At 38.9% G+C, this 123,479-nt stretch overlaps 1 pseudogene; it reads right to left on the bottom strand.

Annotated features, from left to right (window-relative positions):
* Positions 1-3,823: 3,823 nt before the first annotated feature.
* Positions 3,824-95,598, bottom strand: LOC138849528 (actin, cytoplasmic 2-like; annotated as a pseudogene).
* Positions 95,599-123,479: the final 27,881 nt, after the last annotated feature.

Here is a 123,479-nt window from a genome sequence, read left to right as displayed (position 1 = left end):
TGATTAACTTATTTAGAGAATTGAGTTCCTAATTACCCAAAATTCAGTACAACTTTATTTCTTATTTAAGAAAATAAGAAAGAAGTTGAAGAAATCGGCTAATCCTCAGCCTACGGAATCGGCACCCCAGAGTCTAGTCCTGGTTGCTCCTCTTCTGGTCCAGCCCTCTGCTGTGACCCAGGAGGGCAGTGGAGGATGGCCCAAGTGCTTGGGTCCCTGCACCCGCATGGGAGACCAGGAAGAAGTACCTGGCTCCTGGCTTCAGATCGCTGCAGCACCAGCCATAATGGCCATTAGGGGCGTGAACCAAATGGAAGGAAGACCTTTCTCTCAGTCTCTCTCTCACTGTCTCTAACTCTGCCTGGCAAAAAATAAAAGACGTGGAATTATTCACGTGATACACTTATTCAACAAATGATTATACAAAACCTTCTCTGGATTACATAATAAAAAACACTCAAAAAAAAGATCACAGATCAGTTTCCTTCTTGAAGAATTCTTAATGAGAAATTCTATTTTTCTTAGTTACTGAATTCCATTGTGTGAGCCCTTTTCTTTCAGTCTGCATGATCTGGAAGTCTTCAGTTTGCATGGCTTATGTAGATGAAGCTTCCATTGTTTGTATTTTTCCAAGTACCTAAATTCCTCCAAGTAGTATTTTGGCATCTAGGACAGCAAGCCACTTTAGTCCACAGGGGAATTGCTTAGAGTGTTATTGCTGCAGTTCATTACAAGATACCCCTATTGGCTTAGAGTTAATAGGTTTTCTAAGCACCTAAGTCACTACCAGCGAGGAACTATGCCCACAGAAATGTTTACACTTGGATAATGAGGTTGACTACAAAAAGGTCAATTTGTCTTCTGCCCAGAGATACAAAGGAACTACTAAGCTTAGGTTCAAACTAACAAATTGAATGTTAGTCATCCAAACAGAGAAATGTCCTTGACTCAATCAGGATGCCCCGGCTTGCTAAGAAGTATTGATGATGCACATGTTTACTATTTGCAGCCCTATTACTTACATTGGTTGTCGTGGTGTATTGTGTTAAAAATCACCATTGTTTTAATATCTAAAATGTTTGTTATATGCTAAAAAGAACTTCATTATTTTAACTGTTCCTAATACTTATCCTAACAAAACTATATTTCACAAAGTATCGTACATAAGCTGAGGAGAAATTAATGCTATACAGCAATAGTACGTTACCTGTATTTAATGAAAGAGAAAAATGTGAGTATGTACTTATATATATTATTGTCTTCATTGAAAAATAACAGATCAATTATTTAAATGAAAGTTTATTTTTATTTTATATCTTAATGTGTGTTGATCAGTTATCTTTAATTATTTCTCAAAATATAAGGAAAGTCACATATTCTATATACAATACAAATATTGCATACACTAAGGTACCTCAAAAACTCATAAAAATGGAAATAAAATATACAATTTTGATTCACCAATTTCTTTTCTTTTTATTTTATTTTATTTAAGGAATAAAAACTATGCATTTCATATATACAAACGTGGGAACATAGTGATACTTCCCACCCTACCTACCTCCCACCCATATTCCCACCCTTTTTCTACCTCCCTCTATCATTCTTATTTTTCATAAAGGCCTATTTTCAGTTAATTTTATATGCATAAGATAAACCTTAAACTAAGTAGAGTTCACTGAATATTATGAAGAAAAAGAAAAAAAGAACAAAAACAAACAAAAATAACTTTGTTCCTCAACAGTCAAGTTGGGGCTATTCAAAATAATCATATCTCAAAGTATCAGTTTCACTCCTATATATTATCTTTTAGGTACTCTACTAGTTACTACAAATGAGAGAGACAATACGGTATTTCTCTTTTTGTGACTGGCTTATATCACTAAGTATAACAGTTGCCAATTGCATCCATTTTGTTGCAAATGACAGGGTTTCGTTTTTTTAACTGTTCTGTAGTATTCCATTGTGTATATATTCCTAATTTTTTTTTTTTTTTTTGACAGGCAGAATGGATAGTGAGAGAGAGAGACAGAGAGAAAGGTCTTCCTTTGCCATTGGTTCACCCTCCAATGGCTGCCGCGGCCGGCGCGCTGCAGCCCGTGCACGGCGCTGATCCGATGGCAGGAGCCAGGTACTTATCCTGGTCTCCCATGGGGTGTAGGGCCCACGTACCTGGGCCATCCTCCACTGCACTCCCTGGCCATAGCAGAGAGCTGGCCTGGAAGAGGGGCAACCGGGACAGAATCCGGCGCCCCAACCGGGACTAGAACCCGGTGTGCCGGCACTGCAAGGCAGAGGATTAGCCTAGTGAGCCGCGGTGCCGGCCTGTATGTCCTAATTTTTTAATCCAGTCTTCATCTGGGTTGATTCATATCTTAGCTATTGTTAATTGAGCTGTAATGGTAGATTAGGGTACCCTTTTCTCTCTATCTTCACCAGCATTTGTTGTTTGTTGATTTCTGTGGTTTTGATTTAAATTTCCCTGAGGGAGACCAATCCTGAGCATTTTTCATGTGTCTGTTGGCCATTTGAATATCCTCTCTTGAAAAATGTCTGTCCAGGCCTTTGCCCGTTTCATAGCAGCTTTGTTTGTTGTGTTGCTGTTGTACTTCTTTTTTCTTTTTTTAAGTTGTTTTTTATTTATTTGAAAGAGTTACAGAGAGAGGTAGAAACACCTAAATTGTGCATGGTAGCTATCTTCTGGTTAACATGATGGAGGAGAATGGCCGCTTCTGTTGGTGCGATCAACCCCTCACCTCCTCTCCTCCAAGCTGATCTATGCCTGGGTGTTAGTTCAACACTCATCCTCATGCCATTTGAACCTTACAAATGATCTGTGCAGTTCCCACTGTTAGCATGTATTGGCTGCAATGAGTTGCACTGTGCAACCAATGAGCCCTGAGAGTGTTCAGTAGCATCCAGTGATTGCCCAGAAACCCAGCTACACCCTGCTATCTCTCACACAGTCGCAGTGTTTTCTCAGTCTCAGCACCCAGTGTTCCCATGGTCAAAGACAGCAAGAGGAATCAGGCCACTGTGCTAGCCTGTCCTGTCCACAGAGAGAATGAGGGGTTCCCATAGTTGTTGCCCATGTGATTTCTGCCCTGACAGATCAAGCCCAGTCTTCCCAAACAGACTCAAAATCAGAGGAGAACACGGGTTTTTCCCTCTGGTAAAATCCCTGGATCACACACACACACATTATATCCACTGGCCTCAGCCCCACTCTCTTCACAATTGTGCTGGGTACATACAAGAGTTCCAGCCAGTTGCTCTTGAACAGCTGTGGTTGCCCTTGCCAACCAGGTGGAGAGTGTTCTAGATGGTTGCTGAGTGTATGAACAAGAGCTGGAGCAGATGTTGCCTGCTTATGTCCAAAATGAGGCCAGCCACTCACTGTTGTGAGCCCTGGGTGGGGTGGAGATGGAAAGAGGGATACACTGCTTTTATTTTTCTTCCATATTTTATTAAAGATTTAATTCTTTTATTTGAGTTACAGAGAGGTAGAGCTACAGAGTTAAAGAGAGGCAGAGGCAGAGAGAGAGAGGTCTTCCATCCACTAGTTCACTTCTTGATGGCCGCAATAGTGGAGGAGCTTTGAAACGAAGCCAGGAGCCAGGAGCTTCTTCTGGGTCTCACACATGGATGCAGGGGCCCAAGGACTTGGGCCATCTTCTACTGCTTTCCCAGGCCATAGCACAGAGCTGGATCAGAAGTGGAAAATCTGGGACTTGAACCGTCATACATATGAATTGGGAAGACCTTTCTCTCTGTCTCTCTCTCACTGTCCACTCTGCCTGTCAAAAAAAGACAGTTTAGTCCACTAGGTTCTCCCTCCAGAAGCATCAGCTATGGCCTTGGCCCGTGCATTCACCTTGCCTTGCTTTCCAGAGCAGGCACTTTTCGGGATCCAAGCTGCTGGATCCTTTGTTGTATCCTTGCTCATTGTTGCATGTCTGCACCTTCCACACAGGTCCGGGTCATTTCCACTGCTTTGCAGAACCTCCCACTGAAATTTCCCATGCAAATTTATCTGATTTACCCTGAGAGTGAAATTTTTCCATTTTTTTTTCCTATTAATTTCGCTTAGCCTGGATTAGACTACCCTGTCTGTATTCTGCCATCTTGGAATAAGCTTGATTCAACAATTTTGAAATCCATGCATAGTTTTTTTCAGAATATATATTTTCCATGAACCTTTTGAAGAGGTATTGCAAGAATCTATTTCAATAATTCCTGCATAAAAATTTTGTCTTTGAATTTAATTTACCACAAACTTTATATTTTATCTTTTATCTTCGTTTTATTTGAAAAGCCGACAAAAAGCAGCAGGTAGACAAACTGACAGTTTTATCTTCTGGTTGACTCAAAAGAGCCCACAAGACTGGAACAAGCCGAAACCAGGAGCTGGGAACTCAATTCAAATTTCCCACCTGGGTGAGAAGAAACCAAGTACCTGAGACATCACCTACTGCTTGGGGGATGCACGTTAGCAGATCATAAGAATGCTTATAAGCGGCCGGCGCTGTGGCTCAACAGGCTAATCCTCCGCCTAGCGGCGCCGGCACACCGGGTTCTAGTCCCGGTCGGGGCGCAGGATTCCGTCCCGGTTGCCCCTCTTCCAGGCCAGCTCTCTGCTGTGGCCAGGGAGTGCAGTGGAGGATGGCTCAAGTCCTTGGGCCCTGCACCCCATGGGAGACCAAGAGAAGCACCTGGCTCCTGCCTTCAGATCAGCTCAGTGCGCGCCGGCCTCGGTGGCCATTGGAGGATGAATCAACAGCAAAGGAAGACGTTTCTCTCTGTCTCTCTCTCTCACTATCCACTCTGCCTGTCAAAAAAAAAAAAAAAAAAAAAAAAAAAAAAAAAAGAATGCTTATAAGCTAGATCAGAAGCAGAGGAGCTGGGATTCAAACGAGGCACTCTAATATGGAAAGAAGGCAGCCTAAGCCATGACTTAACTACTAGATCACAAACACCTGCTTCTTTCGTCACCTCTTTGAAGTGCCCTCATATACAATGTTGGTTTATTTATAGAATCTATTTGTATTCTGGCTTACAAATATTCCATCAGATTGTCAATTCAATCTGATTTTAAATTTGCCGAAGGGCTCATTTAGCTATTGTCTTGTACAATTTACTGCAAAATATTTTAGAAAATCAAATATTTTTTTAAAAAATTTTCTTCTGATAGTTATAGTCATTTTCATCCAGCTATTCATTTATTCCTTCAATCAAGAAATATTTATTAAATGCCTATTGTGTACTAAAATCTCTTTCTAGCATAGAAATGTAGTTGAAAACATGAAAGATACTTTCCCAGTTTCCTGGAACCTAAACCCTAATGGAAAATCTGAGGAATCAGATGTGTTAACAAGAGAATGAATGAATGAATGAATGAACAGTAGAGTGATATGATTAAAAATAATGGTAAATAAAATTTAAGATGTCTGAAAAGAGGTGCAAGATTTTGCCTCCTCCACCACAGATCAAAAGCACAACAAAGAATATCTTGAAGTAAGTTCCCAATGAAGAATACCAGAAATCAAATTGATATGGGCATAATAGGAACTTAGCAAGGATGCCAGAATAGAGTGACAAAGAATGCCAACTGGCAACTGAGATCCCAGTGCCCTAGTTGGGATGGCAATCACTGTTACAGTGTAAAGGGGTAAAGGATAATGATGACAGCCTCAGCAGAGCCCATCTACATTGACATTTTATGTGAGAAATCCTTGCTATGAGAAGACTCCTAAGATGATGAATCTAGTAAGAGCTACTTGTATAACTCATAGTCACTTTGCTGCAGGGAAACAGCACACATTTTCTACCCCGACACACACATTGCCAAGTTTGCTGCAATATGACACCATTGTGAGAAAGGGCAGAATCCACACTATCCCACAAAACAGAAGCCCTTACGTTATCTGCATACTACCCCAACCCCGATATTTCACCACATGAACAAGGCAGTTTATAGCCTCAAGAGTTCAACCAGACCCAGCAGAGCGTGTGTGACTCTGCACCCAAGCCCACACAGCAATCTGCACTAAGGGGAAAGGGGCAATGAAGGCAAACTGGGTTCTTTACTCACACAGAGAAGAATTTCCAGCTCCTTACTGATGCACACTGTGAGAGGCAGCCAGCAAGTGATGGCTCAAGTATCTGGGTCCCTGCCACCCACAAGGAAGACCCAAATTCAGTTCTGGAATTCTGACTTCTACCTGTCTCCGCCCTGCTTGATGGAGTCATTTAAAGAAGTGAACTATCAGCTGGCGCCGCCGCTCACTTGGCACCGGTACGCTGGGTTCTAGTCCCTGTCAGGGCACCAGATTCTGTCCTGGTTGCCCCTCTTCCAGTCCAGCTCTCTCCTGTGGCCCGGGAGTGCAGTGGAGGATGGTCCAAGTGCTTGGGCCCTGCACCCGCATGGGAGACCAGGAGGAAGCACCTGGTTCCTGGCTTTGGATCCTCACAGCGCGCCGGCCATAGCGGCAATTTGGGGGGTGAACCAACGGAAAAGGAAGACCTTTCTCTCTGTCTCTCTCTCTCTCTCACTGTCTAACTCTGCCTGTCCAAAAAAAAAAAAAAAAAAGTAAACTATCATATGAGTTTTCTCTGCTCTCTCTCTCTCACTCACACACACACTCACACACACACACACATACTCTTCTCTCTCTCTCTCTCTCTCTGCATGTGTGCATGTTTATTTGTGTGCATCAGACTACAAAGAAAGGGAGATTGATGAAGTACCTGACAAAGAATTGAAAATAATGATTATAAGGATACTGAAAGAGATACAAGAGAATACTGACAGACATTCAATGAAATTAGGAGATCATGAGCAAAGAGAAAGATCTTGAAAAAGAACAAAACAGAAATATTACAATAAAAAACTCAGTAAGTCAAATTAAAAAAATACAATGTAAAGTCTCAACAACAGACTAGACCAAACTGAAGAGAAAGTATCTGAATTTGAAGCTATATATATATATATACACATATATATATATTTTAATATTTATTTATTTTATTTGAAAGTCAAAGTTACGCAGAGAGAAGAGAGGCAGAGAGAGGGAGAGGTTCTTCATCTGATGGTTCACTCCCCAATTGGCCGCAACGGCCGGAGCTGCACCGATCCGAAGCCAGGATTAGTATAAACTAATATACTGAGGATGAAAATGCAAATTAGTAATAAAAAATATGAAATTTCCTATAAAAAACAAAAATAGATCTACCATATGACCCAGTTATCTGACTTTGGGCATGTATCCGAAGGACATATAATGAGGATATCAGAGATAAGCACACTTCCATGATCAGTAAAGCATTATTTAGGGACTGGCAATGTGATATAGTGGGAAGGGCCACCATCTGCATTGTCAGCATCCCATATGGGTGCCGGTTGTAGTCCCAGCTGCTCCACTTCTGATACAACTCCCTACAGTGCTTGGGCCCCTGCACCCACATGGGAGACCTAGAAAAAGTTTGACTCCTGGCTTTGACCCAGCCCAGTCCAGGCTATTTTGACCATTTGAGAAGTGAATGAGCAAATGGAAGATTCTCTCTGTCTCCCTCTCTCTCTCTCTGTTACTCTGCCTTTCAAATAAATACTTGAATAAATATTTCAATTAAATATTTATATATATTTAAATATATATTTATATAATAAATTATACACATTATATATAACATATTATATATGAATATATATTTCAAATAAATATACATATCTGAAAAATAAAAATAAAACAGTATTCACTATAACTGTGGCATGACATAAACTCCATTACTATCAATTGATGAATAAAGAAAATGTGCTACATAGGGAATATTGTTCAGTCTCAAAAAATGAAGTCCAGATATTTGCACCGAAATAGATGGAAATAGCGGTCATTACATAAAATGAAATAGAAAAGACAAAGAAAGACAAATACCGCATATCATCTCTCATATGGGGAAGTCAAAAATATTCATGATATGAACTTAAAATAGTGATTAGGATGTTGTCACAACAGGTAAAGATAGGTTTGGAAAAGTTTGCTTAATGAGTATCAATACACAGTCAAAAAATGTTCAGTATCAATACACAGTCAGAATAAAGTAATGCATTCTGGTGTTTCACAAAAATGTAGAGTAACTTTAGTTCAGGATAAAAGAATTGGAAAGGCTAATTGTATTGTATGATTGGTTTATGCTGTGTATATGTGTTAAAATATTGCATTGCATTAAATACATAGTAAATTTTAATCCAATATTTACAAATAAAATAAGTTAAGGTGAATTCATTCTGGATGGGCAATGAAGATTCTCTGAGAAAATAACATTTACTGAGACCTTAATTATGAATAGATTATATTCATGTTAAGATATGAGAAAAAGATAGAGTACTAGGCCTGAAGCTTCACATGTCCAGTGTCCATAAATTTTAAACAAGAATGGGAGTTCTCAGAAACAAACACACACAAATAGATATAGGGTAGCTATATGAAAGAGGGAGGGCCAGTGTTGTAAAAAATGAGATTTGGAAAGGAGGTAAAGCAATTGATGTGGTTTTTAAAATCAAGGTAAAGAGTTTGACAAACTATTTAAGTGCAAACAAAAGTTAACTGAGGAATTACATTTGGGAGTGGCATTACTTGGTTAGAGGTTTTAAAAGACCATTCTGGCTGCTGGGGAATGGGTAACCTAGGACAAAAGACCAGAAGCAAGAAGACTGATGAAAGGAGCCAGGGAAGACAAACAGGACTTCAGCTCAACCGTCTGGGTACATTTTCTGAGACAAACAGTGTTAAATGGCTGCCTTGATTGAGTGTGAATGCTAGCATTACTAAAATTTTGAGTAATTACTTTTAAAAATAGTATAAACCGAAGGCCGAAAAAAGACAGTTCTATACCAATAAAAGCTTAAAATTATAGAATGTCAATTACTTCCTAAATTTTCTAAGCATAAAATCTTTCAGATATGAGAAGAGGTTACACATATGTTTTCCAAATTCTTATGTTTAAAGATTAATGTGTTGCAACTCTCAAAACCAAATTCACAACCTCTTAGTGGAATATCACTTTAACTGCTCCAATGGAGGTTACTTGGGAATAAAGCTCAGCTTCAAATATTCCATAAAGAAGTAATGGTTCCCAATATCTAATGATATATCGCATAATTCTCTGAGGATTTCACACTGCTAAAAGTTTTATAGGAAAATTACCAGCTGGGAACTAATGTCCTTCAAAGGACACATTCTTATCATCTGAGGGCACTCAAATTTTGTAGCTATGTTTAACCAGGGCTGTGTAAAATATTATCTTCCCAGTAGATGCCTCAAATAGCTTTGGAAATAAAAAGTGCAATAATTAAGTTACTTAGCAAACAATGAAAACTCTCAACCTCAGACAAATGTGTTTGGTGTTAGTCAAATGTCAGAAAATGATTACTTAATTATTTGTACAGACATTTTTATCAGCTTTGTTCATACTACAAAGAACATACTGGAGAGTGGGGTGAGGACTGAAGGAGATTAGTCAAATACTGAATATAGAAAGTTATATTATTGTCTGTCCAAGAAATTTCTATGAAACATACAGATATTTAGGTGTCCAATTTGCGTGTATCTTTATAATACAATGCTTTCCATTCCCCTTTTATATTAAATGGTCCACAATTCGTAAAAATTAAAAGATCATAATTTTAATATTTGTCTTTTAACACTGTAAATTTTTTCTAGTTTCACCCCAAACTTTTGAAAAATAAACCTAGCAATTCTTAATATATACATTTCAGACTAAAGGATAGCTTTTATTCCACTTCAATTCAAACTAAAAGTAGAGGCTGGCGCCACGGCTCACTAGGCTAATCCTCCACCTACAGCGCTGGCACTCCAGGTTCTAGTCCCGGTTGGGGTGCCGGATTCTATCCCAGTTGCTCCTTTTCCAGTCCAGCTCTCTGCTGTGGACTGGGAGTGCAGGGGAGGATGGCCCAGGTCCTTGGGCCCTGCACCCGCATGGGAGACCAGGAGGAAGCACCTAGCTCCTGGCTTCAGATTGGCTCATTGCACTGACTGCAATGCACCGGCTGTAGCAGCCATTGGGGGGTGAACCAACGGAAAAGGAAGACCTTTCTCTCTGTCTCTCTCTCTCTCTCTCACTGTCTAACTCTGCCTGTCAAAAATATAAAAAATAAAAAAAAAAACTAAAAGTAGAAATTACTCTTGTTATAGTTATTGAAGTTTCTGAAGTCCAGTAATATGTTCAAAATCACTCTATTATTGTTATCTTAAAATCATAAATATTTCACTACTGTCATTTATTTAAAGAGACTATCTTTAACCCACACCAAATATCTTAGGGCTGAATCACTGAAAATCAGCCATAAGTCAAAATCAAAATTTACCTGCAGACTGTGCAGAGTATATTCTTAGTGAGATGCTAAGCTCCATGCCTGGGCTCATCCTTTCCTCTGCTGTGCCCACAGGCTAGCTGGCTAGAGGTATGTAGAAATCATGAATACACGATTGTATGAGGTATAGTAATAACTGTGGGAATCTAAGAAAAAAGTAGCATTATCTCCTGGTGGAAGTAAGATATGAAAAAGAAGGATGTGAAAGGAAGGAAGGAAGGGGGGAAGAGAGGGAGGGAGGGAGGGAGCAGGGAAGTGGGGGAGGAGGGAAGGGAGGAAGGAAGAAAGGGGGGGAGGGAGGAAGGGAAGAAGAGAGGAAAGAGAGGGAGGGAGGGATGGAGGGAGGGAAGGAAGAAGGGAGGAAAGAAAGGGAGGGAGGAAGGGAAGAAGGGAGGAAAGAGAGGGAGGAAGGGAGGGAGGGAGGAAGGGAGGGAGGGAGGGAGGAAGGACTGAGGAGAGAAGAGGGAAAGAAGGAAGGAAGGAAGGAAGGAAGGAAGGAAGGAAGGAAGGAAGGAAAGTCTAAAGAGGGAAGAAGGAATGAAATGAGGGAAGAGGGGAGAGAGAAAGAACATTAATTAAAGTGAACTTCATCAGATGTAAGTGTTCACATCTTGGATTCGTTTGGGATAATACTTGAATGGTACACTTGCTGGCACCTTCTACTGCCCAAATGGATTTTGTATTCTTGTATTCCCAAACCTTTTTTAAACCTAGAAACGTTTTATTTAAGGTATATAAACTTCAAGAATTTCATATGCACAAATTTAGGAACATAGTGATTCTTCCCACCTTACCCTCCCTCCTCCTTCCTGCAGAAACTCCCACTCTTCTTCCTCTTTGCTCTCTTATTCCACTTCTTATTTTCTACAAAGATCTATTTTCAATTAACTTTATACTCTTAATATACTCAAAGATTAAACCTGCACTAAGAGTTCAAAAATAGTATAAAAAAAAAAAACTTTTCCTCACGTTGAGACAAGGGCTGTTCAAAATCATTATATCTTAAAGTGTCAATTTCACTTCTATAGATTACCTTTTAGGTACTCTATTAGTTACTACAGATCAGGGAGAATATATGGTATTTGTCATTTTGGGAACTGGCTTATTTCAAATCATTATGCTTTTTTAAAATGAGAAGACCACAGAGAAGGATAATATATTAGACAATGATAATGATTTTTTGTCCAAAGAATTTGTTAAGCTGGTGCTTGAATAAGTAATTATATTTTTTAATAAGAGATAGTGGCATAAAATTTTTTTCTCTGCTTTCCATCTTACTAAACGTACATCCTTTGTAGGCCTTTATTTTTCTGAGAATAAATTTCATGTCATATAATAGAAATACAATTTTCCACTAACAGGATGAATGAGACCACCAAATGAAATCATAAAAAGAACCAGAAGAACTTGTTTAGTGCAGTAGATAGTTGAAATACATTAGGTGACTCTATTAGACAGTTATCAGAGAGTGAACATTATATGTTGATGATGTTCAGAACATGAAGCATGACTCTGGAAAGAATTTGGAAGGGCTTATGGAAGAAGAGTGATGAAATCAGATATGGTTTGTGGATCATGTAAAGAAAGAATTCTTTTGCATGTTAAATATTATACAAAAGGGGTTGAAAAATTATTGAAAAAGCCCAATTTACAGTTGTCATAGGGTGGTAGAAATCATAGTGACTACAATAGACTAGATTACAAACTCAGACACAGAATAGATTCTATTTCCTTATTTTCTTGGCATTCAAAGTCAGTTTCTACCTGGTATCTAGAAAATTAAATTGCAGAACTTACTGGGGCCTCTCCTAATTATTGGCTTTGCACAAGAATTTTGTAGGCTTAAGTCACTCTCTCCAATATGGTAGCCTCCAGTTCCCAGTCTACTGCAATAACTAATGATATTTTATTTTGTCCAAGGACCCTCAGTGTCTGGAGCAATGGACAATGTCCTTTGCAGCACAGAGTATTAGTTTTTTGTTGTCCTATAATGAACTGCTAAAGACTTAAAACATCACATATGAATTATATAGTATTTCTGAAGTTCAGAAGTCCAGGTTGGTTTGACTGGTTTCTCTGCTCCAGGTTTCAAGACTAAAATGATGAAGACAGCTACCAGGATTCTTGACAGGGTGCTCAATAACAATACACTTGTAAACACCTTCAGATTACTGGCAGAATCCAAAACTTGTGCTTGTAAGACTCAGGTCAAGTTTCCTAGCAGAATTTGATCTTATGGCTGCCCTTGGTTGCTGGGAGCATCTGTCTTCCAAGATCTTGTGCATATGCAGCTCATCTTAGAGCCAGCAAGGATATGCCAAATCTTTCAAATACTTGGATTTTTTCTTCCACCTTTTACCTCTTGAATGGCAGAATTCTTTATTCTGCTTTCATGGTCTGAACTAAATGGAATCCACTCAGATAAATCAGAGTAATCTCCATATTTTAAGATGGTAACTTAAATAGCATCAGCAGTTATTTCACAGCAGTACCTATATTTGTGTTTGATTAAGTATCTAAGGAATAGGAAACTTTTGGTATATCGTTACACATCCACCAGTCACAATAAATGCTTTGAGTGTGGTCAATAAATTATGTCTAAAATTTACTTCAGTCATATATCTGCTCAATTATTCTATCATGAGGTTTTATACATCTGATGGATTTTTCAAAGAGATGAGAATTCCTACTAATCTGCAAAACATAGGCATCTTCAATATCCTTAGTTTTCAGGAAACCAACTCCATCTACTTTTTCATCCTTCTTCAAACATAATATCTTCAATGAGATGAAGCAGCCCAAATGGCAGTTGGAGAAGCGTCTTTAGTAGATGATGCTACATAAGATCTAAAATCCTAAGTCATCCATTCCCTTGAGACAAAGAAATACATTAAAATAACTATATTTGCATAATGCCAAATTATAAGGAAATAAACCAAATTTTTTCCAAAAATTCTCTTCTCAAATTGAAAAACTAGCTTTGTTGCAATTTTAATTTTTACTGAAATTGATCTGAAATTAATATTCTATAGACAAGTATTACAACTAAAATAATTGAATAGCTAGAATCAACAAATATATAAAAATTTTTAAAAATTCTCAATAAGATTAAGAAATTATTAGATGACTCAGTTAGTTTGCATAGTTGTCATAACAAAATTTCATACCACCACTGACTTAAACCACAGAAATTTATCATCACACAATTCATGAACTTAGAAGTCTATAATCAAGATGTTTACTATGCAATGGTTTCCCTCAAGGCATTAGGAGAAAAATTGTGCTAATCCTCTCTCCTAGGTTGTGAAGATTCTTGAATTATGCCAACATAATCCCAATCTTCATATGGTGTTCTACCTGAAGGAGTTTCAATTTCTGTGACTAAATTTTCCTTGTCATAAAGACATAGATCGAACTGAATTAAAGTCCACTTTAGCAATCTCATTTAACTTGATTACTTCTAGAATTACATTATCTCCAAATAAAGTCACATTCTAAAGTTTGCAGGGCTAATGATTCCAACATCACTTGTTTTAAGGTGGGCACAATTTACCCCGTAACATTGTCTTTTTCCTCACTTAACAAAACATGCTACACTTGCATATTTACTCTTGTGTCACCCTATGTATATATAAGCGAATGTAAGAATTGCATTTGGAGTTGAATAGAGGGGGTTTGATTTTAAATTCTAATACTTATCTCATTTTTGGGAGTAATGTGTGAATGAAGAGACAGCCTAAAGAACACTGAGCATAGAGTAGCCCGTTTGCAAGCTCTTAGCTTGCTCTTGCCTCAAACATGTTTCTTGGGTGATAACATAACTAAATAACATTGTCCCATTATTGGGGTCTGGAGTGGGGATTAAATAGGTCTGGGAATCAAAATGAAACTTCAAGCACAAGTTTCCTAGAAGAAGGTATAGTAATGATTTCTCGTGTGTGTGTGTGTGTGTGTTTGTATACATGCGTGTGGGAAGTGGTGAGGGTGGGATTAGATAAAGTAAAATCTTCATCGATTAGGATATTAATTCCCTTAGGAAAATGAATTTAACTCATAAAAAAACTAAGCTGTGGGTTTTTTTGAGGAATGATGAGCTTAGTGAAATAACTGGAACAAACCCACTAGCACTGGAAAAGTGACTCCTCAAGCTATAGAACACTCTCAAAACTGGTTGGAGAAATTGCTACATAACCCCCAAAACTGGGTTCACTTGCCTGACATACAGAAAGTCAATCACTGTTATGGGGAAAGTAGAAAAAAAGGCAATGTTTATTGCAAAACTCAGAGCAAGGACTTGGGTACCCTGAGACGTTAGAGGTAAATGTTCTTACAGATAAGGTTGGGGCTGAGAGGTGAATGTTAAGCTCATGTCCAAGTTCCTGGCTGATCTATCTTCAATGCTACTGGCCATTCTTTAAATGGTCAGTGATATCATATAATCTAAGAAATTTTCATGATGACAAAGTGGCCTCCAGTCAGTTTGGGGGCCATGAGCAAGCCACATTTACTTTTTGTTCAGAGACCTGGGTTAATAAAAAGGAAACCAATCAACATCAGACTCAATATCAAGTTGCTGTCTAGATAGGAAATAAATGACCCCATGTGTTGAGTGTTTAAAACCATTTAAGTCCATTGTACTACTCTCTCAATTCAGTGAGTTAATTTTAGTATGTTTTTGGTTTGCAATCATAGAAACAGAGTGAGGAAGTTTTAAGCTAATGGAGGGAGGCTAGAAGACTCAGACCAGATGGTATCCTGCACCTGAATTCAAGGCACTGTGTAAGGGTGCTGTTTCAATCCCCCCTATTTCTTGTTACTCCTCACTCCTTTAGGAGTAGGCATGATGCCCATCCTGGCTACTTCCTGCTATTAACTTTAAAGTGTATTTTTTCAGATTGGAGGAAAGGAAGCTGTAGTTGTACTCTATAGGAAAATTCCTTGACCTCAAATTATAGGGAGAGATTTTCTGCATCGTGATAGAGTTTGACCCAGTTATTCTCCACCTAGCTTTGTCTTGCAGGTGCATCACCATTGTACACCAATAATAAAAGCAATTACACCCTAGTATTTCTATATGTAATCTAAGGCATAAGGCATGAATGGAGGCTATGAATTCATCCCTGTGTACCAAGGTATCTGGCAGCAGTGCTTCTACTTCCAAAGTCTCCTGGAGTCTTACTGCAGAACACCCAACCTTCTGATTATTTTCTGTTCCACTAAGCTGTTTCCATCCATGCAAATTTCCTGATCTGCAATACCTAAGGGACTAGGTATAGCTTTCTAAGATATAATCATTCATTAACCTGTAAGCATGTAGGTATAGATTCACAGGAGGTGTTTCAGCAAGCCAGTAACTTTTCTTTTATTACAGAAATGGTAGTACATAGTGAACACTACACAATCAAATAGGCTAACCAAGAGTTAAAAACTCAGTCTCCTGCAGTACATCACAACAGGGTGTTATTACTCTCAGACACATCAGGTAGTCTTGGGTGACAATGTCCAGATTTTTGAAACATATGCGTTTGGTCACTTTAATTTTTCAATGTTGAGTCAATACTCCCAGTCCTAATCCTTGCTTCTCAGATATTGAGAGACTGAAGAGATTCCTCAGTATCTCAGTGTGGCTGCTGTCTATATGTTCTGGCTTTAAGTATGAGAATACCAAATATCATATCTAGTTAGCATTTGTCTTTTGAAATAATGATTCTCTATGGAAGTTGTAGCTCTGACAGAGTTTTGTGTGTGTGTGTGTGTGTGTGTGTGACAGTTACTCTAAGACAATCATTCATAAAAACCTCTTGGCTTTATCTAATTTTATTTGAGGTTGACATCACTGACTTCACCTTGATATTTATTCCCTTCTTGTGATCAAGATCTTTTTCTGAAAACACTACTGATCAATCATCCTGAGCTAGGCTCTGTTTGTGCCTTATTGCCAGGCTGCATTTGTCCCGGTTGTTGATCTGATCTAGTCCCACATCGAGAGGGAAATGATTGATCACCAGGAGTCAGTATCAAAAATACTTTTACCACATACAAGAAACAAAGAAGTTTTAGAAGTACTCCTTAGGATAAATTTACCTGTAGTTCATTGTCAAACAATTTTATCTGCTCTTAGGTACAAGTTATCATCTCAAAGGGCCAGACCAGCATTATTTTGCTAGGAGGTATATTTCTGTAGAATTCAGGCAGGCTATAGGTACAAAAACTGAAAAAGGAAAATGTAACAAAAACAAAAAGAACAAGACAAATTCAATTTGTATCTTAAAAACAATAAACAATTACAATTTAAAAACAAGGTGTATTCTAGTTTGGTCATTGACTACTTGCAATAACTACTGTAAGAAAAGCTTAATTACCATATAGTAATCTCAGATATTGAAAACTCTCTAAGAAGTCAATTCAGGGCTGACTTAGGTTGTTTCTTTTCTTTTCTTTTTAAAGATTTATTTATTATTTGAAAGTCAGAGTTACACAGAGAGAGGAGAAGCTGAGAGAGAGAAAGAGGCAGAGGTCTTCTATCCGCTGTTTCACTCCCCAATTGGCCGCAACGGCTGGAGCTGCGCCGATCCGAAGCCAGGAGCCAGGTGCTTCTTCTTGGTCGCCCAAGTGGGTTCAGGGACCCAAGGACTTGGACAATCTTCTGCTTTCCCAAGCCATAGCAGAGAGTGGAATCGGAAGAGGGGCAGCTGGGACTAGAACCAGTGCCCATTTGGGATGCCAATGCCACAGGCACCTACTGCACAACGGCGCCAGCCCCTCTTTTCTTTTTTTTAACTATAGTGTTTAATCTTTTCAAGTAGTGATAACTTCATTTACTCACTGTAATCTTGGAAATATGTGAAGCCAAGTGTTGTGTGCATATTTTAAGAATATGCCAATGTTTCCCGATATGTACTATTAAGAAGAGAACAGATCCTTACTGAATTCATGGGATCACATTGCCATGAAAACAAACAAACAAAAAAAAAGATTCTTAATTTTGAAGGAATTAAGTAGGAGGAAAAGGGTAAGTATTTTCATCTTTGTTTGCATAATTGTTCTTTAACAAAGAATTGTAAACCACTGAAATCTCAAAGAGTACTTCTGAGCCATAAGACGCAGTATTTAAATACAGAAACAATGATATTTTAAATAAAAGACATAGAAATATGAAAATTGTGGGGAGCAAACCGGACTAGACTGAGTTACTGGAATTAAGACTTATTCTATGCATCTGCTCTCCCACAATATGGCGATGGGAGAGAAGTAAACAGCTTCCGCACAGCTGCCTCGAGTTCAGCTAATAAACTGTAGGACTTGCTCCTGATTGGAGGAGAGCAGCGTACTCGGCGTGTGGGCAGCCGAGTTGGGATTGGCGGAGGAGGACTATAAAGGAGGAGAGAGATGGCATGCACCGGGGAACATCTAAGGGGAACATCTAGCTGAAGGAACACCTGTGCAGCCCCCGAGAAGAGCCGGCCGGCGGTGTGCCGCTCCCCTGCGGAAGTGGGGAATGTGGCCAGGGGGAACTGCCCTTCCACGGAGGTGGAAGGGACAGTAGCCAACCCGGGAAGAACCAGCAGCAAACCCGGGGAGGGCCGAGCAGACGAAAGAACAGTGCAGGGTCTTGTGTTGCTCCTCCATGAAGAGGGGGAGCGACATAATGGTGCCGTGACTCGGATAGGAAACCTAGCTCGGATAGGAAACCTAGGACGGATATTAAACTTAGGAGGGAAGAAACGGGAAGAATTGGGAAAATACCGGAGAGAGAGAGACTAGTAAATAGCCTAGGGAAAAGCTGGACGAAAGAGGTGCCGGAAGAAGCTGTTGAAAGCCTAGGCATAGACTCAGATACGGACTACGGGGGGAAGCTGGGAGAAATCTCTAAGGTCGAAAGCGAAAGTGAAAGCTAGAACAAACAGACTCGGATGCGGACTGTGGGGAGAGGCCAGGAGAAATGAGGGAGGAGTATTGTTGGAGGAAAGCTTGGGGAAACATACCGGGTAGAAAAATGTTAGGGAAATTGAAGCCGCGGGGGGCAGGACGAGGCGGATACGAAAGCCACTTTGGGATTCTCAAGTTAGCCCGGGAATAGGGGGTGAAAAGTTAAAACCAGAAGCTGAAACGTAAGCCTGGTTGGGATCCGTCTGATTAGCCCGGGGAGCAAAGGACGGGAAGCCAAACCGTGGGGCGGAGACGTATGCTGGGTTGAATTCGCCAGGCTAGCCCGGGGAACTTAGATTGAATGCTAGTGGCGGACACGTAAGCTACGCTGTGTGACTCGTGGAGGCTGCCGCGCGCAGACAGAGCGTGCGGGGCTCAAGTACATAGGGAACGCTGGGCTAAGTGTGAGACCGCGGAGTGTGCGCGCAAAGCCGAGCCGCGCAGATGAGAGAGGCTGAAGCGGCTCAGAGCCGGAAAGCTGCCGAGAAGCAGCCTCGGGGCAGGTGCAGCCGGGAAGCCGCGGGGATAAGAGAAACAGAAGTTTAGAAGTGAAGTGAGAGAAATGGGAATGCTGGAAGATAGAAGTAAAATGGGAGAAATAGGAATGCCCGGAGATAGAGAAATAGAGAAATAGAAAGGCCTCCCCTCAACATGGCAACGAGAAAGCTTGGATTTGGTCTGCCTGATTAAGTGAGGCGATGAGCACCTGCGGCGGCTAGCAGCTTATGCGCCGCAGGTCACCGAACACAGGCACGCATCAGCGCCTAAAAACCTCCTCACAACATGGCGAAGAGAGGACCCGGATTCGGTTTGCCTGATTGATAGGACTTGTAAGAGCCTGTGGCAACTCTAGCAAGTAGAGCAGAGTGTGTGCCGCGGGACACCGAAGACAGGCACGTATCAATGCCAAAAAATAAAAAGAAAGGGGGATCTGTGGGGAGCAAACCGGACTAGACTGAGTTACTGGACTTAAGACTTATTCTATGCATCTGCTCTCCCACAATATGGCGATGGGAGAGAAGTAAACAGCTTCCGCACAGCTGCCTCGAGTTCAGCTAATAAACTGTAGGACTTGCTCCTGATTGGAGGAGAGCAGCGTACTCGGCGTGTGGGCAGCCGAGTTGGGATTGGCGGAGGAGGACTATAAAGGAGGAGAGAGACGGCATGCACCAGGGAACATCTAAGGGGAACATCTAGCTGAAGGAACACCTGTGCAGCCCCCGAGAAGAGCCGGCCGGCGGTGTGCCACTCCCCTGCGGAAGTGGGGAATGTGGCCAGGGGGAACTGCCCTTCCACGGAGGTGGAAGGGATAGTAGCCAACCCGGGAAGATCCAGCAGCAAACCCGGGGAGGGCCGAGCAGACGAAAGAACAGTGCAGGGTCTTGTGTTGCTCCTCCATGAAGAGGGGGAGCGACAGAAAATTTCATTAATTCACTCTCATGGGGCTAATTCTGTTTAATCTCTGCTAGCAGTTTATTTTTTCTTTTCAGGGATTATTGTAAGTTCTGGAAATTCATATCTAGCATATTGATCTTAAAGCTATCACAAATCATTATTCAGGCGTGTTTCTTAGAGTCTTCTCCAAGACTGATTGCAAATACTTCTTAGGAAAAATTCAGAACTGTGGATGACAAAAGACTTGAAACAACCATGGTTAAAATTATAAATCTCAGCATTTGACAAGGAAAGCCAAGTATTAGATACAGAATTTTGGAAAGCATCTGTCAAGTTTTGTAAAACTTCTGTCCCTTTTGACCTCTAGGCCTGTGATCAGAAGGGCAGACTCAAAGGTCTTCTGGGGCTGACGCTGCGGCTCAACAGGATAATCCTCCACCTAGCGGCGCCGACACACCGGGTTCTAGACCCGGTCGGGGCGCCAGATTCTTTCCTGGTTGCCCCTCTTCCAGGCCAGCTCTCTGCTGTGGCCTGGGAGTGCAGTGGAGGATGGCCCAAGTGCTTGGGCCCTGCACCCCATGGGAGACCAGGAAAAGCACCTGGCTCCTGCCATCGGATCAGTGTGGTGGGCCGGCCACAGCGCGTGCCAGCTGTGGCGGCCATTGGGGGGTGAACCAATGGCAAAAAGGAAGACCTTTCTCTCTGTCTCTCTCTCTCACTATCCACTCTGCGTGTCAAAAAAAAAAAAAAAAGTCTTCTGGGTCCTCTTTCTTTTAATTAAGATGCTATGATTGATTATATCACACCTAGACCACCAACCTTTGATAAATTTTATATAATCTCTAGAACATTTTGATGAATAATATGCCTATGAAATTAAGATAAAGCTTAGCATCATTTTACAACTCTAGACTACATTCCATACAACCCAAATAAGCTGAATTAGTGATTATCGCTACAAAATGAGAAACTCATCCTTTAATTATCTCCAGGAGACTAACTGAAACACTCAAGATCAAAAGAATTTAAAACCTCCATCTTGACAAAGATGTCCAATGGGCTTAAGACATTTGATCAAAATGCAATCAGATCGCTGATAACTGTGACGTGCTAGTCATTCATTTAATCAGTTAATCAGTGTTATTTAACTATAGATAAGATTTAATCATAGCTATAAAGTGATGACTTCAATATTTCCAAATAAAAATCTCTTTTAAAGTTTCAGTGTCCCCAATCAAAACCTAACAAATACTGATGAAAATACAAGTGATTACCTAGGCAAAATAGAAAATTTTAATTTACTTTACAAGTTTCCAAAATGTAAAGTCACTGGTATAGAATGAAGTTACTCTACGAGCCAGGCTATTAAGATACACAGTATCAGATCATACTAGACTCAGGAATGCAGTGATCTCTTTCTGCATCCTGTCAGTGATGGCCAGGTGCATGGGGGCGCCCCCAGACAGCACAGTACTGGTGTAGAGGTCCTTGTGTATGTTGATATCACATTTTATGACAGAGTTGAAGATGGTCAAATGGATGCCATAGGACTCCATGTCCAGGAAGAAGGTTTGGAAGAGTGACTTGGAACACTGGAACACCTCTTTCACGATCGTGATCACCTGGCTGTCGGGCAGCCAGTGGCTCTTCCCTGGGGAGGAGGAGGACATGGTGATGGCTGGATCATGCTGGAAGTCCAAGGCAACATAGCACATATCACACACAACTTTCCCCTCGACCACGGTGGTGAAGCTGTAGCTGTGATTCCTGAGGATCTTCATGAGGTAGTTAGGTGCAGACCAGTCAGGTCCAGATGCAGGATGGTGTGGGTGAGAGCGTGCCTCTTGTAAACAGGCACCATGTTGGTGACTCCATTGCCAGAGTCCATCACGCTGCTGGTGGCATGGGCAGTTTACAGGGTCAGCAATGCCTGGATGACCGGGTACATGGCTGGGGTGTTGAAAGTGTTGAGCAGGACATGGATCGTCTTCTCTCTGTTGCCATTGGGGTTCAGGTTAGCAGCCTAGGGCACTCCTATGCAGCTTGCTATAAAAGGCGTCAGATCTCCATGTCATCCTGGTTGGTAACAATGTTCTGCTCAATGGGGTACTCAGAGTCAGGATGCTGCACTTGCTCTGGGCCTCCTTGCCCACATGCAGTTCTTCTGGACCATGCCCACCATTATGTCTAATGCCTGGCATGTGTCACATAGAAGGGAACTTGGCCTGGAGGTAGCATCCTCAGCAAAGCCAGCTTTACACACACCAGAAACGTTGTGAGCCGAGCGATTTCCTGTCCATTGTAATTGGTGGCAGAGTGAGCCAGGACCCAGCACTTTAGGGGATTTTGGTGATGGCAAAGAGGATTGAGTCAGCCTGGGGATAAGTGCAGGTGGTAGCTGCTTCTCTGTTCAAGGCCTGTGGTGGGGAGGTGGGGGTAAAGGAACGACCTTTCAGGGAAGACCAAACTTCAAAATGAGTCCAGTTGATTAGGCACCTTGTAGGAACAGCTCAATTGACCAATTCAATGAGTTACTGTTTGGTAAATTATTGATTACATCCAATAACTCCACAATCTGTGCTGATGCTACCATCCATCATCATTCATCTTTTCCTACACACAGAACTAAGAACATTTCTTTATTTTCCCTCTTAGTTCCAGTCTTACTCTTCCTGAAATGATTACACAGTGAGGACCGAAAGAGATGACCAAAGTATAGGACTGAGCACTTCTCAACTAGTAAGAATTTTCTCTAAGTAGTCATTGACCTACCCATTTTGGGACCTCATTCAGCTCATCTCTTGTAGTTCATCTCTTTTCATCACTTCTATAACAATATTAAGCTTCAACTTAAACTAAGCTCTTTTCTTTAAAGCTTTTTTTGAATTCTCTAGGGAATTTGAAGAGTTCATTTCTTCAACGTTGCCACAAAATACCTAATTGTAATAATTTGGTAAAGGTAGACAGGAACCTGGATTAGAGAGATTTAAGGACTTGACCGGAGACTAGGAACCATTTGAATACTGAATTAGACCTAACCCATAGTTATATTTAGAAAAGAGCAGATCTGCGTAATTTACTTGATGAAACCAACACATGACGGTGACTACGTTTTATTTTTTCTGTCCATATTGTGTAGAGCATACTGCTGTAAGCAGAAGCTTTGCTCTGTAAGGTAGCACAGAACCTCATTAAGCAGTTATACTGCTTTAATTTATGCACTGGTGTTTATGATTGCCTGTATTTGATTGTCTGGCAAAGCTTTGTCTCCAGAATACTTGTTAAATTACATACAAATTATTTGAGAAATTCTACATTTCTAATTTTTTTATTCTTGCCACACTTTCCATCCTTCTTGCAAGTATCCATGATCAGCCTTTAATCATAACCTACTGATGGTCTCTAGTCTCTTTACCATGTTGACTAAATGTGGAGGATAGCACAAGGATTATTTTTTATGAGCATTTTTCCTATAAGTAAGACAGCACATATTTCCCAGTTGACTAGTGGGTAAAACCTATGACCATTTTGATTTCATAGTCCCATGGTCTACATATAAGTTTGTTATTTATTTTTAAGTTGGCCTCTTCAAAGATATTTCAGAATCTTCTGGTAGACATGTTAAACACAGATTGCTAGTACCCACTCCCAGAGTTTCTCATTCAGTGTGTCTGGACTGAGTCCAAAAATTTGCATTGCCAACAAGGTCCTTTGTAATGTTAATGCCATGGATTCTGAGCACACAACTTGAGACAGTTTTTTCTGACATTTAAATTTTGATTCCTTTTTCCATGCTGTTTTCTTTGCCTAGCATTGCTTTTCCATCTTTTCACTTTAAAAATAACTAACAACATGGCACCTTCCAAAAAGATATTACTGTTTGCAAGGAATACATTTTATCTCCTTCATTTGTTCTTATAACAGATATACCTTTTCTAAAATTATTTGATGCATTTGCTTATCATAATAACCATTATGTCATGTTCTTTTTTTGTTGTTTGTTTGTTTGTTTGTTTTTCATGTAACAGTCACATCTTGCTACATCTCTTCTAGAAAACTGAATTCTTACACACCCTCTCTGGCATCTAGAAAAGCAGATACACTATGTAAGTTAATAAAATACATGAATAAATGCTTGCATGGGAAAATAAGTTTAGAAATAGTGTCATTTAGGATGGGTTAATTCATCACGTTTGCTAGTAGACAAAAAATATTGAAAGAAAAATTCTTCCAATTTTGGCATAATATGAAGGAGTAATTTTGAAGAGAGAAGGATTGGTTGAGCAGACATGCTTGACTGTAACCCTTAGGACATGGAAGTCAGAATGATAGTGGTAGTGTCAGAGGCAGTTGCCAGCTTGCCTTGGTTCCTTTTCATTAAAGGAGTAATGGAGTGTAGTTTAGAGAGATGAAAGTAAGGATAGTAAAACAAAATTTATTGAAATATGTTCCAAGGGACAAATAGACCTGTGAAAAGAGCGTGTGATCCCATTCCGATGTGGGGATGGGCCTATGGAGCACATACAGCAATGTTTTTTCTGGTTTGGGGTTTTCATACCTAAAGTAAGATGAGCATTGACTGGTGATTGGTGATGCTCATGATTGGCGTTTGTGATTGACATATGGGAAATTAAATTACAAAGTCAGTGGTCTTGGATGGATCCTGACAGAGGGCGGAGTCCTTGGTCCCTCCCCTGGATGAGAGTTTTTATGACCCCTCCCCAGTCACTGATGCCTGTCTGCCCGACAGTAAAATCTGACTGTCCTGGAAACTGGCAATTTAAAAAGAGGGAAAGAAGGGCCGGGCTAGCTCAGTCGGTAGAGCATGAGACTCTTAAAAAGACAGAAAGAATATGCAAAGATGTACCTTGCATGCTTTTCAATCATGTGCAGTATAATATTTCAGGCAACCAGTTACAATATGTAAATATTTAAAAATCTGCTAAATAGGGGCTGCAAGGTGTCTGGCGCATAACAAATCTTCCCAGGCAGACAAATCAATTAATTCACAAGCTTTTATTGGGATTCCACGCCCCGGGCGTGGTTCCCCCTTCCCAGCAGAGCAGGACCCAGGGAAGTCACCCATCAGAGATTGGGAGGGTTCCTTTTAAAGATTCAGGGCATGGAGGTCAAAGGTTGATGTGGGTCTGATCCTCATTGGTTGACCTTTAGGCACCCACGGAGACCTTGACAAGGACTCTCCATTCCCGGAAGTATAGGCCTTCCCTCCTTGTGGATCCCAAAGCTACCAGGGGCCTTCTCAGATCTGCTCTCATCTGAGTTGGGATACCTCTCCTATATTTGAACATTAAGCATCCATCTTTCAACATCTTACACATTGTCCCTGATTCAACTTGAGTCTTCAAATAGACTATAACTTGAATGACTCATACCTGAAAATAGAAAAGATCCCTACTCAAAATATATTCTAGGCTCATTATTTATAGTGCATAAGCAAAATGTTCATTTAGGGGAAATTTCTCTAGTGGATCAAAATAAGATTTTATTTACTTTGAAATTAGAAAAGTGATGGCATATGTTTTATATTCAAAATAGCTATCAATAAATCATAGAGAAATGTTGTCATTGCAATGTATCTTTCTGCTGCATTCAAATGATTTGGTACATAACCATCATAAAATTTTCTTTAGTCATTGTGCCGATTATTCTGATCTTTTTCTTCATTCTCATGTTTTTGTGAGGTTGATGAAACAATATCATCAAGAATAATTTATTCCACACCCAACATCATCTGCTGCTCTCATTGCTGGACTTTGAGTATCTTTTTAAAAATTATGGATTTCTTTTTTTATTTTTTATTTTGTTTAGTAAATATAAATTTCCAAAGTACAGTTTATGGATTACATTGGCTCTGCCCCCCCCATAATTTCCCTCCTACTCCCACCCCTCCCATCTCCCGCTCCCTCTCCCATTCCATTCACATCAAGATTCATTTTCAATTATCTTTATATACAGAAGATTGATTCATTACGTATTAAGTAAAGATTTCATCAGTTTGCACCCACACAGAAACACAAAGTCTAAAATTACTGTTTCAGTACTAGTTATAGCATTAATTCACATTGGACAACATATTAAGGACAGATCCCACATGAGAGTTAAGTACACAGTGACTCCTGTTGTTGACTTACCAATTTGACACTCTTGTTTATGGCGTCAGCAATCACCCTAGGCTCTAGTCATGAGTTTCCAAGGCTATGGAAGCCTTTTGGGTTTGCCTACTTCAATCTTATTCTGACAAGGTCATAGTCAAAGTGGAAGTTCTCTCCTCCCTTCAGAGAAAGGTACCTCCTTCGTTGATGACCCATTCTTTCCACTGGGATCTCACTCGCTGAGATCTTTCACTTAGGTCTTCGTGTTTTTTTTTTTTTTTTTTTTTTTTTTTTTTTTTTTTTTTTTTTCCCCAGAGTGTCTTGGTTTCCATGCCTAAAATACTCTCATGGGCTTTTCAGCCAGATCTGAATGCCTTAAGTGCTGATTCTGAGGCCAGAGTGCTATTTAGGACATCTGCCATTCTATAAGTCTACTGTGTATCCTGGTTCCCAAGTTGGATCGTTCTCTCCCTTTTTTATTCTATCAGTCAGTATTAGCAGACACTAGTCTTGTTTGTGTGATCCCTTTGACTCTTAGACCTATCAGTGTGATCAATTGTGAACTGACGTTGATCACTTGGACTAGTGAGATGGCATTGGTACATGCCACTTTGATGGGATTGTATTGGAATCCACTGGCACGTTTCTAACTCCACCATTTGGGGCAAGTCCGATTGAGCATGTCCCAAATTGTACATCTCCTCCCTCTCTTATTCTCACTCTTATATTTAACAGGGATCGCTTTTCAGTTAAAATTTAAACACCTAAGAATAATTGTGTGTTAATTACAGAGTTCAACCAATAGTACTAGAACAAAAAAATACTAAAATGGATAAAGTATTACATTGTACATCAACCGTCAGGACAAGAGCTGATCAAGTCACTATTTCTCATAGTGTCCATTTCACTTCAACAGGTTTCCCCTTTGGTGCTAAGTTAGTTGTTGCCAATCAGGGACAACATATGATATTTGTCCCTTCGGGACTGGCTTAATTCACTCAGCATGATGTTTTCCAGATTCCTCCATCTTGTTGCAAATGGCAGGATTTCATTGTTTTTGACTGCTGTATAGTGTTCTATAGAGTACATGTCCCATCATTTCTTTATCCGGTCTACTGCTGATGGGCATTTGGGTTGGTTCCAGGTCTTAGCTATTGAAAATTGAGCTGTAATAAACATTAGGGTGCAGACAGCTTCTTTGCTTGTCAATTTCATTTCCTTTGGGTAAATTCCAAGGAGTGGGATGGCTGGGTCAAATGGTAGGGTTATATTCAGGTTTCTGAGGAATCTCCAGAATGACTTCCATAGTGGCTTGACCAGTTTGCATTCCCACCAACAGTGGGTTGGTGTCCCTTTTTCCCCATATCCTCGCCAGCATCTGTTGTTGGCAGATTTCTGAATGTGAGCCATTCTAACTGGGGTGAGGTGAAACCTCATTGTGGTTTTGATTTGCATTTCCCTGATTGCTAGTGGTCTTGAACATTTTTTCATGTGCCTGTTGGCCATTTGTATTTGCTCTTTTGAAAAATGTCTATTGAGGTCCTTGGCCCATCTCTTAAGTGGGTTGTTTGTTTTGATGTTCTGGAGTTTCTTGATCTCTTTGTAGATTCTGGTTATCAACCCTTTATCTGTTGCATAGTTTGTAAATATTTTTTCCCATTCTGTCGGTTGTCTCTTCACTTTCCTGACTGCTTCTTTTGACATACAGAAACTTCTCAATTTGATGCAATCCCAATAGTTGATTTTGGCTTTGACTGCCTGTGCTTCTGGGTTCTTTTCCAAGCAGTCTTTGCCAGTACCTTTATCTTGCAGGGTTTTTCCAATGCTCTCTAATAATTTGATGGTGTCAGGTCATAGGTTTAAGTCTTTAATCCATGTTGAGTGAATTTCTGTGTAAGGTGAAAGGTAGGGGTCTTGCTTCATGCTTCTGCATGCGGAAATCCAATTTTCCCAGCACTGTTTATTGAATAAACTGTCCTTACTCCAGGGATTGCTTTTGGATCCTTGCTCAAATATACGTTGGCTGTAGATGTTTGGATTGATTTCTGGTGTTTCAATTCTGTTCCATTGGTCTATCCATCTGTTTCTGTACCAGTACCATGCTCTTTTGATAACAACTGCCCTATAGTATGTCCTGAAATCTGGTATTGTAATGCCTCCGGCTTTGTTTTTGTTGTACAAGATTGCTGTAGCTATTCGAGGTCTCTTGTGTCTCCATATGAATTTCAGAACCACTTTTTCCAGATCTGAGAAGAAGGTCTACAGTATCTTGATTGGTATTGCATTGAATCTATGAATTGCTTTTGGGAGAATGGACATTTTGATGATATTGATTCTTCCAATCCAAAGCATGGAAGATTTTTCCATTTTTTGGTATCCTCTTCTATTTCTTTCTTTAAGGTTTTGTAATTTTCATTGTAGAGATCTTTATACGTCCTTGGTTAAGTTTATTCCAAGGTATTTGATTGTTTTTGTAGCTATTGTGAATGGGATTGATCTTAGAAGTTCTTCCTCAGCTGTTGCATTGCCTGTGTATACAAAGGCTGTTGATTTTTGTGCATTGATTTTATATCCTGCTACTTTGCCAAACTCTTTTTTTTAACTTTTATTTAATGAATATAAATTTCCAAAGTACAGCTTATGGATTACAATGGCTTCCCCCCCATAACGTCACTCCCACCCGCAACCCTCCCCTTATCCACTCCCTCTCCCCTTCCATTCACATCAAGATTCATTTTTGTTTCTCTTTATATACAGAAGATCAGTTTAGCATACATTAAGTAAACATTTCAACAGTTTGCTCCCACACAGAAACATAAAGTGAACAATACTGTTTGAGTACTAGTTATAGCATTAAATCTCAATGTACAGCACAGTAAGGACAAAGATCCTACATGAGGAGTAAGTGCACAGTGACTCCTGTTGTTGATTTAACAAATTGACACTCTTGCTTATGGCCTTGGTAATCACCCTAGGCTCTTGTCATGAGCTGCCAAGGTTATGGAAGCCCCCTGAGTTCACCGACTCTGATCATATTTAGACAAGGCCATGGTCAAATTGAAAGTTCTTTCCTCCCTTCAGAGAAAGGTACCTCCTTCTTTGATGACCCGTTCTTTCCACTGGGATCTCACTCACGGAGATCTTTCATTTAGTTTTTTTTTTCCCCAGAGTGTCTTGGCTTTCCATGCCTGAAATACTCTCATGGGCTTTTCAGCCAGATCTGCATGCCTTAAGGGTTGATTCTGAGGGCAGAGTGCTATTTAGGACATCTGCCATTCTATGGGTTTGCTGTGTATCTCACTTCCCATGTTGGATTGTTCTCTCCCTTTTTTATTCTATCTGCTACTATTTGCAGACACTATTCTTGTTTATGAGAGTTCCAATAGTCTCTTAGTAGAGTTCTTTGGGTCCCCTAAATAAAGAAGCATATCATCTGCAAAGAGGGATAATTTGAATATTCCTTCTCAATTTGTATCCATGTAATTTCTTTTTCTTGCCTAATAGCTCTGGCTAAAACTTCCAGAACTATATTGAAAGGCCAGCACCATGGCTCACTAGGCTAATCCTCTACCTTGCAGTGCCGGCACACCAGGTTCTAGTCCCGGTCAGGGCACCGTATTCTGTCCCGGTCGCCCCTCTTCCAGGCCAGCTCTCTGCTGTGGCCAGGGAGTGCAGTGGAGGATGGCCCAAGTGTTTGGGCCCTGCACCCCATGGGAGACCAGGATAATTACCTGGCTCCTGCCATCGGATCAGCGTGGTGCGCCCGCCGCAGTGCGCTGGCCGCGGCGGCCATTGGAGGGTGAACCAATGGCAAAGAAGACCTTTCTCTTTGTCTCTCTCTCTCACTGTCCACTCTGCCTGTCAAAAAAAAAAAAAAAAACTGTATTGAGTAGCAGTGGTGAGAGTGGGCAACCCTGTCAGGTACCAGATCTCAGTGGAAATGCTTCCAACTTTTCCCCATTCAATAGGATGTTGGCTGTGGGTTTTTCATAGATTGCTTTGATTGTATTGAGGAATGTTCCTTCCAAACCCAGTTTGCTTAGAGTTTTCATCATGAACGGGTGTTGTATTTTATCAAATGCTTTCTCGGCATCTATTGAGAGAATCATATGATTTTTCTTCTGCAGTCTGTTAATGTGGTGTATCACATTGATTGTTTTGCGCACATTAAACCATCCCTGCTTACAAGGGGGATAAATCCCACTTGGTCTGGGTGGATGATCTTTCTGATGTGTTGTTGCATTCTATTGGCCAGAATTTTGTTGAGGATTTTTGCATCTATGTTCATCAGGGATATTGGTCTGTAATTCTCTTTCAATGCTGCATCTTTTTCCGGGTTAGGAATTAAGGTGATGCTGGCTTCATAAAAAGAATTTGGGAGGATTCCCTCTTTTTCGATTGTTCTGAATAGTTTGAAAAGAATTGGAGTCAGTTCTTCTTTAAATGTCTGGTAGAATTCAGCAGTGAATCCATCTGGTCCTGGGCTTTTCTTTGTTGGGAGGTCCTTTTTTACTGTTTCAATTTCTGTCTCAGTTATGGGTCTGTTTAGGTTTTCTATGTCTTCTTGGTTCAATTTAGGTAGGTTGCATGTGTCCAGGAATCTATCCATTTCTGATAAATTTCCCTGTTTGCTGGCATACAGGTCCTTGTAGTAATTTCTGATGATTCTTTTTATTTCTGTGGTGTCTGTTGTTACGTTTCCTTTTTCATCTCTGATTTGATTGATTTGGGTCTTTTCTTTTTTTAGTTAGTTGGGCCAATGGGGTGTCAATTTTGTTAATTTTTTCAAAAAAACAGCTCCTCATTTGGCTGATTTTTTGTAATTTTTTTTTTGATTCAATCCTGTTGATTTCTTCTCTGATTTTAATTATTTCTCTTCTCCTACTAGATTTGGGTCTGGTTTGCTGTAGGTTTTCTAGATCCTTGAGATGCATTGAAAGCTCATCTATTTGGTGCCTTTCCATTTTCTTGATGTAGGCACCTATTGATATAAATTTTCCTCTTAACGCTGCTTTTGCTGATTTCTTTCATGTACAATGATTCCACACTAGGTCAGCTAAGAACTGGCTAGTCACTTTATATATCCTGGGAAATCACACTGAACATCTAGGTCACTTTCTGAGAATGGATTTTTGAAATAAAGAAGGGTAAAAAAATACCAGAATTAGAACAAAATTCTGGCCTAAAATATCAGTTTACACATGCACACACATACATACACATATGAATTTCTTTAATTTAAACCCAAATGCTTTGTTAATTTATTACTCTTTTTCTTAATACATTACATTTACATAGGCAATACATAAAATTATTGCGCTTTCTTCTTTTGATTAATATTTTGGTGTTAATGTTCAAATATACTTTGCTGAGTATTATTCTACTGAAAAAATAACTAAAAGATTATATTGTAGAGAGTTTGGGCATGTCTGTGTATGTGTGTTAACACAAAACAACAATAATTTAAGAACTCCTACACATGAGATCAGTTAAGCAGTTTTTTCCTCTTAAAACAGTTTCTTGTATTCCCTCTCAGAGTAAGTACTAAAAAACAACAAAAACTAATCTGTCTTTATAAAATATGTTTTAAAAAAAACTTAGCTACCTTTGGTAGAATTCTCCTTCTGTTTATATAGACCATTGTGTATGCTTTCTTGGGACTTTGTATGTTTTTTGATAAGAGTTATTTTTGGGGTATTTAGTGAATAGAGGGACATCTGTGTGATTATTGAAATAATGGCTATTTTTGAGAACTATTGTTACAGAAATTCAGAAATAACTATTTTAGCCATCTCAAAGTACATAGAATGTTTATTTCTGAGATAATTGTGGGGAGCAACTGGGAGCAACTCGGACTAGACTAAGTTACTGGAATTAAGACTTATTCTATGCATCTGCTCTCCCACAATATGGCGCTGAGAAGGGAGAAACAGCTTCTACACAGCTGCCTCCAGTTCAACCAATAAACTGTAGGACTTACTCCTGATTGGAGGAGAGCAGCGTACTCGGCGTGTGGGTAGCAGAGTTGGGATTGGTGGAAGAGGACTATAAAGGAGGAGAGAGACAACATGCACCAGGAACATCTAAGGGGAACACCTGAGGAACACCTGTGCAGCCCCCGAGAGTGCCGGCCGGCGGTGTGCCGCTCCCCTGCGGAAGTGGGGAAAGTGGCCAGGGGGAACCGCCCTTCCACGGAGGTGGAAGGGACAGTAGCCAACCCGGGAAGAACCAGCAGCAAATCCGGGAAGGGCCGAGCAGATAAAAGAACAGCGCAGGGTCCTGTGTCGTTCCTCCACGAAGAGGGGGAGCGACAATAATAAAAGCTCCAGCAATATTGAAAAAAAAAAAAACACCTGTAGAAGTTTCAAGACAATGGTTGTAGCAAAACAGTGAGTTTGAAATGTATCTTCTCTACTCACTCCTTATGACAACTTTCTGTACATCTATTTCTTCATCTGTGAGACAGGGCTTTATAAAACCTACTATGCATGTTTTCTTAGAGGAAATAAGATAAGTAACATGCCTTGTAGCAGTTACTGAGCAGAAACTTTTTATTAGTCATTATCTTTTTAATATTATCATTACACATCTTACTTTTGCAAACCTTCCTATAATTCCCCTAAGCCTGATGCTGATAAGGTTAATCAAGTTAATTAAGTTCATATTCAAACTTTCCTATGAGCATTAGGGATTTGAGAGAAAGAATTACAAGAAAGAAAATGAGAAGTCTTAAATATCAACTACTTTAAAAGTAGCTGAATCTCCTTGGATGGTAATATGTTGAGAGTTGGCTGGAAAATAATAAAATAATCTGAGATCAGATCTTTCCCTAGATGGGTCTGTTTAGGACATGTTCATAGAGATACCAGTTTAAGGAGTTCTATTTTATTAGATCAACAAGTGAACAAATTAAGAATGAGATTCACAAATCTACAAACTCATCACATATTTTACTATATTCACAGAAATTACATTATCTTGGCTTAGGTTTTTTCTTTTCCTTTTGAATACAGACTTCATATTTATTCAAATCCAAATATTACTTTCATAAAATTAGGAAGAAAGCACATCTTAACTTACCGTGAGGCACAAATCCACAGAAATTTTTGTTTTATATTTTCTAGTTCCATTCTCAGAAATACCTGCTACAGTAGCTTCAAAGATAAAATGGCCTACAATGAATAACTCTGTATGTCTTCATATTTTTCAACAGACATCAATACCTTTACCTCCACAGTAATGTTAGTAGACACAGTGAATCAAAGATTAGCTTCTTTATTCCCCAGAGAACTCCAAGAAAGAAATAAAGAAATGATTACAGTATTGTAAGTACAAAGTTAATATTAGTTCCTGGCAACAGCAAATTAAACCAGGAATTGGCTACCATCCCATTAGGAAATTGGAGGATGATAAACTATTGAATGAAAATGACTCAAGGTTCTCTTATTGAACATGCAATTGTTCTTTTCTTTATTAAGCATTCACGTGATTTATATTCTAGAGATTCAAACAAGTTGCTTCTATTAGTACTTGCCTTCTTATGGTTCTTTTTGTGGAGAGTGATTCTTTGAAAGAAGGGTATATTGGGGGGGGGGGAGACAGAGAAAGAGAGATCAATATTCCATCCACTGGTTCATTCTCTAAATATTGGCAACAGCAAAGGCAGGACCAGAATGAATACAAGAGCCTGAAACTTAATCCAGGTAACTCATGTAGGTGGCAGGAATCCAAGTACTTGAGCCATTCCTTGATACCTTCCTGTATGTAGGTAAGCAGGAAGCTGGAACTTGAATCAGAGCTAAAACTTTGGCATGCTGATGTGGGATACATGTGTCCTAGGCAATATCTTAGCAGCTATGTCAAACTCCCACTCCAATGTTTTAATCTGATGGTTTGGTGAATATATGTCTTAGGTTGACATATTATAACAAAATACCATAAACTAAGTGGTTTATAAATACAGTCCAAATCCGTACTCTGATATGGGTGGATAACCCAAGCCATGGCTTAATCCACTATGCCATAATGCCCAACCCTCTTATCCCATTATTATTTGCATTTGAATTTGCTAATGACTAGTGGTGCTGAAAATTCTCTGATGTGTTTATTTGCAATTTGCTAACATTCTTTGATGAAATATTCATTGAAATCCTTAGCTGTTAAGAAATCAGGATGTTAATATCTTTGCTATTGAATTATGATGGTTCTTTACGTATTATGATACAAAGTTTTAACAGATATGTTTTAGTGAATATTTTCTGTGAGTCTATGATTTGCATTTTCATTGTCATGCCAGTGTATTATGAAGGAGAAGCTTTTTAAAGTCTTTAAAAGTTTAATTTACTGTTGATCTCTCACATGCGAGACCCAGATGGAGCTCCTAGCTCCTTAGTTTGGCCTAGCCCAGCCTTGGCTGTTGTAGTCATCTGGGAACCAACCAGCAGATGGTAGATCTGAGTGTCTCCTCCCCCACTTCTCCATAACTCTGACTTTGAAATAAATAAATAATTTTTTTTTGACAGGCAGAGTGGACAGTGAGAGAGAGAGACAGAGAGAAAGGTCTTCCTTTGCCATTGGTTCACCCTCCAATGGCCACCGCGGCCGGCGCACCATGCTGATCCGATGGCAGGAGCCAGGTACTTCTGGTCTCCCATGTGGGTGCAGAGCCCAAGTACTTGGGCCATCCTCCACTGCACTCCTTGGCCACAGCAGAGAGCTGGCCTGGGAGAGGGGCAACCGGGACAGAATCCGGCGCCCCGACTGGGACTAGAACCCGGTGTGCCAGCGCCGCAAAGAGTAGCATTAGTCTAGTGAGCCGCGGCACCGGCCTTAAATAAAGAAATCTTAAAAAAAAAAAAAAAAGTAGTAGTATTTGGTGGCCAGAGAATTTGGTCAAATAATTATTTAAATCATTTCACATTTATACATATAACTGTTTTTTTAAATTTTCATGTGGCACATTTTCCATGAATTTTTTTTTTTCAAAATCCCCTCATATGCAAACTTTCAAAAGTTTTTGGTACAAAAATAAACTGATATTTTAATTCCTGTTTTCCATAAAGACTGTAGTCCCCGCGTGTGGGTAGGTATATATGATAGCAATGGTAGCATCTTCTTTCAAATGTCTAATTGAAATAATGAAACAAAATAAAAAATAATCAAATAAATAACTAAAATTCCTGAGAATTAATTGAAGTGAAGGATAAGAGGTCTTATTATCATTGAACACTCTTCGAGTGGTCTAGAAAAAAGAAAATAAATGGTCACTTCCCATAACCAATTTCCTGGGATTCTGTCTATAAAAGTGATCTTTCTCTCTCTCTTATCCTCCTTCCCTCTCTCTCTCTTTCACTCTCTTTCTCCCCGTCACCTTGTTATTTGCCTTCAGCTCCACATCTCTCAACATTTTATTGAATAGTGTAGGCTCTGTTCATCACCTTTACACCTGTGAGTAAGCAAGCGCCTATTGTTTAAAAACTTAAACACGTGCATGCTGCAGCCTGCAGAACCCTTAGTTTTTGTTGCATCATCGGCAGAGAGTTTCTCCACAGGGACTGCTGTACCCCTGCCAGTCCCAAGCCTCTGGCATTCACTTCAACTGATTTTACTGCCAGGTTCAGCACTCGAGAAGAGAATAACCAGCTCTGAGCAACATGCTCTTTTTCTGCAGACTGACAAAACTATGCTTTAACCTCCTCCTGTGTCTCATAACAGAAGCTCTTATAACAGCTTTTGCTGTCAGACGACTCCAAGCCACTCTTCACAATCCAATGAGGGGAAATAAGAATTTAGAATTATTTACATCTAGTTGACATAAGGATGTTTAAAATGAAATGTACATATGGTAAGATAGCAGAGTATGTTTTAGAAGGCGTATTTTGAATAGAATTTTTCTTTAAAATTGGACATTATAGAAGGGTTTTTTTCAGTATTTAAAGAACACAAACTTAGGTATGACATACATCATGAAGTGGAATTGTTTTAAATGAATCCTAGAAATTTTAAGCAATTCTTATTTATAAGTTCATTTAAATAAATTATCCATCTATACTAGGTTTAACTCCAGCATTTCACCATCTTCACTCTTCTTACTATAGAATAAACTAAAAAAAACATCTTCTTAAGAATGTAGAACTGGGGGCCGATGTTGCAGCATAGCAGGTTAAACAGCCATCTGCAATTCTGGCATCCCATTTGACTTCCAGTTCAACTCATGGCTGCTTCACTTTGATCCAGCTCCCTGCTAATAGCCTGAGAAAGCAGCAAAGCAGCAGCAGATGACCCAAATGCTTGGGCCACCCCGTACCCCTGTGGGAAATCCAGAAAACGCTCCTGGCTCCTGGCTTCAGACTTGCCCAAATCTAGCCAGTGCAGCCATTTGGGGAGTGAACCAGCAGATAGAAAATCAATCTCTCTCTCTCTCTCTCTCTCTCTCTCTCTCTCTCTCTCTTTCATCAACTCTGCCTTTCAAATAAATAAATCTTAAAGATAAAAAGAATGTAGAATTTGGGGATTCACTGTGGCATAGCAGAATATACTGCTGCCTGCAATTCTGGTATCCCATGTGGGTGCCAATTCAACTCCTGGCTGCTCCAGGTCTGATCCATCTCCCTGCTGGTGCACTTGCAAAAAAAGCATACTTTGTACTTGGACCACTGCACACACATTGGGGACCCAGATGAAATGACTCCTGGCTTTGGCTTGGCCCAGTCCTGGCTCTTGAGAACATTGGAAGAGTGAGCAGTGCATGAGAGATTTCTGTCTCTCCTCTCTCTCTCTCTCTGTAACTTTGCCTTGCAAATAAATAGATAAATATTTGTAAAAAAAAATAACAAATGCAGAATTAGAAGACTATTGAAGCAAGCTTAGCGTGGTATATACTGTAGTATACAAGGATTGTTTGTTTACTTAATTTCTAACTTCAGCAGAGTTTCACGAAGGACCTCTCTGAATGTTCTGAGAATCATGTATATGATATATCTGACATGGTAGTAGTTGACTGGGACTAGTGATGTGGTCAGGCTCTCCCTCTCACACTAATTTTGAACTCTTACCACTTGGCCTTTTTGACATCAGTTTCCTCAGTAATATGTGGAGTTTAACTAAGTTAGAAGTTACACATTTTATATCCACTCTCAGCTTCAATGTCGTCAAAATAGTTTATTTTTTTTAAACTGAGGTCACATATCTATATCTAAGTAATGCTTTAATTGTCATTTTTACATAATAAGCCACTCCAAAATTTAGTGTACTATAACAGAAATTTATTACTTCTTATGATTCTGTAGTAGAACAGGTTATTATTCTCTGCAGATGGCATAGAACAATAGGCCAGCAGAGCTGGAATAGTATAGAGGTAGAAGTGGGATTTCAAATGGGGATAATGACAGGTTGTTTTAGTGTTTTCTTCATGTGGATATCTCCTTTGAGCTGTTTAGGCTACTTTATATCATAGCAGTGGACAGAGACTTGGATTGACTTCCTGGCTCCTGGCTTTTATCTCAGCTGGGTATCTGGATAGTGAAGGAATGGATGGGAGATCCCTCTCTTTCTCTCTCTGTCTCTCAAAATAAATAAATAAATAAGCAAACAAACAAATAAGTAAATAAAAGTCTAGCATTATCCATTGTCTTCATTCAGCACAGATAATATTTCTTTGTTAGATCCTGGGTTTACATTAGATTTTGATAAGGTCTGGAATATATGCTGTTAAAATTACTTTTTAACAAATTTGACATGATATATGTCAAAGTCTCTCAATGCTTTCCTTAATCAAAACATTTGTTAACACTAATATGAGGTAATTATAGTCATACAAAAGCCCAATTGCTTTGAGTGTTTGCCAGTGAGTTACTTGTAAATGTCATAAAAACAACCTTTTTTTTAGCTTCAGTTTCTAGTGATTTATTTCTCTAAATCTAACATACTTATCTGTGTATACTGATGGGACAAAATCAAAATGTAAAGCTCTATTGAATATGTGTTTTTCTAATGTATAGAATTTCTAAGTATTTTTCTGATATTCATTTCGTCATTGTTTATTCTTTGGATATAGTCAGTTATACACACTGGATGGGAAATAGTGAAATGCATTGTTAAAATTCAAATAATAATATTAATTAATTTAAACTTAAAGTAAACTAAACTATAAATAAAGTTGGTTTGAAAATTAAACACTTGACCAGACGTCCAGAGGTATGGCAATGATCCAAAGGATAACTCAGAGATGGCTTTTAAAGGTATACATTCCATTTGCATATGCTGCCCTCTTTATTCTTGGGCTTTGTTCCTTATGCTTTTTTTTTTTTTTTTTTTTTTTTTTTGACAGGCAGAGTGGACAGTGAGAGAGAGAGACAGAGAGAAAGGTCTTCCTTTGCCGTTGGTTCACACTCCAATGGCCGCCGCGGCCGGCGCCCTACGGCCGGCGCACCACGCTGATCCGATGGCAGGAGCCAGGATCCAGGTGCTTTTCCTGGTCTCCCATGGGGTGCAGGGCCCAAGCACCTGGGCCATGCTCCACTGCACTCCCGGGCCACAGCAGAGAGCTGGTCTGGAAGAGGGGCAACCGGGACAGAATCCGGCGCCCCGACCGGGACTCAAACCCGGTGTGCTGGTGCCGCAAGGCGGAGGATTAGCCTAGTGACCTGCTTAATCACTTTAAACTTATTGATTAGATGTAGTCATCATATGTAGTATCATTTCCAAGTGGAAAAAGAGCATGGCAAGGATTATTTTTCTTGCATCTCTTTTGGAGCACAGAAAGCTTTCTCAGACGATAAACATTATATTTCATTTCTATTTTGATTGGCAAAATGGTAAACATTGTTATTCCTCAGCAAGGCTTTACCAAAAATATAGAGAAAAAAATTACCATAAAGGTATTATTCATATAAAATGGAATAGGTATTGGAGAATCAGCCATCATGGATATTCTATAGAAAAGTCAGTTTTTCAGTTATCCATGTATGATTTTGATTGGATGCATTTTTGGATAGGAGGTAGCCTTGAGTAATAGAAAGGATACAAAACCTAAAAGTAGGAAATAGTGGGTTCTAGTCAGCCCTCTCCTCTGTTTCAAAATGTTTACAAACCATTATTGACAATATTTTGGATATATTCTGTTTTTAGCTCACTTTTTAAAAAACATTAGATAAATGCATATACCATGTAACAAGCCTTCAAAATGTTCATGTTAAGAAAATAAAAAACTGAACGAATTGCAAAAGTTTGGGAACCAAAATAAATTTTTTAAAGACTTATTTTATTTATTTGAAAGACAGAGCTATAAGAGAGAGGTAGAGGCAGAGAGAGAGAGAGAGGTCTTCCATCTGCTGGTTCACTCTCCAGATGGCCACAATGGCTGGAGCTGAGCCGATATGAAGCCAGGAGGCAGGAACTTCTTCTGGGTCTGCTACATGGGTATAGGGCCCAAGAACTTGGGCCATCTTCCACTGTTTTCCCAGGCCATAGCAGAGAGCTGAATTGAAAGAAGAGCAGCCAGGACTAGAACCGGCACCCATATGGGATGCCGACACTGCAGGCCAGAGCTTTTACCCGCTGCGCCACAGCACCGGCCCTAAACTTATCTTTTAATTTCACTTTCCACAAATGTTTTGTAGTACCCCCAATATTACTTTTTTTTTTGACAGGCAGAGTTAGTGAGAGAGAGAGACAGAGAGAAAGGTCTTCCTTTTTCCGTTGGTTCACCCCCCAAATGGCGGCCACAACCTGTGTGCTGTGTGGATCCGAAGCCAGGAGCCAGGTGTTTCCTCTTGGTCTCCCATGCGGGTGCAGCACCCAAGGACCTGGGCCATCCTCTACTGCACTTCTTGGGCCACAGCAGGGAGCTGGACTGGAAGAAGAGCAACCGGGACAAAATCCGGAGCCCCGACTGGGATTGGAACCCAGGGTGCTGGCATCACAGGCAGAGGATTAGCCTAGTGAGCTGCGGTGCCGGCCCCCCCAATATTACTTAACATTACCATTAGATATGGAGAAGCTCTCCATAATCAAATATGTTAATATTTTAGCAGCAAAATATATTAGGAGTTATATTAACTGGAATTAAATGAAAGTTAAAAATTGCCTGTGGCATTTTAGTATAAATTATCACCTTATAGATTTTTAAAGATATTTTAAAAATTTAAAATAAATAATAATAAAAATAAAATTTATTTTAAAATAAATTTTAAAATTTATTTTAAAATAAATTTTAAAATTTATTTAATTTTTGAAAGGCAGAGCTGCAGAGAGGCTGATGCAGAGTTGAGAGAGAGAGAGAGAGGTCTTCCATCCACTTGTTCACTCCCCAAATGGCCGACAAGGGCAGGAGCTGAGCTAATGCAAAGCCAGGAGCACGGAGCCTCTCCTTGGTCTTCCACATAGCAGCAGGAACCCAAGGATCCTGGCCATCTTCCACTGGTTTCCCAGGCCATAGCAGAGAGCTGGATCAGAAGTGGAGCAGCTGGGACTCAAACTGGTGTTCATATGGGATGACAGCGCTGCAGAGTGCCATCTCTGTGATAGGTTGTTAAAAACTCATTTCACAGCATATTTTATTTTAGCTTTGGAATAACAGATAATATACCTTGGTGTCACCCAGGTTTCTTCCAGAAAAAAAAAAAATTGTTTGTATGAATTTATATGCTTTTTGAAACTTTTTCTAACATGGATGGATTCTCTGAATCCATAGCTACCTTTTCTTTTCAACTTGCTTTACAATAGATATAAAACATAGTAGTGGAATTTCCAGAAATAGATTACACAAGAGTCTTACCTGGAAGACAATTCCGGAGGCCTAACTCACTTCTTCCTCTTCATGTCACCCTGGTAGTCTATGCATAACTCAGCATAAGAGGTTGCACAATGAATAACTTAGCTTTCCCTTTCAGAAAGGATCAACACTATATAGTTAGAATTAACACAAAAGATCAGAAAATATATTTAGATGCTTTTGAAAATTACTGAGTGTGGTACCCAAAAGCTTGCATAGTGGTTCTGAGTTGCTGAAACAAGGAGAATTTGTGACCCCGTCCCTTCTCTTTTATGAATATTTAGACTCTTTTCTTTCTTTCTTTCTTTTTAGATACATTTATTTATTTGAAAGACAGAGTTACAGAGAGAAGGGGGGGGTAGGGTGGGAGAGAGAGAGAGAGAGAGAGAGAGATCTTCCTTTCATTGAATTACTCCCCAAATGACCACAATGGCTGGAGTTGCACTGATCTGCAGCCAGGAGCCAGGAGCTTCTCAAAATTTCCCATGTAGGTGCAGGGGCCTGGGCATATTTTCATTCTGCGTCCATTATGAACTTTGGAAGTGAAACACAAAATCCAGATTACAGATTGTCCTTTATTCTCAATGAAGGAACATAAGAAGAACAGAAGATATGAGTGGGTAGAGGAAAATTGTCATTATCAAATGTGAATGTCCTTCTCAATTTCACAAAGCCTTCAATATCAAAGCTTTGAAAATCTGAAGCAGTAGAGGAAGCTTAGATCTTTTTCATTTGTATTTTGCTGAATTAAGGGGGCAACTGGTTTCAGAAATAGGGCACGACGGTTTATTTTATCAGGACTCAACAATTCTAGTGAGTAGTCCACCCTCAGTCCTGCAAGCTTAGAAATATGATGCTTTAGAACAAAGGAAATGCCTCGCTATAGTTACCTCAACCTAACCACCCACAATATCAAAAAAGTATTGGTATTTGTAAGCACATATAATTTATAAGCCAGAATGACAATTAGTTAATTTAATTTTTCAGCAGAAAGTAAAATTATAACCAAAATATGAAATCCACAACCTAGTGAAGGTAATTATCAACAAAGAAGTTTATGTGTCATTTTGTCAAGAGCATTCTCTTTCCGTGAAGACAAATTGTGCAAGAACTTAAATTCTCAAAAAGATGTATTATTTTTAAGTGAGAAAGGAATCAGAACATAAGGATCAAGATGGCATTCAGATTTGTGTCCCCAGTGTGATGGTTTAAATCACTTTCAATCACCAAGGAAATTGTGATATTCAGCCAAGACTTCTTCTATCCTAATCAGGACTCAAAGTTAGCATCAACATTGACCTCAGAAAATCACTTGTTTTATGCTTGCATGACTGAACAATCATCCTTTTATCTTTATATAAGTCCATTGAATGAACTTAAATTAAATTATTTCTGTACTGAGAAGAAGCCTGTCTCTGAGGAGACTGCTTTTTCTCTGCTCTAATTCACACATTAATTTTCATGTTATGCAATGAGGATAACATTTATTAACTGAGAGTTCTCAGATTCTCACCTCCTACTATCTGTGAGACATTATACAAAAACACAAATCTTCCCCCTTAGTTGGAAGGTTAAGTGAAGTTAAATTCTATCCATTTTCATTTTTACATATAGATAAGAACTACTGGTTACTACATTAACCCAGATATCTCCTGTTCTTTCCCTTCTTAAAAGCACGTGAAGCATTTTAAATCCAGAGAGATGTCAGAAAGCCTTCCCAAGATCACTTTGTTCTCCATACTATATTGTCTAACCATCATTTTTATGACAGCCCTAACAATAAACTAAACAGGAATCCCAACTTCATGTCACATTGTCTTCCAAAAATGAAGAAAATTAAAATTAAAGATGATAAAGGTAGGAAGGGCCAAGCTTAATGTGACCACAATATAGAATGAATTCATTTCGGTATCAAAATTTGTAAACATCTGGCTGGCACCGCGTCTCACTAGGCTAATCCTCCGCCTTGTGGCGCCAGCACCCTGGGTTCTAGTCCCAGTCAGGGCGCCAGATTTTGTCCCGGTTGCCCCTCTTCCAGGCCAGCTCTCTGCTGTGGCCTGGGAGTGCAGTGGAGGATGGCCGAAGTACTTGGGCCCTGCACCCCATGGGAGACCAGGATAAGTACCTGGCTCCTGCCATCGGATCATCGCGGTGTGCCAGCCACAGCGCGCTGGCCGCAGTGGCGATTGGAGGGTGAACCAATGGCAAAGGAAGACCTTTCTCTGTGTCTCTCTCTCTTACTGTCCACTCTGCCTGTCAAAAAAAAAATTTGTAAACATCTTTTCAATCATCCTCATTATTTTGTTATGTGCATGGCATTTTTATTAAAGTAATATGTGCTCCTCATTTTGTTTATTGATAGAATTGATGTGCAAAGAAAAATAATAATCCCCCATACCAATTCTCCCCAATACTGACAACTATTCTCCGAAGAAAAATACTTTTTAAAAAATATTTATGCATTTATTTTAAAGTCAGAGTTACAGAGAGAGAGAAGGAGAGGCAGAGAGATAGAGAGGTTCTCCATCCTCTGGTTCACTCCCCAATTAGCCACAATGGCCGGAGCTACGCCGATCCATAGGAGCCAGGCACTTCCTCCTGGTCTTCCCATGCAGTTTGAGGGACCCAAGGAGCTGGGCCATCTTCCACTGCTTTCCCGGGCCATAGCAGAGAGCTGCATTGGCAGTGGAGCAGCTGGGACTAAAACCAGTGTTCGTACAGGATGTCAGTCTTACCCGCTATGCCACAGCTCCGGCGACAAAAAACCACTTTTAATTCTTAGCTATTTTCTGCAGCATTTGTCTCCACATTTTAAGTAATTTGTTTTTGTGTCTCTTCCATAATCTTTTCAGTTTTAAAACTACTCTTTAGATACGAAAGTTACTATGAAGGTAAGGTTTTATACTTATTCCAATTATTCTAAAACACACACACACACACACACACACACACAGAGAGAGAGAGAGAGAGAGAGAGAGAGAGAGAAAACTCCTGAAGCTCATCCCAACCTTCTAGATTGTTCATGTATTCCTTTCCTGAAGTAGCCATGACTTTGTGAGAATACTCAATCTTATTCTTAAATATTGGCCCTACTGCCATGTTATTTGAACAGCCTCTTCTACCTTCTATTCTCATGACTTATCATAAAATTATTGCTTCATTTCATGAAAATGAGTTTAGTGATATCATATACTGTCTTTTTTTCTCTTTGACTTATACTTTTAGAAATAGACTTTATATAGTCTGTTTAATCTAAATTGCCTGTGATGTACAATGCTTCATTATATGGTTTACCACTAAAGAAAAACGATGACAATTATAACTTTCAGACTTTAAACTGTGAAACACATCTTAATTTTTTTTTTTTTGACAGGCAGAGTGGACAGTGAGAGAGAGAGACAGAGAGAAAGGTCTTCCTTTGCCGTTGGTTCACCCTCCAATGGCCGCCGCGGCCGGCGTGCTGCAGCCGGCGCACCGCGCTGATCCGATGGCAGGAGCCAGGAGCCAGGTGCTTTTCCTGGTCTCCCATGGGGTGCAGGGCCCAAGCACCTGGGCCATCCTCCACTGCACTCCCTGGCCACAGCAGAGGGCTGGCCTGGAAGAGGGGCAACCGGGACAGAATCCGGCGCCCCGACTGGGACTAGAACCCGGTGTGCCGGCGCCGCTAGGTGGAGGATTAGCCTAGTGAGCCATGGCGCCGGCCTGAAACACGTCTTAATTTTAACATAGGAAAATCATTGGCATCAATGAAATATTTTAGATGGTTTATCCCACATAGTTTTAAAAAATCTGCAGAACTATTCTGCTACTGGTTTGCATGGCAAAAGTCTAAAGAGTAATAAATTATCTGACACTAACTTTAGTTTATTCTTAGAATTTACTGATGTCTTTCAGCTAGAATACAAAGCAAAGTATTAAAATTCTTTATCCTGGGACTGCTGCAGTTTTGTAATGAATAAAGTTGCCACCATCCCTTATGGGGCCCTGGTGCATGCCCTGGGTGCTCCACTTCAGATCCAATTCCTTGCTAAAGTGACTGGGAAAGCAGTGGAGGATGGCCTAAATGCTTTACACCCGTGTGGGAGATCCGGAAGAAGCTACTGGATTCTGACTTGGGACCAGGCCAGCACTGGTTGGTGGGGCCATCTGGATAGTGAACCATTGGATGGAAAATGTCTCTTTCCGTCTCTCAATCTGTTTCTATGTAACTCTGCTTCTCAAGTAAACAAATAAATCTTAAAAACAAGCAAACAAGAATCCCTACCCCACAGAAACAGATAATTTGAATTAAGCTTCATTTTTAGATGATTAAGAATGTGGTATTTAGTTGCACTTTCAAATTTTCATACTTAAAAAGCCTGTTAATGTATCTCTGCTATTATCTATTGAATTTAGTGGGTTAATAATTTAACTCTAAAGCATAAAAGGAGCAATATTTTCCTTCCATATTAATCATATATATTCATTCATATTTTTACATCTTCATATATAATGATATATCATTGTTTACAGAAAACTATTTGAATAATGAAAAATTCTATCTGTCATTATTAGAAGTGTATGGGACATTTAATATACTAATAGATATTTAATTGAATTTAAGCTTTATATAAATGCTAACATTATTGCTGAATTTAAAAAAATATTTCTCAGCAGAATTACTTATCATCATATTTTTAACCTAGAAAATGGAAGAAAGGTAAAATTTGGGGGTTTCTTGACATGCTTAAGTGCCACTGCTCTAGGCAAGTTATAAATGAGAAAGAAATGCAATAATAAAATCACCTTGTCTTGTCATTTAGAATTACATAATTTGAATTTTCTGTTCTTGTCATGTTCTCATCTACTCATAGACATTTTTATGGTGGAAATACAGTCTTATGCATAAATGCAATGTATTTATGAGTATGTAAATGATATATTTAATATAAATGGATAAATTCTTTAGCAATTGAATTCTCATACCGAGCTTAAATCAATAGATGATATAACCAATGGACAATCAGCATGTTAAATCTAGAGCAGTTAACATCTAGTTTGTGGTCAAGGAAAAAAGTAATTTTTATTTCCTTATTTGAGATGCAGTGACAGAGTAAGTGAGAATTTCCATTTGCTGAGTCATCCCCCAAGTGCCCACAATAGCTGAGGATTGGCTGGGGTTGAAGCTAAGAGACAGGAAGTCAATCAAGTTCTTTCATGTGGGTGACAAGAATCCAATCCCTTGAGCCATAATTGCTGCCTGCAGGGTTTGCATTAGCAGGAATTTGGAAGCTGGAACCAGGAGTCAAAGCCAGGAATCAAACACAGGTACTCTGTCTTTTACTTGCTCAGGAAACAGTAATATCTACCTATATATTGCGTAAACCATACTTGTAACTAAGTCATATTGTATAGCATTTATTTTTATGTTGTTTATAAAACTTTCATTAATAAATAGCTTTCAGTATCTTGCACAACATATTCTGGAGATGAAATATTTATAAAATAATCCTTTTAATTCCTAATAAGAGTCATCCGGAAAGGCATTGATCCTGTTAACACACTGGCTTCTGTTGAAGTACAGAAGAAAGGCTTCCGTTAAGATAATGGGAAGAAGCTGGTGAACCTTTCCATATACACAGAGTATAAAAGAGGATAAAATTGTAAAAAGCAAAAAACAAACAAAAAAAAAAACAAAAACAAAAACAAAAAACATTCTTTTTGGCTTTTCAAGTTGCCAAAGGCAGATGGAAATTGGAAATAGTTTGTTCTTGGGAAACTCTTGAGAATTTTGGGTAAGAACAGCTCTCTGTTGCTAACTTGCCTTGGGCTACCGCCACCAACAGCCCTTGTTTGAGAGACAAAATAATATCAGCTTTACAATGGAAAAGGATGAAGGGATAAGGGATCATTAGTATCTTTGCTTCCAAAGGGCTGGAATTAATTCACGTTGGGGCACAAAATCCTGCAGTGTTGTCACTTGAAAGTGAACACTTGATAGACTGTAAGAAAGGGAAGAAAGGAAAGCTTTGCAAATGTGTAGCTTTCCTGGTTAGAGTAAGAAGCAGACTCTAGAAAATTAGGAAAAAGATAATAGAAATGAGAGCCACAGAAAAGAATAATTTGTTGAATACAAGTTCCGTCCAAAATACTGAATAACCATTGAGGTAGACGACCAATAAGCTAAGTAATCAGTGTTAAGCCAAGGACATGTAGGAGAAGGAAAGGAGGGCAGGAAGGAGGAGGGAATGAGAATAGGAGAGAGAATTGAGCAGAGATGTCAAGAACTATAATGAAAAGGGAAAGTTTCTAAAATTGGAGACCATAAAACATTTAAAATTAAAGCAAATAAAATTCAGATATGTTTTCTGGAATAGATATTATCTAAAATGTCTAGTTGTAATAAAATAGGCAAGAAAGAAGGAAAATGTGGGGCCTGCACTACGGCGTAACAGATTCAAGTCCTGGCTGCTCCACTTCCTATCCAGGTCTCTGCTGTGGACTGGGAAAGCAGTGGAAGATGGCCCAAGCCCTTGTGCCCCTGCCCCTATAAGGGAGACCTGGAGGAGTCTCCTGGCTCTTGGCCTTGTATTGGCGCAGCTCCAGCAGTTGTGGCTACTTGGGGAGTGAACCAGCAGATGGAGGATCTCTCTCTTTATCTCTTCCTCTCTCTCTCTCTCTCTCTCTCTCTGTGTGTGTGTGTGTGTGCCTCTGCCTCTCTGTAGCTCTGCCTTTCAAATAAATAAATGTCTTTAAAAGAAAAGTAGGCAAATGTGACCTATTCTCAAGAATAAATGCAATTGGCCGGCGCCAAGGCTCAATAGGCTAATCCTCCACCTGCAGTGCTGGCACACCAGGTTCTAGTCCAAGTCAGGGCACCGGATTCTGTCCCAGTTGTTCCTTTTCCAGTCCAGCTCTCTGCTGTGGCCTAGGAGTGCAGTGGAGGATGGCCCAGGTCCTTGGGCCCTGCACCTGCATGGGAGACCAGGAGAACCCGGCTCCTGCCTTCGGATCAGCACGGTGCGCTGGCTACAGTGCGCTGGCGGCAGCAGCCATTGGGGGGTGAACCAACGGAAAAGGCAGACCTTTCTCTCTGTCTCTCTCTCTCTCACTGTCCACTCTGCCTGTTAAAAAAAAAAGAATAAATACAATCATTAGAATCTCATTGAGTAGGCACAGATATTAGTCTTCATATCCCCAAACTTCAGACAGTGTTACAAATGTGTTCAAAGATTTAAAGCAAACTATAATGATAAATCAATCAACACATAGTGATTTCTAAAGAGAAACAAAAACTATAAAAAAATCAAGTGGAAATTGTAGAGCTGAAAGGAACTAAAGCAGAAATGAAAAATTCATTAGATGACTCATCGGTAGATATGTTATAGAGGAAGAAAAATAAATGTACCTTAAGATAATTGATAGAAATTACTCAGTAAATAGCAAGAAGTTTAAAAAATCTGAAATAGAATAAAAATATCTTCAATGACTTGTATAATAGTTTTCAACCTTACAACATATATGTAAAGGGCACTTAGATGGATAAGAGAGACAGAAAGGCAGAAATTTTATTCAAATGATTAATGACTAAAACATTCAACATTGTATTTTAAAAATATATTATTTTCAATAATTTATGTAATTCTCCAGCTCTTGAGGAGTAGAACACAACTTCTTATACCTTAAGTGTAAGTTACATTAATGACTTTCTTCTGGAGAGTACAGATGCTGAAGGAGGGGGAAAGTAACTTTGAAGTAGAGAAACTTCATGAATAGTTCCTAAAGCCACATCCATCTAGATTAACATTGACAACGATAAGTCATATTGGTAGTCTATGCCCTTAATGTGATAAAAATTATAATTAATATGATTTTTCTCTCAGAGACATGTTATTTCAGTGTAATCATGAGAAAAAAACTAATCAAAATTGAGAGACATTTTACAAAATAATAATCAAACCTGTTGAGGTCATCAGAAACAAAAAGTCTATGAAAATATATTTTTTTAAAAATTTATTTATCATTTTATTTGAAAAGCAGAGACAGGGAGAGAGAGAAGTCTTCCATCCATCTGTTTACTTCCCAGATGGCCACAATGGCTGGAGCTGTGCCTATCCGAAGCCAGGAGCCAGGAGCTTCTTCTGGGTCTCTCACATGAGTGCAGGGGCCCAAGGACTTCAGCTGTCCTCTACTGCTTTCCGAGGCCCTAGCAGGCAGATAGATTGGAAATGAAGCAGTTGAGACTCATCCACATGGGATGCCAGCACCACAGGCAGCTCTGGCCATTGTGGCCATCTGGGAAGTGAACCAGCAGATGGAAGACCTCTCTCTCTCTCTCTGCCTTTGCCTCTCTGTAACTCTGTCTTTTAAATAAATAAATAAATAAATATTTAAAAAATAGTGAATGATAAGATAAAAATGTAATAGAGTAACATTAATTTCATGGTCCCCATGCATGAGATAAATTGTTTATGGGAGCAATAATCACGTAATAGACAACTATTGAGAAGTGATTTGCAACAACACCAGCATGAGCTGAATAAGCAGGAAGAATTTGAAGGAATAAGTGTCTGAGTGGATGCAAAAAATGGGGTGCAGGATGCTTAGAACAAATAAATGAGAAAATGGGTCATAGGAAAATTGAGAAACTGCATAGAAATCACTATGCAAAATTCTCTATTATCTCATACCAAGTAACCTGTCTTGCTTGTCCTTTTCTGCCTTTACTCTAGTTCAGAAGTTCTACCAAAGAGAGCAATATGCTGTTTTCTAGTTATGTCATGAATTTTTCATCTCTAAGGACATTGACTTTAGATGCTTTTATACTTTGAATTGCACAGATTCTAATTCCAACGGGTTATTCATTCTTTGAGTAGCATCCACCAGGTATTCTGAAGTCACTTGCTGAGATTTCCTAGGTTCAATGGAGACCATTAAGTGAAGGAAGCAAACTATTAAAAATTATTCTAGTAGAGTGAGATAAGTGATCTCATAAAAGCATATAAAAGCTTCTTGGAAGAGCACTTTCTATGCTTAAGTGCATGACAATCCATAAGGCAGGACTCAAAGAAAAAGACAGCAAGATCTTTTTGCTCAGAAATCTGGTTAGATTTTATCCTCAAGATCTATTATTTACAAATTGGATAACAAACAGTTGTTAAGGCTACTTAAGTTTCCATGACAGAAAATGATTTTGGCAGACAGAGAGAAGAACATTGAGGGCATTAACTTTATCAGCAAATTAAATAGTTGGGAACAATGATTCAGGCATCCACGGTTGTTTGAAGACAAAGGAGGAAAATTTAGAAAATTTGGGTAGTGCTACAAATAACACCCCCTCATTGAGATTTTCATTGATAATTTTAGGAAGACGGTATCTCACTGCATCTTGCTCAAGTAACTCAAAGCATGTAACTATGAATAAAAAGTATTTATATTTGGTATCACCACCTTCCAGATACAAAAACTTCTGTGTGCATATGTGTGTGTTGCTTGTAAGTTCTTTGACGAGGAAAGATAAGTTTATCTTGGAATGAAATGTTGTATGGAGTTGTTGCTCAACTACCACTTACTAAATAGCTAATTAACCAAGACCTACATTAGTATTATAAAGGTAACTAATAAAATAAAACTTTAATTGAGGAGAGATCTGTGTAACTGGATAGAATTGAGGCTCAGAGTTCCGGGTGAGTCACTAACTGTTCTTTTTCATCATTTTACTATTTTTTCCCCACTTGTAAAATGGGAATAATAGTGCTTACCTGCCTCAAAGAGGTGTTGTGAGAACTGGCTAGTTGACAGCTTAAACTATTTTGAAAATGGAATGAATGCACTATAAATGTTCCAAGGAAACTTTTAAAATCACAATGGGATAAAACTCTTTTAGGTTAGCAAATTCTACCAATAAAGAATTCAAAGGAGAACTAATTTCACAACATACTTTTCTTTCATCTTTTCTACTTTCTTCTAACTAATATCTACCAGGTGACTTAATTCAACAGAAAAGTTGTAATTCCTTTATATGCTGAAATAGATGTTTCTCATAAGGAAAGATTCAGTGAAAATTATAAACAGTCATTAATCATCTGCATAATTTGGTCTGTTCAAAGACAGAACTATATTAAGAAATTATTAGAATGATTTTAAATTCACCTTATCGTTGGAAATTCAACAGCATATAGCTATAGTTACCAGAATTAAATGTTCACTTTGTGTAGAAATATCAAATAATTTTCCTAGAATAAATATTAGAACTTCATCAGAACTTTATTATTTCAAAATAATTGTTTATTGCTTACTTCCAAAATTACTTAAAATTAAATTATATTGTACAACTAATCTTCCTGGGAATTTTTACACATTTTATGCATTACATACTCCATTTTGAAAACCAAAATAAGTATATATATATATATATATATATATGTTAAAACATAACAATTGCATAGCAGAAAATATTTGTGAGAAGTAGATTCCCATAGATGGAAAGTAATAACCAATTTTGCAGGTACATGAATAAAGATGGGATACAGCTTCACCAGTTTATGTTCTTAATTTAGAATATTGACCTATGAATCTGACTTTCTGATCATTATAACAAATAAACAAAAACAAAAGTTGGTGAAAAAAATCAAAATTCTAGGTAGGTAGAAATATACACTGCATGTGATTAGTTCATTAGTGTCTCCACAAAGAAAATGTCAGACATTAACTTTGGGTTTTCAACTTGAATGCTAAATTCAAAAATTAAAAATATATATTCTTTCTTTCTTTATTTATTTATTTGAGAAGTGGAATTACATACAGAGAGAGGGAAAGACAGAGAGATCTTCCATCTGCTGGTTCACTCCCCAAATGGCTGCAATGGCAGGAGCAGAGTTGATCCAAAGCCAGGAGCCAGGAGCTTCCTCTGGGCCTCCCACATGGATGCAGGGACCTAAGCATTTGGGCCATCTTCCACTGCCTTCCCAGGCCATAGCAGAGAACTAGATCAGAAGAGGATCAGCCAAGATTTGAACTGGCTCCTTTATGGTATACCGGCGCCACAGGCAGCACCTTTACCCACTACACAACAGTGCCAACCCCTTTTATAAAAAGTATTTTTATTTCTTAATTATATATTCCACTTTATTAAAATATCAGAACAAATATATTAACTCATTTTTAACATTCAATATTATGGTTTGGGGACCACTATTGTGGCAAACTAGGTTAAACCGCTGCCCGCAATGCCAGAATCCCTTATGGGAATTGTTCCAGTCCCAGCCACACCTCTTCTAATCCAGATCTCTGCTAGTCTGCCTAGGAAGGCTGCAGAGAATGGCCCAAATGCTTGGAGTCTCTCTCTCTCTCTCTCTCTCTCTCTCTCTAACTCTGCCTTTCAAATAAATTAATCTTTAAAAAAAATATAATTTTTTTTTACTCTCATATCTATTAATATCATTCATCAAAAGCATCTTCTGTTTTTAAAGGTCAATGAGATGTTCATTAGATACTGAATAAAAACATCTAGAAATTAGGTAGACATTTAAATGAATTCATTACAACAATGTGAATGTATTCCTGGAAGTCAGTGACTGGTTAGGAAAATAACAGATATGGATACATTAAATAATTGAGTTAAACTGAATACTGGTAATTGTAACATAACTGTATAATGCAGTAAAGCTAGAAATCAGATTTTTAAATGAAATAGAATTTAGAACAATTGCAATAATTTAGATGGGCTAAGGAAAGAGGAATGGCCATTCAGGTAATGATTAAGAATTAGACGAAGGGTGAAGGATTTTAAAATCAGTGATTTATAAGTAGAGGACTGTTAGGATATACAAGAAAGCAAATGTAATTTCCATATTAGATGGGTTGTGTATTCCAAATATAAATTCTGGAGAATTTGATAAATCAAATGTAGAGGTATAAAGCACTTATCTATATTCATTACCACTGTATTTCCATTCCCTAGAAGGGTTTCTTTCCTAGGGTAGGAGTTCAATAAATATTTGTTGATTCAATAAATAAGTGAAAGATGAATTTGTAACTTGAAGTAGTAGGCAGCATGGATCAATTTTAGCTCCTTGAGCAGCAGAGTGGCAGCATGAAATGTTTTTAGAAAGCTTATTTTGGCAGTGGATATGTGAGATGACACCAGAGAATAATGACACGACACTGTTGATGGAACTATTTTTATTGGAGATTGTTTCTTTACTCAGCCATGTTTTGAACATCTCATCATCTGTGCTTTCAAATGCAAAAAATCCAACATTACAAATACTATCAATTGAATCAATCTGACATTTATGCTTTATGATATCTTGCTGAGCTATCACAGCATTTGCATTATACATAAGCAATGAACCAAGTAGGAAAGGCTTAGTATCCACTACGTTTGGCAGATAAGTTATATAAAGCAAATCTGTTCTACACTGATATTAAAGATGACATCAGTGTGTCTGTGCCTCCAGAAAACAGAAGCCCAAAGAGAAAAAGTTTTCCTGAGTTTTAGTCTTAAAATAAAACAATCAGAAATAAAACTAAGATAGGCCAAAATAAATTCTTTTAAAAAGCCACAAGTATCCTGATCTTGTTAATATAGAATTTAATTTTTAAAGAATCAAAAAATAAGGGACTTTCCACTTTTTTTGTCTTAGTGATGATTGAAAAGTGAGATAATAAATAATTTCTTCTTTTTCAATTTCATATCTCTTTCTTGGCACCAATAGGTTCAGAGTTGTTATAATCTACAGGTGCTGATTTTATTATCATTGGTATTAGTGAATATTATGAATACAATTATAAGTACATTAGCAATGTTTTTACTACTAATAAAACTCTTAATTAACCATTGTATAAGGCTCTGTTTTTACATGCATTATTCCTGTTTGCTTCAATAAACAAGTTGTTAAAATGAGGCATGTGATGTTTTTAATTTTCTAGATAAGGAATCGCTTAATCAGAGATACTGGACAATTCCATGTCACCCAATCACTATACATCTGGTCTTTTAACTACTAATTTATTTTACTTCACCACCTTGCTATTCATCCCATTGCGTTGCTTTCTCTAGGGACTTCATTTCTCCCTCAGTCACAAGCTGGAATTAAAATTTAAGAAAGAATACCTCACTTCTCCAAATTCATTATTGATCTAATTGAGAATGAAAATTTTTTTCTAAGTGTAAATGACAAAATTATTCTTGATGTACAAACTCTATTAGATAATTTAATTGTTACCCTTCAAAAACATAAACATTACTCCACAATCTGATCTTTTTCCTACTGTTGTGAGGGAAAGGAATTTAGAAGCTTGGAGGATACACTGGAAAATTTTAAAAGTCTTTCAGTGAGCCATATTTTAATTTACCTTTATCTCTAAACCTTGGAATAAACAGTTCTGTATTAACTTTAATAAAAGCAAATTCAGATAAGTAACATTGAGTAGCTAACTACTGTGTGTAGAAAAGTTCTTTCTTCCCTCTATTTGATTAACCAATCTTAAGTTATCCTGCCCACCAATACAGGGTGAAATCTAAAATATACTCTACTGTATATCATATTATGCTGTACAAAAGTTGTGTTTGGAAAAGTATAAATTACTACACAGGCAGTAAAGATGTCAATTAGCTCCTACAGCCTAGAAATGTCTCCTTCCATCATATTAAAAACTTGAGCTAAATTATTATTATCATATATTAAATCATGTCAAAGATAAAACACTTTAAAAACAATTATTATTTTTGAAATGACCAAAATGTCATTAAATATTTAACATAATTAAGAAAAAAACATACTTTTTTGAAGATGAGTCCTTAACTTTGAAACCATTGAGAATCCAAATTTTTCACATATTCATTCACATACCAGGATATTTGTCTGGTCTCTTTTATGCAGAAAAATCTGTGTCTTAGGTATAAATTAATCTGGTTGTCTTGGAGTGATACTTTCTCATGCATTCAAATCACACGCTACTTTCGGTTTTTTGATTCTATGCTTACCAAACACATTTCTGATTGTAATTTGACTGTTAGTCTAGCATATATACAGATAGCATCTTAGTCATATTTGAGGCTTTAGTGTGGCTTGTCAAAGAAGAGAAAATGTGCTGATCTACCTTTGAGTTCAGGCATTAAACATCTGTTCTCTGGGGGCTTGGTTAATGTGAGCCTGCTCCCATGAGACAAATCTATTCTTAGTATGTTGATACATCCAGTCTTGTGCTTGCCAAGGCTAAAGAACTGACTGCAGGCAGCTGTACTGAACAGTCAAAAATAATGAGGACAGATGAGGCATCCTAGAGAAAGCCAACATCTTTCTTGAAATTCATGAGTCCAAACTTTTATTTCAAATTCAGTATTGAATATTTACTATGTAATCAGAGCCACACTCTTCATTCCTGAGAATTCAGAGTCACAGTTTGAAAATCAGGTATTTTTCCAAAGAACTTAAAACTCTTTCATGAAATAATTACATTCTTATACTATGAAAGGCAGTGATTGAGAAGTTGAAAAATGGAAGGCAGCATAGTGTTAAGACTAAAATATCATCATAAAAAGAAATGTATGACTTTATTTTACATTAACATGTAGAATGTTTCCTTTCTATTTCTAAACAGTGATCAGAATGATTATCTTAAATTATCGTTGATAAACCCTCTGTCAAAAACTCTTGATTTTTTAAAGTTATTTATTTATTTATTTGAAAGAGAGAGGGTGAAAGAAAGACCTTCCGGGGCTGATGCTTTGGTGTAGCAGGTTAATCCTCCACCTGAGGCACCGGCATCCAATATGGGCACCGGTTCTAGTCCTGGCTGCTCCTCTTCCAGTCCAGCTCTCTACTGTGGCCAGGAAAAGCAGTACAAGATAGCCCAAGTCCTTGGGCCCTTGCAGCCATGTGGGAGATCTGGAAGAGGCTCCTGGCTCCTGGCTTCGGATGGGTGCAGCTCTGGCCATTGCGGCCATCTGAGGAGTGAACCAGTGGATGGAAGACCTCTCTCTCTCTCTCTCTCCTCTCTGTGTGTAACTCTGACTTTCAAAAAAAAATCTTTGAGAGAGAAAGAGAGAGACCTTCCATCTGCTGGTTCACTCCCCAAAGGCTGCAATGGCTGGGGCTGGGCCAGGGCAAAGGCAGAAGCCTGGAGATTATTCCAGGTCTCCCACATGAGTGCAGGGGCCCAAGCACTTGGCCATTTCCTCTGCTTTCCCAGACACATTAACAGGGAGCTGGATTGGAAGTAGAGCAGCTGGGTCTTGAACTCATGCCCATATGAGATGCTGGTGTTGCAAGCAGAGATGTAACCTGTTATGCCATAACATCAATCCCCAAAAATCCTTTAATGACTTCTGTTGTGCTTAGAATATAGTGTATCATCTTTAACCTGAGATGTTCTTACGTCCGTATGCGTACAATAATTTCATACTGCTTTACCTTTTCCAACTATGTGCTGGTTCAATGGCCTTTTTTTCTGTCTGATTCCTTGTAAATGAAATCTAAGACAGGGACCTGGAGTTCTGCTGTGTGGGGAGCAACTGGGAGCAACTCAGACTAGACTAAGTTACTGGAATTAAGACTTATTCTATGCATCTGCTCTCCCACAATATGGCGCTGAGAAGGGAGAAGCAGCTTCTACACAGCTGCCTCCAGTTCAACCAATAAACTGTAGGACTTACTCCTGATTGGAGGAGAGCAGCGTACTCGGCGTGTGGGCAGCAGAGTTGGGATTGGTGGAAGAGGACTATAAAGGAGGAGAGAGACAACATGCACCAGGAACATCTATCTGAAGGAACACCTGTGCAGCCCCCGAGAGAGCCGGCCGGTGGTGTGCCGCTCCCCCGCGGAAGTGGGGAAAGTGGCAGGGGGAACCGCCCCTCCACGGAGGTGGAAGGGTCGGTAGCCAACCTGGGAAGAACCAGCAGCAAACCCGGGGAGGGCCAAGCAGACAAAAGAACAATGCAGGGTCCTGTTCGTTCCTCCACGAAGACGGGGAGCGACATAATGGTGCCGTGACTCGGATAGGAAGCCTAGGCAGGGTCTAGTGTCGTTCCTCCACAAAGAGGGGGAGCGACATGCTGGAGCTGCAAGGAAGGAAAGGAGGAAGGAAAATTAGGCACAAAGAAGCTGAATGGAGATGCATTTCATTAAAGCCTCAGCTGACCCCACAGGGTCCTCTAGGGCTTGGATTATCCATCGGAGTTGTCTGTGAGACAAGGGACATAGGCATAGACCTGCATCCCGAAAGTGGAATCTAGACAGTTCTTCATAGCACCCACTATATTTGATTTACCTGAACAGCTCCACTCCCAACTCACAGCTTTTGCACATCATTTTCTGTTCTTTTTGCCTCCTCTCCCACTGCCTACACACTTTTGGTTCATTTTTTTTTTAAGGCCAACTGGAAAGTATAGATTTTTCAGAAAGCTTTTCTCTAAATCCCCAGTCTAAATTACGTCTTCTTAAACTGTTTCATATAACCCTGCATTTACTTTTATACAAAATTGCTGAAATATGTAACAGTATTCCTTTATCGTATTTATGCTTAGTACTGCTCTTCTCCATGTGTATTATACTGCAGTGTCCAAGAGCGCAGCTTTGTCATGTCTATAGTGAGCCCATAGTCTCACCGATGCCTAATAAATGTCTTTAAATGAATGAATGTACCATTCTTCTTCTCTCTCTTAGTCCCTAGTAGTAGCAAACATTTTTCATATACTGGAAAGAGTACAACATAATTCTTTGTCTAGTTTTATTATGAATTTATAATATTTATATTTATTGTATTCTATTTATTTTAGGGCTGTTTCTTATATTATAATGCAAAAATTCTTACTTTGGTTTGCAATAGAATCACCTGAGGGATTTATAATACCCCAAATACAGACTCCCAATCCTAACATTTCTGGTTCCACGGTTCCGTTAGGGCCATGCATTTACATTAATGCTGAGTTCCAGGGATGGCACTTTGATATCTGAGAAAACAGACCCAGAGGCATTCATTTCCAGTATTCAGTTCATTATAAAATGGAAAATCAAGGTAATTTAGGATACCCTTTCTCTGTCTATAGACACTCAGGTAAACTTTATTGAAATAGTCTATAATAATTTATAATAAATATGTAGATAACAATAAAGGTTTTATGAATATATGCCATACAGCGATAAACATTATTTACTGAATACAGCAAAATCATCTGTATCTGCTATGTATGCCTTTGCTTGAATATTTAGAAAGAGAAAATATGTAGATGCCTTATAATGTAATAGCTCTGTATTTACTCTTTAACTGGTTGTTCTGGGAAATTGCTATTTTATATGCAATGAAATACTTTAAATTAACTTTAAAAATAATATTTACAAAATTCAAGAAATGAATAAAATTATCTTTAAAATGCCATATCATTCACAAAACATTTGAAAACATAATATCTTTCCCAGATATTAAAATATTTTAAAAAATAACTGGGGCCAGTGCGGAGGCACAGCAGGTTAATCTTCCACCTGTGGCGTCAGCATCCCATATGGGCGCTGGTTTTAGTTCCGGCTGCTCCTCTTTAGATCCAGCTCTCTGCTATGGCCTGGGAAAGCAGTGGGACATGGCCCAAGTCCTTGAGCCCCTTGCACCCGTGTGGGAGACACAGAAGAAGCTCCTGGTTCCTGGCTTCAGATCAGCGCAACTCTGGCTGTTATGGCCATCTGGGGAGTGAATCAGCAGATGGAAGACTTTTCTCTCTGTCTCTCTCTCTCTCTCTCTCTCTCTCTGTAACTCTAACTCTCAAGGAAATAAATAAAATCTTAAAAAAAAGATCACTGAAATGTACTCAATCTATATTAAGTAGAGGAAATAGTGTATGTGTTTTATTTATTCATGTTTTGTTTGTATGCACAGGGTATTATTTACAGGATTCTGCTACCTTCAAAAGTACCAACTAACATTTGCAAAATCTGATTTTAACTTATTAACTCAATATTATTATTAACATCTGTATTTCAAGAGTTTCGATATATGTTGGATGCTGAGTCTTGCATCCAAAATATCGATTCCATTTCTCACACAATACATTTATTGAAAACAGAAATCAACATTAGAGACAAAAGCAGAGACTGAAAACTCATTAGAAGTTTATGTCACCTCCTTATCAGGTATCCTGTGTGTTTACCTTTTGAAATGTCTGATTGTGAACCCATCAGATCACAGTTCTGTATAACTAGCCTAAAATATATTGCGTAAAATTAGCCTAGTATTATCTGAAATACATGTTGTTATGGAATTACTTGAAACTATGTGTGAATCTAATTTTATCAGATAAATTTTATCTCTGATAAAGATACTTATAAAGTATCTTTGTGTAATGATAGTTTTAGAATTTGCTTGGAATTGTACATCAACAGTCAGGACAAGGGCTGATCAAGTCACTGTTTCTCATAGTGTCCATTTCACTTCAACAGGTTTTCTTTTTGATTATGTACAATTTAATACTTTATCCCTTTAATTTTTTTTTGTTCTAGTTAGTAGTATTGGTTGAACTCTGTAATTAACAAACAATTATTCTTAGGTGTTGAAATTTAACTGAAAAGTGATCCCTGTTAAATATAAGAGTGGGAATAAGAGGGAGGAGATGTACAATTTGGGACATGCTCAAGCTGACTTGCCCCAAATGGTGGAGTTAGAAACGTGCCAGGGAATTCCAATACAATCCCATCAAGGTGGCATGTACCAATGCCATCTCACTATTCCAAGTGAATTTCAGTTCACAACTGATCACACTGATAGGTCTAAGAGTCAAAGGGATCACACAAACAAGACTAGTGTCTGCTAATACTAACTGACAGAATAAAAAGGAGAGAACAATCCAACATGGGAAGCGGGATACACAGCAGACTCCTAGAATGGCAGATGTCCTAAACAGCACTCTGGCCTCAGAATCAACCCTTGAGGCATTCGGATCTGGCTAAAGAGCCCATGAGAGTATTTTAGGCATGGAAAGCCAAGATGCCCTGGCAAAAAAAAAAAAAAACAAAAAAAAAAAAAAAAAAAAAACCCTAAATGAAAGATCTCTACCAGTGAGATCGCAGTAGAAAGAACGGGCCATCAAAGAAGGAGGTACCTTCTCTGAAGGGAGCAGAGAACTTCCACTTTGACTATGACCTTGTATGAATATGATCAGAGTCGGCAAACTCAAAGGCTTCATAGCCTTGGAAACTCATGACTAGAGCCTAGGGAGATTACTGACGCCATAAACAAGAGTGTCAAATTGTTAAGTCAACAACAGGAGTCACTGTGTACTTTCTCCTCATGTGGGATCTCTGTCCTTAATGTGTTGTCCAATGTGAATTAATGCTATAACTAGCGCTCAAACAGTATTTTACACTTTGTGCTTCTGTGTGGGTGCAAACTGATGAAATCTTTACTTAATACATAATGAATCAATCTTCTGTATATAAAGATAATTGAAAATGAAAAAAAAAAGAATTTGCTTGGAATTGATGTCATGATCATTAGTACATACTTCAAAAGGTCAACCTACTTCCCATCTTAAAAAATTTACTAATGCAATTTTCTATTTCTTCTCATTAAAATATTTTCAGTGATAAACAATAAACTCCTACCATGTAAGAAATTTTTCTCAATCCTCTGAATTCATTTACAAATGGAAGCAGAAATGTCCAATATTTTTCACTCATTAGGAGTCTCTTAAAATATCTTCACATATGCAATACTTCCATAGCATCTTATTCTTATTTGTTCCATAATTTCAAGAATGAAAAGCAGTTGTGGGCATTGGCAACAAGTTAACCTGCTGGTTGAGGTGCCTGCATCTCATATCCCAGTACATTGTGTCGTCTTGCCTCTACTTCCTTCTAATGCTCCAGGGACACAGCAGTTGATGCTCAAGTACTTAAGTACCTGCCACCCATGTAGGAGACCTGGACAGAGTTCCTGGCTCCTGACTTCAGCTGGGCCTGGCTTTGGGTGTTTGAGGCATTTGGAGAGTTATCTAGTAGATGAAAAACTCTCTCTCTCTCTCTCTCTCTCTCTCTCTTTCTCTCTCTCTCCCTCTCCCTCTCCTCTCTGTGTGTGTGTGTGTGTGTGTGTGTCACTCTGCATTTTATTTTATCTTGTTTACAGAGAGAAGGAGATACACACATACACAGAGAGCGCACGTGCAAGAGAGAGAGACAGAGAGAGATGGAGAGAGAAAGAGAGAGAGATTGCATCTTTTGTTTCATTCTCCAAATAATCAGAAGGGCCATGTCTGGCCCAGGTGGAAGCCAAGAGCCAGGAGGTTTTTTAAGGTATCTCACATGGGTGCAGGGGCCTAAGGACTTGGGACATCTGCTGCTGCTTTCCCAGGTGCATTAGCATGGAGGTAGATAGGAAGTGGAACCACCTGTAATTGAACCCATAAGGGATTCTGGCACACCAGGCAGCAGCCTAACCCTCTGTGACACAATGCTGGAGCCTCTGTCTGCCTTTTAAATAAATTAAAGCAGGTATGCATTTGTTTAAAAAAGGAATGAAAAGAATTTCTCCTAACAGTACATTTTAAAATATTGTGTAGTCATTCTGCTTTCCTTAATTTAATAATTACCATTTTTAAATTCAACAATATCCCATTCATTTAATCCTTAACCTTGGGTTCCCTCTTTCATACTTATGTCCTTGAAAGTTTATCCAAGACTCAGTTAATTATGAGCTTTAGCTTCTCTAACACAGATTATTTTTAAAGGCAGGATGACAGAGTGATGGGTGTGGGGAGAATCTTCCATTCTCTGATTCACTCCTCAAATGCCTGTAAAAGTTGGAGATGGACCAGGTTCAAGCCAAGAGGGAAGAACTCCATCCAGCACTTCTTCATGTCAGATAGGAACCCAAATACTTAGGCAATCATCTGTTCCCTCCCTGGAGCATTGGCAAGAAGCCAGCCCTCCCCTTACACTATTATAGGAGTTACCAGTCCTATTTAGATAGGCATTGGTTATGTGCCCTGTTCCACAGTTTCACTTTTTTTAAAGATTCATTTTATTTATTTGAAAGAGTTACAGAGAGAGGCGGGGGGTGGGGTGGGGAGGTCTTCTATCTGATGGTTCACTCCCCAGATGGCTGCAACAGCCGGAGCTATACTGATCTGAAGCCAGGAGCTAGGAGCTTCTTCTGGGTCTCCAATATGGGTGCATGGGCCCAAGGACTTGGGCCATCTTCCTCTGCTGTCCCAGGCCACAGCAGAGAGCTGGATCTGAAGAGAAGCAGCTAGGACTAGAACCGGCACCCACATGGGATGCCGGCGCTTCAGGCCAGGGCTTTAACCCACTGTGCCACGGCAGCCGCCCCTCCACAGTTTCTTTTCAAAATCTGAGTTCATATGGACATGCCCTGCCTAACAACCTAGACCAACATATTTCTTTAAATCTTCCTTGTTTTATCTTATGTGATTAAACAGTCAAAAGTTAAGTCACTCCAAATCTTTTACCATTTTTCATTTTAAAAGAGGGATATTTTCCTTTAGAATTTTGAAGTTTCTTTTTCTCATGAACGTATTAATTACTGTCAACTCATCTGTTTTCTTGACCCTACATTTCTTTTATTTTTTAACTTTTATTTAATGAATATAAATTTCCAAAGTGCGGCTTATGGATTACAATGGCTTCCCCCCCGCCCACAACGTCCCTCCCACCAGCAACCCTCCCCTCTCCAACTCCCTCTCCCCTTCCATTCACATGAGGATTCATTTTCGATTCTCTTTATATACAGAAGATCAGTATAGCATACATTAAGTAAAGATTTCAACAGTTTGCTCCCACACAGAAACATAAAGTGAAAAATAATAGATGATTTTTTAAATGATGATGAAATCAGATCAGACCTATTGTCATGTTTAATGCCAGTGAGAGTCAAGTTGGGAATTGATAATTTCTTCTTCTTTTATTTTGTTTTACAGAAGATCAGTTTAGTATACATTAAGTAAAGATTTCAACAGTTTGCACCCCCATAGAAACACAAAGTGAAATATATTGTTTGAGTACTCGTTATAGCATTAAGTCTCAATGTACAGCACATTAAGGACAGAGATCCTACATGAGGAGTAAGTGCACAGTGACTCCTGTTGTTGACTTTACCAATTGACACTCCTGTCTATGGCATCAGTAATCTCCCTATGCTCCAGTCATGAGTTTCCAAGGCTATGGAAGCCCTCTGAGTTCTCCGACTCTTATCTTGTTTAGACAAGGTCATAGTCAAAGTGGAGGTTCTCTCCTCCCTTCAGAGAAAGGTACCTCCTTCCTTGAAGACCTGTTCTTTCCACTGGGATCTCACTCACAGAGATCTTTCATTTAGGTGTTTTGTTTTGTTTTGTTTTGTTTTTTGTTCCGCCCCCCCCCCCCCAAGAGTGTCTTGGCTTTCCATGCCTGAAATACTCTCATGGGCTTTTCAGCCAGATCCGAATGCCTTTAGGGCTGATTCTGAGGCCAGAGTGCTATTTAGGACATCCGCCATTCTATGAGTGTGCTGAGTATCTCACTTCCCATGTTGGATCACTCTCCCCTTTATTTATTCTATCGGTTAGTATCAGCAGGTACTAGACTTGTTTATGTGCTCCCTTTGACTCTCAGTCCTTTCATTATGATCAATTGTGAACTGAAATTGATCACTTGGACTGGTGAGATGGCATTGGTACATGCCACCTCGATGGGATTGAATTGGAATCCCCTGGTATGTTTCTAACTCTACCGTTTGGGGCAAGTCAGCCTTAGCATGTCCCAAATTGTACATCTCTTCCCTCTCTTATTCCCACTCTTAGGTTTAACAGGGATCACATTTCAGTTAAATTTCAACACTTAAGAATAACTGTGTATTAATTACAGAATTTAACCAGTCATATTAAGTAGAGCAGACAAAAAAAAAAAACTACTAAGAGGGATAATGCATTAAGTTGTTCATTAACAGTCAGGGCTATGCTGATCAAGTCACCGTTTCTCATAGTGTCCACTTCACTTCAACAGGTTTCCTTTTTGGTGTTCAGTCAGTTGTCACCGATCAGGGAGAACATATGGTATTTGTCCCTTTGGGCCTGGCTTATTTCACTCAGCATGATGTGTTCCAGATTCCTCCATTTTGTTGCAAATGACTGGATTTCATAGTTTCTTACTGCGGTATAGTATTCTAAAGAGTACATATCCCATAGTTTCTTTATCCAGTCTACCATTGATGGGCATTTAGGTTGGTTCCAGGTCTTGGCTATTGTGAATTGTGCTGCAATAAACATTAGGGTGCAGACTGCTTTTTTGTTTGCCAATTTAAATTCCTTTGGGTAAATCCCAAGGAGTGAGATGGCTGGGTCGAACGGTAGGGTTATCTTCAGGTTTCTGAGGAATCTCCAGACTGACTTCCATAGTGGCTTGACCAGTTTGCATTCCCACCCACAGTGGGTTAGTGTCCCTTTTTCCCCACATCCTCGCCAGCATCTGTTGTTGGCAGATTTCTGTATGTGAGCCATTCTAACTGGGGTGAGGTGAAACCTCATTGTGGTTTTGATTTGCATTTCCCTGATTGCTAGTGATCTTGAACATTTTTTCATGTGCCTGTTGGCCATTTGGATTTCCTCTTTTGAAAAATGTCTATTGAGGTCCTTGGCCCATCTCTCAAGTGGGTTGTTGGTTTTGTTTTTGTGGAGTTTCTTGATCTCTTTGTAGATTCTGGTTATTAACCCTTTATCTGTTGCATAGTTTGCAAATATTTTTTCACATTCTCTCGGTTGTCTCTTCACTCTCCTGACTGTTTCTTTTGCAGTACAGAAACTTCTCAATTTGATGCAATCCCAATAGTTGATTTTAACTTTGACTGCCTGTGCCTCCCGGGTCTTTTCCAGAAATTCTTTGCCCGTGCCAATATCTTGAAGGGTTTCTCCAATGTTCTCTAATAACTTGATGGTGTCAGAACATAGATTTAGGTCTTTAATGCACGTTGAGTGGATTTTTGTGTAAAGTGTAAGCTAGGGGTCTTGCTTCATGCTTCTGCATGTGGAAATCCAGTTTTCCCAGCACCATTTATTGAATAGACTGTCCTTGCTCCAGGAATTAGTTTTAGATCCTTGATCAAATATAAGTTGGCTGTAGATGTTTGGGTTGATTTCTGGTGCTTCAATTCTGTTCCATTGGTCTGTCCATCTGTTTCTGAACCAGTACCATGCTGTTTTGATTACAACTGCCCTGTAGTATTTTCTGAAATCTGGTATTGTGGTGCCTCCGGCTTTGCTTTTGTTGTACAAGATTGCTTTAGCTATTCGAGGTCTCTTGTGCCTACATATGAATTCTAGCATCATTTTTTCTAGATCTGAGAAGAATGTCTTTGGTATCTTGATTGGGATTGCATTGAATCTATAAATTGCTTTTGGGAGAATGGACATTTTGATGATGTTGATTCTTCCAATCCATGAGCATGGAAGATTTTTCCATTTTTTGGTATCCTCTTCTATTTATTTCTTTAAGATTTTGTAATTCTCATCGTAGAGATCTTTAACGTCCTTGGTTAAGTTTATTCCAAGGTATTTGATTGTTTTTGTAGCTATTGTGAATGGGATTGATCTTAGAAGTTCTTTCTCAGCCATGGCATTGCTTGTGTATACAAAGGCTGTTGATTTTTGTGCATTGATTTTATATTCTGCCACTTTGCCAAACTCCTTTATGAGTTCCAATAGTCTCTTAGTAGAGTTCTTTGGATCCCCTAAGTAAAGAATCATATCGTCTGCAGAGGGATAGTTTGACTTCTTCCTTCTCAATTTGTATCCCTTTAATTTCTTTTTCTTGTCTGATGGCTCTGGCTAAAACTTCCAGAACTATGTTTAATAGCAGTGGTGAGAGTGGGCATCCCTGTCTGGTGCCAGATCTCAGTGGAAATGCTTCCAACTTTTCCCCATTCAATAGGATGCTGGCTGTGGGCTTTTCATAAATTGCTTTGATTATATTGAGGAATTTTCCTTCTATACCCAATTTGCTTAGAGTTTTCATCATGAAAGGGTGTTGAATCTTATCGAATGCTTTCTCTGCATCTATTGAGATAATCATACGGTTTTTCTTCTGCAGTCTGTTAATGTGGTGAATCACATTGATTGATTTGTGAATGTTGAACCATCCCTGCATACCAGGGATAAATCCCACTTTGTATGGGTGGATGATCTTTCTGATGTGTTGTTGCATTCTATTGGCGAGAATTTTATTGAGGATTTTTGCATCTATGTTCATCAGGGATATTGGTCTATAATTTTCTTTCAGTGCTGCATCTTTCTCTGGCTTAGGGATTAAGGTGATGCTGGCTTCATAGAAAGAATTTGGGAGGATTCCATCTTTTTCAATTGTTCTGAATAGTTTGAGAAGAATTGGAGTTAGTTCTTTAAATGTCTGGTAGAATTCAGCAGTGAATCCATCTGTTCCTGGGCTTTTCTTTTTGGGAGGGCCTTTATTACTGTTTCAATTTCTGTTTCAGTAATGGATCTATTTATGTTTTCTATGTCTTCATGGTTCAATTTTGGTAGATTGCATGTGTCCAGGAATCTATCCATTTCTGATATATCTCCCTGTTTGCTGGCATACAAGTCCTTGTAGTAATTTCTGATGATTCTTTTTATTTCTGTGGTGTCTGTTGTTATGTTTTTTTTTTCATCTCTGATTTTATTGATTTGGGTCTTTTCTCTTCTTTTTTTAGTTAGTTGGGCCAATGGGGTGTCAATTTTGTTTATTTTTTCAAAAAACCAGCTCTTCGCTTGGCTGATTTTTTGTAATTTTTTTTTTGATTCAATCCTGTTAATTTCTTCTCTGATTTTAATTATTTCTCTTCTCCTACTAGATTTGGGTCTGGTTTGCTGCAGTTTTTCTAGGTCCTTGAGATGTGCTGAAAGCTCATTTATTTGGTGTCTTTCCAATTTCTTGGTATAGGCCCCTATTGCTATAAACTTGCCTCTCAATACTGCTTTTGCTGTATCCCATAAGTTTTGATATGTTGTGTTGTTATCCTCATTTACTTCCAGAAAGTTTCTGATTTCTCTTTTGATTTCTTGAATGACCCAGTGTTCATTCAGGAGCATGTTGTTCAGTCTCCATGTGTTTGCATACTTTCTGGGGTTTCCTGAGTTGCTAATTTCCAGCTTCATTCCACTGTGGTCTGAGAAGCTGCATGGTATGATTCTAATTCTTTTAAATTTGCTGAGACTTGCTTTATGACATAGTATGTGATCAATCCTAGAGAAGGTTCCATGCACTGCTGAGAAGAATGTAAAGTCTTTAGATGTAGGATTGAAAGTTCTGTATATATCTGTTAGATCCATTTGGGCAATAGTGTTGATTAAATCTGCTGTTTCCTTGTTGATCTTCTGTCCGGATGATCTATCTATTTCTGAGAGTGGAGTATTGAAGTCCCCCAGTACTATTGTATTGGGGTCTAAGTCTCCCTTTAAGTCCCTTAACATATCTTTTAAATAGACCAGTGCCCTGTAATTAGGTGCATATACATTGATAATTGTTATATCTTCCTGTTGAATTGAACCCTTAATCATTATATAGTGTCCCTCTTTGTCTCTCTTAACAGTTTTTGTGTTTAAGTTTATTTTGTCTGATATTAATATGGCTACACCTGCTTTTTTTTGGTTTCTGTTGCCATGGAATATCTTTTTCCAACCTTTCACTTTCAGACTGCATGCATCTTTGTTAGAGAGATGTGTTTCTTGTAGGCAACAAATAGTTGGGTGTTGTTCCTTAAGCCAGTCAGCCAGTCTGTGTCTTTTAACTGGACAGTTCAGGCCATTCACGTTTAATGTGACTATTGATATGTAGTGACTTTGCCCTGCCATTTTCCCGGAGATATTTTCTAGTATATGCTTTGAGCTTCCCATGCTCTTTTACTGGTAGGTGTTCTTTCTTTCCCTTCTTTCATATTGATGGCCGTGTTTCTGTGTTTCTGAGTGTAGCATATCTTTAAGTATCTTTTGCAGGGCTGGATGAGTGGCCACAAAGTCTTTCAATTTCTGTTTGCTATGAAAGGTCTTTATTTCACCTTCATTCACAAATGAGAGCTTAGCAGGATATAATATTCTGGGCTGGCAGTTTTTCTCTCTTAGCACCTGTGCTATGTCTCGCCATTCCCTCCTAGCCTGTAGTGTTTCTGATGAGAAGTCTGCTGTGAGTCTGATTGGAGATCCTCTGAGAGTAATCTGACGTTTCTCTCTTGCACATTTTAGGATCTTTTCTTTATGTTTCACTGTGGTGAGTTTAATTACAACGTGTCGTGGTGAGGATCTCTTTTGTTCATGTTTACTGTGGGTTCTATTAGCTTCCTGTATTAGGATGTCTCTGTCCTTCTCCAAACCTGGAAAGTTCTCTGCTAGTATCTCACTAAAAAGGCCTTCTAATCCTTTCTCTCTCTCCATGCCTTCAGGAACTCCTAGAACCCGAATGTTGGTTTTTTTAATAGTATCCTGTAGATTCCCAACAATATTTTTAGATTTCTAATTTCCTCTTCTTTTCTTTGGTTTCCTGTTCTCTGTCTTCTAAGTCCGATATTCTCTCTTCTGCTTCACCCATTCTGTTTTTAAGGCTCTCTAACGTGTTTGTCATTTGATCTATTGAGCTCTTCATTTCATTTTGATTTCTCTTCACTATCACACTTTCCTGTTCTACTAGCTTCTGTGTTTCATTTTGATTCTTCCTTAAAATTTCATTTTCACGAGAGAGATTTTCAATCCTGTCCAATAAGGATTTCTGTAGTTCAAGGATTTGCTTTTGAAAACTTCTAAATGTTCTTATCATAAATTTTTTGAAATCCGTATCTTGCATTTCTTCTATCTCATCATCTTCATAATCTTGGGTTGGGGTGTTTTGTTTATTTGGAGGCGTCATAGTGTCATCGTTGATCTTGTTCCCTCGATTTCTGTGTTTATTGCTTGGCATGGTTAATTCTTTTACCCTCACTGTGAGGTGTTTTTTTTTTTATATACTATGTCTGTGTTAAGTGGACTGCCTGCTGTTGGAGGAGCCTTGGAGGCTTGAGATGGGTGTGGCCTGAGAGCTTTTCTTGGTTCTTCAGGGTTACAGGTGTGCAAAGGTTATGTGTGGTAAATCTCTATTTATTTATTTATTTATTTTATTTTTTATTCAGGAGGTAAGTAATACTGCAAGGATGAGCAGAATGGATGGTATTTAGCTTCAGATCTCTGGCTTCTACCCAAAGAGTCTGTGCAGGCTCCGTTTCTCCTGCGGACTCCCACTGGGTTGCCTAGGCTACTGAATTGTAGCCTTAACTCTCCCCTTTTATTATGTATATCCCAGCTCTTTGTCTCTTGCTCGCCTTTGCAAGGTTGGATGAGAGAGGAACTTGTGTGTACCAGTATGCCTCCACCTTTTTTTTTTTTTTCCCCTTCTCTCCTGTAGTCTGTTGAACTTTCCTGCTTCAAAGCCTGCTTCCCTCTGAAATTCTGTCTGCCGTTTCCTCGCCAATGTCTCCGGTTACTGAGCTCACCTCCGCTTCCAGCGCCCATGTGTGGACTCGGAGCCCTGGGCGTCCCTCCTCTCTCGCTGGTGTCTGTGTCACATCGACTCCCCTTCCCGCACTGGCGCTGAGACTCTGCGGCTCCCGCGGTTCGGCTTCCGCGTGGTGGGCGACCCTGCTCTCCCAGTAGGTTCTCTATGTCACTGCCACTAGCTCCAGAAGAGTTTCCTCTGCAATTTTTTTCCTGATCCTTTTTCTGAGGCTACCGTAACTCCACTTTTATTAAACTAAATTTTCCCAGACTATCAGTGAGCGCCCTCACTATTCCGCCATCTTGGCTCCACCTCGACTCTACATTTCTCATAAAATATCCTTAAATTCTACTTCATTAACAAGTCTGCCCTAATAAGGAGAGATCTACCCCTTCATCTTAATATTTGTTCTCTGACAGAGCAATAAATATTTTTATATGCACAATGAGATTATATATTTTAATTATGGTGTAGATATGTGATAGGGACAAAGATGAAATCAAGTAACAATAGAGTGGGGAGAAGTACATTGTGAATTGATTATTTTAAAATATCAATAGGAGGGAGCATTTTGCATAGCAGTTAAGACATTGTTTGGACCATCTGCATCCATATTACATTGCCTCGTTTGAGTCCCAGCTGCTCTACTTCAGATTCCAGCTTCCTGATAATGTATCCTGGGAGGTAGCAGGTATTAGTCTATGATGTAGCATGTAATGCTGCTGCCTGCAGCGCCAGCATCCCATATAGGATCTGGTTCATATTCTAGCTGCTCCACTTCCCATCCAGCTGTTTGATAAGAACCTGAGAAAAACAGCTGAAGATGGCCCAAATGTTTGGGACACTGCTCCACATATGGGACACCCTGACAAAGCTCCTGACTTTGGGTTTCTGCCTGGCCTAGCCCTGGACACTGTGGCCATCATGGCCATCTGGAGATGAACCAGCAGATAGAAGATCTCTCTCTCTTTCTCTCTCTCTCTGTTCCCTTCCCTCTCTCTCTCTTTTCCCTTCTCTCTCTCTCCCTGTTTCTCTGCCTCTCCCTCTCTCTCTGTAACTCTTTCAAAATAAATAAGTAAAATATTTTTAAAAGTTGAAAAATCTATAATCAAATTAATAACATATTAATAAACATATCAATACATTAAATATTAATATAATTGGCTTGACCGCAAAAATTAATCTTTGTTATGTTCTATGTCCAGAATTTGAATTTGTTTTAAATTTTCATTTAATTTAAATTTCTAATGTCACAGTTTCCACAGTTTCCACAATCCACAATTTCCACAATGTTGACTTTTTATTTCAGTTATATAAAATTTTTCTTTACACATTTTTAATGGCATGGTATTTTGAGGACAGAGGATGTTATGTTTGCAAAATAAATAGATGTTTAAGGAGAAACAATATTCTAATGGAAAAGTTACCTAATTTGCCTTACGTGACTTGCATGTTTTAACTTTGGAACATTTTTTTATTATTATTTATTTATTTGACAGGTAGACTTATAGACAGTTGTTAGGTAGGAAGTCAGTTATGAGCCTATTTGTGTGTGACATAAAGGCCTAAAGAGAAGACATCTATGTCCAGCATATGCATCTGCTGACAATGTTTCAGGGGCAGCCCGGTATTCACATTCTGCCCTGCCCCCTTCCACCTGATAACCTACCAGGTGGGGGTCCCCGCCCATTCTGCCTGACAAATCTTCCACAATCTACCAGATGCAGCCCAGTATCTGCATTTCAAACACCTTGCTCCCAGATCCCCATTCTCTAGGGCGTCCTGCTCACCCTTCCTCTGAACCCAGGATGGTACCAGCCAGCTAGGCTTCCTCCTGTCTGATACCTTCAAGGGAAAACTCAGATAGGAGCTTCTTAATATTTACAGCCATAAAAATCCTTTGTTCAAGAGGAGATGTGTGCAGACAAAGACCCATCTCCTTAAAAACTTCCAGCCTCAACCGGGCTGTGTGCTCAGCCCTCTGCCTCTGCTGAGCCGCCTGCCTGCCTGGCCAGGTGTAATCTCTCCACTCAACCATGTAACCTCACTCCTCCCCCACCCCCAGTCCAAGCAACTGCACTCTCTCCCAGGTCCTGTCTGGAGAGGTGCCCATCCGTTCTTATGGATGTTCCTTCCCTAATAAACTTTGCACTTTTACTTTCCACTACTCTGTCTCACGCCTGAATTCTTTCTTGCACGAAGACAAGAACCCTGCATTTCTCCGGTAACACAGTGAGAGAGAGAGACAGAGAGAAAGGTCTTCCTTCCATTGGTTCACTCCCCAAATGGCTGTTATGGCTGGTGCTGTTCCAATCCGAAGCCAGGAGCCAGGTGCTTCTTCCTGGTCTCCCATGTGGGTGCAGGGGCCCAAGTACTTGGGCCAAACTCCACTGCCCTCCTGGGCCACAGCAGAGAGCTGGACTGGAAGAGGAGCAACCGGGACTAGAACCTGGCACCTGGAATATTGATTTATAATTATAACAATCAGCAGCATATTTTAACTACTACAGTAGTAGAAGTATAAGGCATACATTTAATTGTAGTCTGTTAATTTAAAATCACAAAAACTACAAAAACAGCATGGTAGTCTTATTTTGGTATATGATGAACAGGGTTAAAAGTTATAATGAAATTTCTGAATTACAACAATATTTTAAAACTCCACACCCAGAGAACACATGTATTACTTGGCAACATATGGAATGTTCATTGCAAGTAAATATTTCATCTTTCAATTGTTCTACTCATATACCACGCAATTATTTTATTTTATTTTTTAAATTCACCTTATTTGAAAGGCAGAGAGATACAAGGAGGGAGTGGAAGGGGAAGAGAGGAAAGAGAGAGATGATAGAGTTAGAGATGATAGAGATGGAGATAGAGACAGAGACAGAGATAGAGATGATAGAGAGATAGAGATAGAGATAGAGATAGAGATAGAGATAGAGATAGATAGAGCTATAGAGATAGAGATCTTCCTGTAGCTGATTCAATCCTTTCCCAAATGCCTGTAACAGCCAGGGCTAGGTCAAGAGGAGACAGAAACTCAGAATTCCATTCATGTCTCCCTTGTGGGTGGCAAGGGACCATCACGAGCCATCACGTGCTGCCTCTCAGGGTGTGTATTAGCAGGAAGCTGGAATTGGAGGTGGAGGTGGCATACTGATATGGGATTTGGGCATCTTATGCAGTCACTTAATAGTTGTGTCAAATATCTACCTCTATTGTCATGCTTTCTATCACACAATTAAAGAATTATACTAAAGATCAAAAATATGTTGATAACTCATAAGTACTAACAAAAGAACTTAATACCATGCCATACTGAAGCATACATTTTGTCAAACTGAAATACACAATAAATAAAATTTTAAATCTGAATTACTATGCATTTGCAAATTAATGTACTGAAGTGGAAAACAAAGGACTGAGCCAACTCAGATTGTGTTTTACAGAAGATTTCTCTGCTTAGTGAATATTTAAGCTTAGAAATGAAGGGTGGAAAAGATAATGTGTTAGAGTGAAAGTAGCATGCGGTGAAATTACAATATGGGATATGGTGGAAACAACAGCCTAAAGGCCAAAAATCATAGGCATGGTGAGCAAAGAGGTGGCTATTACAGCTGCAGGGTCCTTAGGAAGAGGTGACACGGGTTAAGAGGCAGTGGTGAGTGGCACCGGTTAAGTGGCATTGAGTATCCTGAGTATCAGGAAACCAGCGAAGTGTGAAAAGTCGAAATATGATGAGGTTCGAGACACATTTTGTGTGTTTCAGGTGAGAGTATTCACTTTAAGGAAGCTATAGTTGAATGTTTCTATCTCAGAGGTGTTAGGCTCCAAAGCATATGCCCAGATTACTCTACACATACTGCCATGTATATCCTGTCCATAGGTCCTATTGGAAAATGCCCCTGCAAAATGTGCTTTGCATTTGCTCAAGAAGTAAAGCAGACATACGCTAAGCTGTGACACAAGATAGCAGCCTGCCTCTACAAAGCCTGTGACACAAGATAGCAGCCTGTCCTTGCACCTGCCCCAGCACACAGCCAGTTTCCTATTACCCCAACTGCTGGCTGTTCCATCCCACAAGCTCCCTCCCTTAGCTAAAAGCACACATAAAAAAACACCTCCTTGCAAGGACAGTTGCTGTTCTCCCTTCTTGACACAGCCAGGTAGTTTTACCCTTAATAAACTCTTTTATTCTCTCTGTTGGGGTGGTCTTGTTTGGTGGTCTCAGTCACTTTAACTTCACAAGAGGAAGTTCAATATAAAACTCAAAACACTTCAAGGCATTAAAAAATTAGCACTTAGAAATTTAAAATGTAATGAATGCACAGAACATTAAAATCAGATGATTATTGTACAAATTAAACAGAATTTTTCCATTTGCTTCATCCCTTTCTTACCTGCATCAAAGCCATGGTTATTATATATAGCCTGAAAATAGGGAAAAGAGAGAAAATGGGCAAGTTTAGGAAACAGGCCATAATGGAGGACAAAAACTTTGAATTAGATGATAATTTTTTTCTTTAAATTACAATGGAAATTTTTACCACCAATGAGTCACAATAAATCTGTAGAGCCTACAATCGGATTTATCCCAGGCAAAGATAAACTAGATATTAGAGTATGATGAAAGGAGATTGCTGACAATAAATAAATCATTCTTTACTTGTTGAACCTATCTCTGCAAGCAAATACTCCGCTTATGTACTGAAAGCACAGGAAGCAACTGATTTTTTTTTTTTTTGTAAATAGTAATGCAAATTATTTTAAACTAGTTTTCTAGTTTTGATACATCTAGTTTTGATACATTTTCTAGGTTTGATACATCCATAAAATGTGATTGCCATGTGAACTACATTAGGATAGAAACTTCCTGAAGAGGGAATTTACTGTTATGCTTGATTGCTACACCTCCTAGTGTTTTCAACAGTGCCTTGGGCATGGTACATTATTTGAATGCTTGAATGCAACATGCAAAGTTGGCTTACTCTACAAGATTTTGGAATTCTCAAAATAAAACTCCATTATTATGTAATTAAATCTGGTGATCAAAACTATAGCCAAAATCCATTTACGAGAAAATTGGAAAGCAGACATTTGGTCTAGTGTTTAATACATCAGTTATGATGCCTGTGTTTTGCTTTGGAGTGCTCGAGTTTGATTCCTGGCTCTGGTCCCTGACTCCAGTTTCCTACTAATGTGGAGCCTGAGAGGCAGCAGTGATGGCTCAAATACTGAATCCTAAGAAGCCCCATTCTAAAATACTTGAAGACAACAGAATCATTGTACAAAATTAAGCAAAATTCATTTACAAGGAATATATTAGATGTCTGTTGGGAAAAGTATTATTTTGTAATGTTATAGAAGATGAAAATCTACCAAAGCCATAGTTCTGTCTTTGATTATCTAATAATTTTGTTATTTTATTTTTTTTATTTTTAACTTTTATTTAATGAATATAAATTTCCAAAGTACAGCTTATGGATTACAATGGCTTACCCCCATAATGTCCCTCCTACCCGCAACCCTCCCCTTTCGCACTCCCTCTACCCTTCCATTCACATCAAGATTCATTTTCCATTCTCTTTATATACAGAAGATCAGTATAGCATACATTAAGTAAAGATTTCAACAGTGAAAAATACTGTTTGAGTACTAGTTATAGCATTAAATCTCAATGTACAGCACATTAAGGACAGAGATCCTACATGAGAAGTAAGTGCACAGTGACTCCTGTTGTTGATTTAACAAATTGACACTCTTGTTTATGGCATCAGTAATCACCCTAGGCTCTTGTCATGAGCTGCCAAGGCTATGTAAGCCCCCTGAGTTCACCAACTCTGATCATATTTAGACAAGGCCGTGGTCAAAGTGGAAGTTCTCTCCTCCCTTCAGAGAAAGGTACCTCCTTCTTTGATGACCTGTTCTTTCCACTGGGATCTCACTCGCAGAGATCTTTAATTTAGGTCCCCCCCCCCCCAGAGTGTCTTGGCTTTCCATGCCTGAAATACTCTCATGGGCTTTTCAGCCGGATCCGCATGCCTTAAGGGCTGATTCTGAGGCCAGAGTGCTATTTAGGACATCGGCCATTCTATGGGTCTGCTGTGTATCCTGGTTCCCATGTTGGATCGTTCTCTCCCTTTTTTATTCCATCAGCTAGTATTTGCAGACACTATTCTTGTTTATGTGCTCCCTTTGACTCTCAGTCCTATCATTATGATCAATTGTGAACAGAAATTGATCACTGGGACTAGTGAGATGGCATTGGTACATGCCACCTTGATGGGATTGAACTGGAATCCCCTGGTATGTTTCTAACTCTACCGTTTGAGGTAAGTCAGCTTGAGCATGTCCCGGATTGCACATCTCTTCCCTCTCTTATTCCCACTCTTATATTTAACAGTGATCACTTTTCAGTTAAGTTTCAGCACTTAAGAAGAATTGTGTATTGATTATAATATTCAACCAAACATGCCGCAGCTCACTAACTAATCCTCTGCCTTGCGGCGCCAGCACACCGGGTTCTAGTCCCGGTCAGATTCTGTCCCGGTTGCCCCTCTTCCTGGCCAGCTCTCTGCTGTGGCCAGGGAGTGCAGTGGAGGATGGCCCAAGTACTTGGGCCCTGCACCCCGTGGGAGAACTGTATAAGTACCTGGCTCCTGCCATCAGATCAGCGCAGTGCGCTGGCTGCAGGCTACCAGCCGGGGTAGCCATAGGAGGGTGAACCAATGACAAAAAGGAAGACCTTTCTCTCTCTCTCTCTCTCTCACTGTCCACTCTGCCTGTCAAAAAATTAAAAAAATAAAAAAATAAAAAATAAATGATTATCTAATAATTTAATTGTCTAATGAGAGTATGAAGAGCATATGTAACTCATGTTTCAGGTTTCACTCTGATCGATTGAGGAATAGTAGTTTGCATGATTCTGTGGAACATGTAAACATGTGCAAGTCATTCAGATTCTAAGAGGTCTAAGGATTTAAGTCAAATTGCTGAACTGTGAAAAACTCTGACAAATTAGCAAGGGAAGTACATTTGATTGAGAGTCCCATGTGACATTAGTCCTTAAGGCAGAGAAATCCAAGCAGTTAAGCTGATTAATATAATAACACTTAATGTTACAAGTGGGCAACTTAGTGAGTGTCGTTAAAAAAAATTGTCATAGCCCAAAATATGGTTTGAGGAGAGCAGGACTAGGTAGGTAAAATGGAAAAAAGTCTTTTCACTAAAACTCTATGAGATATTGGTGCTGTGAGCAAATATTCCCTTTGGTAATCACCTGGAAAAAATAAAATCCTCAATGAAGAAAACACTATCTTCTGTACCAAATATATATGAATTTGAACAAAAACACTGCTTCAATTGGCAGAATATTGGCAGTAACAGCAGCGTTCTGTGCAGGTAGGCAATTGCTGTAAAAACTCACCAAAGGGGAGGCAAAATTGGTCGCTGGAGAAAACATTTTATACAACAGGAAAGCACAATACCTGTAACTGATAAAATGTCACATTCCTAGATGGAAGCATACTTGATGTTTATGAACTATTCAATGGAAAATACCAAAGGTGGGGATTGGTAGAGAAAGTAGCAGAAATACAGTTTGTAGATAAATATTTGACAAATGTCAAAGATACTGCAATGGAACTTCAAAGATATTGCTCTAATGGATGATAAAGAATCATCAAAACACAAGCTTAAGTTATGCCAATATATGTATCACTTGAAATAGATACTTTCTTCATTCTTTATATTTCCTGCTTTCCTTTGTACCCTTTTCTCATTGAACAACACCATCATCCCTTTTATGGACTAAGCCAGAAACTGGTCGTGTGAACTCATCTTGTCACTTGACACACAGTATTGATATGAAATAATACAGATTCTACCTGATATAATGTCTTGGCAAGAGCTTTAATTTAAGTCTATGTTACTTTTCATGTGAACTGCAGTAGTTTTTTTGAATACACCTACCATATTTTCCTGTCACATTATTGTGACATTATCATAAAAATGTAATTTTATAAATCCTTAGATATTCCCAACAATATCAATATAAATTCCAATCCTTAATATTGTTCAAATCTATCTGAACAAAATCTAACCTACTATTCTTTTCTAGAATGCTTCAGTATACATAATTTTTAAAATAAGATTTATTTATTTATTTATTTGAAAGGCAGAGTTACAGAGAGGCAGAGGCAGAGAGAGAGAGATAGAGAGGTCTTCCATGCCCTGGTTTACTCCCCAAATGGCTGCAGTGGCCAGAGCTGTGCCGATCTGAAGCCTGGAGCCAGCACCTTCTTCTGGATCTCCCACACGAGTGCAGGGCCCAAGGACTTGGGCCATCCTCCACTACTTTCCCAGGCCATAGCAGAGAGCTGGATGGGAAGCGGAGCAGTCGAGACTTGAAGCAGCACTCATGTGGGATGCTAGCACAGCAGGCGGCAGCTTTTACCCACTATGTTACAGTAATGACCTCGATACTGTTTTGAATGTGTAATTTGGTAAATTACATGAGCTGTTCAGTTTTGGTCAGTTATGGGTTTACACTCACCCACTCAAACATCAACTACTGCATTCAAAAACAGCCTTAAATTTTTAAATTACATATATACAGCTTTAGGAAGTTTTCTTCACTATCTTTATCTCCATTTGTAATATAAGGACAACGTCATTAACAAATAACATAAACTATCCTTTAAAAAATTATGGGGGAAAGGGAGTTGGCCTAGCAGCTAGGTTGCCCATGTCTCATACAAGTGCCTGAATTTGATATCCACCTCCCATTCCTAACTCTAGATTCCTGCTAGTATGGAACCTATGAGGCAGTGGAGATAGATCAAGTGATTGGATTCCTGCCACCTACATTGGAGACCTGGATTGAGTTCTGGCTCCTGGCTTTTCCCTCTCTGACTTTTTTGGGCATCTGAAGAGTGAAACAACAGATGAAAGAACTAACTCACACCTCTCTCTCTCTCTCTCTCTTCCTCCTTCCCTCCCTCCTTCTTCTCTTCCTGTTTCTTAAAAAAATACATTTAAAAAACCCAATTGTGGTGGAATCAGAGGCTAAATTTTTAAGAAATTTTCTACTTTTTGACACAGTTCGTTTGTTTTTTTGTTTCATTTGTGAGTAAATTATGACTTTAATACTAGCATTGTGGCACAGCAGGTTAAACTAACACATGCCATGCCAGCATCCCACATGGGGATCAATTCCTGTCCCTGCTGCTCCATTTCCAATCCTGATCATGGCCTTCAAATGCAGTGGAGGATGGCCCCAGTTTTTGGGTCCATGCCACCCAAGTAGGAGACCAAGAAGCAACCCCGCTCTCCTGGCTTCAGCCTTAATCAGTTAAAACACACAGCCATTGTAGCCGTTTGGGCAGTGTACAAGCAGATGGAAGTTCTCTCTCTGTTTCCCACTCTCTCTTTGTAACTCTTTCTTTTTTAAATATTTTTAATTAATTAAATTTGTTTTATTTATTTGACAGATCCGAAGCCAGGGGCCAGGTAATTCCTCCTAGTCTCCCATGTGGGTGCAGGGCCCAAGCACTTGGGCTATCCTCCACTGCCTTCCTGGGCCACAGCAGAGAGCTGGACTGGAAGAGGAGCAACCGGGACTAGAACCTGGAGACCATATGGGATGTGGGCGCTGCAGGCAGAGGATTAACCAAGTGAGCCCTAGTGCTGGCCACGGGGCTTGTTTTCATTTCTGGCTTCACTCTCCTCCAGTGTGGACAATATAAATGCTGGAAATTCAGAATAATCTCACCCCACTTTAGTTCTTTTGCAATGTGCATGCCTCAGTCTCAACTGTGGAGAAGACACGTTTAGGACTGATGATCCCAAACCATTCACAGTGGTTTGTCTTGGAGTTGAAGACCTGATTCTTGATATTCTTGGAACACAGCCTCTTTCGTTAAGTGGTAGAGCAGATTAGAAATGGATAATGTTTGTTGATATTCTCAAAGGAACCACGTGGTGTAGAGATAGAGATATCTAAGTAAACCAAAAAGAGATTTGGTCAATTAAAACACACACACACACACAAAGTGCACAGGTATGGCAGTCCAATAACTCCTTTTATTCCTGAAGATGGAATGGTTGTATCTCCCCTATGCTTTTATCGAATTTTCCACACAACCTTGCCATGGTCTTTTTTTTTTCTTTAGCTTTTCATATTCTGGTAGCTATTAAATTTCTCTCTTATTGAACATTTTTTAGAATTTTTGCATCACCAATACTCTCTGTGGGCTGGCAAAAAATAAGCTTTACAAAAGTTTGATAAACAAGTAAGTGTCAAAATTATAGCATGTGTATCATGTTTTTCTCCTAAATTATCATTAATTGGAAACTAACTGTTCATTTGCCTTTTTGTTATTTAGTGAACAATGGAAAGGTCTAATTCTGAACTTGGTAAGAACTTTCACTGTGTGAACTACATGTAAGATTTAACATTCCCGATTTCAAAAAATGGGACAGTGGCTTTCCCAAGACATTTTACAGACCCTAATATTAAAACTATTACTTTTATCAACTTTAGAACATCAGCATTAGAAAATTAGATTATTGCCATTTAATCCTATGCTGCATTATATATTATGAGAAAGAATTTTTCTTCTTTCCTTCTTCCTTTCTTATCCTTTCTTTCCTCTTTTAAGCTTTCATTTATTTATCTGAGGGAGGGGTAGAGTTGCAGACAGAAAGAATGAGAGACAGAGAGAAAGGTCTTCCATCCACTGGTTCACTCCCCAAATGGCCACAACACTCTGAGCTGCACTGATCCAAAGCCAGGAGCCAGGAGCTTCTTTCTAGGTTGCAGGGGCCCAAACACTTGGGACATCTTGCACTGCTTTTCCAGGTCATAAGCAGAGAGCTGGATTGGAAGAGGAGCAGCCAGCACAGGAACAAGCATGCACATGGGATCTCGGGCAGAGGCTTAGCCTAATACACCAGCCTCCCTTTCTTTCTCCTTCCTTCCTTCTTTCCTTCTTCTTTCCTTCCTTTCTTTGTTGACATTATCTCTGTTGAATAACACTGAAAAAAATACAAGTCTAGTCATAGTCATATCAATTTTTGTGAATATAGGACATGAAAAATACTTCTGCATTAATGATTATTAAGAGTACATTTAAATCATTATTCATTTATGTAATTGCATTACTTTTTCAGTAATGTGGCATCCTAGACAGATGATTCAAGACAAGGCAGTATCTCTTGAAGTCATTTAACTCCTCATTATATCAGTATATCATGCTCTGTTGCCACCCACTGACATTTCTCAATTTGAAGTCAGTGTCAGTCAAATGACTAGAAAAGATTTCCTAAACAACAACATTATGCTTTTAAAGTAGTAAATTTCCAGAAAGCCAAAAATCTGCTTTGTGTTTATTCTGAGGCTACTTGCTAGGGATGTACTAAAATACCATTAAATTGATTTCCTTTTACTAATAGGGAATTTTCAATTATTTTTCCCAGTAAATAAAAATTCTGTTTTCATTTTATAAGTATCTCATTTACTATAATGCAAACAATCTTAATGGCAACAAAAAGACTTTTTCTTATCAAAATATCAGGAGATTTATTCTTTCATTTTTTTTTTTTTGACAGGCAGAGTTAGACAGTGAGAGAGAAAGAGAGAAAGGTCTTCCTTTTGCCGTTGGTTCACCCCCCTGAATGGCCACTACAGCCAGCGCACTGCACCAGTCCGAAGCCAGGAGCCAGGTGCTTCTCCTGGTCTCCCATGCGGGTGCAGGGCCCACGCACTTGGGCCATCCTCCACTGCTTTCCTGGGCCACAGCAGAGAGCTGGACTGGAAGAGGAGCAAACTGGACAGAATCTGGCACCCCATCCAGGACTAGAACCCGGGGTGCTGGCACCGCAGGCAGAGCATTAGCCAAGTGAGCCTCAGCGCCTGCAGGAGATTTATTCTTGGAAATGACAATAGCTAAAATTTTAATGTATCTGCTGACTTAGGTTGTAATTATTATTTTGTGTATTGGTATCATGTGTATTTATTGGTAAAAACAGAAAATAGACTATTGTGTGTGTGTGTTAATATTGGAAAACTTAGTTTATATGGAATTAAATATCTATAGACATTTGAGGTAATAGTCACTATCATTATTGTAATCAATATTCTAATGATTATGAAAAATACTATGCATATTCATTAATATATGCTAGTGGTAAATCAGCTTAATGGATTGGTTAAGAGCACAACTCTGAATTCATAGACTCTGCTGTCAAAATACAAAATTCCCTTCTGTCTGTGTGAAAGGCATTGTATCCTTTTGTGCCTCAATTTATTCATTTGTCAGACTAGAATGGTAATCACAATGCCTAAGTCACAAGGTTATTGTGAAGATTGTTGTAATTAATATTGATTTTTTCTATCAGAGGGCATGATAAACATTTATCAGTTGAAGCATACTTTCATTACTGATATGAAAAGATGAAAATGTGAGGGGTAGGCTTTTGGTCTGTTCTGTTAAGATGCTGGTTAGGATACCCTCACCTCATGTTGGAAGACCTCTATTTGTACCTTGGCTCTGGCTCAGGATTTTAGTTTCCTAATAATACACCTTGGTATACTCAAGCTTTTGGTTCCTGCTACCCAAATAGGGAAGATGGGCTGAATTTCTTGCTTGCAGCTTTAAATCACATCCCAACTCAATCCCCACCTCCACTGGCCATTTCATTAATGGAGTGAACTATGGGATGAGAGCTCTCTCTGTTTCTCAAATAAATCAATTAATTAATTAAATTAAAGACCGGCATGCATTACTACATTTTTAATGTATAAAAATAAATCAATTAACAGATTTTATGTGAAATTATTTTACAAAATAATTTCATAAATATTTTACAAAAATAGATGTTTACCATGGTGTAATTTTCATAAGTGTTTAGGAAATAGGTTAAGAAAACTTGAAACTAAAAATCTGTCATTTTTAAATCATCCAGTCAAAATACAAACTTTAATTTTAAAATATGATTTTAAGCAATATTATCAAGCTTATTTTAAAGTTTCAAGTTCAAGATGCAAGACTTTTTTTACAACTGCATTTTTTTTCCTTTGTCTTAAAAGTAGATTTAAATCTTCTCTGAACTATCATTGACATAGAATCCATTTGTACATGAATCTCCTTGGAAAAGCTGGTTTGAGATATAGATGACATCAATCCATGTCATCGGATCAGTATGTGTTTGTGAATTTTGTGGGAAAATATACACAGAAAAAGGTAGCCAAGCAGTCTACAGACTTAGAGATTTTTGTTGGACTATGTAGAAAATTGCTTTTTTTCAAAAAACTTTTTTGAAGTATAATTGATATATAAAAAGCTATATGTATTTAATGTAAAGATCTTGATGATTTGGGTGGATATGAATGAACCCATGAAGCCATCAGGGCAACAAATATATCCATCACCTACAAAAGTTTCTTTCTACCTTTGGAGAAATGATCTACCTTAATTTATTATCATTGTTATTACTGGGTAGCTTTAAATTTTTTTTTTTGTTTCTAAAAGCATTAAATATCTACTTAATAATATTAAGCAAGAAAAGAATATTATTTTCCATTGCAGCAGTAGATCATTTGAACTGATTTTCATTAATCAAAGTTCATTTAGGTCTTCTGTAGGTAGTATATGGTTGATCTTATACATTTTCAAATTGAAGAATTTAAGTCATTTACATTTAAAACAATTGTTCATAGGGCATGCTACTCCATTAATTGTTCTCTGTTTTATGGTATTTTTTATTTTGATTTTTTAAAATACTATTTAAGTTATACAAGTTACAGGTATTTCCTATATATATGCTCTGATCCTTCTCCTACTCTCTCTCACATTCCCACTTTTAATGTTTACAAATATCTATTTCCAGTTTGCTGAATTATCATATAGTTAAACCTACACTAAATAAAAGAGTTCAAAAATAGTATGAGTAAAAAAATAAATGGAAGAAACCAGGGCTATAAACTGTCGTTAAATCTCAAAATGTCTATTTCACTCCAATACATTACATTTCAGATAATCTATTAGTTGCTTCACACAGAGAAAACATACAGTATCTGTATTTGAGGAACTACCTTCTTTCTTTCTTTCTTTTTTAACATATAGACTTAGACAATGATAGAGAGAGACAGAGAGAAAGGTCTTCCTTCCATTGGTTCACCCCCTAAATGGCCACTACAGCCGGCTTGCTGTGCCAATCTGAAGCCAGAAGCCAGGTGCGTCTCCTGGTCTCCCATGCAGGTGCAGGGCCCAAGGACTTGGGCCATCCTCCACTGCACTCCTGGGCCACAGCAGAGAGCTGGACTGGAAGAGGAGCAACTGGGACAGAACCGGCGCCGTAACTGGGACTAGAACTCAGAGTGCCGGCACAGCAGGTGGAGGATTAGCCTAGTGAGCCATAGCACCAGCCAGAACTACCTTATTTCAATAAATATAATGGTTTCCAGTTGCAACCAGCTTATTGCAAAACAGGATTTCATTTTTTTTTAAAGTTGAGTAGTACTCTATAGTGTACATATACAATAATTTCTTTATCAGTCAACAATTGATGGATATCTGGGTTGATTCCATATCTTAGCTATTGTGAATCATGCTGCAATGAACATGGGCATATAAATATCTCTTTCATATACTGATTTCTTTTGATTTGGGTAAATTCCCAGGAGAAGGATGGCTGGACTATGATTGTTCTATATTTGGATTATTAAGGTATCTCCATACTTCACTTTCACAGTAGTTGTACCAGTTTATTTTTCCACCAACATGGGCCAGGATACCTTTTTTTTCCCTCACATTCCTACCAGCACTAGCCATTTGTTGATTTCTGTATGAGAGCCATTCTAAATGGAGTTAAGTGAAACCTCACTGTGGTTTTGTTTTGCATTTCCTTGATGGCTAGTGATCCTGAGCATTTTCTCAAGTGTCTGTTGGCCACTTTAATTTCCTCTCTTGAAAAGTGCCTGCTCAAGTCCTTTGCCCATTTCTTCACTAGATTGTTTGTTTTGTTGTTGTTGAATTTCTTGAGCTCCTTATAGATTCTGGATGTTAACCCTTTATCAGTTGTGTAGTTTGCAATTATTTTCTCCCATTCTGTTGTCTCTTCACTTTGCTGAGTGTCTCTTTTGCAGTGCAGAAGCTTCTCAAATTGACGTAATCCCATTTGTCAATTTTTCCCTTAATTGCCTGTGCTTCTGGAGTCTTTTCCAAGAAGTCTTTGCCTATGCCAAAGTCTTAGAACGTTTCTCCAATGTTCTCTTATGCTTTGATGACATCAGCTCCTAGATTTAGGTCTTTGATCCATTTTGAGTGAATTTTTGTGTAAGGTGTAAGATATAGGACTACTTTTATACTTTTGCACATGGAGATCCAATTTTCCCAGTACCACTTGTTAAAGAACTGTCCTTGCTCCATAGATTTATTTTAACTAATTTGTCAAAAATAAGTTGGTTGTAGATAAATGGATTGATTTCTGGAGTTTCTATTCTCTTCCATTGTTCTACATGTCTATTCTTGTGCCACTGCCAGGTTTTTTTTTGAATATCAGTGCTTGTGGTATGTCTTGACATCAGGTATTTTATTTAAAGATATAGTTACAGAGAGAAAGAGAGAAATAGAGAGATATGTAGAGAAAGAGATCTTATATTTGTTGGTTCACTGCCCAAATGGCTGCCAATGTAAGGGCTCTACCTGGCTGAAGCCAAGAAACTGAAACTCCATCCAAGTCTCCTACATGGTGTCAGGGGCCAAAGCAATCTGGCAGTTTTCTATTGCTTTCTCAGATATATTAGCAAGGAATGGATTGGAAGTGGAGCAACTGTGACTGAAACTGGCACTCATATGGGATGGCAGTGTCATAGACGGAAGTTTAATCTAATGAGCCACAACACCGGCCTTGAAAGTTGTTATTGCTATCTTTTATTTGCAATTCAGAATTGGGGGAGGAAGAGAGAGAGAGAGAGAAAAAAAAGAGAGAGAGAGAGAACCTTTGATCTGCTAGTTTAAATGACTGCATCAACCAGGGCTGAGATGGGCCAAAACCAAGAGACTGTAATTCAATCTGGGTCTGCCATGAGGGTGGCAGGGATGCAATTTCTTGAGTCATCACTTTCTTCTTTCCAAATTGTGCATTAGTAGGAAACTGGATTGGAAGCAGAGCTGGGACTTGAATCCAGGGAGTTCAATATGGGATGCATGAATCCCAAGCAGTGATATAACTATACCCAGGAAAGGTTTTTTTAAGTTATGAATTACAGTGGGCAAACATTGTTTTGTCTGCCTAACATCTCTCTCTCATTTCCTTGGTAACAAAACACAAGTTTTCCTTTCATGGTAAGTGCTTCCCACTGTCTTTGATCCTCTGCTAATCACCAGACACTTCAGCTTTACACATGGAATGAATCACAGTTACTCATTCAGCACTGATATGATCTCATGTGATCATCATACACATAGCCTGGGAATTCTGCTTAAATTCCTATGGAAAGTGTTTTTTTCTTAGCATTAATAAGGCAGTGGCAAGGATTTGCATTAGAATATTGTCAAGGGCCACACAAGAGATATTTTGAAAGGTTTGCTTTCTAAGAACTCTGAAGAAGTGAAAGTGTAAGAAAATAAGGGTAGTGAGACAAATTAAACATCCTAGTTACTATATCTGTGTCCAAAGTGGTATGAAGTGTCAAGATCACCTGTGTGGAGAGTTAGTCCAGGAATGCAGTCCACTGAAGGTGACATCACAGGAAATGAGTCATGAAAATCTCCACAATTTTTCTTCTTCTGCTCCACAACACCCGTTATTATGATCCACACATGTCGGCCTTTATGAGAAAAACTGAGAAGGGTGGAAAGCAGCTTTGGACTAGGGTCATAACACCTAAAAACATGGATTAAAAATCAACATAGACATCAGAATAGACACAATTCTCCTAATATTGCCAGCCTTGAAAAAAAAAAAAAGCCACATGTGTTAAGAAGATTCTCTTAGAAAAATTATTTCTTTAAAGGTAGTTATCCAAGGGTGGTTCCAAGATGGCAGAATAGGGAGGGAGCTCACTGATAGTCCAGGAAAAGATAGTTTAATAAAAGTGGAGATGGTGTGTGGGGAGCAGCCCGGACTGGAATGAGTTACTGGAATTAAGACTTATTCTATGCATCTGCTCTCCCACAATATGGCGCTGGGAGAGAAGTAAACAGCTTCCGCACAGCTGCCTCCAGTTCAACCAATAAACTGTAGGACTTGCTCCTGATTGGAGAGCAGCGTACTCGGCGTGTGGGCAGCCGAGCTAGGATTAGCGGAGGAGGACTATAAAGGAGGAGAGAGACGGCATGCACCGGGAACATCTAAGGGGAACATCTAGCTGAAGGAACACCTGTGCAGCCCCCGAGAGAGCCGGCCGGCGGTGTGCCGCTCCCCTGTGGAAGTGGGGAAAGCGGCCAGGGGGAACCACCCTTCCACGGAGGTGGAAGGGATAGTAGCCAACCCGGGAAGAACCAGCAGCAAACCCGGGGAGGGCCGAGCAGACGAAAGAACAGCGCAGGGTCCTGTGTCGTTCCTCCACGAAGAGGGGGAGCGACATAATGGTGCCGTGACTCGGATAAGAAGCATAGGCAGGGTCTTGTGTCGTTCCCCCACGAAGACGGGGAGCGACATAATGGTGCCGTGACTCGGATAAGAAGCATAGGCAGGGTCTTGTGTCGTTCCCCCACGAAGACGGGGAGCGACATAATGATGCCGTGACTCGGATAGGAAACCTAGGACGGATTAGGAAACTTAGGAGGGAAGAAACGGGAAGAACTGGGAAAATACCGGAGAGAGAGACTAGCAAACAGCCTAGGGAAAAGCCGGACGAAAAAGGTGCCGGAAGAAGCTATTGAAAGCCTAGGCATAGATTCAGATACGGACTACGGGGGGAAGCTGGGAGAAATCTCTAAGGTCAAAAGCGAAAGTGAAAGCTAGAACAAACAGACTCGGATACGGACTGTGGGGAGAGGCCAGGAGAAATGAGGGAGGAGTATTGTTGGAGGAAAGCTTGGGGAAACATACCGGGTAGAGAAAAATGTTAGGGAAATTGAAGCCGCGGGGGGCAGGCCGAGGCGGAAACGAAAGCCACTTTGGGATTCTCAAGTTAGCCCAGGAATGGGGGGCGAAAAGTTGAAACCAGAAGCAGAAACGTAAGCCTGGTTGGGATCTGTCTGATTAGCCCGGGGAGCAAAGGACGGGAAGCCAAACCGTGGGGCGGAGACGTAAGCTGGGTTGAATTCGCCAGGCTAGCCCGGGGAACTTGGATTGAATGCTAGTGGTGGAGACGCAAGCTACGCTGTGTGACTCGCGGAAGCCGCCGCGTGCAGAGAGAGCACGGGGCGTGAATAGATAGGGAACGCGGGGCTGGCGCGAGGCCGTGGTTCAGACACGAAAGGGCTAGTGAGAGACCGCGGAGTGAGCGCGCGAAGCCAAGCCGCGCAAAGCCAGGAAGCCGCACAGATGAGAGAGGCGCGGGCTGAAGCGGCTCAGAGCCGGCGAGGCGCCGAGAAGCAGCCTCGGGGCGGAGCCTGCCGGCAGGGCGAGGCACCGGGAAGCTGCGGGGATAAGAGAAACAGAAGTTTAGAAGTAAAATGAGAGAAATAGAAATGCTGGAAGATAGAAGTAAAATGGGAGAAATAGGAATGCCCGGAGATAGAGAAATAGAGAAATAGAAAGGCCTCCCTTCAATATGGCAATGAGAAAGCTTGGATTCGGTCTGCCCGATTAGTGAGGCGATGAGCACCTGCGGCGGCTAGCAGCTTATGCGCCGCAGGTCACCGAAGACAGGCACGAATTAACATCAGTAAGGCCTCCCCACAATACAGCAATTAGGAGGCTTGGATTCGGTCTGCCTGATTAAGGCGGTAAGCGCCAGCAGGCGGCTCAACCAAAGTATGAGCCGCAGGTCACCGAACACAGGCACGCATCAGCGCCTAAAAACCTCCTCACAACATGGCGAAGAGAGGACCCGGATTCGGTTTGCCTGATTGATAGGACTTGTAAGAACCTGTGGCAACTCTAGCAAGTAGAGCAGAGTGTGTGCCGCGGGACACCGAAGACAGGCGCGTATCAACGCCAAAAATAAAAAGAAAGGGGGATCTGTGGGGAGCAGCCCGGACTGGACTGAGTTACTGGAATTAAGACTTATTCTATGCATCTGCTCTCCCACAATATGGCGCTGGGAGAGAAGTAAACAGCTTCCGCACAGCTGCCTCCAGTTCAACCAATAAACTGTAGGACTTGCTCCTGATTGGAGAGCAGCGTACTCGGCGTGTGGGCAGCCGAGCTAGGATTAGCGGAGGAGGACTATAAAGGAGGAGAGAGACGGCATGCACCGGGAACATCTAAGGGGAACATCTAGCTGAAGGAACACCTGTGCAGCCCCCGAGAAAGCCGGCCGGCGTTGTGCCGCTCCCCTGTGGAAGTGGGGAAAGCGGCCAGGGGGAACCGCCCTTCCACGGAGGTGGAAGGGATAGTAGCCAACCCGGGAAGAACCAGCAGCAAACCCGGGGAAGGCCGAGCAGACGAAAGAACAGCGCAGGGTCCTGTGTCGTTCCTCCATGAAGAGGGGGAGCGACAATGGTGTAGTCTCAGGGAAGTTAGGGAAAAAAACTGCAGAGAGAACTCTTCTGGAATTAGAGGGACACGGTGGATCTACATGGAGGAAACAGGCACCCACAGCTCTGGAGCCCAGCAGCCGAGAATCTTCTCTTCCACACCAGTGCTGGAAACAGAGGTGAGGTGAAACCACAGTAGCCCCAGACACTTGCGGAAAAATGGCAGGAACAGCCTAGAGGGAATGAGGCTTGAAGCCCCATGGAGGAAAGTACACCAGCCTAACTAGAGGATAGGAAAAAAAAGGAAGGTATGGACACAATTCTCTCTCTCCACACACCTTAGAAAGGCATGCGAGACAATAGAGCAGACACAATTTCGGACATACATAACAGCTGTGTCAGCTCAGGGCTGCAACTGCCCTCAACCAAAGAGAAAAACTTGACTCTGGTTGGGAATAATAACAGGAGACTAAGACCTAGTGAGCTTATGAACTGGAACTGTGAAAAAAGAAAATTAAGGGTGTGTGGGAGAAGTCAGTGTGGATGAGACGTGAGTAGTCTCAGTGAGAGATGCCACAAACTCGGTAACCTTGGCTACCTGTAAGAGACATTGCAGGGGTATCTGAGCTGACATTGAGGACTGCACAGATCCTTTGTGTGGTCCTTGGGAAAGAGCAGACAAATATATCCACTGGGGCTAGCGCTCATGCACTGATTGCCATTAAGAAAAAGAGCTCAGCTGAGGAGAATTACTTCCCTTCTGAATAAAAAAAAAAAAAAGAGGGAGAGAATCTTTATCACGCCAAACCTGGGTATGTCACCTTTGGCACATCGTTAACACTGAAGAACTGAATAGAGGCCACACACACCACAAACCTAGATTCATAATAATCTAGAGTCATAGTATAATGAGAAAAGCCCCTACAACGAGAAGAAAAAGAAGAAACCAAAGAATATTTCCACAATGCCAAACAACATATACAGAAACAGATGAAACAAGAACAAGGAAGAGATCATGATGCTCCCAAATGAACATGACACTTCAATTCAAGATTATGAAGATGATGAGATAGAAGAAATGAGAGATACAGATTTCAAAAAATTTATAAGAGCATTTAGAAGATATCAAAAACAAATGTGGCTGGCACCATGCATCAATAGGCTAATCCTCCGACTCCGACGCCAGCACCCCGGGTTCTAGTCCTGGTCAGAGCACCAGATTCTGTCCCAGTTGCCCCTCTTCCAGGCCAGCTCTCTGCTGTGGCCCGGGAGTGCAGTGGAGGATGGCCCAGGTGCTTGGGCCCTGCACCCCATGGGAGACCAGGAAAAGCACCTGGATCCTGGCTCCTGCCATCGGATCAGCGCGGTGCGCCGGCCGCAGGGCGCCGGCCGCGGCGGCCATTGGAGGGTGAACCAACGGCAAAGGAAGACCTTTCTCTCTGTCTCTCTCTCTCACTGTCCACTCTGCCTGTCAAAAAAAAAAAATGTGTTACACACAGAAATACAGCCATCAATAAGAAAGAAGGTAAAGGAAGAAAATTTCCCAGTAAAAGATAACAGGAAGTTAGAAGCATATTTTAGAAATATCTTTGGAAAAATGTCAGGGCAAAGTCACTACTTATCAATAGTCACATTGAATGTAAATGGCCTCAACTCTCAAGTTAAAAGACACCGACTGGATGAATGGATTAACAAATTTGCTGCTTACAAGAAACTCATCTTTCCAACAAAGATGCAAGCAGACTGAAAGTGGAAGGTGGGAAAAATATATTCCAGGCCAACAAAACAAAAAAAGAGCCATCTTAATATCAGACAAAATAAACTTTAACACAAAAACTATTAAGAGAGACAAAGAGGGGGACTATATAATGATTAAGGGATAAATTCAACAGGAAGATATAACAATTATCAATGCATATGCACCTAATTACAGGACAATGGTTTATTTAAAAGATATGTTAAGGGACTTAAAGGGATACTGAGACTCCAATACAATAGTACTGGGGGAATTCAACACTCCACTCTCAGAAATAGAAAGATCAACCGGACAGAAGATCAACAAAGAAACAGATTTAAATGATACTATAGCCTAAATGGATCTAACAAATATCTACAGAACTTTTTATCCATAAAGCAAGTCTCAGCAAATTCAAAAGAATTAGAATCATGCCATGCAGCTTCTCAGACCACCATGGAATGAAGCTGGAAATTAGCAACTCAGGAAACCCCAGAAAGTATGCAAAGACATGGAGACTGAACAACATGCTCCTGAATGAACATTGGGTCATAGAAGAAATCAAAAGAGATCTCAAAACCTTTCTGGAAATAAATGAGGATAACAATACAACATATCAAAACTATGGGATGCAGCAAAATCATTGTTAAGAGGAAAGTTTATCGCAATAGGTGCCTACATCAAGAAATTAGAAAGGCACCAAATAAATGAGCTATCAATGCATCTCAAGGAACTAGAAAAACTGCAGCAAAGCAGACTCAAAACCAGTAGGAGAAGAGAAATAATTAAAATTACAGAAGAAATCAACAGAATTAAATCCAAAAAAACATTATAAAAAATCAGCCAAATGAAGACCTGATATTTTGAAAAAATAAACATAATTGACACATCATTGGCCCACTAACTTCAAAAAAGAAGAGAGAAGACCCAAATCAATAAAATCAGAGGTGAAAAAGGGAATGTAACAACAGACACCACAGAAATAAAAAGAATCATTAGAAATTACTACAAGGACTTGTATGCCAGCAAACAGGGAGATATATCAGAAATGGATAGATTACTGGACACATGCAATCTACCAAAATTGAACCAGGAAGACATCAAAAACCTAAATAGACCCATAACTGAGACAGAAATGAATCAGTAATAAAGGCCCTCCCAAAAAGAAAAGCCCAGGACCAGATGGATTTACTGCTGAATTCTACCAGACATTTAAAGAGCTAACTCCAATTCTTCTCAAACTGTTCAGAACAATGGAAAAAGAGGTAATCCTCCCAAATTCTTTCTATGAAGCCAGCATCACCTTAATTCCTAAGCCAGAAAACGATGCAGAATTGAAAGAGAATTACAGACCAATATCCCTGATGAACATAGATGCAAAAATCCTCAATAAAATTCTGGCTAATAGAATGCAACAACACATCAGAAAGATCATCCACCTAGACCAAGTGGGATTTATCCCTGGTATTCAGGGATGATTCAATGTTCATAAAACAATCAATGTGATACACCACATTAACAGACTGCAGAAGAAAAACCACATGATTATCTCAGTAGATGCAGATAAATCATTTGATAAAATACAACACCTGTTCATGATGAGCAAATTGGGTATAGAAGGAACATTCCTCAATACAATCAAAGCAATTTATGAAAAATCCACGGCCAATATCCTATTGAATGGGGAAAAGTTGGAAGCCTTTCCACTGAGATCTGGTACCAGACAGGGATGCCCAATCTCACACTGCTATTAAATATATTTCTGGAAGTTTTAGCCAGAGCTATTAGGCAAGAAAAAGAAATTAAAGGGATACAAATTTAAGAAGAAGAAGTCAAACTATCCCTCTTTGCAGATGATATGATTCTGTACTTAGAGGATCCAAAGAACTCTACTAAGAGACTATTGGAACTCATAGAGGAGTTGGCAAAGTAGCAGGATATAAAATTAATGTACAACAATCAGACTTTGTATACAGAGGCAATGCCACAAGGGAGAAATAACTGCTAAGATCCATGCCATTCACAATAGCTACAAAAACAATCAAATACCTTGGAATAAACTTAACCAAGGAGGTCAAATGTCTCTATGGTGAGAATTACAAATTCTTACAGAAAGTAAAAGAAGAGAATACCAAAAAATGGAAAAACTTTCCATGCTCATTGATTGGAAGAATCAATATCATCAAAATGTCCATTCTCCCAAAAGCAATTTATAGATTCAATATGATACCAATCAAAATACCAAAGACATTCTTCTCAGATCTGGAAAAAACTTGATGCTGAAATTCATATGGAGGCACAGGAGATCTCGAATAGCTAAAGCATTCTTGTACAACAAAAATAAAGCCGGGGGTATCACAATACAATATTTCAAGAAATATGTCAGGGTAGTTACAATCAAAACAGCATGGTACTGGTACAGAAACAGAAGGATAAACAACAGAATAGAATAGAAACACCAGAAATCAATACAAACATCTACAGACAATTTATAGTTGATCAAGGATCTAAAATCAATTCCTGGAACAAGGACAGTCTATTCAACAAATGATGCTGAGAAAACAAGATTTCCACGTGCAGAAGCATGAAGCAAGACCCCTACCTTACACCTTATACAAAAATCCACTCAGCATTTATTAAAAATCTAAATCTATGACCCAACACCATCAAATTATCAGAGAACATTGGAGAAACCCTGCAAGATATAGGCATAGGCAAAGACTTCTTGGAAAAGACCCCAGAGGCACAGGCAGTCAAAGGCAAAATTAACAATTGGGTTACATCAAATTGAGAAGTTTCTGAACTGCAAAATAAACAGTCAGGAAAGTGAAGAGACAACCAACAGCATAGGAGAAAATATTGCAATCTTTACAACCGATAAAGGCTCAATAACCAGAATCTACAAAAAGATCAAGAAACTCCACAACAACAAAACAGACAGCTCACTTAAGAGATGGGGCAAGGACCTCAATAAACATTTTTTCAAAAGAGGAAATCCAAATGTTAGAAACATGCCAGGGGATTCCAATTCAATCCCATCAAGGTGGCATGTACCAATGCCATCTAACTAGTCCAAGTGATCAGTTTCAGTTCACAATTGATCATAATGATAGGATTAAGAGTCAAAGGGATCACATAAATAAGAATAGTGTCTGCTAATACTAACTGATAGAATCAAAAAGGGAGAGAACATTCCAACATGGGAAACAGTGTACACAGCAGACTCATAGAATGACAGATGTCCTAAACAGCACTCTGGCCTCAGAATCAGCCCTTAAGGCATTCAGGTCTAGCTAAAAATCCCAGAGAATATTCCATGCATGGAAAACCAAGACACTGGGGCAAAAAAAAGAAAATATGACCTAAATGAAAGATCTCTGTGAGTGCGATCCCATTGGAAAGAACGGGCCATCTAAGAAGGAGGTACTTTTCTCTGAAGGGAGGAGAGAACTTCCACATTGACTATGGTCTTGTCTAAATAAGATCTGATTTGGCGAACTGAAGAGGCTTCCATTGCCTTGTCATCTCATGACAAGAGCCTCAGATGATTACTGACGTCATAAATAAGAGTGTCAATTGTTAAATCAAAACAGGAGTCACTGTGCACCTGCTCCCCATGAATTATCTCTGTCCTCAATGTGTTGTACTATGTGAATTAATGGTATAACTAGTACTCAAACAGTAGTTTATGCTTGTGTTTCTGTGTGGGTGCAGTCTGTTGAAATCTTTACTTAGTATATACTAAATTGATCTTCTGTATATAAAGATAATTGGAAATGAATCTTGATGAAGAATGGGCTGGGAGAGGGAAAGGGAGATGGGATGATTGTGGGTGGGATGGTGGTTATGGCGGGAAAAGCCTCTATAATTCACAAGTTGTACTTTCATAATTTATATTTATTAAATAAAAGTCTTTAAAAAAAGAAGTAGATCCATAAAAATAAGGTAGTTAACCGAGAGTCCTTATAACACAAGTATGATTTCTGTAAAATTTTAATTAGCTTAAACCCAAATATGTTAAATCCAGACCAACCAGATACTAATAAACTGATCTTTTCTCTTTAGCATGCCCAACCTGCACTTTCCTATGATTTACCACAACAGTAACATTAAAAAGAATCAGATTTTGAGTTACTAGTATGTATAAATTTAATAAGCCCATGAAACAGTTTTAGGACTGGTAAAGGCAAAAGACCAGCAATGCTCAAAATAATACAATAGAAAAGTAACTACTTGGTCTGGTAAAGAAAGACAACTTAGGCAGATGGACAGAAAAGTAGAGCTTCATGGAAAGTATCAACTAAATGTTGGACATCCTGGGCTTACCTAAAATATAATTCATTTTCTCATATTTGTGATCTATAGAGATTGCTCTATTTACTGTGACTACTTTTCTTCCTCTTTCTCAGTTACCTGGGATTCCTTATCTAGTTACTTCTTACTCATGGTAAAGTTGTTCTGTGTCCTAGGGGAATATACGGGGTGAGGTCCCTGTGACCCCCTGGTTACAACATCTTTCTTAACCTATAAATACATAATCTCATTTTATGTGTGTTACTACTTGAAGATACCTTATTTAACAATACTCTCAGCCAAAAGGAATATAATTCATACCTGAAGAAAGCCTATGTAAAACACATGTTTTCTCCCAAATGTGAAATCGATTAGTTCTTGAGCTTGGAAACAACAGAAAACATTTCAATACTATTCATGGGGAAGGTGCATTTTAAATAATGAAATCACCAACAAAAAAATCACGAAACTGCAGCTCTGAGTATGTCATGGAAAGAGCCTTCACTCATAGTATGAAATCTGAAACAAGAAGGCAGAGTATCCCTTGCTGGTTTCTAAGAGGGCCAGGCAAGTCATTGTTCATCACTACACACACAGACCTGTCCTCAAATGACCATAGTATCACCAAAAGCATGATTTGGGGATCACAAATAAATTTGAATTCACTAATACAGGATCAGTGAATAATGAGAAATCACCTTATTTTGATTCGTGACTTCCATTCCATTAATCCTCTGCCCTTTTGCCTTCTACTACACTGTTGTAAAATTAATCTTTGCTACATGCTTCACAGAGTGCCATATTCATATCTGTTAGTGTAACACTTACTCCATCACAGTCAAGATATGTAGTTAATCTCCTTTCCAAAACCGCAGTGATCATCTTGAAAGTGTAGATCATAGCTGACCCTTTTGATATGAACACAACCTAAATATCTGACACATAGTAGGCATTAATTTAACATCTGAGGACAAAAGAGAGGAAAGAACAGGAAAAGGAAGGAGTTAGAATGAAAAGTGAATGATTCATTCTTAGGAAGCTATGACTCTGTTAATATATATCTATATTTTATTCCTCTATCACGCAGTGTCCTCCAGGAATTCATTTTAACTATTTTTCATCTTTGAAACAAAAATAATATGATCACTTATTTGGCAGGAATCTGTAGATACTTGAGGGAAAATGAAATTAGTTTGAACTTTTTAGAAAATCTTATCAAAAGTCAAGCCTAGTGATATTATTTGTGGAATACAATTATTTCCATAAGGAACACTAAAGGAATACATAAATAAAACCTCATACTTTGGTAATTTTACTTGAGATAGAATAAAAAGAAATGAGAATTTTTTTTTGTAGCCACGATGTCTTAAAAAATGAGCCTTCATGGCTGGTGCCGTGGCTCAATAGGCTAATCCTCCACCTGCGGCGCTGGCATCCCATATGGGCACCGGATTCTAGTCCCAGCTGCCCCTCTTCCAGTCCAGCTCTTTGCTGTGGCCCGGGAGTGCAGTGGAGGATGGCCCAAGTCCTTGGGCCCTGCACCTGTATGGGAGACCAGGAGAAGCACCTGGCTCCTGGACTCAGATCAGTGCAGTGCGTCGGCCACAGCACGCTGGCCACAGCGACCACTGGGGGGTGAACCAATGGAAAAAGGAAGACATTTCTCTCTCTCTCTCTCTCACTGCCCACTCTGCCTGTCAAAAAAATGAGCTTTCTTGGTTAGGAAAGAAAAAATAAAATGATCTCGCCTATGATATAACAGTTTCATCCATACACAAGCTGCAACCCTCATTTGTAGAATGTTCTACATCTCCTGTCTGAGTGGAGAAGGCATGCTTCTCATTAGTTCTCTGGCCTTTGGAGGTTCTCTGTGCATAAAATATAACTATAGACCATATTTAATATATATCTTCAGGACACAAGTCTGATTCCTTTTCTTCTTTTAAAATAAGTTTAATAAAAGTCCTTGCTATTCAGCTGCCTAATATTAAGGTCTCAAAAAGAGGAAAAAAGAGACTGGCATTGTGGCAGGAGAGGTCGCTGCCATATGCCAGCATCCCATATGGTTGGTGTTTTAAGTCCCAGCTGCTCCACTTCTGATCCAGCTCCCTGCTCATATGCCTGGGAAGGCAGCAGAGGATGGCCCAAGTATTTGGATCCCTGCCACTCCCATGGAAGACCTGAATGGATTCCAGGCTCCTGGTTTAGTCCTGGTTCAACCCCAGTTGTTGTGGCCATTTGGGGAGTGAAGTAGTGAATGAAAGATCTCTTCTCTCTATTTGAGTCTCCCTCCCTTTCTCTCTGTAACCCTGCCTTTCAAATAGATTAATAAAAAAAAAAATTTAAAGGAGGAAATGAGCCCAATATACTTATGGCTTGTGATTAAATGGATAAAAGGAAAACACTTATCTCCATACACTTAGGATATACTTCCTGTATTATCTATAGATACTTCTTTCAATTTGCAACAAGGGATTTACATCATGATTATATGAAGGCACAGATGAGGTTATCTTCTTTAATGAAATAGGTGATTATTTTTCTCTGATTATAGCATCAAAAGAAACACTAAAGATAAATTAGCATGGTTTCTTCCATATATTGCACCATTAGCATTCAGGCAATTTATATAAAATGGATAATATATCTAAATATTTGAAATTATATGTACACAATATATCTGGTCTGATCCTTAGAAATAAATGTTGTTTATGAAAAAAATGAAAAACAATTTCTTCCAAATTTTAAAGAAAATCAAATAAAGCAATTAGTAAGCTATATATTTCAAAACAAGTTGTTGAAGCAAGTTAGTAGATGGAACAACAGTAAAAAGTTTAATTGCTATACCATTTTAGGATTTCTTAGATATTGAAATTATATTGTTCTTGGCTGAATTTATTTTTAATATTGTTTACCTAATAATTATAAAATTTGAAATTATTTTATTCAGTTATTGGTGAGCAAATTATTTGTTCATAATGGATTGTGTATTTTTTAAAATTTTTATTTTATTTAAAAGACAGGAAGACACACACATACATATATACACACACTGAGAGGGAGGGAAGGGAAGAGGTACAGAGAGAGAGAGAGAAATTTTTATTTTATTTAAAAAACAGAGAGGCAGGTACACACACACACATACAAATACATACACACTGAGAGGAAGGGAGGGGAAGAGGGAGAGAGGGATAGAGGGAGAGAGAGAAAGAGAGATACAGAGAGATCTTGCATCAGCTCTTTCACATCACAAGTTTCCACAACAGTTCGGGCTGGACCAGACTGAGCCAGGAGGCCACAATGCAACCTTAATCACTTTCGAAGGTGGCAGGGAACCCAGCACCAGAGTCTGCAATTGGTTCCTTCTGGTGTGCACATTAGAGGAAGCTGGATTGGAAGTAGAGGCAGTGCTTGACATATAACATTCTGACATGGATGCAGGTCTCCCAAGCAGCCACACAACTGCTTCACCAAAGGCTTGCACAAAAGTGTCTTCATAGACTTAATATTGGTTATGCTCAAATATGCACAAGTACCAAGACCATGAATGAGCAGAGGCAACTATAATTTGAAACATTTCCACACTGACTTTATCATCTCCACTGTTTGAATATCAAACAAAACAAATTTTGTCTCAGACTTTGTTTTAAATTCAATCTGTTTCAATTTTCTAATGCCAGATTAAAAGGAAATAAAAACACTCAAAAATGTAATGGCTTAAAACTATTACAACATTTATTTTGCTCAAATATCTATAATTAGTCAGGCCTTCAAGAGGACAGCCCATCTTTGTTGCACTTGACATTAGAGGCTGAGGGCTACAAGCTTCACAGACACACTTAATCATTGCTCTGCTGCTTCTTTATCAGCTGAAACTGCCACCAGGAAATCTTCACGTGTCCTTTACATGGAAGAGTATGGCTTTTTCACAGGACAGTGGCTGATATCCTATGAGTAGCACAAGCCTGGGTAAGGTAACCATGTGCAAGATGTATTGTTTATTATAAGACCTGCTCATATGTTGTAAAGTATCACTGTGCTGCATTCTATTTCTTAGACAGTTACTAAGGTTATCCCAAATTAATACATTAGGCTTCATACTGTAAAAGCAGATGGGACGGCATACACTGGATATAGCCCTCTTCAGAAAATAATATATAGCATGATTCTTTAGCATAATTCCAGCAACTTATCTTAATGCTTTACTTCTGTATTTTTCACCCTGTTTTTATTCATTCAACAAGCAGAAGAAAAATGCATCATGTCCAAATGACTCTGAGAGAGAAGAAAGCATTTCCTGGAAAAATGTCACTATAACTGCATGTTATCTGCTTATGGTTACCACCAACAAGAAATTATACAGTTTTAAAATCTTGATACTTTTTTCCATCTTCTCTGATATATGAATTATATAATATTTATTGCAAAAATGCATAGTTATATGATAATCATTGCATAAAAGCAGATTCTAAGAATTAAATTCAATAATAATAAAATAACTGTTCCAGGATTGTAGGTAAATCTGTAAATCAATCTTTACTTTGCATTTTCAAAAAAGGCTTATATAAGTAACATCTGAAACGGATGATGAAATTACGTGGTTGCTGAAGTTATTTTCTCAAGAATATTTCAAACTCGTAACCTCTGTTGTTTCCTGTCACCTGTAGCTGAGGTAAAAGGCTGCTTCAATATAAATGAATGAGAGAAGGCATCATAAAAGATTTATTTCTGCTGCCCCAGTTTTCTTATTTATTTCTAACACTCTGCCCATTTACCACAAGCTTCCTCACATTTCAAAAACAGCTAGTCATCTTTGGGAAACAAATTGTGCTATTTACTTCGGTCCTCAGAGAAAACCAGTGCTTTAGTGGGTGAGGTGTCCAGAACAATAAGGGGAGTGTGCGCTGTGTATTCCCAACAGAAGAGATACAGCTTCCGCAAGTAACTCCCAGCACAATCATGGAAGGTCTCAGAACTGCAGTGCTATGTTTATTATTTCTTTATGTAACTCGAAAGCTTTTCAAAAGAAAAAAACACAAAATGTTGTTATGATGCAGATACATAGACTCAACACAAAGTCGTGGAAACAGAACATAACAACCAATGTGTTTTACTTATATTTCTATGTTCTTCAATATATCCACACACAAAAGTACTGGTTTTCAACTTCAGTGACAGTAAAGTAGCGAACACAATTCCTCAGTAGTAGAAGAAATTTTCTGGAATCAAATAGTGAGTCAAGAAATAAACACACGTCTATAGTCAACTGAATTTTACAAAGATGGTAATATATTCACCAGAGAAAGACAATCCGCTCAATCAGAGGTGGCAGTCAGATTAAACGTTCACACACAGAAAATGGAAACTAGACATATACATCTTAGCATTAAAAAAAAAAAACTTAAAATGGATTAGACTTAAATGTAAGACATGAAAGCATGAAATTACTAAAAGAAAATAGGATAAATGTTTCATGACATTAGAATGGGAAAGAACATTTAGGTAAAAATCTAAAAGTACTGGAAACAAAAGCAAAAATAGACGGGATTTTATCAAGTTAAAACAATTTTGGTACAGCAAGGTGAACAATCAACAAAATGAAGAGACACTATGTATCTGATAAGGGGTTAATATCCACAATATATTAGGAACTCAAACAGATGAACAGAAAAAAAAAATAATGAGATTTAAAATGGACAATGTGGCTGGCTTTTGGCATGCTGATTAAGTCATTGCTTGGGATGCTCACTTCATCTTGGAGTGCCTTGTTCAAGTCCCAGCGACTCTGCTTTCAGTTCAGCTTCCTGATAATATGCATCCTGAGAGGCAGCAAATGATTGCTTAAGAACTTGGGGCTCTTGAGAATTCAGTCCCTAACTCTTGGCTTCAGACTGGCCCAGTTCTGGCTTGGTGAACATTCTGGGGGGATTGAAACAGTGGATGGAAAATTCTCTCTCCCACTCGCTCTCAGTCTCACTCTCACTCTCTCTAACTTCCAAAGAAAATGAAAATTATTAAAGTTAAAACTAAGTAGATAAATGGAAATGACAATACAGCAAACAGATATTTCACAAAAGAAAACATACAAATGGCCAAAAAGTACATTAAAAAGTGATCCACGTAGCTAATTATCAGGGAAATGGAAATCACAATATTATTACCAAAACATAAAAAATAAGAACTTTTGGCAAGAAAAGAGAAGGGATACACACTGTTGGTGAGAATAAGAAATGGTGGAGTCATTGTGGAAAACTCTATGAATATTCTCCTAGAAACTATACAAACTAAACAATCTCATGATCAGGCAACTTCAATATTGTGTGTACAAATATATCCAAGGTGCAAAAATCAGTATGCCAAAGAGAAAGCTACACTTCCATGTTTATAAAATCATCATTTGCAATAGACAAGAAGTGGGGTCAATCTAAGTGTCCATTACTGATGAATCAATAAAGAAAATTTATATATATGTGCGTGTATATATATTCAATAGATATTATTCAGTAACAAAAGAGGATGAAATCCAGGGACTGGCATTGTGATGCAGCAAGTAAATCTGATACCTGCTACAGCAGCATCCCATATGGGCACCAGTTCATATACCAGCTGCTCAACTACTGATCCAGCTTCCTGCGGGTGTGCCTGGGAAAGCAGCTGAGAATGGCCCAAGTATTGGGCCTATGTGGGAGACCTGGAAGAAGCTCCTGGCTTTGGCCTGGCCCAGCCCTGGCTAATGTGGCTACCTGGTCAGTGAATAGCACATGGAAGAAATTTCTCTCCCTTTCTCTCTCTCTCTCTCAACTCTGCCTTTAAAAAAAAAAGAAAGATAAAATTAAATAAATATAAAATGATGAAATCATGTCATTTTGGGCAATCTGTACAGAGCTGAAGGCCATTATTATTTGAAATAATACAGGCACAGGAAGGCAGGCACCACGTACTTCATACAAATGCAGAACATAAGATAGCAGATATCAAGAAAAAGTTAAGAGCACAATATTGGTTACTAGGGACTGAGGAAACTATGAGGTAGGAAACTATGGCAAATGTTTTTCTGTAAGTACAAAATTATAGTTATGTAAGACTAAGAGGAATGAGTTCTGATTTCTATTTTTCAGTAGGGTGACTATAGGTAATAATTGAGTGTGTATTTCAAAAATAGTAGAAAGAATCATGAATGTTCTTGCAGAATAGAAGTGATAAATATTTGAAGAGATGGGTATGATTACTCTTATTTGAAAATTATATAATATATACATACAGAGAAACAATTTTTAGGTGTCTTTAAAAAAAGAATAATTTCCTTTTTATTACACACCAAAATGGAATTGATTATACACAGTGTGTCATTATAGTATATGGTATGTGGTCCAGATAAGGGATAGTACCTCTGGTATGGAAACATTTGCGAATTCAAAATGTTCTTACTTTAAAGTTATTACATAATTTATGAAAATTTAAATTACATTATTATAACTCATAGTTTGCACATTATAAAATGTAGTATATAACCTCATCCTAATCATATTTTATATAAAATAATTTCATATAAAAATGATAAATAACTTAAAGATAAACATTTTTTAAATATTTATTTTATTTATTAGAAAGTTACAGAGAGAGGTAGAGCCAGAAAGAGAGAGAGAGAGGTCTTCCATCCTCTGGTTCACTCCACAAATGACTGCAACAGCCAGAGCTGAGCTGATTCGAAGCCAGGAGCCAGGAGCTTCTTCCGGGTCTCCCACGTGGATTCAAGGGCCCAAATACTTGGGTCATTTTCTACTGCTTTCACAGGCCACAGCTGAGAGTTGGATTGGAAGAGAAGCAGGGACACAAAATGGTGCCCATATGGGATGCAGGTGCTGCAGGCTGGGGCTTTAACCCACTGTGCCACAATGCCTGCCCTGAAAAATGGGCATTTTAACAAAATACATTACTTCTGAATTTGTTTATATCTCTTATACCATTTACATAATATAAGAGAGATTTAATAGGGCAAAGCTTATACCTCCATATAAAACTCAGTGTCAATTAAAATTTCTTTTCCTTTTATACCTTATTATTGCCATCTTACAAACAGTCTTACAAGTATCCCTAAAGAACTCGGTATTATAATTCATTGAGTCTATTCCACATGTCAGACTTTTTTTTTGACAGGAAATATGCATGTTTTCCAAAATGTAATTTTCACAGATAATTTGTGATAGACATTTTTATTCTTATTATTCAGATGAAGGTATTTATAGCTTAAGCATTTCCTCACACAAAAAAGAGGTAAAGAAATAATTATTCCCAGCATGTGAATTTGACTCATAATTTAGTGTTTTTAAGGAATAACACAGTTGGGCCGGCACCGCGGCTCACTAGGCTAATCCTCCACCTAGCGGCGCCGGCACACCGGGTTCTAGTCCCGGTCGGGGCGCCGGATTCTGTCCCGGTTGCCCCTCTTCCAGGCCAGCTCTCTGCTGTGGCCAGGGAGTACAGTGGAGGATGGCCCAGGTGCTTGGGCCCTGCACCCCATGGGAGACCAGGAAAAGCACCTGGCTCTTGGCTCCTGCCATCGGATCAGCGCGGTGCAACGGCCGCAGCGCGCTGGCCGCGACGGCCATTGGAGGGTGAACCAACGGCAAAGGAAGACCTTTCTCTCTGTCTCTCTCTCTCACTGTCCACTCTGCCTGTCAAAAAAAAAAAAAAAAAAAAAAAAAAAAAGGAATAACACAGCTGATGTTGAAACATTTGCGGAATTCAAGATCACTCTCACATCTGATGCCAAGAGTGACTTGTGGGATCCTAAACCCATGAGAATGTTCAATAATTTTCTAAAAGAAATAACAGAACTCAGAAAAACTATTCTACTTTCAGTTGGGGTTTATTATATTGGAAGGATACAAGTTAAAATTGGAAAAGGAAGAGGGACATGGGGCACAATCCATCAGATACCTAGGCGTGAAGCTTCTAGTTTTGCTCTCCCAGAAAAGTTGTGCCAACAGCATTTGTTTCTCCCAGTGATGATGCATTTCACGTGCCTGTACTATTACCAGAAAGAGAAGGTCATCTGAATATTTGTGCCCAGAATTTGTATAGGGCCTTGGTCATATATAGGCATGATTGACATACTGTGTGATGGACTTTAGTCTCCAATCCCTGCAGAAGACGTTGAGCTGAGTGGTCCAAGACCCTCCGTAATAAACTGCACTACTATTTTAGATTACTGGGCAAGGCAAAAAACCACTGGGAAAACAAAATCTCTTAGCATGCAGGGCATCTCAAAGGCTTTGAGATTATGTCTGAGAACAAGGACACAGGTCAGAACTCTATTTGGTCAAGGCAAGGTTAATCTTTTGTTGCATAGTTGTCCAGACACAATAGGAAATGAGTAGAAGTGTAGTCCAATGATTAATCAGCAACAAAGTAATACATGATTTCTAAATAGTATACTTCATTTATGTTTCCATTTTGAATTATAAAATGATTGATTGGCTCAAAGTTTCTTCCAAATTAATTTTTTAAAAACTTTTATTTAATGAATATAAATTTCCAAAGTACAGCTTATGGATTACAATGGCTTCCCCCCCCCATAACGTCCCTCCCACCCGCAACCCTCCCCTTTCCCACTCCCTCTCCCCTTCCATTCACATCAAGATTCATTTTCGTTTCTCTTTATTAATTTTTAAAGGCTACTTATTAAACTCTAGTTTGTCTTCAATTTTATGTCAGAGGAAAGAATTTTTAAAAGCTCTACTATAAAACTATTTGACAGACTAATACAGTTTCTAACTTTATATTTAAAAAATACTCAAAAATCCTATATTCTCTGAGTTCAAAATGACTTATTGGTTATCACCGAGCCTCTTGTTTTCTATATACACTGACAAACCCTTTGCCATTGTAGTTTTCAAATCATGATTATCTTGTACAGACAACTCCAGAGAGTGTACAAAGAGCCATAAAACAGGTTAGGTGACTTCCCAGCAAGAAGCAGATTTAAAGGATCTCTTTATATTCTTCCATAGTTATAAGCCTATATTTTCCAAAAGTGTGCATTAATTTTATCTGAAAATGAGTTAATATTTTAGTTGGACTTGTTTTAATAGGTGAACAAGTTCTAGTGAAACTCATAGCTATAGAATATTTTCTGTGACATACTCACATGAGGATTTTCAGATGTATTTTTAGTTACAAGGTCAAATTTAGAATGTACAGTACAGTCCTGAGTGACTGACTCACTTGTTTTTTCTTACAAAGATATCTTGTCAGCAAAATATTTTAGATTCGTAATTACATGTAGATCTGTTACGCTGAATGCCTATGTATGTTTCACATAAAGTATATAATAGGGTGTAATATATCTGAATATGTAGAGCATATTTTGATTAAATGATAATGCTATGCCATGGAGATACAGATTTCAGACAGAACACAAATGATTTTCTAGATGAAATTTTGCATAACAAATTCCACTTTCAAGTAGAATCAAATTTCAAGGTAATCAGTGCACGATAGCATTAAAGTTATGTTATTTATTTTTTAATGCTACTTAATACTGTCCCTTGAACTCTATAACACACAATTATTCTTAGGCGTTAAATTTAACTGAAAAAGGAGGAGATGTACAGTTCAGCACATGATCACTTGGACTTACCCCTAATGGTATAGCTAGAAACATACCAGGGGATTCCAATTCAATCCCATCAAGGTGGCATGTACCAATGCCATCTTACCTGTTAAAGTGATCAGTTTAAGGTCATAATTGATCAAAAAGATAGGATTAAGTGTGAAAGGGATTAAAAAATAAGACCATTGTCTGCAAATAATTGATAGATTTAAAAAGGAGAGAACGATCCTACATGGGAAACAGGGTACACAGCAGATTCATAGAATGGCAGATGTACTAAACAGCACTCTGGCCTCAGAATCAGCCCTTAAGGCATCTGGATCTGGCTAAAAAGCCCATGAGAGTTTCGCAGACATGGAAAGCCAAGACACTGTGGCAAAAAGAAAAATTACCTAAATGAAAGATCTCTGTGAGTGAGATCCCAGCAAAAGAACGGGCCATCAAAGAAGGCATTAGCTTTCTCTGAAGGAAGGAGAGAACTTCCACTTTGACTATGGCCTTGTCTAAATAAGATTGGAGTTGGTGAACTCAAGAGGCTTCCATTGCCTTGGCAGCTCATGACAAGAGCCTCAGGTGATTACTGATGCCATAAATAAGAGTGTCAATTGTTAAATCAACAACGGGAGTCACTGTGCACCTGCTCACATGTAGGACCTCTGTTCTTAATGTGTTTTACTATGAGGATTAATGGTAAAACCACTGCTCAAACAGTACTTTATGCTTTGTGTTTCTTTGTGGGTGCAGTTTGTTGAGATCTTTACTTAAGTATATACTAATTTAATCTTCTGTATATAAAGATAATTGAAAATGAATCATGATGAAGAATGGGATGGGAGAGAGAGTGGGAGATGAGATGGTTGCGTGTGCAAGTTAGTTTATTGGGGGGAAGTCACTATAATTCAGCAGTTGTTCTTTGGAAATTTTTATTTATTAAATAAAAATTGAAAAGAAAAAATATAAAAATAAAAAATATAAAAAATAAAGTTGATATCTCTTCTTGTTTAATGATTATTACTGAAACTAAAGTTCAATAAAATATTGAATGACATTGTAAAAATAGTTGATTTGATATGCTCTCTCTATCCTCATATTATTATTTCTGATGTAGAGTTTTTTGTTTGAGGATGCAGTCATTAGTTTTAAAATCCAAGACAAATTTCTTTCATGCCTATCTCCTTTCTGATTACTTGGTAATAGAAAATGTTATATTTCTTTTCATTTGAATTGTGGAGAGAGCAGTTATTTTGGGGATGGAAGTGCTAGTGAGATTTCTGGACTGAATGGAGATAAAAATTGCTGTTACAAATGTCAGATTACATCAAGTTATTCAGCTTCATACAGTTTAAAGGGATAATGGATCTTGATTCATTTTGACATATATGCCTGGCTTGAATATAATCTGCAATGTGTGTCATGTTGCTGAGGAGAATTTAATGGAAAACCTTGCTTCCTTGGGAGTGGTAAAGTATGCTTCATGAGCTTTCCCAGATATGTTATACTGTTCTTGCTAAAATTAAAATAAGAGACATTAAGTTTACCATCATAGCTGAGAATATTACATGAGAAAATTCTGTTATTTTATGGAGAAGTAGATGAAGTGTTAGAAACAGTTGTAAATACTTTAAGCTTTATATTAATTATAGGCTTCAAAGCATAATATAGTTAGGAAATCACATTTTAATTTTCTGAAAATAAAGTCATGCAACCAGAATGAATAGATGTTGTAGACCACTATACAGCCAATATTGTATGTAAGAAAAGAATAAAAGCTTCCTTATGACTTCAAAACTGCAGAATATCCATGCCTTTGCTAACGGTGTGGAGAATTTCTATATTGCCTTTGAAAGATAGACAATAAGAGTGTTGCGTACACAATTCAGGCTTAAGTTATATCCTTATTAGATTATCCAAAATTGCTGGAAATCAGCTATTTTGTCTTTTTATTTGGAATAATTTTGAACTATATAAATTTGCCAGAGTATACCAAGAAACTCATATTCCTTTTACTAAGATGTACTAACTTTTAATTATCTTGTTATAATTGCTTTGGGCACTTTTCTTTTTGGGAGATATATATGTATATGTTTATATGTAATTTTTTTCCTAATGCACTGAAGAGTTGGTTGTAACTATTCCCATTTGTCACTTAATACTGCTGTGTATTTCCTTTTTTTAAAAAAAGATTTATTTATTAATTTGAAAGGCAGAGTTACAGAGAGTCAGAGAGAAAGGGGGGGAGAGAGAGAGAGAAAGAGAGAGAGAGAGAGAGAGATCTTTCATCCGCTGTTCACTCCCCAGATGGCTGCAACAGCCGGAGCTGCACGGATCCAAAGCCAGTAACCAGGAGCTTCTTTCAGGTTTCCACATGGGTGCAGGGAACCAAGCACTTGAGCCATCTTCTACTGCTTTCCCATGCCATAGCAGAGAGCTGGATTAGACGTGGAGCAGTCGGAACTTGAACCAGCAGCCATGTGGGATGCTGGCACTTCAGGTGGCAGCTTTACCTGCTATGCTACAGTGCCAGCCCCTGTGTATTTCCTAATGATAAGGTTATTTTGCTGTCTAACCACAGGTTCAGATCCTTGTATAATGAGATTCAGGGAATTTAACATTGATACAATTCTTAAATTCCGTGAATTGTCCCAATCGTCCTCCAGGTTAATGAAGACTCATTTTAGGAACATGTATTATGTTTAATTCAGTGGCTCTTCAGTATCTTTTAATGTGGAACAGTTTCTCTTTTTCGTCACTCACAACTTTTTTAAATATTGTAGGCCAGATATTTTATAGAATGAATCTCAACTTGAGTTTGTCTAATGTTCATGATTTAAATGGAAGCATTTTGAACTCAATGCTACATCAGTGATCACCTGCCCTACTGAGAGTAGCACATCATGCCCAGTTACATGCTGCTGCTTATCACACAGGTCAATTCACAAAAATATTGTCTGGTTTCTCCATTGTACAGTTAGTGTTTTTCACTTTATAAGCATTAGTTTGTACATGACTTTAACTGTTACTGACCTATAAAATAGTAAATTCATGTAGTTTCACCTAATACCTCACAGACTTATTTATGAGGTTTTCTTGTTTCAGAAGTGTCTTTACACAAAACTTTATCCAATTAGATTGTCAATAAACTCTTTTTTATGATGATGTTAACATCTTGAGCATTTTTTAGGAGAAATTGCAACAAATTGCTTGATGTGCAACAGCATTCAAAATAACATTCCCCCCTTTTATTTCCATCAGTCATATGACAGAAAAAAAATGTGTCTGGGGAAATACTTAAATTAAGGTCAATATTATGTTTAAGTCAATAAGAATTTTATTATTTCTTATAATTAAGAACATTCTTTTTTGGCCGGCGCTGCAGCTCAATAAGCTAATCCTCCGCCTGCCGCGCTGGCACACTGGGTTCTAGTCCTGGTCGGGGCACCGGATTCTGTCCTGGTTGCTCCTCTTCCAGTCCAGCTCTCTGCTGTGGCCAGGGAGTGCAGTGGAGGATGGCCCAAGTCCTTGGACCCTGCACCCACATGGGAGACCAGGAGAAGCACCTGGCTCCTGGCTTCGGATCAGCGTGGTGCACCAGCTGCAGCGCACCGGCCACAGCGGCCATTGTGTGGATGAACCAATGGGAAAAGGAAGACCTTTCTCTCTCTCTCACTCTGTTCACTCTGCCTGTCAAAAAAAGAAGAACATTCATTTTTATAGGATCTGTAAATATCAGGGCAGCAGTGATTACAATCAAAGCATTGCAATCTTCTTTACAATCTTCAATACTATAAACATCACTTTCAACATATAAATATTTCATTTTGAAAATACAAAATGCTAAGAATCGCAAGTGATATACATGAAAGGGAAACAACCTTTGATTTCAAGTTGCAATTCTTAGCTTCTCATTATCTCCAAAGAGTGATATTCAAAAAGTACATAAAAAATACACATTATCATTTATTTGCCATTTTTTCATTGAATTATCCTCACATATATATATATATATATATATATAAGTAAATGATTAAATGCCAGAATATTTTATTGAATATCAACTAAAAACTATAACAATGTATATTGAATTATAAATGCAGGCACCATTGAATTATGACCCTTTATCTACATTAAATTACATAAAAATGTTTTAAAAGTTGCCAGAAAATATTCTTATTTCAATACTGAAAATAAAGTCTATGAGGAAAAGCAGAAGTAACACTCAGGTGCTATCTAGGTTGACAGGTTTTTCGAGTACAGAGTCAGTGACAACACAGAAGAGATACCCACGTCTACAATTTCCAAACTTCAATGATGAACTCCCCTTTAGTCTAAACATTTTGTCTAATATGTAATTACCTCATTTCCTAGATGCTTACTTAAATATTATCAATACTATTATCAAGGACTTAAATAAATTTATATATATATATATGTACATATATATATATATATATATAAAGGCAGAGTTACAGAGAGAAAGAGGGAGACAGAGACAGAGAGAGGGAGATAGTGAGAGAGAGAGTGAGAGAGAGATCTTTCATACTCTGGTTCACTCCCCAGATGGCTGCAAAGGCCAGGACTGGGCACAGCTAAAGCCAGGAGCTTCAGATAAATGAGCTATCAATGAACCTCAAGGACTAGAAAATCAACAGCAAGCCAAACCCAAAATTAGTAGGAGGAAAGAACTAATTAAAATTATAAAATAAATAAACAAAATTGAAACCCCCACCAAAAATTAGTGAAATGAGGAGTTTTTTTTTTAAATTAACAACATCAATATACCACTGATACAACTAACCAAAAAAAAGAAGCCCTGATAAACATAGATGCAAAAATTCTCAACAAAATCTTAACTAATTGAATTCAACAACACATCAGAAAGATCGTTCACCTGGACCAAATGGGATTTATCCCCGGTATGCAGGAATGGTTCAACATTCACAAATCAATTAAAGTGATACATAACACTAACAAACTGAAGAACAAAAACCATATGATTATATCAATAGATTAAGAGAAAGCATTTGATAAAATACAGAATCCTTCCATGATGAAAACTCTAAGAAAAAAATTGGGTATAGAAGAAATATTTCTTAACGCAACCAAGGCACTTTATGACAAACCCACAGCCAGCATCCCATTGAATGGGAAAAAGCTGGAAGCATTCCCCCTAAAATCCAGAACCAGACAAGGATGCCCACTCTCACCTCTGCTAGTTGATATAGTCCTGGAAGTTTTGCCAGAGTCATTAGACAAGAAAAAGAAATTAAAGGGATACAAATTGCAAAGGAGGAAATCAAACTGTCCCTGTTTGCAGATGTCATGATCCTCTATATAGGGTATCCAAAAGACTCCACTGACAGACTATTGAAACTCATAAAAGATTTTAGTAAAGTGATGGGATATAAAATCAACACAGAAAAAAATCAATAGCCTTTCTATACACAGATAATGTCACGGCTGAGAGAGAACTTTTAAGATTAGTCCCGTTCACAATAGCTCCAAAAAGAATCAAATATCTTGGAACAAATTTAACCAAAGATGTCAAAGATCTCTACAATGAAAATTTAAAAACACTATAAAAAGAAATAGAAGAAGACATTAAACAATGAAAAAAATCTTCCATGTTCATGGATTGGAAGAATCAACATCATCAAAATGTCCATATTACCAAAAACAATGTACAGATTCAATGAGATCCCAACCAAAATACCAGTAATATTCTTCACAGTTCTACAGTAACTATGCTGAAATTCATATAGAAACACAAGAGATCCCGAATAGCTAAAGCAATCTTTTACAACAAAAACAAAGCCTGAGATATCACAATACCTGATTTCAAGACATACTACTTGGTAGTTACAATAAAAACAGTCTGGTACTGGTGCAAAAACAAACTTGCAGATAAATGGAATGAAATAGAAAGTCCAGAAATCAAACTTTGCAGGTCTAACTAGTTTATCTTTAAAAAAGGAGCCAAAATCAATCCATGGAGCAAGGACAGTCTCATTAACAAATAGTGCTGGGGAAACTGGATCTCCACCAGGGGAAATATGAAACTAAACCCACACCTTTCACCTTACACAAAAGTCCACTCAAAATGAATCAAAGACCTAAATCTGCAACTCAATACCACCACATCATTAGAAAACATGGAGAAACTCTCCAAGATATTGGCATAGGCAAAGACTTCTTGGTAAAGACCTCAGGAGCATAGGCAATCCAAGACAATATTGGCAAATGTGGTTGCATCAAGCTTAGAATCTCTGCACTGCAAAAAAAGCACTCAGCGAAGTAAAGAGACAACTGACAGAATGGGAAGAAATATTTGCAAACTATGCAGCTGATAAAGGGTTAACATTCAGAATATATAGAGAGTTCAAGAAAGACAACAAAAACAAACCAAACAATCCAGTGAAGAAATGGCCAAAGGACTTAAACAGGCATTTTTTAAGTGAGGAAATTCCAATGATCAACAGACACTTGAGAAAAAGCTTAGGATCACTAGCCTTCAGGGAAATGCAAATCAAGACTACAGGAGGTTTCATCTCACTCCAGTTAGGATGGCTCCCATACAGAAATTAACAAACAAAGGCTAGCAAGGATATGGAGAAAAGGTACCCTGATCCACTACTGATAGGAATGTAAATAGGTGCAACCACTGTGGAAAACAGTATGGAGATATCTCAGAAATCTGAATATAGTCCTCCATTATGATCCAGCCATCCCAAATGGGAATTTTCCCAATGCAAAAGAAATCGGTATATGAAACTGTTATCTGTCCCCCCATGTTCATTTCAGCATGATTCATAATGGCTAAGACATGGAATCAACCCAGATGTACATCAACTGGATATAGAAATTATGGTATATACATACGATGTGGAGTACTACTCAGCTATATAAAAATATTGAAATATTCTCTTTTGCAACAAGATGGTCAAAACTGGAAATCATTATACTTATTGAAATAAGACAGTCCCAAAAACATATATCATGTATTTTCCCTGATCCCATGTAACTAACAGAATATTTGAAATGTAATGTATTGGAGTGAAATAAATGCTTTGAGGATAGATGATTGTTTATAGCCCCTTTCTCTTCCATTGTGGAAAAATGTTTTGTTTTGTTGAGCTCCTTTACTTAGAATAGTTTCGAGGTAGGCAGGCAGATCCGATAAAATTGATTAGATTTGTGAGCTGGAAGACCACGGCTTCACCATGCCCCTGTAAGATCTCATGCCCCTACCTGACCATTCCTGTATGCCCACCTGCCAATCAGACTAACTAACCACTCCCCCGTGGAAGTGGATAAAATGCCTGGAGCAATGTGGGCTCTGCACTTACATTCCCTCACTGCCCCTGATCCCCTTGTTGCCCCATGCCTTCAGGGCACATGGCCTTTGGGCCACCCACCCTCTCTGCCTTTGTTTCTCTACCCATGCTAAGCTGCTTATAGCTGCACTTGGCTTCTGGCCTGCTCTCTGCTCAGTATGGCCTCAACTTAATTTCCAGACTTTCCTTTTTCCTTTAGATAAAGCCCTTATTCCCCTATGTATTGCTCTCACAAAATAAAAAGCTTAAAAAAACTTAATCATGCTGCTTGGTCTATTTGAGACAGTATTCAGAATTCTTCTCTGAATTTATGTAAAGAAACCACACAGCTTATTAATTTTAGAAATATTGATAAGCATATGGGTTTAAGTTTTAACTATATGATCATTAAGTATACTGAAAATAGATGATTGTAAAAACTAAAAATGGTATTCTAGGGGCCAGCACTGTGGCATAGTGGGTGGGGCACCGCCTGCAATGTTGGCATCACATATGGGTGCAGGTTTGAGTTCCCGCAGCTCCTCTTCCAAAAAAATCTCTGCTGTAGCCTGGGAAGGCAGTGGAGCATGGCCCAAGTCCTTGGGCCCCTGCACCCACATGAGAGACCCTGAGGGGGCTCCTGGCTTCTGGCTTCGGATTGACACAGCTTGGCTCTTGCGGCCAGTTGGGGAGTCAACCAGTGGATGGAAGACCTCTCTCTTCTGCCTCTCCTTCTCTCTCTGTGTAACTTTGACTTTCAAAAAAGAAAAAATAGATCTTGAAAAAAAAAATAAAAATGGGATTCTGAGAGGGAGGAGGAAGAAGGTTTGGAACATGGGCGAGGGGATGGTAGGGAGTAAAGTCCCATTATGTTCCTAAATCTGTATATATGAAACATATGAAACTTGTATATCTTAAATAAAATTAATATAAAAATTTGGAATCAATCAGGCTAATTGCCTGTGAAAACAAGAAATATTTATAAAGTTCAGGATACAATAAAAAAATTCTCAACATATAAAAGGCCAGTAAAATACAAGTGAAAAGACATTCATGTGAGGTTAATCCTAAAACAAGAGACTTAGCAGACTAAGATTTTAAGACATCTAATTGTGCTTTAAAATGAAAGGGAAACCTGACTCCCATACCTCTCTGTGATCATCCACACATGCTCCACTATGGCCAGTCTCCAGCCTCGTTAGACACCAGCAATGAGACTACCTGATATTGGAACATGAACCTACAAATCTGTGAGCCAAAATAAGCCCTTGTTGATAAGTGGCTATTCTAAGGCATTTGTGCTGGGGACAAAAAGCTCACTGATATAGCTATCCAACATCTAGCTTCCAGGCTACAAGTTTCTCAGGGTCTTGCTCTGCCTTCCTAATATTGCAGGGGAAGCCTCACCATGAATGTTTTCCCTGATGAGCCCTGCTTACTCTTCCAGTTTACAGCAGGGCTGCATAGTATGCAACTCTGCTTCAAGACAAGCTGGATGTTTCAGTGTTAACAAGCTACCTGTCCACTGTGAGTCAGCTGTGGGGAGGAATTGGCATTGCTGCGATCCAGCCTAGAGATCCTGAGGAGGTGCTCCCATGACTGCTGATGCCACAACAGGGATGTGGTGAGTCACACCTGCTCTCTGGGAACTTTCACCTGGAAGTAACATTGCTCAAGGCCACACCCAATTCACTGACCACAGGAAGGCAGTGTTCCAGGAAGAAAGTTGGCATCCGGTAGAATAGCACTGATGGACCTCCAGGTATATGTACTCCAGATGCCATATGTCAAGCAGGTGATGTGAAGAAAGCAGGACCTGCACTTGAAAAGGATGAAGGGGATGTCCGGAATGGCCAGCTTCATTTGGAGAAAGAAGGCAGAAGGCCCCTGAGGTCTGTTCACCCTGAAATTCATGGAAGAACATTCTACAGCCTCCCCTCTGTCATCAGCCCCTCCCTTTCAGCACCCTTCATTCCTGCAGAACTTCAGTCCAATTGGCCCAGTCTGTGCATGCAGCACACAGCCTGGCTGCAGCTGCTAAGAATGAGTTTAGGAAGAAAAAAGTCAGACAGCACCCTATTTGCAATACCACCACACTGGTAGAAAAAAAAGGAGCTTGCTTACAGAATTGTCTCCAATTGCTTTTGTGGAAGAGGAGTGTTACTTGCTTCTCTATTAATTAAAATTGATATATTCTCAACTGCATTTCAGCCAGAGAGGCATACCACAGAGGCTTTTTTTTTTTTTTTGCTTATAATGCCCTCTTGCTTGAATTTCAAAAACAGAAAAAGGAACCATTTTTTAAATAACGTATTTATTTATGAAATCCTCCTAAGAGCCCAGTGAGGTGGTGCTATCATTATTTCCTTGTTTAAGATTTGCTTATTCATTTGAAAGTCAGAGTTACAGAGAGAGGGAGAGACAGAAAGAAAGAGATTTTTTATGTACTGGTCTACTCCTCAGATGGCCTCTATGGCCAGGGCTGGTCAAAGCTGAAGCCAGGAGCCAGACACTTCATCCAGCTCTCCCAAGTGGGTGCCAGGCACCCAAATGTTTGGACCATCTTCTGCTGCTTTATCCCAGGCCATTAGCAGGGAGGTGGATTAGAAGTGGAGAAGCCGGGACAATGTCAGCTTTACCCACTACATCATAATGCCTCCCTAGAAGAGGAATCTTTCTAACTCCTAGATATGCTTGAAACATCTGGTTAGAGAAGGTATTAATCTGGGTAGTTGCATGGAACCATAATCTTGTGTCTCAGTTCAGTGAGTTTCCATTCCAATGCCAGCCCTCCTTGGGCTGACTATCAGGTCCTGGTAACTGAATTCAGTACAGGTGTGGAATGAAGTAATAGTTGCTCTCTAGCCTGGAGCAGATACAACAGTAGCCATCCAGCAGCACATGCAGGTCAAAGCTGCAGGGGACATTGGGCATCTCCAGAAACAGCAGACAAGAGCAAGTTGCAGGCAGTTACACAAAGTGCAGTAGCATTTGTGCAGCCCTTTCATTCCCACTCTGGGCTGAACCCGATGTTCTGGGGAAAGTGAAAGGAGGTTGTAACTGAGGTTTCATTCTTAACTGAAGGGAAAGTACACCTCAAATTAAAAAAAAAAAAAGAGAGAGGAAACTATGGCCACAATGAATACAGAGATGAATATCTCACAGAATCATAAGTACAAAAATGTGTATATTTTACAACCAAGAGTGACAATATATGATATTTTATAAGTATGCTGCATTGACTAAATATCATAATAGAGATGCCAAGGAAAAGAGTAAGCATCAAGAGTATTTACAGTAATTATCCAACCTAAGGTAGAGTGAACAAACAATATCAAGATTATAAGCAAATTTAGGAATAATGTTCAAGAAGTTTGCTGATTGGCACTAAATTTGAAATTATCAGTTTTCTTGTTCATAAATTAATTAAGAATATAAGAAGAATTTCTGTTCTCTGGCTTATTTCTTTAATCATTCTCAGCAAAATCAGAGCTATTTTACCAATCTTCATATATTTGAATATTACAAATAATTTGTGGAAAAGCAAATGCATCATCTGGTAAATCAAATGACTATGCTCTTTTGTAAATTAAATTAAAATTGAAATCATTTTGGATGAAGCACAAGAATATATATAGCAAGTATTTAGAGGGACCAAGAACTTTTATTCAGATGTATAGAAAAGTATAATGAATACTGAATTTAAAGCGTAATTTGTGATTAAATTAAATATTTGCTTGGTCCTGAATTGCCTTTATTTACTCAGAGTAATTATTTTCAGCTTCTTATTTTTAACTTTTTTTAAGGATGTAATATTGCTATATTATTATCTAATACAATAATAAATTTTAATATACAGTATATATGTAAATTGGAATTATTTTTATTTGAGTGGCAGAGATAAAGAAAAGAAGAAAAAGGAGGTGGGGGAAGAGAGAGAGGGAGAAAGTGAGAGAGAGCTCTGCCATGCAGTAGCTCACTCCCTAAATACCTGTCATGGGACTGAGCTAAACTTGGAAGTGTGAAACTCAATCCAGGTGTCCCACATGTGTGGCAGGAATCCAATTACTTGAGCCACCACCACTGCCTTCCAGGGTATGTTAGTAGGAACTGGGAGTCAGGACCTGGAGCCAGATATTGAACCCTTCACAGTTACTCTGAAATGTGGTGTAGCCATCTTAGCTGGCATCTTAATTGCTTAGCTAAATGTCCATCCAGTATGTTAAAAAAATTAACAGAGATCTGATATTCTGTGAACTTGCTTCCTTCCTTCCTCTCATTCTTTATAGAACAATGAAAAGATATGCTTTGATTTTTCAATTCAAGTCTTGGGAAAATACTCTAATGTGACACAATGTATTTGTCAATTTTTTGTCACTGAAATAAAATGTTTGAAGCAGATAACTTTATAAAAAGAAAAGTATTGGAGATTCAAAGTTCAAAACATGTGGCCCGATCTTATTGACTTCAAATGAGAGAGCCAATTTTCCTTTTGCTGCCAAGTTAGCTTATCATGGTGGGAACATGTGCATGCTTAAGAGTGCACATAACCAAATGGTAAATCAGAGAGACCTTGTACTCAAAGTCCCATCTGAGGCCACACCCCAGTGACACACAGACCTCATACCTGGCCACCTCACATCCCACCCCCTCCCAGAAGAGCCAGCCTGGGGTCTAAGCTCTTAATATTGGACCTTTGTGGGGAAAATAATCCAATATCCAAACTTGGGATTCCACCCTAACCACTAAAGGTCTATGTCTATCTGGCAAAGCAAAACAAATGCATTCTGTCCCAAGAATCCAAGTCTTAACTATTCTCAAATTACTCATAAGCTCAAGTCTCATCTGAGGCTCAAGACAAATTATTTCAGCTATGAATCTCTGTAAAGATTAAAGCAAGGAGTTACACACATCCCAGACACAAGGGTGACACTTGCACAGGGTATGCTTTCCGATCCCCAAAGGGATGACTAAGAGAATAAAAGGAAATTGGCTCAGAGGAAGACCGTAGTCCAATACAAAAGACATTGAATCCTAAAGTTAAAATTCGGGCATCCTGATCACTTTGCAACCGATGATGGGCTCCCAAGGATTTGGGCATTCTTACCCTATCTGTTTGATTCACTGCAACCTACATAGCTGTATTCTGAGGCCATTTTTGCAGCCTATCTGCAGCTTTCCCCAGTGACCTTTGCATGTTTTTGGCTTCTAAATTTACTTTCTTGGGTATTTACTGTGGCTTCAGCCTTATTCTCACAGCTCTACTAGCCCTTGCTCCAACAGGGCTCCATGTAGGGATTCCAACTCTGTGGCATAGCTCTGCCCAGCCTTGAAGGCTTGTCTTTGAAATTTGGTAGAGGCTGCTATGGTGCCATAACTCTTGCACTATTGACATTTGTAAAACCAGCATCATGTAGAGGCTGCCAAGGTCTGCTGCCAGTAAAACTTATGCATTGGCCTCCTTTGAGTGGTGGCAGTAGCAGTGACAGTGTACTTTAGTGGAAAGCAGGAATCCTGACTTAGCATTGGCCATGCAGGATGCCTTGGGGCTCTTTCCTAAAACAATTATTTCCTGGAAGGTCTCTAAAACACAGTTATACTTTAAGACTTCCCATAGGCCTGAGATGGAAGTGCAGGTTTGGAAATTCCTGAAGTGCCATCAAGACATCTTTCCTCTTGTTCTGAGAATTGTCATTCTTGCATATATCTCTTTTTTATTTGTTTGTTTGTTTACATTTTATTTGAAAAGCAAAGACAAAGAGACAAAGATATAGATAGAGGGAGATCTTCCATCAGCAGGTTCACTCCCCCACATGCCAGCAAAATCCAGAGCTGGGCAAGACAAAAGCCAGGAGCCCAGATCTCAATTTGGATCTCTTACATGGATATCAGAGACCCAAGAACCTAAGACATCCTATGCTGCCTCCCAGAGTATACACACTTGTAGGAAGCTGGGTCAGCAGCAGAGGAGGCAGGGTTCAAACCAGGAACTCAAGGAGGAGATGCTGCAGTCCCAAGTGACATTTTTAAAAAATTTTTTAAAGATTTTATTTATTTATTTGAGAGAGAGAATTACAGACAATGAGAGGGAGAGACAGAGAGAAAGGTCTTCCATCCGCTGGTTCACTCCCCAAATGGCCACAATGGCTGGAGCTGTGCCGATCTGAAGTCAGGAGTCTCCCACACGGGTACAGGGGCCCAAGGACTTGGGCCATTCTCTACCACTTTCCCAGGCCATAGCAGAGAGCTGTATTGGAAGAGGAGCAGCCGAGACTAGAACTTGCACCCAAATGGGATGCTGGCACTGTAGGTGAAAGATTAACCTACTGCACTACAGCGCTGGCCTCGCAAGTGACATTTTAACTCTACACTAAATGCCTGGCTCTAGCAAGAGGCCATTCACCTTCCTTGGCTATAATGATTCACATTTTTCTTTGTTCCTTCTCTGTGAATTTTCCAAATATTTCCTCCTACTTCTCATTGTAGAATGACTAAAATTGGCCAATAATATTTATACTGTAGTTTGAACGTTGTGCTGTTTTGAAATCTCCCCTGCCAAATAAACTACTCCAGCATCATTAAGTTCAGTCTTTCAAAAAGTATCAGACATGGACACAGCACATCCAATTGCTCATCACAGTGTAACAATGGTGGCCTTAGTCCAATTCCAAATAAAGTCTTCATTTACATCTGGAGCCTCATTAGTGTGGCCTTTATTGTCCACATTTCTGTCAGCTTTCTGGTCCTCTGGGCCTTCACCAGAATTGCCTGTAAAGTTTAAGTGCCAAAGTTTCCATCACCCTGAGGACGAAGCCCCTAATTAGGCAATGTGGGGTGACACCAAAACCAAATTTCAAACCATAGCACAGAGAATTTAATCTATATCTTAGAGCTTCTTGCCTATGTTTGAAAACTCTAAATGGATGTAACTGTGGCTGGACAATGACCTAATGGCAAAGAGTAGTTGTTGACTTGGATATCATTGAAATTTTCAATTTTCTTGTGAAGGTTACAGGGAAAAAAGGATGTGTGTGTGCGTGTGTGTGTGTGAGTGTGTGTGTGTGTGGGTGTGTGTGTGTGTGTTTAAGTGTTTGTGGATCTCATATGGACTACTCAAGACAGAGCAGCCAGAGAGTTTGAGTTGCACCCACGTGGGAGACCTGAAAGAAATTCCTGGCTCCTGCCTTTGGATAGATGCAGTTCTGGACATTGCAGCCATTTGGGGAGTGAATCAACGGAAGGAAGACCTTTCTCTCTGTCTCTCCCTCTGTCTGTAACTCTCTCAAATAAAATTTTAAAAAATACATATTGTTTCGTGTTGGAAAATAAGGCTGAAAATGAGAAATAAACAATGAGGATACATCTTTCATGAGGGAACATGCTTAACTTTAAATACTAGACAAGCCCACATAGCAAAAAAAACCAGCTTGTGATAATATCATTCACAAATATATTTTTTACTCTTCTTGCCTTCCTACTCCAAACTTAGGACAAAATTAGTTCACTGAGTGGGAAGTCGAACTTACACTCTTAATTTTATTATTCACATTTTCAAAAATGTTATTGATTCAGACTCCTAAGTGCATGATAAAGAATTTCCATAAGTTCTCCAGACGCACACCCTGTAAGTATTTTTAAATGATCTGAATACAATAATATGTTGGCTAATTCTCTCTCTGAGATAGTGAAGCAAATTAATTCTTCTGAGCAAGTGTTGCCTGTATCACAGGTCTTGAGTTTGTATGTACTGAAAAAGCTGTTTTTCCGGATCTTAATTTTTGCTGTGGATTATTATAAGTCTGATTAATCTTCAGTGGCTTTCTACTTAGCTTATGATCCCATTTTATGAGCACTTTCAAATGTCCCTCCAATTTAGCAGTGTTGCTGTGCTACAATGCATTCTTACACAGATCTTTATGCTTTAGAAAGTCAATTTTCTTCTCATTTCACCTTTCTCTTGATACTACATTTATGTGGCATTCAGCCAAAACTGAAATTTTCTGAGGTGTGTTTTTTTTTTTCATTAGAAAAGTTGTATGTCTTTCATATCTTTCTTCGAAAGTTGACTGAATGATCTTGGCCTTACCTTATTAAATTGCTACATCAAACTGTCATCTGTACACTTCAAATCCCAAGACTTCAAGCACTGCTCTGTTGAGGACTTATGGTATGTTAAAGATTGAGCAGAAATATGATATCATGTTTGCAACCTAATATTTAGTATTCAGGACTATAAATTTCTTCAAACACAGTGTAAGTCACCTGAGAGAATCCAATTGACTATATTGACATTGAGACTGATTATGATCAAATTTCATTTACAAATAACTGAATAAATAGATTGCAAGTGGGAGTCAAAACATCAACACTCATTTTTTTAAAGATTTATTTATTTATTTGAAAGAGTCACACAGAGAGAGGAGAGACAGAGAGAGAGAGAGTCTTCCATCCTATGGTTCACTCCGCAATTGGCTGCAATGGCCGGAAATGCACTAATCCGAAACCAGGAGCCAGGAGCTTCTTTCGGGTTTCTCACACGGGTGTAGGGGCTCAAGCACTTGGGCCATCTTCTACTGCTCTCCCAGGCCACAGAAGAGAGCTGGATTGGAAGAGGAGCAGCCAGGGCTAGAACTGGCACCCACATGGGATGCCAGGGCCTCAGGCCAGGGTGTCAACTCGCTGAGCCACAGAGCTGACCCTATCACTGGATGTTCTGAAGTAAAATTACATTTCCCAAATCCTAATATAAACTTTAGTAAGACCTACATTGATTTCTAATGTATTACTTTTATTTTCTATAATTTATTTAATTGATTTTCTACTTTCTAAATATCTCACCATTTGATCTATACAGATGACAATTCCCTAATTATGTTGAGGTGATCAGAGAATTCATGTGACTTCACTTTAATTTTTTCTTGTCCACTTCAAAATTTCATTTCATTTTTCTTCTGAAAATAGAGATCTTTCCTCACATTGTCAGAAACTACATTTTATTTCTTCTGAGTTTATTAAAAAATTCCCTTTGTATCTTTTTATATTCATGCACCAAATAATTGTTAACTTACATGTGTTTTTAAGTTTTCTATGATAAATGATTAATTTAGGCCTATTGACAACAGTTACTATCAATTCTACAACTTTCCCACTTGGATTCTGTCTTAATCACTTTATAAAATGTTTCTCTTTGAGGTGACAAGTGATTCCCCTTCTCATTCTACCTCTCCTTTGACTTCCAGGAACTACTGGTTATCTCCTTACAGTTTAGTTCAATTCAACAAGTAACAATACATCAATTATGTTCCTGGAACTAATTTATCTGTATGCCCTCCTTTTTTTTTCCTCTTTACATAGATCTCCAGGTTGCTTTGGTGATTTTATAGTTCCAGGAAAATTGAGTATCAAATTAAACATTAGCTCTCCAACTATAATTTCTCTGAAGGAAAGCTTCATCTTGTGCCTTCAAGGCTAACATCTATAAGAATACACTGATAACTTTCATGTTGTGGAAATTGACTATTTCTGGTTGAAAACTCTAATTCACACATGAGCATTTCAATTAAGAGATATTAAGAGAGGAAAGATTTCTGTTGCACTTGAATCTTCTATGAATATATAAAATGTGTTATGCTGTTTTCCAATAGGCTGATTTATATACTTTTGATTTGACTATTACCTCAAGCTTAATCCTCTCTTTGAAGTCATACTTTTCTCCTGAAAATGTCTCAAAAAAAACCTTTAAACCAATTCAAATGTTTGCCTCTTGAAGAGGCATATTAAAAATTTGATTATACTTAAATTTGCATAAAAATATCATGCATTTAACAAAAACATAACAAGGATTCTAAAGGTTATTTAACATAGTCTCCACATAGGTGAATCAGGTGACATATTAGCACATATTAATATTATTTAAAAGTTTAACTTGTATTTAAAGAGCCAAGCACTAAAAGACATCCAAGGTGGCTGAATAGGGTATGGCCACACAAACTTAAGCTGTTCTGGGACATGAAAAGAACAAAGGAAAGACTAAATGTCCAGGTATTGGACTGACAGAAATTTTCAGTGAAGAATTGTAAAAAAAAAAAAAAAAAAAAAAAAAAAAAAAGATTCTCTGGAACAAGAGGCAAGAAGATAGAGATAAAGATACCTCTGCAGCCAGCCATGTGGCTCAGCCAGCTTCTGTGTGGAGAAAAAGTACTTGGATAAAGAGCAACTGGGACAGAATCAGAACTCCAATACAGGATGCTACCATTGTAGACTATGGCTTGCTGTACCACCACACAACCCATAAAGTATTATTTATGTGTATTCTTTCCTGTTTTTAACTCTATTTCCATTGCAGAGTTAAATAAATGAGCTTCTGAGATACACAGAACACCACAGTATTTATCTAAACCTGAGCTGACTGTGCAGGTGTCGTACAGAATTTTAACAATGCTTATATTAAAACAAAAAGCCTACTTAGCAGCTTCTTAAACCACCACTCATTATTTATAGTTTAAAATAAGACTATAATGCCTAAAGGAAATTTAGACTAAAACCCTACTTCTTGGTCAAACTGTTTCCACAGGGAATCTGTATTATAACAATTTCTGGAGGGCATCGTTGACTTCACTTAAATTTAAAGAAATAGAAGATTAATTCTGAAAATCGCATTTTAAGTTTTCAGAATTGGACATTTATTATTTTTATCTCATGGAACATAAGTAAAAATTCCCCAAATACTTATCTGATTATGTTTTTACTTTGATATTTATCTCACACTTAAGGATTCTCAAATTCTATACAGTTAATAATGCATAACATCCATGCTACACATTGGTAAATATTCATTTTACCTGATTGATCTCTTC

Source organism: Oryctolagus cuniculus, chromosome 4 (assembly GCF_964237555.1).
Source record: "Oryctolagus cuniculus chromosome 4, mOryCun1.1, whole genome shotgun sequence".
In the NCBI taxonomy this organism is placed as follows: Eukaryota; Metazoa; Chordata; class Mammalia; order Lagomorpha; family Leporidae; genus Oryctolagus; species Oryctolagus cuniculus.
This window is presented reverse-complemented; position numbering and strand designations above follow the sequence as displayed.